Here is a 144179-nt window from a genome sequence, read left to right as displayed (position 1 = left end):
AAGGCTCTTTTAAGAGCCACCCAACCTGTCAGTGAAAAAAGCAAATCCATATATGTGTGTGTGTGTGTGGAGGACATGTCAAAAAGGGGGGAGAGGGAATAAATGATGCTGACATGAACAGGGTAGGAATGTGTGCATGGCAGTATAACACAGTGAGTGGGATTCCACTCGTGCTCCGATGACTGGAGCCTGTGTAACAGTATAACTTTAGGCCGAACCAGGGACCCTCTGCACACATCATCAACAACAGTCTCAGAGCAAGTGACGTCACCGATTGAAACTAGCCGTTTCACATCCCTTACACACACCTGTACAAGAGGGAGGAGGAGAGAGAAGAAGAGGCTCCAAATCTCTCTCTCTAGGCCTATATCAGGGCGGACAAGCACATGGGGCGCCAGCCTCCATAGCGCCGGCCGCACAGCCAGACACCAAGACCCACAGACACAAAGACCGGCACGAGTGAGTCACGCTGCGGAGTCAAGCGAGGAAGGACTGCGATCTCTCTCTCTCTGCCTGCTCAGAGACAAGGTGAGCTCAACTACTTTGGCCCTTCACGTCAAAGTACGTGCCGCTTTTCTAACTCCTCTATGCCTATGACTTAACACCACTACAGGTGGAACCACTTCTGAGCTACACCATCCACCAAAGACACCTCTACTAGACTGTATAGACTTCTTTGCAGTGGTTTTATGTCTTTTCCTTTTTCAACGCGTATGTCTCCCATGGATTAGTTCACCATTTCACTAACTCCTACCCTGTAACTCACCTCTGGAGCACCAACCCGTTTCACCTGCATTTGCTCATTATCCCTCTCTAATCATGGAATCGTTTAGGTGTGACACAACAGGTGGGTGTAATTAATTATCAGGTAGAGCTAAACATTCTGTTGCCTCCCAATCTCTTGGGTTAACCATTTCTTACCCCTGACATATTTTCTCTTACTATTAACTTTTTGGTTTTGGGGGCATTAAAACCTAGCTTTTTTGCTATTTACACACTGAATGTTTAACTTTTCACCCATGTCCTAGCGCTTTTGCCAATGCCTGGTTAACATCTAACCCTAGATGCTGTTGTAAGTAGTACTGTCTGATTATACTACATAAAATGGCTACATCTCCCTTTGTCTGTTTGAGAATACCTTGATGCTTCGTAAAGTATTTTATTGATTCTATACTACTAAGCTACAGATCAATGCCACCAAATATTATTGAGACATCAATACCCTATTTATTTTAACTTTTCAATAATAGTTACAGCAAGAGTAGGGAGATCCCCAGGATGGAAGAGTTTACTACTCTTTGCCTGATCTGCCTTCAATCACTTGAGATAATTTCCCATGACAAATAACCACCGTATCTATACCAACTTAAATTACTTCTCACCGTCCCCATGAAACTCTCATAGAAGATTTCCCATCCTATCCTACCTGGGGAACCGAACAAATGCTTAGTAAATAGTAGGCTAACACTCCTTTACTTTCCTTTCACATTTGATGGAATACTTTTCTGTTTACACACCATCACATATACACCTTTTCTAAGCATGATTAACCTACCATTTCACATTCATTACCTCCACATGGTGAACACCTGCCAGCCTGAAACAGTTGCCTCTTTTGCTTGAAAGTCTATTTCCCAATGACTCATGAGAGTAGTATTTTGGAGCTGCACATTAGTTACATATTTTCTTCAAATGTATCTGTGACATTTTAGATCATTGTCAAGTTTCATGAACAAAACCATCATTCATGTAGGACACCACCTGAAAACCTCAATATGGCATTAATACAAACCTGAGCTGATTGAAGACAATACCAATTAGTGGGGTGAGGGGACATTTTACCCTGTCTGTGTAAATGCAGCTCTAGAGCGCAAATGCTTGAAAGCTCAGTTAAGATTTCACCTTTACTTTTACAGTCCAGTCAGTGAAGACCTGATAGCATCCTTTTTCACCCAACCAGATTACCATTTCTAATCTATTCACACAACTACACACAGTGGTGTGAACACCTGCAAGTAATTTGCCTGAAAGACCTGGACGTAACTTCACAAGTGCACTTCTTCATAAAATGCCTTCTCAACAACCAGCACACTTCACTGGGTAACTTTATCCCAGTATGGTAAGTTATAGGCTTTTGAAATAGCATGAGCCCAATGTGACCTTTCATGTATTTATCATTCTTATTTACTCACTACTTCATATAAGCTTGATATGGCTTGTATTCAAGTAGCCTGAACTATAACTTGTGCCTATTATGGCCTTTAAAACACAGTTGCCTAATTTATGATAGATCATAATACTGACCATGCCAACAAGGCACTTTAACAGTCTTCAAACTGCCTAACAATTGATATGTGGGTACAAGAGGTTCACAGTAGGCTTTGGTGTAGCAAGTGGAGTGTTACCCAAAAATCAGTCACATGCTAGTGTCAATATACTACATGAAGGATAAATGACACGTTAATGCAGTCAATATCAATCATATTGTAGTTGCAAAAGTATATTACATAAACAAATGTATACTTCAAATTAGCTTCCCCACCACTCTTGCGAAACAGTATATTACCGTTTCTTTTCTGGCTTGCTCAGGCACAATCTTTGAAACTATAGGCTATTTCTTTTTTCATCTCTACACACTAACAACCAAAACATTATACATCTCTTGCTAAAACAATCCATTCTTGCTAAACTCTTCAACCTCTTCACAAAAAAGTGTTTTTGCATCCATACAGTAAACACAAACCATCATTTGAATCAGCACACAAAGCACCACCTACGCACTGATCATATAAATTTACAAACACAGGTTTTTCCTGTGTGCAGGGCATAGCAGTTTGAAAGGAAGTTTTCTAATACATGTTGCAAACCGAAATAAACACAGGTATCAAAATGTGTAAATTATGGATGTGTATTCCAAACATAACACACTCAATACCAATAATTTCCCCAGTGTTCTAACAATCCTAAAACAACAACCGCAATAGGAAAAAAACCAAAACATTTGTGCTATCAAACAAATAAGTTACATATCTTTTCATACATCTCGCCACCTTTGTCAGTCCGACAAGAAGACTTCACCACGTCACATGCGATGTCTGGAGCGATGCATTGTGGAAAATATCACCTGAAGTGTCGTATCCAGCCCTGGCATTACACCTAATCGATATCTACACAAGCCTCCTCTATTGCCTGTAGAAGGGGCATGCGCTGGTGGGGCTGGCAATCGTACACCTTCCAACGCCATACAGAAAATATTTCTTCATTACCCATTGTAAGGGTTTAGGATTCCATGATGGTGAAGAATGCCATTTTAACTAATAGCCACACACATTATGTTGCCACCATGTTATAACGGGACATTGATGATGACATGGTGTCAGATTATGTTTTTGCCACCGCACCTTGTTTTTCTAACCTGCCTTGTCAACATATATTGGCTCATGATGCACTGCATCTTGCTTCTAGCTCCATGACTCTCTGAAAGAGACCAGGCAAAACTATGTAGCACAGTAGACAGGGATCATTCAATATAATGTAGCACCGTACACTTCCAGATCCAGTACCAATGATAGGATAGTATAGCTTCATATCTCCGTTTTTTTACACAGTCAGAGTTTATTTCGTAATGGACTCTGTACAGCTGCTTCATCTTAACTCAATTGCGTTTCAGTAGACGAGACAGTGCAGAGAAACTCGCTCTGTTAACATATTTACTGTTAAGGCTGCAAAAGCACAGAGTACTCTCATCATCAGTGAGAGTTTGGGTGAGCTGATGCTGTAACCCAAAATTATTTTCTGTCAACTATTTGACCTGTATCAAATACACTGACAGTCAAGCTGAAGATGACACGATTAAAGAGAAACCAACACATACATGTACACAGAAGGCCCATAGTCCAGAGCTCACAAACTACACTCTGGACCTCAAACCAAGTTCAACTGCATTTGTTCATTGTTCCCCTCTAATCAGGGACTTATTTTGACTTGGGACACCGGGTGGGTGGAATTCATTATCCGGTAGAACAGAACCTGCAGCCTCCAAACCTCGTAGGGTAAGATTTGAATACCCCTGGTCTATAGGCTATGCGATCACAACGCAACAGCAGGTGGACTTACGGTGCTCGGAAACCTACAATGGGAACACATCCTGAGACTACAACTCAATCTATCAGTTTGATGCCTCTATCTTAAGCTATCTTGTTGAGAGTAGAGAGGTGATTAGCTCTAAAAGGCTGTGTGGAGGGCCTTTATTTTATGGCTGACTACTATGTGTGGACTGACCATTTATGACCTGTGGGTATACAATCCTATGAGGACAAGGTCTATGAAAAGCTATTGGCAAAGGACCTTTCGTTTAGTTACTACAATATTTCCTTTGAAAATATCATTTTTAATGGATTAAAAACATTGGAATTTAATATTTTATTACATTATTGGCAAGTTCAACATGTCAATGTTGCATGCCATGTATTATCTAACCCAGTAAGCAAACCAAGCTACTGTGCTGTATCCTCTTGCTTCTATATTGCTTTGGCTCCACTGATGTGGCGCTGCTGACTCACTGTCTTCAGTCGGTAAGTTCAACTCTCCCCTAAAACACTCCTAACACTTATGTCCTCTGATAGCATGCAATCCCTACACTACCCTCTCACTACTAAGCTTTATGGCTGACAGTTTCTATAGTGTTTTGCTGCGTAGACTTGTCATATGTTAGATTAGATGAATGTATTACTGAATTAGCATTATAATGTAAATTAACACCATATCATTTCCTGTGTTTTTGCCTGCTTCATTGGTTCTGTTTGAAATGATTATTTATCTGTTCTCTACTCAGCTTGAGTCTGTCTTACTAACCCACTCTGAATGTTTGGCAAAGAAAATACTAGCTTTCCTACTGTAAGCATTTGAAACAGGGCTGGGGTCAATTTCAATTGAAGGCATTTCAAAAATGTCCATTTCAAAGACATTGAAAAACTTTGGGAATAAATAGCTTCTACTTCTGTAGTCAATATTCCATCCAGTTTCCTCCCTCAAAATGCATACCAAATGAATCCCAAACATTACTAATAAACCTTTAAAAAAACAAGTCGTTTATCATCAACGTTTATCATCAAACTTTAGGTATCCTAATACGCAAATGATACCGGTGTCGTGTCTTTACTATCATTAACTGAAGACTTTTAGTTTTTATCAAAGATTCTCTGTAATTAGTATTACACCATTAAACTGATTAATCATGTAACTAATTAACTAGGAAGTCGGGGCACCAAGGAAAATATTCTGATTACAAAGTTATAATTTTCCTAATATAACTTTTCAGATATTTTCATATCTGATCAATAGTCTTCTGAATTAATGATTTATTTATTTTACCTCACATTAGTCTCATTCCAAACGTCGTCAATCGTTGGTTATCTGCACAAACCCAGTCTTCACTATGAGTCAGCCATACATCCATTTTCTTAAATTATTTATTAACTAACTAAACAATCACAGAAGTGCACACACAAACAAAGTAAATATGGTTGCAAGAAATTGTAGGAGAATGTGCCCTAGTGGGCTAAACCGGCATGGCGGCTTGTTAGACAAAAGGGAAGTGGGGGTCGACTGAGATAAGACAACACACAGTTGATAATTATAACCATTGAAATGCTAATCCTTTGCACATGAACGCTCACTTATTTGGGAACAATTGCAATCAATATATATATTTACGCTCAGTGTGTCATTGGGATCTCTGCTGAAAAGTTTGTTTCTTTTGTAGAATTGTCCATCTCTCTCTCTGGTTAGAATAGTTAGTTCAGAGTGACATTCATTCATGTCGTTATGGATAGATGTTTAGGCGGTTGTCGTTCTTTGCGTTCAATGATACCGAATTCCTAGCTGCAGACTAGTAATTAATATCAAAGACTTGTTCTTATTCTGTCGGTATCGATAGACTAAAAGTTTAACCATGTGGTATGGTTCAAAGATTCAGCAGTCTGGTCTGCAACCTTTGTCCTCTCGTAATTGAGGGAAACGTGGTCTGTTGAGAAATTCTCAAAGTTGGGGTTTTATTCGGGGGCTGCAGAAAAGGGCCTGTCCCAGGATGCCCGGCCCTAACTGGGCTCATTGGTGGTCCTCTGATTTAGTTAACCTCAAAAGGGAATTGGAGTTTCCTTCATTAAACAGTCCAAAATCACATTGCACAATTTTACAAACAGTATCATCCTCACTCATTCATCTTATACAACAATTAGATGTAAACCTCATATCTGAGCCTATTATATAAACAGCGTTATGGTAATGTGGCCGCACCTACTTCCATGAGCCCCCCAAAATTACACCAAACGGACCAGTTCGTAGCTGGATTCTTCACCGATCTTTTATACCTTCTCCAGAACATAAATGTGATTCGGACCTGAAGTTCTGTGAGGTGGAAGAAATTCCTTTGTTCTCTATGAAAATTCACTATGTCTCTATACTGTGGCCATGAGGAGATAATCTCCTCCCGGAATTTACGACCTCTCTGACCACAGCAGCCTAGTTGTAGGAGACAGAGAGAGGGGGATGGTACTCGCTGTACCCAAAGAGGGCAACTTCATGACACCGAAGTAAAATAAGAAAGAACGCTCTTTCCTCCACTCGCTTGGAAACACTACAGCCAAAATGGGAGTCACCTACAAAAACTACAATTTATGGGTAATTTTTCAAAAAAACTGCCTGAAACTCTTTCTAAAGACTGTTGACATCTAGTGGAAGCCCTAGGAACTGCAATTTTGGAGAACTTGGCCTTATAATTATAGTACTAGCCATTGAAAACAGTGGTAAGGTGAAATTGTTTTTTGGGGGGGATGGTTTGTCCTCGGGGTGTTGCCTGCCACATCAGTTATGTTATACTCACAGACATAATTTTAACAGTTTTAGAAAACATTCCAAAGTTTCTATCTAAATCTACCAATTATATGCATATCCTAGCTTCTGGGCCTGAGTGACAGGCAGTTTATTTTGGGCATGCTTTTGGGCACACCCCCTATCCCAAAGAAGTTTTAAGCAGACCCCCAAAGTGCCTGTGACCAAGAACACTAAGCTAACTTTCCTAAATGACTACTGACTTGTAGTACTCACGTCTGTAGCCATAAAGTGCTTTGAAAGGCTGGTCATGGCTCATATCAACACCATCATCCCAGAAACCCTAGACCCACTCCAATTTGCATACCGCCCCAACAGATCCACAGACGATGCAGTCTCTATTGCACTCCACACTGCCCTTTCCCACATGGACAAAAGGAACACCAATGTGAGAATGCTGTTAATTGACTACAGCTCAGCGTTCAACACCATAGTGCCCTCAAAGCTCATCACTAAGCTAAGGACTCGGGGACTTAACGCCTCCCTCTGCAACTGGATCCTGGACCTCCTGACGGGCCACCTCCAGGTGGTAAGGGTAGGTAACAACACACACGCCACGCTGATCCTCAACATGGGCCCCTCGGGTGCGTGCTCAGCCCTCTCCTGTACTCCCTGTTCACTCATGACTGCACTGCCAGGCACGACTCCAACACCATCATTACATTTGCCTATGACACAACAGTGGTAGGCCTGGTCACCGACAACAACGACACAGCCTATAGGGAGGAGGTCAGAGACCTGGCCGTGTGGTGCAAGGACAACAACCTCTCCATCAACGTGATGAAGACAAAGGAGATGATTGTGGACTACAGTAAAAAGAGGACCGAGCACACCGCCATTCTCATCGACGGGGCTGCAGTGGAGCAGGTTGAGCGCTCAAGTTCCTTGGTATCCACATCACCAACAAACTAACATGGTCGAAGCACACCGTGACAGTCGTGAATGGGGCATGACAAAACCTATTCCCCCTCAGTAGACTGAAAAGATTTGGCATGGGTCCTCAGATCCTCAAAAGGTTCTACAGCTGCACCATCGAGAGCATCCTGACTGGTTGCATCACTGCCTTTATACCAGGCAGTGTCAGAGAAAGGCCCTACAAATTGTCAAAGACTTCAGCCACCCTAATCATAAACTGTTCTCTCTGCTACCACACGGCAAGCAGTACCGGCGCGCCAAGTCTAGGACCAAGAGGCTTCTAAGCAGCTTCTTCCCCCAAGCCAAAAAACTCATGAACATCTTGTCAAATGGCTACCCAGACTATTCGCATTGCCCCCCCCCCCCCCCCCCCCCCCCCCCCCCGCCATGACGACTCTGCTCTGCTCTACCTGCATGTGGTGGAAAGTACATGCATTCTGGGAGTTGCTAATCTTCTTCTTCTATGGTATAATGCCATTCTCAAAATGTAAATGTGCATTCCACCACCAACTGTGCAGGTGGATATAAGGATCCCAAAAAAGGAAAACATTTGGCTAAAACTAAATAAAAGATTTGTATAAACTACCAAAAAATAAATTAACTAAACAAAATCAACCTGCTTTTCTGTAAAACATATTCTAATCAGGTCCCTAAACAAGCTCAGAAGTATCCTGTGAGGGCGGGACATTTCCTAGCAACAAAAGGCTTTGTAGTGCTTTTGCCATGAATGAAGTCTTTCCCAAAAACTTCTCACCAGCAGATATAATGATATCCAGCTTATTGGACTTCTTAGACACTTGTGCTGTAAAATTAATCAATGTGCCTATAAATGCAACAAAATCCATCATGAGTGTATCCAGATCACCCGATTGACTTAAAACACTAGCAACTGGTTGCAATGCATCCACTTCCATATCTTCAATATTGTTGCCTCTTGCCCCTTCGACTCTCTTCGCCACCTCAACATAGGAGATCAGCTGAATTTTCCATTCATACATACTTCAATATCATACTTCTCCCATCTGCAAACATTTGACAAGTGACCATATAATTTACCATTTCATTACTGTAATGTTTTGGACACATGCTCTCACCGCATGCCTCACACATCCACGCTTCACATATTCAGGTAGAGTCTCCTCAACAATAATATAATACCTTCCTTCCATTTACCATACAGGTCAGACAACGTACACGGACCACTCCTGAGATTTTCTGACTAAGCTACTCATCATCTATATCCAACGAAACTCAAGCTTTAACTCCTTTGCCTGTTCCAAAGATCAATAAATGTTACTTGTGACATGGACAATTTTGCCAGATCCAGTGCACGCTTCTTCTGTTCTTCATCAATATATTTAACCAAAATAACGCCTCTTCTAGTTTCCCGCTGCTTTCTTCAAGTCCTCGATATTACAAATGGATTTCCCAAATTGATCTCCTTGACAAAAAACACAGCCCAAGAAGAAATGCATTATTCGGACTAGTCCGTGTCTTCTACTACAACTTTCGCTTGTTTTGTTCCGTTCTTTGATTTCACTATGTTACATTCATTATCACACACTTCACTTGCCACACTTTCGGATTCAAACACCGTTGCCGTTTCCTCCTCAAAGTCGTAAATTGTGACTGGATGAATGTGTGGTCAAAATGTATATTGTTGCTCAAATGTTTTACAGATCGTATCATAAAAGTAGCCATAAAACATACGTGGCAGATTTTGAGACACAACATACTAGGCAGATTTTTTGTGGTCGCTTGTCCCAGAAAACCCCTAACTAGTCGCTAATGTTTATGTTTAAGATTAGATATCAGATGTAAGATTACAGCTCGTGTTCACTAGCACGCGGTAAATTGCTGTGTGCCGCTTAGGCCGCCCGGGGTGGCTTGCTATTTTATTTATTTTACCTTTATTTAATCAGGTAGGCCAGTTGAGAACAAGTTCTCATTTACAACTGTGACCTGGCTAAGATAAAGCAAGGCAGTGTGACAAAAACAACAGAGTTACACATGGGATAAACAAACGTACAGTCAATAACACAATAGAAAAATCTGTATACAGTGTGTGCAAATATAGTAAGGAGGTAAGGCTATAAATAGGCCAATAGTGGCAAAGTAATTATAATTTAGCAATTTATACTGGAGTAATATATGTACAGATGAGGATGGGCAAGTAGAAGTACCGATGTGCAAAAGAGCAGAAAAACCTAAACAAATATGGCGATGAGGTAGGTAGTAGGTTATCCAGGCTATCCGGGCTAAAGCGTCTGGTGTCTGAGCTAAAGGTAAAGACCGCTAGCAGTGGCTAACAATAACTAAATAGCAAGTAGCTAATTAGCTGGCCAGCTGTTGATGTAGATTCCAATTATAAGGTCTAAAAAAATAGAATATCCGTGAGGCGGGTTGCAGGAAGGAATATTTAATTCGAACATGGAAAAAATTAATTTAAATATAATGAAATGTATACTTAAAAAATGATAGACAATATTTACATGGGACAAAAACAAACACGTCTTACTGCTGCACCATCTTGGTGTATTTATACAGTGGGGCAAAAAAGTACACTGCTCAAAAAAATAAAGGGAACACTTAAACAACACAATGTAACTCCAAGTCAATCACACTTCTGTGAAATCAAACTGTCCACTTAGGAAGCAACACTGATTGACCATAAATGTCACATGCTGTTGTGCAAATGGAATAGGCAACAGGTGGAAATTATAGGCAATTAGCAAGACACCCCCAATAAAGGAGTGGTTCTGCAGGTGGGGACCACAGACCACTTCTCAGTTCCTATGCTTCCTGGCTGATGTTCTGGTCACTTTTGAATGCTGGCGGTGCTTTCACTCTAGTGGTAGCATGAGACGGATTCTACAACCCACACAAGTGGCTCAGGTAGTGCAGCTCATCCAGGATGGCACATCATTGCGAGCTGTGGCAAGAAGGTTTGCTGTGTCTGTCAGCGTAGTGTCCAGAGCATGGAGGCGCTACCAGGAGACAGGCCAGTACATCAGGAGACGTGGAGGAGGCCGTAGGAGGGCAACAACCCAGCAGCAGGACCGCTACCTCCGCCTTTGTGCAAGGAGGAGCAGGAGGAGCACTGCCAGAGCCCTGCAAAATGACCTCCAGCAGGCCACAAATGTGCATGTGTCTGCTCAAACGGTCAGAAACAGACTCCAGCAGGGTGGTATGAGGGCCCGACGTCCACAGGTGGGGGTTCTGCTTACAGCCCAACACCGTGCAGGACGTTTGGCATTTGCCAGAGAACACCAAGATTGGCAAATTCGTCACTTGTGCCCTGTGCTCTTCACAGATGAACGCAGGTTCACACTGAGCACATGTGACAGACGTGACAGTCTGGAGACGCCGTGGACAACGTTCTGCTGCCTGCAACATCCTCCAGCATAACCGGTTTGGCGATGGGTCAGTCATGGTGTGGAGTGGCATTTCTGTGGGGGGCCGCACAGCCCTCCATGTGCTCGCCAGAGGTAGCCTGACTGCCATTAGGTACCGAGATGAGATCCTCAGACCCCTTGCGAGACCATATGCTGGTGCGGTTGGCCCTGGGTTCCTCCTAATGCATGACAATGCTAGACCTCATATGTTTGGAGTGTGTCAGCAGTTCCTGCAAGAGGAAGGAATTGATGCTATGGACTGGCCCGCCCGTTCCCCAGACCTGAATCCAATTGAGCACATCTGGGACATCATGTCTCACTCCATCCACCAACGCCACGTTGCACCACAGACTGTCCAGGAGTTGGCGGATGCTTTAGTCCAGGTCTGGGAGGAGATCCCTCAGGAGACCATCCGCCACCTCATCAGGAGCATGCCCAGGCATTGTAGGGAGGTCATACAGGCACGTGGAGGCCACACACACTACTGAGCCTCATTTTGACTTGTTTTAAGGACATTACATCAAAGTTGGATCAGCCTGTAGTGTGGTTTTCCACTTTAATTTTGAGTGTGACTCCAAATCCAGACCTCCATGGGTTGATAAATTTGATTTCCATTGATAATTTTTGTGTGATTTTGTTGTCAGCACATTCAACTATGAAAATAAAAAAGTATTTAATACGAATATTTCATTCATTCAGATCTAGGATGTGTTATTTTTAGTGTTCCCTTTATTTTTTTGAGCAGTGTATTTTAGTCAGCCACCAATTGTGCAAGTTCTCCCACTTAAAAAGATGAGAGAGGTCTGTTCATCATAGGTATACTTCAACTATGACAGACAAAATGAGAAAAAAAATCCAGAAAATCACATTGTAGGATTTTTTAATGAATTTATTTGCAAATTATGGTGGAAAATAAGTATTTGGTCAATAACAAAAGTTTATCTCAATACTTTGTTATATACCCTTTGTTTGCAATGACAGAGGTCAAACGTTTACTGTAAGTCTTCACAAGGTTTTCACACACTGTTGCTGGTATTTTGGCCCATTTCTCCATGCAGATCTCCTCTAGAGCAGTGATGTTTTGGGGCTGTTGCTGGGCAACACGGACTTTCAACTCCCTCCAAAGATTTTCTATGGGGTTGAGATCTGGAGACTGGCTAGGCCACTCCAGGATCTTGAAATGCTTCTTACGAAGCCACTCCTTCGTTGACCGGGCCGTGTGTTTGGGATCATTGTCATGCTGAAAGACCCAGCCATGTTTCATCTTCAATGTCCTTGCTGATGGAAGGAGGTTTTCACTCAAAATCTCACGATACACGGCCCCATTCATTCTTTCCTTTACACGGATCAGTCGGTCCCTCTGTAGAAAAACAGCCCCAAAGCATATTGTTTCCACCCCCATGCTTCACAGTAGGTATGGTGTTCTTTGGATGCAACTCAGCATTCTTTGTCCTCCAAACATGACGAGTTGAGTTTTTACCAAAAAGTTATATTTTGGTTTCATCTGACCATATGACATTCTCCCAATCTTCTTCTGGATCATCCAAATGCTCTCTAGCAATCTTCAGATGGGCCTGGACATGTACTGGCTTAAGCAGGGGGACACGTCTGGCACTGCAGGATTTGAGTCCCTGGTGGCGTAGTGTGTTACTGATGGTAGGCTTTGTTACTTTGGTCCCAGCTCTCTGCAGGTCATTCACTAGGTCCCCACGTGTGGTTCTGGGATATTTGCTCACCGTTCTTGTGATCATTTTGACCCCACGGGGTAAGATCTTGCGTGGAGCCCCAGATCGAGGGAGATTATCAGTGGTCTTGTTTGTCTTCCATTTCCTAATAATTGCTCCCACAGTTGATTTCTTCAAACCAAGCTGCTTACCTATTGCAGATTCAGTCTTCCCAGCCTGGTGCAGGTCTACAATTTTGTTTCTGGTGTCCTTTGACAGCTCTTTGGTCTTGGCCATAGTGGAGTTTGGAGTGTGACTGTTTGAGGTTGTGGACAGGTGTCTTTTATACTGATAACAAGTTCAAACAGGTGCCATTAATACAGGTAATGAGTGGAGGGCAGAGGAGCCTCTTAAAGAAGAAGTTACAGGTCTGTGAGAGCCAGAAATCTTGCTTGTTTGTAGGTGACCAAAGACTTATTTTCCACCATAATTTGCAAATAAATTCATTAAAAATCCTACAATGTGATTTTCTGTTTTTTTTCTCATTTTGTCTGTCATAGTTGAAGTGCCATATCAGTCAAAACATGCATTGCTGATGTTAGTTTTGAAGAATTGTCTTTGATTTGATCAAAAGCTTTGATCAAGGCCAAAACTGGGTCTGCAAAACTTTCATTGCTCTCAACCATGTCTTACCACTCCTGGCACAGGCACTGAAACTCTGAAGTTTGCGTGCTTTGAAGCTGAAAAAAGCTGACTTTATCCAAGTTGACTACTGAGTCTTCTCACATATGGCTACAATAATTCACTAAATCATTTGCGCACGTTTCCCATCATGAAAAACATTCAGTGACCAGTTTATTAGGTACACCCATCTAGTACCTGGATTCAGAACAGCCGGAATTCTTTGAGGCATGGATTCTACAAGGTGTGAAATTCAAAAACTGCTCAAATGGTATTAAGGGACCTAACTAGTGCCAGGAAAACATTCCCTACATCATTACACCATTGCCACCAACCTGTACCATTGACACCAGGCCATGGACTCATGATGCGTATGCTAAATCCTGACAGCCATCAGGATGACACAACAAGAATCGGGATTTGTTGGACCAGGCAATGTTTTTACACTCCTCAGGCCAGTGGTGGTGTCATGTATTGTCATGTTGTGTCTTGTTTCTGTCCTTTCCCTTCACCCTGTCTCCCTCTGCTGGTCGTTATTAGGTTACCTTTTCTCCCCCTCTTTTCCCCAGCTGTTCCTTGTCTCCTCCTAACTACCTCGTCACCCCTTTTCCCACCTGTTTCCTTTTTCCCTCTGATTAGTCCTCTATATCTCTCTCTGTTTTTGTTCCTGTCTTTGTCGGATTCTCGTTTGTGTTACTCATGCCTGAACCAGACTATCGTCTATCGTCGTGTTTGCTGCAACCTTGTCCTGTCCTGTCGGAATCTGCCTGTTCAGCTAACCTTGTTCTGTCCTGTCGGAATCTGCCTGTCCATCTGAGCCTACGTGTGTTTCGTCATTAAAGAAACTCTGTTTTGTTAATTCGCTTTTGGGTCCTCATTCACGCACCGTAACAGAAGAATCCGACCAAGAATGGACCCAGCGACTTCGGATCCTCTCCACTCAGCCGTCGAGATCCAGGGAGCGATGCTAGGCAGACACGAGCAGGAATTGTCTGCTGCTCGACATGCCGTTGAGACCCTGGCCACCCAAGTCTCCAACCTCACAGAACAGGTTCACCATCTCCGCCTCGATCCACCGGCCACTTTCAGGGCTTTCGAATCTCCGGAGCCCAGAATCAATAACCCGCCGTGTTACTCTGGGGAGCCCACTGAATGCCGCTCGTTCCTCACCCAGTGTGATATTGTGTTTTCTCTCCAGCCCAACACTTACTCCAGGAGCACTGCTCGTGTCGCCTACGTCATATCTCTCCTTACTGGACGGGCTCGTGAGTGGGGCACGGCAATCTGGGAGGCAAGGGCTGAGTGTACTAACCAGTATCAGGACTTTAAGGAGGAGATGATACGGGTTTTTGATCGATCTGTTTTTGGGGAGGAGGCTTCCAGGGCCCTGTCTTCCCTATGTCAAGGTAATCGATCCATAACAGACTACTCTATTGAGTTTCGCACTCTTGCTGCCTCCAGTGGCTGGAACGAGCCGGCTTTGCTCGCTCGTTTTCTGGAGGGTCTCCGCGCAGAGGTAAAGGATGAGATTCTCTCCCGGGAGGTTCCTTCCAGCGTGGATTCCTTGATTGAACTCGCTATTCGCATTGAGCGACGGGTTGATCTTCGTCACCGAGCTCGTGGAAAGGAGCTCGCGTTCTCCGTTGCCCCCCTCTCCGCATCACTACCATCTTCCTCTGCCGGCTCGGGTGCTGAGCCTATGCAGCTGGGAGGTATCCGCATCTCGACTAAGGAGAGGGAACGGAGAATCACCAACCGCCTCTGTCTCTATTGCGGTTCTGCTGGTCATTTTGTCACTTCATGTCCAGTAAAAGCCAGAGCTCATCAGTAAGCGGAGGGCTACTGGTGAGCGCTACTACTCCTGTCTCTCCTTCAAGATCCTGCACTACCTTGTCGGTCCATCTACGCTGGACCGGTTCGTCAGCTTCCTGCAGTGCCTTAATAGACTCTGGGGCGGAGGGCTGTTTTATGGACGAGACCTGGGCTCGGGAACATGACATTCCTCTCAGACAGTTAAGGGAGTCCACGGCCTTGTTCGCCCTGGATGGTAGTCCTCTCCCCAGGATTCAGCGTGAGACGCTACCTTTAACCCTCACTGTTTCTGGTAATCATAGCGAAACCATTTCTTTTTTAATTTTTCGTTCACCTTTTACACCTGTTGTTTTGGGCCATCCCTGGCTAGTTTGTCATAATCCTTCCATTAATTGGTCTAGTAATTCTATCCTCTCCTGGAACGTCTCTTGTCATGTGAAATGTTTAATGTCTGCTATCCCTCCTGTTTCCTCTGTCTCTTCTTCACAGGAGGAGCCTGGTGATTTGACAGGGGTGCCGGAGGAATATCACGATCTGCGCACGGTGTTCAGTCGGTCCAGGGCCACCTCTCTTCCTCCACACCGGTCGTATGATTGTAGTATTGATCTCCTTCCGGGAACCACTCCCCCCCGGGGTAGACTATACTCTCTGTCGGCTCCCGAACGTAAGGCTCTCGAAGATTATTTGTCTGTAGCTCTTGCCGCCGGTACCATAGTCCCCTCCTCCTCTCCCGCCGGAGCGGGGTTTTTTTTTGTTAAGAAGAAGGACGGGTCCCTGCGCCCCTGCATAGATTATCGAGGGCTGAATGACATAACAGTGAAGAATCGTTATCCTCTTCCTCTTATGTCTTCAGCCTTCGAGATCCTGCTGGGAGCCAGGTTTTTCACTAAGTTGGACCTTCGTAACGCTTACCATCTCGTGCGCATCAGGGAGGGGGACGGGTGGAAGACGGCGTTTAACACTCCGTTAGGGCACTTTGAATACCGGGTTCTTCCTTTCGGTCTCGCTAACGCTCCAGCTGTCTTTCAGGCATTAGTCAATGATGTCCTGAGAGACATGCTGAACATCTTTGTTTTCGTTTACCTTGACGATATCCTGATTTTTTCACCGTCACTCCAGATTCATGTTCAGCACGTTCGACGTGTCCTCCAGCGCCTTTTAGAGAATTGTCTTTTTGTGAAGGCTGAGAAGTGCTCTTTTCATGCTTCCTCCGTCACATTTCTCGGTTCTGTTATTTCCGCTGAAGGCATTAAGATGGATCCCGCTAAGGTCCAAGCTGTCATTGATTGGCCCGTTCCTAAGTCACGCGTCGAGCTGCAGCGCTTTCTCGGCTTCGCGAACTTCTATCGTCGTTTCATCCGTAATTTCGGTCAGGTGGCAGCTCCTCTCACAGCCCTTACTTCTGTCAAGACGTGCTTTAAGTGGTCCGTTTCCGCCCAGGGAGCTTTTGATCTCCTCAAGAATCGTTTTACATCCGCACCTGTCCTTGTTACACCTGACGTCACTAGACAGTTCGTTGTCGAGGTTGACGCTTCAGAGGTGGGCGTGGGAGCCATTCTTTCTCAGCGCTCCCTCTCTGACGACAAGGTCCACCCTTGCGCGTATTTTTCTCATCGCCTGTCGCCGTCGGAACGTAACTATGATGTGGGAAACCGCGAACTGCTCGCCATCCGCTTAGCCCTAGGCGAATGGCGACAGTGGTTGGAGGGGGCGACCGTTCCTTTTGTCGTTTGGACTGACCATAGGAGCCTTGAGTACATCCGTTCTGCCAAACGACTTAATGCGCGTCAGGCGCGCTGGGCGCTGTTTTTCGCTCGTTTCGAGTTCGTGATTTCTTATCGTCCGGGCTCTAAGAACACCAAGCCTGATGCTTTATCTCGTCTCTTCAGTTCTTCAGTAGCCTCCACTGACCCCGAGGGGATTCTCCCTGAGGGGCGTGTTGTCGGGTTGACTGTCTGGGGAATTGAGAGGCAGGTAAAGCAAGCACTCACTCAAACTCCGTCGCCGCGCGCTTGTCCTAGGAACCTTCTTTTCGTTCCCGTTCCTACTCGTCTGGCCGTTCTTCAGTGGGCTCACTCTGCCAAGTTAGCCGGCCATCCTGGCGTTCGGGGTACGCTTGCTTCCATTCGCCAGCGTTTTTGGTGGCCCACCCGGGAGCATGACATGCGTCGCTTCGTGGCTGCTTGTTCGGTCTGCGCGCAGACTAAGTCCGGTAACTCCCCTCCTGCCGGCCGTCTCAGGCCGCTTCCCATTCCCTCTCGACCGTGGTCTCACATCGCCTTAGATTTTGTCACCGGACTGCCTTCGTCAGCGGGGAAGACGGTTATTCTTACGGTTGTCGACAGGTTCTCTAAGGCGGCTCATTTTATTCCCCTTGCTAAGCTTCCTTCTGCTAAAGAGACGGCACAAATCATAATCGAGAATGTTTTCAGAATTCATGGCCTTCCGTCAGACGTCGTTTCGGACAGAGGTCCGCAATTCACGTCTCAATTTTGGAGGGAGTTTTGCCGTTTGATTGGGGCTTCCGTCAGTCTCTCTTCCGGCTTTCACCCCCAGTCTAACGGTCAAGCAGAACGGGCCAATCAGACTATTGGTCGCATCTTACGCAGTCTTTCTTTTCGCAACCCTGCGTCTTGGTCAGAACAGCTCCCCTGGGCAGAATACGCCCACAACTCGCTTCCTTCGTCTGCGACCGGGCTATCTCCTTTTCAGAGTAGCCTCGGGTACCAGCCTCCGCTGTTCTCATCTCAGTTCGCCGAGTCCAGCGTCCCCTCCGCTCAGGCTTTTGTCCAACGTTGCGAGCGCACCTGGAAGAGGGTCAGGTCTGCACTTTGCCGTTATAGGGCGCAGACTGTGAGAGCTGCTAATAAGCGTAGAACTAAGAGTCCTAGATATTGTCGCGGTCAGAGAGTTTGGCTCTCCACTCAGAACCTTCCCCTTAAGACCGCTTCTCGCAAGTTGACCCCGCGGTTCATTGGTCCGTTCCGTATCTCTCGGATCATTAATCCTGTCGCAGTGCGACTTCTTCTTCCGCGATATCTTCGTCGCGTCCACCCGGTCTTCCATGTCTCCTGTGTCAAGCCCGTTCTTCGCGCCCCCGCTCGTCTTCCCCCCCCCCCATCCTTGTCGAGGGCGCACCCATCTACAGGGTCCGTAGGATTTTGGACATGCGTCCTCGGGGCCGTGGTCATCAGTACCTAGTAGATTGGGAGGGGTACGGTCCTGAGGAGAGGAGTTGGGTTCCCTCTCGGGACGTGCTGGACCGTGCGCTGATCGATGATTTCCTCCGTTGCCGCCAGGCTTCCTCCTCGAGTGCGCCAGGAGGCGCTCGGTGAGTGGGGGGGTACTGTCATGTATTGTCATGTTGTGTCTTGTTTCTGTCCTTTCCCTTCACCCTGTCTCCCTCTGCTGGTCGTTATTAGGTTACCTTTTCTCCCCCTCTTTTCCCCAGCTGTTCCTTGTCTCCTCCTAACTACCTCGTCACCCCTTTTCCCACCTGTTCCCTTTTTCCCTCTGATTAGTCCTCTATATCTCTCTCTGTTTTTGTTCCTGTCTTTGTCGGATTCTCGTTTGTGTTACTCATGCCTGAACCAGACTATCGTCGTGTTTGCTGCAACCTTGTCCTGTCCTGTCGGAATCTGCCTGTTCAGCTAACCTTGTTCTGTCCTGTCGGAATCTGCCTGTCCATCTGAGCCTACGTGTGTTTCGTCATTAAAGAAACTCTGTTTTGTTAATTCGCTTTTGGGTCCTCATTCACGCACCGTAACAGGTGGTGACCACGTGCCCTCTGGAGGAGCAGCTTCTTGTTTTTAGCTGATACAAGTGGAACCCGGTGTGGTTGTCTGCTGCAATAGCCCATACATTTGTCAAGGACTGACAAGTTATGCGTTGCCGAGATGTCACTCTGTGCCGTTATTTGTCTGTTTTGGCCCGCCAGTTAGCTTGCACGATTCTTGCCATTCTCCTTCAACCTCTCTCATCAATAAGCTGTTTTCACCCACAGGACTACCACTGACCGGATGTCGCACCATTCTCGGTAAACCCTAGAGACTATCATGCTGTGAAAAGCCCAGGATGCCGGCTGTTTCTGAGATACTGGAACTGGCGCGTCTGGCACCGCCGATCATACCACACTCAACATCGCTTAAGTCACTCGTTTTGCACATTCTAATGTTCACGGAACTCACTGTCTGCAGGAGCTAAATATTTTCTTGAACGGGGTGGTATACCTAATAACTGACCACTGTGTGTATATTGAGTCAAATATTACAGACAGTAGCGTACACATATCATTAAAATACTGAACAATAATAAAAACCAACATGTAACAATTTCAAATATGTTACTGTCACGACTTCTCCCGAAGTCGGTTCCTCTCCTTGTTCGGGCGGTGTTCGGAGGTAGACGTCACCGGTCTTCTAGCCATCGCCAATCCATTTTTCATTTTCCATTTGTTTTGTCTTGTTTTCCCACACACCTGGTTTTCATTCCCTCATTATGTGTTGTGTATTTAACCCTCTGTTCCCCCCATGTCTTTGTGTGGTATTGTTTGTTGTAAGTTCTTGTGCACATTGTTGTCTGGTGGGCGATGGGATTTGTACCCATTCTTTATTATTCTGGATTCTGCTCCGGTTATTACCCAGTTCTGCCCTCCTACGTCTGACTTCGCTGCCACCAGTGACGCACCCCTTACAGTTACAAATCATATAAGAAAATCAGTCAAATTAAATAAATTCAAAAGACCCAAATCTATGGATTTCACATGACTGGGAACACAGATATCCATCTGTTGGTCACATATACTTTAAAACATCCCAGGCATGCTCAATGAGTGACATGTCTGGTGATGTCACGATCGTCTGAAGGAATGGACCAAGGCGCAGCATACTTAGAGTTCCACATGTTTAATAAATATGCAACTCACCAAAAACAAACAGAACAAAATGCAACGTGATGTTCTGGGCTGGGCTGCTCACAGGCAGCTACACAAAAACAAGATCCCACAAACAACAGGTGGGAAAAGGCTGCCCAAATATGATCCCCAATCAGAGACAACTATAGACAGCTGCCTCTGATTGGGAACCATACCAGGCCAGCAAAGAAATAGAAAACATAGATTGCCCACCCTAGTCACACCCTGACCTAACCAAATAGAGAATGAAAAGGATCTCCATGGTCAGGGGGTGACAGGTGAGTATGTAGGCAATAGAAGAACTGGGACATTTTCAGCTTCCAGGAATTGTGTATAGATCATACAATTTTGTCAGCAAGTAACTGCCAGTCTCACGGTAAATTACCTTTTAATTAGGATAAATACACAAATACATAATTAGCATAAATATGTTTTAGAATATCCTGGCTTCCACGCATAGCCTACAAGCCACTGATGCAGACCAATGGAACCTCTACATTTCCAAAAGACTAATAAATCAATTTAATGTAGCCTACCCCATCACAACACATCCATTATCTATTTTAGATAGGTCTAAAGAAAGATGACATGATGAAAATGTAGTCTATTTCAGAAGAACAGAATAGCATACTCTGAGTTGTTCTTATGTTAGGCCCTGATACAGCTATGCCATATGGCTGTGGACTACACTCATTTATTTAGCAGACAAGATTTGCTTAGAATTCCGTGGCATATATATATTTTCTTATATTATGAAGAATACAATTGAACATAGCTCAATAAAATTGAAAGGATATTTTCTCCAAACGATTTCAAAGGAAGTGCGTACATGCGGCTATTCTGTGTAGAGGGGTTAACAAATAAACTGTTCCTCCTATTTGCTTAATTGAGTTATTTATGCTACTTTCGTTGTGATACAAACGTTGGGCTATTGTTGTTTTTGAATACCCATACTAACATACTTAATGAGACTACATACTACATACTATAGACTATTAGTGTCATGTACTGTCATGTTGTGTCTTGTCTCTGTCCTTTCCCTTCACCCTGTCTCCCTCTGCTGGTCGTTGTTAGGTTACCTTTTCTCCCCCGCTTTCCCCCAGCTGTTCCTTGTCTCCTCTTGACTACCTCGTCACCCCTTCTCCCACCTGTTCCCCTTTTCCCTCTGATTAGTCCCCTATATCTCTCTCTGTTTTTGTTCCTGTCCTTGTCGGATTCTTGTTGGTTGTGTTTCATGCCTGAACCAGACTGTCGTCATGTTTGCTGTAACCTTGTCTTGTCCTGTCGGAATCTGCCGGTCCGTCTGAGCCTACCTATGTTTGGTAATTAAAGAAGCTCTGTTTAAGTTAATTCGCTTTTGGGTCCTCATTCACGCACCGTAACAGAAGAATCCGACCAAGAATGGACCCAGCGACTTCGGATCCTCTCCACTCAGCCGTCGGGATCCAGGGAGCGATGCTAGGCAGACACGAGCAGGAAGTGTCTGCTGCTCGACATGCCGTTGAGACCCTGGCCACCCAAGTCTCCAACCTCACAGAACAGGTTCACCATCTCCGCCTCGATCCACCGGCCACTTCCAGGGCTTTCGAATCTCCGGAGCCCAGAATCAATAACCCGCCGTGTTACTCTGGGGAGCCCACTGAATGCCGCTCGTTCCTCACCCAGTGTGATATTGTGTTTTCTCTCCAGCCCAACACTTACTCCAGGAGCACTGCTCGTGTCGCCTACGTCATATCTCTCCTTATTGGACGGGCTCGTGAGTGGGGCACGGCAATCTGGGAGGCAAGGGCTGAGTGTACTAACCAGTATCAGGACTTTAAGGAGGAGATGATACAGGTTTTTGATCGATCTGTTTTTGGGGAGGAGGCTTCCAGGGCCCTGTCTTCCCTATGTCAAGGCAATCGATCCATAACAGACTACTCTATTGAGTTTCGCACTCTTGCTGTCTCCAGTGGCTGGAACGAGCCGGCCTTGCTCGCTCGTCTTCTGGAGGGTCTCCGCGCAGAGGTAAAGGATGAGATTCTCTCCCGGGAGGTTCCTTCCAGCGTGGATTCCTTGATTGATCTCGCTATTCGCATTGAGCGACGGGTTGATCTTCGTCACCGAGCTCGTGGAAAGGAGCTCGCGCTCTCCGTCGCTCCCCTCTCCGCATCACTACCATCTTCCTCTGCCGGCTCGGGTGCTGAGCCCATGCAGCTGGGAGGTATCCGCATCTCGACTAAGGAGAGGGAACGGAGAATCACCAACCGCCTCTGTCTCTATTGCGGTTCCGCTGGTCATTTTGTCACTTCATGTCCAGTAAAAGGCCAGAGCTCGTCAGTAAGCGGAGGGCTACTGGTGAGCGCTACTACTCCTGTCTCTCCTTCAAGATCCTGCACTACCTTGTCGGTCCATCTACGCTGGACCGGTTCGTCAGCTTCCTGCAGTGCCTTATTAGGCTCTGGGGCGGAGGGCTGTTTTATGGACGAGACCTGGGCTCGGGAACATGACATTCCTCTCAGACAGTTAAAGGAGCCCACGGCCTTGTTCGCCCTGGATGGTAGTCCTCTCCCCAGGATTCAGCGTGAGACGCTACCTTTAACCCTCACTGTTTCTGGTAATCATAGTGAAACCATTTCTTTTTTAATTTTTCGTTCACCTTTTACACCTGTTGTTTTGGGCCATCCCTGGCTAGTTTGTCATAATCCTTCCATTAATTGGTCTAGTAATTCTATCCTCTCCTGGAACGTCTCTTGTCATGTGAAATGTTTAATGTCTGCTATCCCTCCTGTTTCCTCTGTCTCTTCTTCACAGGAGGAGCCTGGTGATTTGACAGGGGTGCCGGAGGAATATCACGATCTGCGCACGGTGTTCAGTCGGTCCAGGGCCACCTCTCTTCCTCCACACCGGTCGTATGATTGTAGTATTGATCTCCTTCCGGGAACCACCCCCCCTCCGGGGTAGACTATACTCTCTGTCGGCTCCCGAACGTAAGGCTCTCGAAGATTATTTGTCTGTAGCTCTTGACGCCGGTACCATAGTCCCCTCCTCCTCTCCCGCCGGAGCGGGGTTTTTTTTTTGTCAAGAAGAAGGACGGGTCTCTGCGCCCCTGCATAGATTATCGAGGGCTGAATGACATAACAGTGAAGAATCGTTATCCGCTTCCTCTTATGTCTTCAGCCTTCGAGATCCTGCAGGGAGCCAGGTTTTTCACTAAGTTGGACCTTCGTAACGCTTACCATCTCGTACGCATCAGGGAGGGGGACGAGTGGAAGACGGCGTTTAACACTCCGTTAGGGCACTTTGAATACCGGGTCCTTCCTTTCGGCCTCGCTAACGCTCCAGCTGTCTTTCAGGCATTAGTCAATGATGTCCTGAGAGACATGCTGAACATCTTTGTTTTCGTTTACCTTGACGATATCCTGATTTTTTCACCGTCACTCCAGATTCATGTTCAGCACGTTCGACGTGTCCTCCAGCGCCTTTTAGAGAATTGTCTTTTTGTGAAGGCTGAGAAGTGCACTTTTCATGCCTCCTCCGTCACATTTCTCGGTTCTGTTATTTCCGCTGAAGGCATTAAGATGGATCCCGCTAAGGTCCAAGCTGTCATTGATTGGCCCGTCCCTAAGTCACGCGTCGAGCTGCAGCGCTTTCTCGGCTTCGCGAACTTCTATCGTCGTTTCATCCGTAATTTCGGTCAGGTGGCAGCTCCTCTCACAGCCCTTACTTCTGTCAAGACGTGCTTTAAGTGGTCCGTTTCCGCCCAGGGAGCTTTTGATCTCCTCAAGAATCGTTTTACATCCGCTCCTATCCTTGTTACACCTGACGTCTCTAGACAGTTCGTTGTCGAGGTTGACGCGTCAGAGGTGGGCGTGGGAGCCATTCTTTCTCAGCGCTCCCTCTCTGACGACAAGGTCCACCCATGCGCGTATTTTTCTCATCGCCTGTCGCCGTCGGAACGTAACTATGATGTGGGTAACCGCGAACTGCTCGCCATCCGGTTAGCCCTAGGCGAATGGCGACAGTGGTTGGAGGGGGCGACCGTTCCTTTTGTCGTTTGGACTGACCATAGGAACCTTGAGTACATCCGTTCTGCCAAACGACTTAATGCGCGTCAGGCGCGTTGGGCGCTGTTTTTCGCTCGTTTCGAGTTCGTGATTTCTTATCGTCCGGGCTCTAAGAACACCAAGCCTGATGCTTTGTCTCGTCTCTTCAGTTCTTCAGTAGCCTCCACTGACCCCGAGGGGATTCTCCCTGAGGGGCGTGTTGTCGGGTTGACTGTCTGGGGAATTGAGAGGCAGGTAAAACAAGCGCTCACTCACACTCCGTCGCCGCGCGCTTGTCCTAGGAACCTTCTTTTCGTTCCCGTTCCTACTCGTCTGGCCGTTCTTCAGTGGGCTCACTCTGCCAAGTTAGCCGGCCACCCTGGCGTTCGGGGTACGCTTGCTTCCATTCGCCAGCGTTTTTGGTGGCCCACCCGGGAGCATGACACGCGTCGTTTCGTGGCTGCTTGTTCGGTCTGCGCGCAGACTAAGTCCGGTAACTCTCCTCCTGCCGGCCGTCTCAGGCCGCTTCCTATTCCCTCTCGACCGTGGTCTCACATCGCCTTAGATTTTGTCACCGGACTGCCTTCGTCAGCGGGGAAGACTGTTATTCTTACGGTTGTCGATAGGTTCTCTAAGGCGGCTCATTTCATTCCCCTTGCTAAGCTTCCTTCTGCTAAAGAGACGGCACAAATCATCATCGAGAGGGCTGCTAATAAGCGTAGAACTAAGAGTCCTAGATATTGTCGCGGTCAGAGAGTTTGGCTCTCCACTCAGAACCTTCCCCTTAAGACGGCTTCTCGCAAGTTGACCCCGCGGTTCATTGGTCCGTTCCGTATTTCTCGGGTCATTAATCCTGTCGCAGTTCGACTTCTTCTTCCGCGATACCTTCGTCGCGTCCACCCGGTCTTCCATGTCTCCTGCATCAAGCCCGTCCTTCGCGCCCCCGCTCGTCTTCCCCCCCCCCCCCCCCCCATCCTTGTCGAGGGCGCACCCATCTACAGGGTCCGTAGAATTTTGGACATGCGTCCTCGGGGCCGTGGTCACCAGTACCTCGTAGATTGGGAGGGGTACGGTCCTGAGGAGAGGAGTTGGGTTCCCTCTCGGGACGTGCTGGACCGTGCGCTGATCGAGGATTTCCTCCGTTGCCGCCAGGTTTCCTCCTCGAGTGCGCCAGGAGGCGCTCGGTGAGTGGGGGGGTACTGTCATGTACTGTCATGTTGTGTCTTGTCTCTGTCCTTTCCCTTCACCCTGTCTCCCTCTGCTGGTCGTTGTTAGGTTACCTTTTCTCCCCCGCTTTCCCCCAGCTGTTCCTTGTCTCCTCTTGACTACCTCGTCACCCCTTCTCCCACCTGTTCCCCTTTTCCCTCTGATTAGTCCCCTATATCTCTCTCTGTTTTTGTTCCTGTCCTTGTCGGATTCTTGTTGGTTGTGTTTCATGCCTGAACCAGACTGTCGTCATGTTTGCTGTAACCTTGTCTTGTCCTGTCGGAATCTGCCGGTCCGTCTGAGCCTACCTATGTTTGGTAATTAAAGAAGCTCTGTTTAAGTTAATTCGCTTTTGGGTCCTCATTCACGCACCGTAACAATTAGTTCATTTTAGAATACTGTAAATGAACGGTATACTTTCAGTTGAGTATACTAGTACTTTGCATGTCCACCAGAAGTTGATGCTGTTGCTATGCAACTTCTTGCTAGCTTGTTAGCATAACAAATGAATAGCTAGACATCTTGCGACTTCATTAACAATGTATATTAAGAATGCACAATGACTATAGCACTTAGCTAAGCTAGAATGACGTGAATAATCAAGTCAATAGGTTGCATTCGTAGATTCACTCTGGCTATCTACTCCGATTTTAGAGCACTCTCATCTGATTGTGCAAGAGCGCAGAATAACCGATGAATTTACGAACGCTCAACACCTGTTGAATATGGTCGGTGTCAGTAAACATAAAAAAATCCTTGCCTTTTGTGGCCAAAGTGGCAGCTTGGGCTGAATATAATAGGCTAATTATAATTCCCTTCTCCCGGCTGCCATGCTCCGGAGCACCTCTCAATCAGCATGGCTCTCTCAGATGTAGCAAATGCCCTTCAAGTGATAGGGTCCTTCTCACAGGCATTTCAGCTACGAAGTAGGCTACAAGGGAATGAAGACAGACATCGGGGACGTAACTGTGCACATATTTAAAATGTTAGAACTGTCCCACATTTAGGCTACTTTTCGTCTGCCAGCAAGATGAGTAGGCCAAACGAACAGCAAAAGCACTAGCCTATGTCAATCTACTATCCCCCATAGTACAAAGGTTAACCTATTCCATTGGTCAACTTGTCCTTCTGTGCAAAAAAATAAATATTCCAAACATACTCTGGGACAGTTGTGGGATGCAATTGATCCCAAATGAATACAACCACTTGCATCAAAAACATTTTAAAAGCAATGAGCCTGATCATTTAGCTTAAAATGTTGATGAACTATTTGGCAATTGTTTTCCCATTATAAGCACAGCAATCAAATCTAATTTTATTTGTAACATGCGCCGAATACAAAAGGTGTAGTAGACCATACAGTGAAATGCTTACTTACTGTACAAGCCCTTAACCAACAATGCGAAATGAAAAATATATAGAAATATCACAAATAATTCAGTTACAGCAATAAAATAACAGATAGTGAGGCTATATACAGTGGGTTCCGGTACAGAGTCAATGTGTGGGGGCACCGCTTAGTCGAGGTAATTTAGGTAATATGTACATGTAGGTAGAGGTAAAATGACTATGCATGGATAATAAACAGAGAGTTGCAGCAGTGTAAAAAATGCGGGGGGGGGGGGGGGGCAATGCAAATAGTCCAGGTAGCCATTTGATTATCTGTTCAAGAGTCTTATGGCTTGGGTAGAAGCTGTTAAGAAGCCTTTTTGACCGAGACTTGGCGCTCCGATACCGCTTGCCGCGTGGTAGCAGAGAGAACAGTCTATGACTAGGGTGGCTGGAGTCCTTGGCATTTTTTTGGCCCTTCCTCTGACACTGCCTGGTATTGAAGTCCTGGATGGCAGGAACCTTGGCCCCAGTGACGTACTGGGCCGTAAGCACTACCCTCTGTAGCGCCTTACGGTCAGATGCTAAGCAGATGCCATATCAGGAGGTGATGAAACCAGTCAGAATGTTTTTGATGGTGCAGCTGTAGAACCTTTTGAGGATCTGGGGACCAATGCCAAATCTTTTCAGTCTCCTGAGGGGGAAAAGGTGTTGTCGTGCCCTCTTAATGACTGTCTTGGTGTGTCTGGACCATGATAGTTTATTGGTGATGTGGACACCAAGGAACTTGAAACCCTTGAGCCGCTCCACTACAGCCCCGTCGATTTTAATGGGGGCATGTTCGGCCCGCCTTTTCCTGTAGTCCACGATCAGCTCCTTGGTCTTGCTCCCATTGAAGGAGAGGTTGTTGTCCTGACACCACACTGCCAGGTCTCTGACCTCCTCCCTATAGGCTGTCTCATCATTGTCGGTGATCAGGCCTACCACTGTCGTCTGCAAACTTAATGATGGTGTTGGAGTTGTGTTTGGCCACGCAGTTGTGGGTGAACAGGGAGTACAGAAGGGGATTAAATACACACCCCTGGGGGGGCCCAGTGTTGAGGATCAGTGTGGCAGTTGCCTACCCTTACCACCTGGGGGCGGCACATCAGGAAGTCCCGGATCCAGTTGCAGAGGGAGGTGTTTAGTCTCAGGGTCCTTAGCTTAGTGATGAGCTTTGTGGGCCCTATGGTGTTGAACACTGAGCTGTAGTCAATGAACAGCATTCTCACATAGGTGTTCCTTTTCCTTTCGTGGCTACCGACATGAGTGCTACAGAGCATAATCATTTAGGCAGGTTACCTTCGCTTCCTTGGGCACAGGGACTATGTTGGTCTGCTTTAAACATTTGTATTACAGACTTAGTCTGGGAGAGGTTGAAAATATCAGTGAAGACACTTGCCAGTTGGTCCGCATGCTTTGAGTACACGTCCTGGTAATCCGTCTGGCCCGTGACTGTGAATGTTGACCTGTTTAAAGGTCTTGCTCACATCGGCTAGGTAGAATCAGGAATTACTCAGGGCAACTGTCTAGGCCCTTTACTTTTTTCAATCTTTAATAACGACATGCCACTGGCTTTGAGTAAGTGTGTTTATGTATGCGGATGACTCCGCACTATACACGTGAACTACAACAGCAACTGAAATGACTACAACACTCAACAAATAGCTACAGTTAGTTTCAGAATGGGTGGCAAGAAATAAGTTAGTCCTAAATATTTCCTAAACTAAAAACAATGTATTTGGGACAAATCATTCACTAAATCCTTAAACCTCAGCTAAATCTTGTAATGACTAATGTGGAAATTGAGCAAGTTGATGTGACTAAACTACTTGGAGTAACCCTGGATTGTAAACTGGTCAAACATATTGATACAACAGTAGCTAAGATCAGAAGTCTGTCCAAAATAAAGTGTTGCTCTGCCTTTTCAACAGCACTATCAACAAGGCAGGTCCAACAGGCCCTAGTTTTGTCGCACCTGGACTACTGTTCAGTCGTGTGGTGAGGTGCCACAAATTGCAATTGGCTCAGAAGAGGGCAGCACGGCTGGCCCTTGGATGTACACAGAGAGCTAACATGAATAATATGCATGTAAATCTCTCTTGGCTCAAATTGGAGGAGATATTGATTTCATCACTACTTGCATTTGTGAGAGGTATTGACATGTTGAATGCACCGAGCTGTATGTTTGAACTACTGGCACACAGCCTATAGGTCTCTTCACAGTCCCCAAGTCCAGAACAGACTTTGGGAGGCGCATAGTACTACATAGAGCCATGAACATGGACCTCTATTCCACATCAAGTCACTCATGCAAGCAGTAAAATTACATTTTAAAAAGAACCTTATGGAACAGCTAGGACAGTGAAGAGACACAAACACAGACACATGCATTCACACACACGATAACATATGCGCTATACACACACATACACTTGGATTTTGTGTTGTAGATATGTGGTAGTAGAGTAGTGGCCTGAGGGCACACACTTAATGTGTTATGAAATCTGTTGTGAATGTTTTGTAATGTTTTTAAAATTGTATAACTACCTTAATTTTGCTGGACCCCAGGAAGAATAGCTGCTGCTTTGGCAGCAGCTAATGAGGATCCATAATAAATAGAAAAACTAGCAATGGCAGACTGGGCAAGTGCCCAACCCAATGTCCCCAACATACAGAAGTCGCAAACAGTTGAGAGGGTAGAGAATCATCTAAAATGTGCATCTCAAATATAACATTTTCAGCTGTTTGAGGCTGGTCGACCAAACGGAAAGTAAAATAATCTAGGTGCACGCTCTCCGCTGGCTTCCACAAGATCCCATAGCCATTACGTCAAATAGGATGAGGGGGAGGGGGTAGAGTTGTTTATGTTGCTGCAACTCGCCTAGTTTTCTCAAGAGGAAAGCAAAGTTAGGCATAGGACCTTTTAATAGGAAGACATTTTGAATGGAAAACACTTTTATGTTTTAAGTATCTTTTGAATCTGGCATTGAACAAGCTTTGTCAAGCTGATGTAGTTATGTGAAGGATACAAGCTTCATACATTTGTGACTGGAAAATGGAATGTAATCTTTGAAAATCTCTTTCAACGGGCACACCTCCATATGCTTAAACTTAGATAACCCTCAACAAGAGAGAGTGTAGTCACAGTGACAACGCTATTTGCATGTTTGAGTTGGCTGAGCATTGATGCATTGTTTGAGTAAGAGCAAGTATGAGTGTAAGTCAGTGTTAGTGTGTACGTCATTAACATTCCACGTGTGTTGTCCTGTGTTTCTTTTTCTTTCAAGAGTATTCCAATTTACTGAGACAAATCTAACCTTGACTGGAGTTGAACTCTCACCCATTTTATGAGCAAGTGACTCTCTCCAAATCAGTCACTGTGCATAGGTCACTGTGCGTAGTCCCTCCCTTCAACAATATCACGCCAGAGAACTGCAAAGTCCTGTTTTACTGTATGGGCTGGGAAAACAAATACTAACACCTTTTTTTTGCTGCTCCATTGTGGACTGAATACATAAATAGGCTGTCATTAAGTCACCAGGATACAAAATGAGCAAACCAATGTCTTCGCAAGGCATGTCCAAAATGGACGAGGCAAAGAATGTGAAGGATGAGAATAAGCTGTACTTGCACGAGGGGATCCTCTACTCTACAATCATGAGTCCCCTAGAAAATCTTAAAGGCCTGAAGGAGCTGGAGGGCAGACCCAATGACATTTTACTGGTGGCCTACCCAAAATGTGGTAAGTGAAACCATCCCTGCTGTTGTGGTAGTTAGTGTGTACTGGATTAGATAGTGGAAATATCTTTTGCCTTCAAATAAAGTGCCGGACACAGTACTGCTGTTATATAGTACTGGGCATGACAACATGTGTATAGGACTTAATACAAAATCCTTCTAGATCTAAGAAGCCAGCAGTTGGTTGTTGAATATGAACAAATGGATCAAGAGCCCACAGGAGCATGTGCATTGGAATATGTCTCCTGAAACCACATCATGAGCATTCTTTGCAGAATCAATGTGTCCCAACTGCCACCCATGAAGATACTCAAACGATTTAGTTAGCCTTAAAAACATATACTACATTGGACACAGGCTCACATTGTACACACACTTTTGTGTAAATTGTATAGTCTGTCCTGTACTGCTTTTGCCAGCAAAGCTCTAATTTAGTGTGCTTTTCCAGGGTTCAACTGGATGGTTGCTGTGCTACGCAAAATCATGGCTGCAGCCTCTGGGCAACAAGAACTGTCTCAAATACCTCCACTGATGGAGTTTTTCTCTCCGGACATGCAGAAGGTATGTATACTGTAACAGTTTCCAATAACAGAACTAAGTCCATACCTAGTCAATCAAAATCCCTCTCTTGATCAGACTTGCTTTCAATGACACTGACAGATCTTTAAATTAAATGTGATGTAAAAACTCTGCCTAATAGACATACCCAAAAGGTATTTTTAAATGTTTTATTAATCGCTCACTGGAATTGTTAATTCTTGAATTTACTTTTGTCGCTACCGATTGAGGTAAATCAGCCTTTAGTTTTTACCCGCCACACACACTGAACATTTTCAGAATAACCTACAATAGGATGCGCTAGTGCCTTTAGTGCATTTCAAACTATTTGTAATTGACCTGTTCAAAGGAATTTTTATTTAACTAGGCAAGTCAAATCAAACATTTTATTTTTGTATTTCTCATGCTCCTGCCTTTTGATTGTTATCATTCTGCCGCTGGTTAAGAGCATTGGTTCAGTAACCAAAGGATCGCTGGTTCGAATCACCAAGCCTACAAGGTGAAGAATCTATCAATGTGACCCTGAGCAAGGCACTTAACCCTAATTGCTCCTGTAAGTTGCTCTGGATAAGATTGGCTGCTAAATGACCATTTATTTTCATGTAATTTGTTACAAATTATGTACCTTGTGGTTTTCTGCTGCATTTTGGTATGCCATATGATAAGCTCCTAAAACCTTTGTCCTTTCCCTCTGTTTATTTTCAAGGTGGTGGGAGAAATGCCCTCTCCGCGGTTACTGGGCACACATTTGCACCCTGATAACATCCCTGGCACTTTTATTGCGAAGAAAACAAAGGTCAGTGTTAATAACTTTACTAAAGAACATGTCACAATAACTTGAATCTAGCCTCCCTTCCATTGTGGAGTGCTCAATCTAATGCAGTCTGGGAATGTTTCTTTTTCTTTTTAGAATAACAGGAAATGAATACGATATGAAAGTGACATCAATTTCACCTCAGTATCTTTTTGTAGACTATGAATCAGCCTCAAATTTGTATCGTCAATGAAAACGCAGTAATTTAAGATATAAAATGTATACTTATATTTATGGGTGAATTTACTTTTTCAATGTGTTTGATGGCCAAGAAGAAGCACAGAGCCGAAAAGTTTCAACTGTTTAATTTCAACTACACACATGAACTACAACTCCCAGCAGCTGTGCAATGCCTCTCTTTCGACAGCTTGCCATTTGTATTTTTATTTACGTTTTTCAGAAAGTACTGGCTGGCGACGTTCAGATAAAAAACTACGAAATCTAATATAAAACGCATAAAACGGCCTGTATCAAGTGGGTTCTTAGTCCTGTGGGTCCTCGGCTCAAGTAGGCACGCTCCAGCATGCTAGTTCAAATAAGAATTTTTTAACTTTTGGCGACATGTCTTACTTCTTGAGCGTCAAATATTTTTATAAAAGGCATCAATATAAGTAAATTAATCCACAGCTATCAATATATATGTATATACAGTGCATTCGGAAAGTATTCAGACCCCTTAACTTTTTCCACATTTTGTTTACGTTACAACCTTATTCTAAAATGTATTGTATTGTTTTATTCACCTCATCACTCTACACACAACACCCCATAATGCTAAAGAAAAGCTGTTTTTTAGAAATGTTTGTTAATTTACTCAGTACTTTGTTGAAGCACTTTTGGCAGCGATTACAGACTCGGGCCTTCTTGGGTATGACGCTACAAGCTTGGCACACCTGTATTTGGGGAGTTTCTCACATTCTTCTCTGCAGATCCTCTCAAGTTCTGTCAGGTTAGATGGGGAGCGTCGCTGCACAGCAATTTTCAGGTCTCTCCAGAGATGTTCGATCAGGTTCAAGTACGGGGTCTGGCTGGGCCACTCAAGGCCATTCAGAGACTTGTCTTCGAAGCAACTCCTGCGGTCTCTTGGCTGTGTACTTATGGTCTTTATCCTGTTGGAAGGTGAACCTTCGCCACAGTCTGAGGTCCTGTTTTTTTCTGGAGCAGGTTTTCATCAAGGATCTCTCTGTACTTTGCTCTGTTCATCTTTCCCTCAATCCTGGCTAGTCTCCAAGTCCCTGCCGCTGAAAAATATCCCCACAGCATGATGCTGCCACCACCATGCTTCACCGTATGGATGGTGTCTGGTTTCCTCCAGATGTGATGCTTGGCATTCTGGCTAAAGAGTTCAATCTTGGTTTCATCACACCAGAGAATCTTGTTTCTCATGGTCTGAGAGCCTTTAGGTGCCTTTTGGCAAACTCCAAGTGGGCTATCATGTGCCTTTTACTGAGGAGTGGCTTCCGTCTGGTCACTCTACCATAAAGGCCTGATTGGTGGAGTGCTGCAGAGATGGTTGTCCTTCTGGTAAGTTCTCCCATCTCCACAGAGGAACTCTAGAGCTCTGTCAGAGTGACCATCGGGTTCTTGGTCACCTCCCTGACCAAGTTCCTTCTCCCCCGATTGCTCAGTTTGGCCAGTCGGCCAGCTCTAGGAAGAGTCTTGCTGATTCCAAACGTCTTCCATTTAAGAATGATGGAGGCAACTGTGTTCTTGAGGACCTTTAATGCTGCAGAAATGTTTTGGTACCCTTCCCCATATCTGTGCCTCGACACAATACTGTCTCGGAGCTCTACGGACAATTCGTTCGACCTCATGGCTTGGTATTTGCTCTGACATGCACTGTCAACTGTGGGACCTTTTAAAGATAGTTGTGTGCCTTAACAAATCATGTCGAATGAATTGAATTTACCACAAGTGGACTCCAATCAAGTTGTAGAAACATCTCAAGGATGAGCAATGGAAACAGGATGCACCTGAGCTCAATTTCGAGTCTCATAGCAGAGTGTCTGAATATATGTAAATTTGCTCAAATTCAAAAACCTGTAATCACTTTGTCATTATGGGGTATTGTGTGTAGATTGTTGAGAAAAAAATGTTTTATTTCATACATTTTAGAATAAGGCTGTAACGTAACAAAATGTGGAATACTTGAATACTTTCGGAAGGCATTGTGACAATAAACTGCATTCATCAATCTGAATATTGTGTGAATAAATGCAACAGGCCTTGTCTGTCTCTGGAGGAATCTAGTCAAGGTAGCGAACCTTGTATCACCACTCAGTATGATTGTGAACATGAATGTGTCTAACTTGCACCTTAATGCAATTATTAAGAGACTAGATACAAATAGCTAATTCTGCCGACCAATGTTCTAGCATTATTTTATTGAGGCAAGCATATAGACAACTACCAATAGACCTACTAAATGATAAACGTATAGTCAATTGAATAATGACTCTGTAAAACTGATGCATTTACTAAATTCCGCTAATATAATTTATTAGTCCCAAAATAATTGACACTCAAACAATTACATTGCACATGAAATACATGATGCATCTTAGCATGTCTGTGTTATTCTGTAATGTATTGTCACGGTGCTGACTTTTGCCCAATACCTGCAGCAAAAGCCTCTACCCCGTCCTCTGGCTGGGCAGAGTACTTTAGGATTTTAGTTACTTCGGTATAACAAGGGCCTAGCCGTGCGGCCCTACCAACCCTTCTATTTATTCGTAATGGCCCTTCGCGTGAGTTTAGTTTGTTCCCTCGTTCACGTTGTCACTCCCTTATTTTCCGGTCTAGTATGAGGTCTTGGATAGATATACGCCTATTTAAATATTCTAAGTGTTATGGATTCCTCCTATATTTCCTTACTTTTAAGTTTCTTTACCTATGTATATATCAATACCTAATAACTTAGTCTATTAGTTATTATGCTCGTCAGCTAGTAGTCACTTGGAAACTAGTATTGGTATATGTTTTGACTCTCCTAAAAATATATTATTGTCCACACAATAAAATATTCTTTAGTGCAATCACTTTCACCTATAACCAGGGTCACTTTCTGTTCAGTGAGAGTGTCAAAGGCGTTTGCTCTCCAGATCGTTAATCTGGCCTAGTTGTCAAAGTTTCAAGCTTTTATTAAGTCACTTTGTTTTTGTCTTATACACATTATTACAATTCAATGGTTATAGAGTTTCTTAATGCAACAATAATGCTCAATCAATCCTTATTGCTTTAAGCTATGCCAGATAATATTGCAAAACTTTAAATGCGTTAACACTTCTAACAATATTGACTAAAATAGCAAAAAGAGCTCAATTACCTTAAATGCTCAGCCCCTTGGTCACTTTCCTATAATTGGTATTTTCCCAGCAATAATGCTAGATTCCGAATTCCAATATCTTAATACACTTCCAACTCTGTGTATAGACTCAATATATTGTAACTGGTATTTGGCTGTTTCCTTGTATTGCTAATCACTTCTGGTCATGATGTATCACTGTGTGATTGCCGCTTTGTCTGTGATCAAGAGGTGTCTAGACCCCTGTGTTTCAGAGACTCAGTTTCGGGTTCACAAAGTTCAACCAGGTAGCTTCAGATAGTGATCCAATAAGTACTTTGGCAAAATTATCAATTTCTCAAACATTGTTCTAGTCTAACAAAAAGCGTATAGGGCAATAGTAAATTTACCTATGATGATTCTCCATATGAAGTCTGTCTCATATGTCAGTGAGGATCATGGCTCTCTCATGATCTCTGCTCTCTTTATATACCTTTTTACAGGGGAAGTTCGCAAGTTTCTGGAGCTGTGTCTAAACGGTAGACCACTATTACGTACTCTTAGACCTGTGTCTAAACGGTAGACCACTATTATGTAATCTTAGACCTGTGTCTAAACAGAAGCTTCCTATTCCAAATCTAGGTCATGCAATACGAACTCCCACATTGCTGCTTCCGTGTTACTGTTGGCTGATTCTACTCGATGATACCAGCTGGTTGTTTCTACCACTGGAGGTGGCGTATGTGCCGTGTCAAGCGTCAGCTGGGAGAAGTCTATGATAGGTATCTCCTCTGCTTCCCCCTGTTGTCCAGTTTCTGCAGGTGTGGTCCATGGTTCCAGGAGGTCCCATGGATGCCCTGTGTTGTTGTCCCCATTTCTTGATGGAGTGGGCAGATTCTTTTTGGCTCTTGTCACAGTATCATGTAATGTGTCTTCAGTTCAGAATAATCTCTAAGAGGATAAACGTTGTGTGTGGTACACACAGGAGCGTGGTAGCAAGTTCTCAAAGTATAAAACAATGCACTGCTTCCCTTTTAACCAAATTCAAGCAGAAACTCGCCCCCAACATGAATTAGCATTTAAACTCAGCAAAAAAAAATGGCCCTTTTTCAGGACCCTGTCTTCCAGAGAGAATTCATAAAAATCCAAATAACTTCACAGATCTTCAGTGTAAAGGGTTGAAACACTGTTTCCCATGATTTTTCAATTGATCATAAACAATTATTGAACATGCACCTGTGGAACGGTCGTTAAGACACAAACAGTTTACAGACGGTAGGCAATTAAGGTCACAGTTATAAAAACTTTTGACACTAAAGATGCCCTTTGTTCAAGGACGCATTATTCCATTTCTGTTAGTCACGTGTCTGTGGAACTTGTTCAGTTTTTGTCTCAGTTGATGAATCTTGTTATGTTCATACAAATGTTCACACATGGAAAGTTTGCTGAACATGAACGCAGTTGAAAGTGAGAGGACATTTATTTTTTGGCTGAGTTTATTTGCACTTTGCTAGTAAAAACAAAAGACAGGAAAACACAACCAGATTATAATCTAATCATTCCAATTCAAATGACAGGAACGGACCCCTGTGTCGATCCTCTTTGAACTATCCACCGTCCGACAAATAAAATAACACTGTTTCCCTGTAACAATAAATGCATAGAACTTACAGTACAATAAACATACAGTACAACATGGCAAAATGTATAGCTCTTTATAAACTCTTGAAGTAATCCAAACATAAATTTAATTCAAGCAGAAACATTCATTACATTTTCATCATTTTCGTCTTCACATCGCTAATGGTGTCCATGCTCCCAGGGTTCTGGGGGAACGTCCCTTCCCGGAGAAAGCCACAGATAAGATGTGTTTGATCACTGTGATAGCCTACAAATGGTCTGCCATTCAAACAATGTCATAAACTGTGATTGAGTCATCACGTTGTGCTCCCACGCCAGCAAGTCGCCAGTTGCGAGTATCACCTTCTCTCTTTCTTCCACTACATATTCTTCCCATTAGACTTGTCCAATAACGCCTCTCGCTCAGACCACTCCCAGATTGTTCTTTACTAAGAAGCTATTTTGTCACTTTTTGACCATTTTAATTGAAAACAATCGCAGTAAGGTACGTAGCCTTTTCCTGCAGACAATGGAATGGAATATTATTCATATTTTTTATCATTTTGTAATTATACTGAACAAAAATGCAACATGCAACAATTTCAATGATTTTTACCGAGCTACAGTTCATATAAGGAAATCAGTCAACTGAAATAAAATCATTAGGCCCTAATCTATGGATTTCACATGTATTTCTCTGCAGGGGAGCAACCATGGGTGGGCCTGGGATGGCATATGCCCACCCACTTGAGAGCCAGGCCAAGCCAATTAGAATGAATTTTTCCCCACAAAAGGGCTTTAGTACAGACAGAAATGCAAATCAGTTTCATCAGCTGTCCGGGTGGCTGGTCTCAGATGATCCCGCAGGTGAAGATGCCACATGTGGAGGTCCTGGCCTGGGGTGGTTACACGTGGTCTGTGTTTGTGAAGCAGGATGGATGTATTGCCAAATTCATTCAAGGGTTTTTCTTTATTTTTACTATTTTCTACATTGTAGAATAATAGTGAAGACATCAAAACTATGAAATAACACATATGGAATCATGTAGTAACCAAAGAAGTGTTAAACATATCAAAATATACTTTATATTTTATAATCTTCAAAGTAACCACCCTTTGCCTTGATGACAGCTTTGCACACTCTTGTCATTTTCTCAGGTGTAGCCCTTACTGTGAACCACTTACTTACAAGCCCAACCTCTTGAAGCTAGGGGGAAAAAATAATGTTCCCAAAGTAAACAGCCTATTTCTCAGGACCAGATGCTAGAATATGCATATAATTTACAGATTAGGATAGAAAACACTCAAAACTGTCAAAATATTGTCTGTGAGTATAACAGAACTGATATTGCAGGTGAAACCCTGAGGAAAATCAAACCAGGAAGTGGCATCTATTTTGAAAACTCCATGTTCCATAGCCTGCCATTGCTCCATTTAAAGGGATATCAACCAGATTCCTTTTCCTATCGCTTCCTCAAGATGTCAACTGTCTTTAGATATAGTTTCCGGCTTTTATTTTGAAAAATGAGCGAGAAAGACAACATCGCGTCATTGTATGGCCGGGTGCCAGCAGCATTTTGCTTGGCGCAACAGAGTTTGGGCAGCCATTACCTTCCCCTCTCCTACTGAGAAAGACAGTTGCAGTTGATATATTATCGATTATATATTTTAAAAACAACATGGGGGTTGATCATAAAAACGTTTGACATGTTTCTGTGGACATTACGGATACTATTTGAAATTTGTCTGCGTCGTCGTGACCGTTCTTTCCTGTGGATTTCTGAACATAACGCGCCAAACAAACGGAGGTATTTTGGATATAAAAATAATATTTATGGAACAAAAGGAGCATTTATTGAGTAACTGGGAATCTTGTGAGTGAAAACATCCGAAGATCATCAAAGGTAAACGATTCATTTGATTGCTTTTTGATTTTCGTGACCAAGCTACTTGATGCTAGGTGTACATAATGTTTTGTCGAGCAATCAATAAACTTACAAACGCTTGGATTGCTTTCGCTGTAAAGCATATTTTCAAAATCTGACACGACAGGTGGATTAACAAAAGGCTAAGCTGTGTTTTGCTATATTGCACTTGTGATTTCATGAATATAAATATTTTTTGTAATATTATTTTAATATTTAGCGGTTGTTGATGACAATTATCCCGCTAAAGGGATGGGTAAGCATCAATAACAATATAGTTCAAGAAATGGTGCTAAGAAAATATTTACTAAATAAACTAAAGTAAAAAATTAAAAGTAACACAATGAAATTACATCACAATAATGAGGCTATATCAAATCAAACTTTATTTGTAACGTGCGCCGATTATACAACAAGTGTAGACTTAACTGTGGAATGCCTACTTACATGCCCTAACAATGCAGTTCAAGAAGAGTTAAGAAAATATTTGCCAAGTAGACTAAAATAAAAAGTAATAATTAAAAGTAACACAATAAGAATAACAATAGTGAGGCTATATACAAGGGGGCACTGGTACCGAGTCAGTGTGTGGAGGTACAGGTTAGTTGAGGGGGTGGGGGGGGGGCTTTCATGTGGCACCACCTATTAGATATGTCCTGGATGGCAGGAAGCTTGGCCCCAGTGATTTACTGGGCCGATCGCACTACCCTCTGTAGCACATTACGGTCAGATGACGAGCAGTTGCCATACCATGCAGTGATACAACCGGTCAGGATGCTCTCGATGATACAACTGTAGAACTTTTTGAGGATCTGGGGACCCATGCCAAATATTTTCAGTCTCCTGAGGGGGAAAAGGTTTTGTCGTGCCCTCTTCACGACTGTCTTGGTATGTTTGGACCATGATAGTTTGTTGGTAATGTGGACAACAAGGAACATGAAACTCTCGAGCAGCTCCACTACAGCCCCATCAATGTTAATGGGGGCCTGTTCGGCCCGCCTTTTCCTGTAGTCCACGAGCAGCTCCTTTGTCATGCTCACATTGAGGGAGAGGTTGTTGTCCTGGCACCACATTGCCAGTTATCGGACCCCCTCCCTATAGGCCGTCTCATCGCTGTCGGTGACCACTGTTGTGTCGTCAGCAAACTTGATGGTGTTGGAGTCGTGTTTGGCAACGCTGTTGTGTGTGTAAAGGGAATACAGACGTGTTGTTGCCTACTCTTACCACCTGGGGGCGGCCCATCAGGAAGTCCAGGATCCAGTTGCAGAGGGAAGTGTTTAGTCCCAGAGTCCAAAGTGATGAGCTTCGTGGGCACTATGGTGTTGAAAGCTGAGCTGTAGTCAATGAACAGAATTCTCACATAGATGTTCCTTTTGTCCAGGTGAGAAAGGGCAATGTGGAGTGCGATTGAGATTCCGTCACCTGTGGATCTGTTGGGGTGGTATGCGAATTGGAGTGGGTCTGGGGCAGGGCTGCCCAACCCTCTTCCTGGAGATCTACTAGGTTTTCAGTCCAACCCTAGTTTAGCATATCTGATTAAGCTAGTTAAGGTCTTGTTGAGCAGCTAATTAGTATAATCAGATGTTAATTTAAATTAGGGTAGGACTGAAGCCACAGGAGGGTAGATCTCCTGGAAGAGTGTTGGGCAGCCTTGGTCTAGAGTGTCCGAGAGGATGCTGTTGATGTGAGCCATGACCAGCCTTTCAAAGCACTTTATGTCTACCAACTTGAGTGCCACGGGGCAGAAATCATTTAGGCAGGTTACCTTCACTTCCTTGGGCACAGGGACTATGGTGGTCTACTTGAAACATGTAGGTATTACAGACTTGGTCAGGGAGAGGTTGAAAATGTCAGTGAAGACCCTTGACAGTCGGTACACGCATGCTTTGAGTATACGCCCCGGTAATCCGCAAAATCAAAGGGGGGGGGGTCAATGTTAATAGTCCGGGTAGCCATTTGATTAATTGCTCATCAGTCTTATAGCTTGGGGGTAGAAGCTTCACCTGGAATGCTTTTCCAAGAGTCCAACTCATCCCAAATCATCTCAATTGGTTTAGGTCTGGTGATTGTGGAGGCCAGGTCATCTGATGCAGCACTCCATCACTCTCATTATTGGTAAAATAGCCCTTACACAGCCTGGCGGTGTGTTGGGTCATTATCCTGTTGAAAAACAAATGATAGTCCCACTAAGCACAAACCAGATGTGATGGCGTATTGCTGCAGAAGGCTGTGGTAGCCATGCTGGTTAAGTGTGCCTTGAATTCTAAATAATTCATTGGCTATGTCACCCGCAAAGCACCCCTACACCATCACACCTCCTCCTCCATACTTCACGGTGGGAACTACACATGCAGAGATAATCCGTTCACCTACTCTGCATCTCACAAAGACATGGCCGTTGGAACCATTAATCTCAAATTTGGACTCATCAGACCAAAGGACAGATTTCCACCGGTCTAATGTCCATTGCTCGTGTTTCAAGTCTCTTCTTATTGGTGTCCTTTTAGTAGTGGTTTCTTTTCAGCAATTCGACCATGAAGGCCTGATTCACGCAGTCTCCTCTGAACAGTTGATGTTGATGTGTCTGTTACTTGAACTCTGAAGTATTTATTTGGGTTTAATTTCTGAGGCTGGTAACTCAAATGAACTCATCATCTACAGCAGAGGTTATTCTGGGTCTCCATTCCTGTGGCGGTCCTTATGAGAGCCAGTTTCATCAGCGCGTATATGGTTTTTGCGACTGCACTTGAAGAAACATTCAAAATTCCTGAAATTTCCCAGATTGACTGACCTTCATGTCTTGAGGTAATGATGGACTGTTGTTTCTCTTTGCTTGTTTGAGCTGTTCTTGCCATAATAAGGAATTGGTATTTTACAAAATAGGGCTACCACCCCTCCCTTGTCACAACAATTGATTGGCTCAAACACATTAAGAAGGAAAGAAATTCCACAAATGAACTTAACAAAGCACACTTGTTCATTGAAATAGATTCCAGGTGACTAGCTCATGAAACTGGTTTAGAGAATGCCGAGTGTGTAAAGCTGTCATCAGGGCAAAGGATGGCTACTTTGAAGAATCTCAAATATAAAATATAGTTTGATTTGTTTAACACTTTTTTAGTTACTACATGATTCCAAATGTGCTGTTTCACAGTTTGTCTTCACTATTATTCTACAATGTAGAAAATAGTAAAAAATAAAGAAAATCCCTTGAATGAGTAGGTGTCCAAACTTTTATAGACCAATTACAAAGAGTTCTAAACTCCTCTACCAATAACAGCTAGTTTTCAGGTTACATATCCCTCTCATTAGGCCCCTCCTGTCTAGTGGATTGATCCACACAACAGTCGTGTTCCTCTGCTCAGACGTTGCGGAAGCATGCCATATATTACAAATGCCTGGATAGGTATTTTACCACATCATATGTTATAGCAATCTGGTACCCGATGGCACAGATGATGATGTGGCATGCAACCATTGGTTGATGCATGCAACATCTGAACAGCTGAACACAACCTATGGTAATGGACTGCTTAGGTGCCCTCCCCCACATTACTCAGACCCCACCCAGACAGTCTTGGGCAAAATTCTTGCTTGAGAAATATATTTTTTTATTTGTATTTTTTTATGGAAAACTGTTACAGTAAATACATTCATTGTTACCCAGAAATGATTTGAAATTGAGATTAAAATGGCTGCACTGGGCCTTTAATAGGATAATGAGTTTTAAAATTAAATGTTTGAACCACACATAGTGTGGTTCATAGTATTTGGAATTATGAAATATGTCAAATTTGTTTAATTAATGTATTGTGATGTGTAGAATCAGGGGTGCAACTTCCACTGGAGAGGGGGGATGAATTCAAATACACAAACAAATGATATCCCAGTACTTCATAAATATATATATATATTTTTTAAGTATAAATAAGTATCTCAGAGACTGTCGGGGACCCCCCACATTCTGAAAATGCATTTTTGCCCACCCCTCCAGTTTTATCATTGGAATGTGATACAAAATTAGGCAATGGTGTGCTTTAGGCCCATGCGGACACCTACAAGCGGTCGGTTAGGCTGTTGAGTGTTTATGCGTCTGGATTAAAAAATATATCTTCCCCCTACGTCTAAAACCAAAGTTGGCCCCTGCGTAGAATGAATGACACATTTTCATTTGAACTATTGTATTCCTCTTATTCCAATACAGATGTCAATTAAACATCCTGTTGACACTTTCAATTGACATTGAAGTCTTGCGTTGGAATTATAGAGCAATTTATCTCAATTCTAGAATAAATAAAAGTTTGGAAGGTAGAGTGAGCATTCCTAAAAATATGCAAATGATCCTGAAATGTGTAAAATAAATACTTCAAAGTAATGTGGAATAAATCCAGCACATCAGGCTATATATATTATAACATAACATGCCCAAGATGTTCAAATGTTCATAAATGACCAGCATGGTCGAATAATAATAAGGCAGAACAGTTGAAACTGGAGCAGCAGCACGGTCAGGTGGACTGGGGACAGCAAGGAGTCATCATGTCAGGTAGTCCTGGGGCATGGTCCTAGGGCTCAGGTCCTCCGAGAGAGAGAAAGAAAGAGAGAAGGAGAGAATTAGAGAACGCACACTTAGATTCACACAGGACACCGAATAGGACAGGAGAAGTACTCCAGATATAACAAACTGACCCTAGCCCCCCGACACAAACTACTGCAGCATAAATACTGGAGGTTGAGACAGGAGGGGTTAGGAGACACTGTGGCACTTTTGTATTATGAGTGTTGGACTTCATAATTAAACACATTTGTAGGTTAAAGCTGGAATCCTTAATGGTGAAACTGCCATTTCCATTTGCGATATTACAACAACAAAGAAGTTCCTGCAAAAACAATATATATACACTGCTCAAAAAATAAAGGGAACACTTAAACAACACAATGTAACTCCAAGTCAATCACGCTTCTGTGAAATCAAACTGTCCACTTAGGAAGCAACACTGATTGACCATAAATGTCACATGCTGTTGTGCAAATGGAATAGGCAACAGGTGGAAATTATAGGCAATTAGCAAGACACCCCCAATAAAGGAGTGGTTCTGCAGGTGGGGACCACAGACCACTTCTCAGTTCCTATGCTTCCTGGCTGATGTTCTGGTCACTTTTGAATGCTGGCGGTGCTTTCACTCTAGTGGTAGCATGAGACGGAGTCTACAACCCACACAAGTGGCTCACGTAGTGCAGCTCATCCAGGATGGCACATCAATGAGAGCTGTGGCAAGAAGGTTTGCTGTGTCTGTCAGCGTTGTGTCCAGAGCATGGAGGCGCTACCAGGAGACAGGCCAGTACATCAGGAGACGTGGAGGAGGGCGTAGAAGGGCAACAACCCAGCAGCAGGACCGCTACCTCCGCCTTTGTGCAAGGAGGAGCAGGAGGAGCACTGCCAGAGCCCTGCAAAATGACCTCCAGCAGGCCACAAATGTGCATGTGTCTGCTCAAACGGTCAGAAACAGACTCCATGAGGGTGGTATGGGGGCCCGACGTCCACAGGTTGGGGTTGTGCTTACAGCCCAACACCGTGCAGGACGTTTGGCATTTGCCAGAGAACACCAAGATTGGCAAAATCGCCACTGGCGCCCTGTGCTCTTCACAGATGAAAGCAGGTTCACACTGAGCACATGTGACAGACGTGACAGAGTCTGGAGACGCCGTGGAGAACGTTCTGCTGCCTGTAACATCCTCCAGCATGACCGTTTTGGCGGTGGGTCAGTCCTGGTGTGGGGTGGCATTTCTTTGGGGGGCTGCACAGCCCTCCATGTGCTCGCCAGAGGTAGCCTGACTGACATTAGGTACTGAGATGAGATCCTCAGACCCCTTGTGAGACCATATGCTGGTGCGGTTGGCCCTGGGTTCCTCCTAATGCAAGACAATGCTAGACCTCATGTGGCTGGAGTGTGTCAGCAGTTCCTGCAAGAGGAAGGAATTGATGCTATGGACTGGCCCGCCCGTTCCCCAGACCTGAATCCAATTGAGCACATCTGGGACATCATGTCTCGCTCCATCCACCAACGCCACGTTGCACCACAGACTGTCCAGGAGTTGGCGGATGCTTTAGTCCAGGTCTGGGAGGAGATCCCTCAGGAGACCATCCGCGACCTCATCAGGAGCATGCCCAGGCGTTGTAGGGAGGTCATACAGGCACGTGGAGGCCACACACACTACTGAGCCTCATTTTGACTTGTTTTAAGGACATTACATCAAAGTTGTATCAGCCTGTAGTGTGGTTTTCCACTTTAATTTTGAGTGTGACTCCAAATCCAGACCTCCATGGGTTGATAAATTTGATTTCCATTGATCATTTTTATGTGACTTTGTTGTCAGCACATTCAACTACGTAAAGAAAAAAGTATTTAATAAGAATATTTCATTCATTCAGATCTAGGATGTGTTATTTTAGTGTTCTCTTTATTTTTTTGAGCAGTGTATATTTTTCATTGCACACGTGATAGAACAGAAAATATGTACTGCATGTTACACAATGCTCCTCACCTCGGTGGGGCGGACAGTTTTCCCCTACTGCGGATTCCATCTTAGGATGCAGATTCCAAGTGACTGCACTTGCGGTAGATAAGTAAGCTAATAATGTTAGTCATCTGCTATTGTAGGCAACTAACTAACCAACATGTTCACTGCAAAATATTTTTCCTGTGAAATGCCTGAAAATATTCTGTCCATGTTCATCTGAAATATGTTGTGGTTTTATATCAAACTTTACAACTCTATTGCACCAATAGTATAACAATTATCTGTGGTAACTTTGACTTTCAGATGCTGGTTGTGTTCCGAAACCCAAAAGATACAGTCGTATCATACTACCACTTCATGAACACAAACCCTGTTTTGCCTAATGCCAAATCCTGGGATTCATTTTTCACAGACTTCATGGAGGGTGAAGGTGAGATGTTTTATTTATTTTATTTTACCTTTATTTAACTAGGCATGTCAGATAAGAACAAATTATTATTTTCAATGACGGCCTAGGAACAGAGGGTTAACATTCTTGTTCAGGGGCAGAACAACAAATGTTTACCTTGTCAGCTCGGTGATTCGAGCTGACAAGGTCCAATGATCATACCACTAGATTACCTGCCGATTTAAAGAACAACTCAACACATTCGTATTGTTTGAAAGAAATGCAGTGTCATGTTGGATAGGCTGGATGTAATGAATAGCACAACTAGAAAATTACATTTCTTAAATAAAATGTCTGCTTTCTAGCTGGTCTTAAATTATTTATGGTTGTGAAATAAGTTTTAATAGTGGTAGTGACTGGTAGTAGTAGTAGCTGTAGTAATGGCAGTGACTGGTTATGGTTTAATAAATTGGTAGAGGGAAAGATTGCCAGCCAAATAAATCAAATAATAATAACTAGAAAAGTACATTTCCTGAAGAAAATATGGTGTGGTGCTAGATTGTGTCACGCTCTGAACTTTAATATCTCTGTTTTCTTTATATTTTGGTTAGGTCAAGGTGTGACGAGGGTGGGTATGTTAGTTTTTGTATTGTCTAGGGGTTTTGTAGGTCTAGGTATTTATATGTCTATGGTGGCCTGATATGGTTCCCAATCAGAGGCAGCTGTTTATCGTTGTCTCTGATTGGGGATTATATTTAGGTGGCCATTTTCCCTTTTGTGTTTGTGGGTTCTTATGCTATGTTTAGTTGCCTGTCTGCACTATTCGTATTAGCTTCACGTTTCGTTCGTTTTGTTGTTTTGTTAGTTTGAATAATAAAAGAAGAATGTACGCATACCACGCTTCACTTTGGTCTTAATACTTTATAACAAAGTTTAGAAAATTGTAATATTGTTTTAATGTTTGTAGCTGAAATGGTTAGTGGTAGCTTTTAAAATGTCTACTACTGTGGTCTTATTTTTGGCATTGAATCCATTAATTAAGTGTTATGCTAATTTATGGTAATTACCACTGTTTATAAACTTTATTAAGAATGTGAAGATAGCCTGAACATGAGAACGTTACTCAATGGGTGACATGTTTGGTGAGTATGCAGGCCATGGAAAAAACGGGACATTTTCAGCTGCCAGGAATTGTGTATAGATGCTTGGGACATGGGGCTGTGCATTATCATGCTGAAACATGAGGTGATGGTGGCGGGTGAATGGCACAACAATGGTTCTCAAGATCTCACAGTATCTCTGTACATTCAAATTGCCATCGATAAAATGCAATTCGTTGTCCATAGCTTATGCCTGCTCATACCATAACTCCACCGCCACCATGGGGCACTCTGTTCACAACGTTGACATCAGCAAACTGCTCATCCACACAACGCCATACACTTGGTCTGTGGTTGTGGCGTGTTGGACATACTGCAAAATTCTTTAAAATTACAGCTTTTCATAAGCCGCCTCAAATGAATATTACATTCTCTAGCAACAGCTCTGGTAGACATTCCTGCAGTCAGCACGCCAATTGCACACGGCCTCAAAACTTGAGACATCTGTGGCATTGTATTGTGTTTGACAAAACTGCACATTTTAGTGTGGCCTTTTGTTGTCCCCAGCACAAGATGCACCTGTGTAATGATCATGCTGTTGAATCAGCTTCTTGATATGCCACATCTGTCAGGTGGATGGATTCTTTTGGTAAAGGAGAAATGCTCACAAACCGGGATGTTAACACATGAAACATAGGACCAACACTTTACATTTTTGTTCAGTGTAGTTAAAGTATGACTGCTATAAAAAGCATTTCTCAGGCAATCCGAGTTGGGGCAGTCTAGACACATGGTTCGTTTTTTGTTAATTACGTAAATTGTTTAGCTCTAAAGCTGACTAAAATCAAATAACAGTATGAGCAAGTAAGAAATCTAGAATTGTGCTTTGCTTTGCAAGCACACCTAACAAGAGTATGTAAGAGTTCTAAAGTGGTCTGGCTTTCAACAAGCACATTAATAACATTGAGTGCTGAGACATATACTACAAAACTAGCTATATCTGTTTGGGATTTTCTAAAGCTAGCTAGCTTCAGTTAGCTTCACATTCCAACTTAAGCTCAATGAAGCTGTTTTTATAACAATATCAAATCACTTGAGTAACAATTAAAGTGGAACTGACAGCGTTTTAGCAAAATTAAATCTTGTTCATATACACCCCAGGAAGAGTGATGCATTTTTGTTGAAAAACTAGCTGAAAACTAGCTGTTGGCAGACAGGTTTCAAAAATTATTTTTGAAATACTTTGAAATAGAAATAATTATATTTACCACAAAAATACTAATATCTAAATACACATGTATTTGAACCCAGAGTGTGGCTGAAGGCCAATCAGCACAATGTTTACAGACATTTCCGTTTTTAAACCTTTGAGCTGCTCTGTGTAAATGTTTTTTTTAGCTGGCTACATCTGGCTGGCTACATCTGGTACAGAAGTCTTCACTGATGTCAGATCCCTGTCAGATAAATGCAATTAATGAAAATGAAATTCTTTCCACAGTATTGCACTAACAAATGGATAATCACACTATAGTTATGGTACAATACAGCGCACTACAAAAACATTATGTACATGACTGCTGAATGGATTCACCTTATGCTATTTTTATTTATTCTTTACAGTGGCTTGGGGCTCTTACTTCAACCATGCCCTCGCCTGGGAGAAACTAATGGACAATCCTAACATATTGATGGTCACTTATGAGCAAATGAAGGAGGTAAAACCCATATTATGTATAGTGTTGCAAAAATAGTGAATATTGATGCACTAATGAAGGGAATGTTTTTCAGATTAATGGACTACGGTGAGTTGTGTGTGATGGTTCTGGATCCTAGTGGCCAATTTAGGGCTTGGACAGGAAACGGAGAGGAGAGCGGGTATGAGGTGATGTTCAGAGAGGAGGCAACGGTCTGGTCAATAAAGTTCCCCACGGCACCGGAATCCACTAGCATTGTAGAAACAGTACGTGAGGGACAGCCAGCTAGTGTGATCAACACTGAAAAGGGTTTGGCAGAAAATTATGAAGATTGGATACTCACACCTTCCCCAGGAGGTGGAAAATCATGTGACTGTCCATCTGCTCTTGTGGATCCCGAGTTGGAACATAACGGACACTGCTGAAATTGAGGGCCTCCTTGACCACAATAAGGACAGAGCCCCAGCAGTTTCCGTCTGCGTCGCTCAGCCCATCGGTTCAGGCTCTGCTACAGAGTCATCACTGAGGGAGGGAGAGAAGCGATGAGGGTACCAACGCTCCCGAAGTAGGTTAGCCAGATGGATGGCCATCGTGATGAGTGCGACCAAGGAGAGGCTGTCATCTCTACATGCCAGTTCTTCTGGACTTCCTCACGCAGTCCTCTTCTGAATAGCGTATGGAGTGCAGGCTCATTCCATCTGCTGAATGCTGCTACTGTCCGGAAGGTGAGCGCTTACTCGGCAGTCTGATCATCCTTCCGTAGTTGAAATAGGCGCTCACTCCCCTCTCTGTCCTCCAGTGGATGGTCAACGATACCTCTGAACAGAGCCATGAACCCCTCATATGAAGCCAGCGACTCCTCACCTCTCTCCCAGACTGCCGTAGCCCACACCCGCCCAGTCAGCAGAGAAATAACCGTAGCAACCTTAGACCTCTCAGTGGTGGGAATTCCCATCTGGTGTGCAAAATAGAGGGAGCACTGGAGTAGGTAGCCACTGCATTTAGATGGGGTTCCGTCATATTTGTCCGGGAGAAACAAACTGGCATCGCTGACCTGGGCAGACTGCTGAACGGACTGGTGTGCTGGCTCAATACAAAACAAGAGTAGCATCAGGACATGAAACACATAACTAATACTGCCTGGGAAATGGAACTAAGGGAGTGACAGATATAGGGGAGGTAATAAGTGAAGTGATGGAGTCCAGGTGTGTCTCATGATGAGGCGCAGGTGCGCGTAACGATGGTGCCAGGTGTGCATAATGATGGTAATCAGAGCCAGTGATGAGTAAACCGGCCATGTCGAGCGCCGGAGAGGTGGAGCGGATGTAGACGTGAAAATATTAGGCCTAACTTTTGAAATGTACCAGTAAACTAACAGATTTTTTTTAAATAATACAATGAAACGTTTTTAATATAAAATCATTGATTCACAAAGCTGTATAACATAATCCTAAATGTAACCAATCAATTTACTGAATACCGTTGTTTACCATGAGGGTTTCAGCATGGAATATCCTTTATATTTTCTTTTACTATGCCAATATATCTTTGCTGTAAATGTTTTTGGGCCGAACCAGTCGGCAGTTCTGAGAAGTCCAGAAATAGTTCCAGAAATAATTGGAAATTACATTTTTTCAGTAATTAGGCTCTCTTGAACCACATGGTCTAACTACTAGACACAGATAAAGAAAAAATATATATATTTTAAGACAGATTTTTGTATTATGTTAATTAAATTGACTCACGGGTGCATCAATCGACACTAAGGATTTTTACCAACATTACCGATGTGGTAAATTACTGGGAGTTTTACAATCCTAATTATGTCTGAGTAATGTACATTTATATGTCATTAATATTCACTTTTATCATTGTCTTACATCATATTGATGTCCTCCTGGCTTTTTTGAGAGTTGTGGAATGCACAAAGTTGGATGTACAAGTTTAAACTCCACTCTGTTTATTCTTCAGAATCTAGGTCAGGGGGTGCAGCAGATATCCAAGTTCTTTGATTTCCCATTGACTGAAGAGCAAGTCCAGACAATTGCAGGGCAGAGCACCTTCAATGCTATGAAGGAAAGTTCCAAGAACACCCATGGAAAACATGGCAATGTGTTTTTCCGAAAAGGTAAGTTCATAATAATTCAAATAAATTGTATTCACTTTACTTTATTCCTCTCATTATTGTCCCCCACGATGAAACTTTACTTTATTCCTCTCATTATTGATTTCCTGGTTACTAAAATTCTAATAGTTTGCCTAATTTCAGTTTATGTGACAAAACAAGCCGTCATTGTGTAGAGAATCATTGTACCATCTGAACCGCTGTGAAATATCTTTTCCATAACCTAGCATATTGTATTTTCATATTTTTGAAGCTTGTGTAAAAAAAAAAAGAAAATAAAAGACGCAAAAACTAAATGTAAAAACTGGAAGTATAGAAATAGCGCAAATAGAAAAGATCTACCGCTTCTTAGACTTATTTTCAATGAGAATGACAGATCGATAACTCCCATTATGTGCATTGTGTTGGGTCGCCCGATCTTGCCACCTGACTGCATTCTAGACTGAGTACCAGTCTCTTTAGCTAAAATTCCACTCTTTGCCACTCCTTGTTATTGACAAAGAGATTGGCCTTTAGGCCATCTCAATGTTCAATATGTGCTGGATTTATGGCAGAGTTGCTCATTGGTTGTTGAAAATACCATTAATGTTTTCCATGACAACATGTGGCGCCGCGAAAATAGAATTAGAATTTATAACAAAGACAAAAACATAATTTTTTTTGTTAGCTAGTCAAGTTGTTGTACTTTGAGGCTTAAAATCAAATCATTATCAAAATTAGTAGTTGGAAATGCAGTATGCATTTACTTTAAGAATTTAGACATGAGCTAGGAACTTTTGAAAGACTGGACAAACAAAAAACGGTTCCAACATTTACATAATCCTTGATTGGAGGATAGCTGTGAGGGTGATCAAATGCTCTGTTCATTAACGGATGCGTTCATAAATTCATAAATTCACTTTGGCTTTCTACTCTGATTTCAGAGTGTGCCAGAGAGAAGATGAAATATGAATTTACGAAAGTGCAACACCCATTGAATTTGACAGGCAAAAAATAAGTTTACTGATATTGCAGGCAAAACCCTGAGAAAAATCAAACCAGGAAGTGGCTTCTATTTTGAAAACTCCATGTTCCATAGCCTCCCATTGCTCCATTTAAAGGGATATCAACCATATTCCTTTTCCTATCGCTTCCTCAAGGTGCCAACAGTCTTCAGACATAGTTTCAGGCTTTTATTTTGAAGAATGAGCGTGAACGACCACATTGCGTAAGTGGATAGGTGGGGGCTCTCAGAGTGAATTGTGCGCAAAAGAGAAAGGCGGCCATTGTTACTCCCGGTCCTAGTGAAAAGCCAACTGTCCCGGTTGACATATAATCAAACAGATATTTGAAAAACACCCTGAGGATTGATTAGAAAAAATGTCTGACATGTTTCTGTGGACATTATGGATATAATTTGGAATTTTTGTCTGCGTTGTCGTGACCGCTCTTTCCGGTGGATTCCTGGGCATAACGCACCAAACTAACGGAGGTATTTGGATATAAAAAAAGTTGTCTAACTGGGAGTCTTGTGGGTGAAAACTTCCGAAGATCGTCAAAGGAAAATGATTAATTTGATTGCTTTTCTGATTTTCGTGACCAAGTTACCTGATGCTAAGTGTACTTATTGTTTTGTCGAGCGATCGATAAACTAACACAAACGCTTGTATTGCTTTCGCTGTAAAGCATCATTTCAAAATCTGAGATGACAGGTGGATTAACAAAAGGCTAAGCTGTGTTTTGCAATATTGCACTTGTGATTTCATGAATATGAATATTTTCTAGTAATATTATTTGACTGTGGCGCAATGCTATTCAGCGTTGCTGATGACAATTATCCCGGATCCGGTATGGGTGGTTCAGAGAGGTTAACACACATAGTTGTAGAATTCGTAGGCAATCGAATAAACCCCAACTTCCTTCTATTCTGCTAGCAAACGTGCAATCTTTGGAGAATAAAATTGATGACCTACGCGGATGATTAAACTACCAACAGGACATTCAAAACTGTATATCTTATGCTTCACGGAGTCGTGGCTAAACAATGACACTATTAAAATACAGCTGGCTGGTTATACGCTGTCCCGGCAGGATAAAACAGCGGCGTCTGGTAAGAAGGGGTGGCAGAGTATGTATTTTTGTAAATAACAGCTGGTGCACGATATCTTAGGAAGTCTCAAGCTATTGCTCGCCTGAGGTAGAGTATCTCACGATAAGCTGTAGACAACACTATCTACCTAGAGAGTTTTCATCTGTATTGTTTTGTAGCTGTTTACATACCACCACAGATGGAGCCTGGGACTAAGATAGCATTGAATGAGCTTTATTCTCCCATAAGCAAACAAGAAAACGCTCACCCAGAGGCGGCGTTCCTAGTAGCCGGGGACTTTAATGCAAGGAAACTTAAATCCAGCAGGACTTGTAAACCATTACAGACTACAAAGGGAAGCACTGCCGAGAGCTGCCCAGTGACACGAGCCTACCAGACGAGCTAAACTACTTCTATGCTATCTTCGAGGCAAATAACACTGAACCATGCATGAGAGCACCAGCTGTTCCGGAAGACTGTGTGATCACGCTCTCCGCAGCCAATGTGAATAAGACATTTAAACAGGTCAACATTCACAAGGCCGCAGGGCCAGACGGATTACCAGGATGTGTACTGCGAGCATGCGTTGACCAACTGGCAAGTGTCTTCACTGACATTTTCAACCTCTCCCTGTCCGAGTCTGTAATACCAACATGTTTTAAGGAGACCACCATAGTGCCTGTGTCCAAGAACACTAAAGTAACCTGCTTAAATGACCACCGACCCGTAGCACTCAAATCTGTAGCCAAGAAGTGCTTTGAAAGGCTGGTCATGGCTCACGTAAACACCATTATCCCAGAAACCCTAGACCCACCCAATTTGCATACCGCTCTAACAGATCATGCAATCTCGATTGCATTCCACACTGACCTTTTTTCACGTAGACAAAAGGAAACCCTATGTGAGAATGCTGTTCATTGACTACAGCTCAGCATTCAACACCATGGTGCCCTCAAAGTTCATCACTAAGCTAAGGACGCTGGGACTAAACACCTCCCTCTGCAACTGGATCCTGGGCTTCCTGAAGGGCCGCCTCCCAGGTGGTAAGGGTAGGTAACAACACATCCGCCACGCTGATCCTCAACACAGGGGCCCCTCAGGCGTGCATGCTCAGTCCCCTCCTGTACTCCCTGTTCACCCACGACTGCATGGCCAGGCACAGCTCCAACAACATTATTAAGTTCACCGACAACGATGAGACAGCCTATAGGGAGGTGGTCAGAGACCTGGCCGTGTGGTGCCAGGACAACAACCTCTCCCTCAACATGATCAAGACAAAGGAGATGATTGTGGACTACAGGAAAAAGATTTGGCATGGATCCTTGCCAATGATATATTGACCTATAAGTAACATTAGAAATTGCAAGGCAGGTAATTGATCTAAACTGATTATTGTAAGAATATAGGATTAAACATTCATACAAACGTTTAATCTTAAATGTAAACATGATTAAAATATAAATGTGACACATTACAATATAATTTGTCACTTGAAATACCTTGATTAAACTATAATTGAATTAAAACATAGATTACATTAACTCAATCATGATTGGCTTGATTTAGATACCAATTTTAGATGTGGACAGTTCAGAGATATATTTTTTTAAATAAGAAATGACAGTACTGTATTAGTTCTTCATGGATTACATTAATTGGAAATGAGAAAATAAGTACACCAACATGAGCTTCCATTCATAAAATGTGTAGAGTAAATTGCTACTGTAGGTTATCTGTGGTAAACAAGGAAATACTTTAATTCAGTCTGCTGAATTGAAAGTAGTGAGTTCATACTGGTCCTTTGTAGGAATCAAACCCACAACCCTGGCATGCTATACCAACAGAGCCACACGGGACCATGTGAATGTTGATTGAATGATTTGTTTTCTGCTATTTAATGAAAGGCTTGCCCTACTCCTATGAAGGAAGCCCATTTTAATTCTTTGCTTTTTTACTAATTCATCAATATGCTTTCTGATAGATAGCTTCTCGTCAATCCAGATACCCAGATATTTTTAGCGGGAACACAATAAATGTGGGCACCATCTGAGGTACAAATGCATAAATTACCAGAGCTTTTTGGAAAATAACATATGCTTAGTTTTACCTGCAGGTACCAATTTAAGTTTAACAAGGGCTTTCTGCAAAGCAAAAAGGCAGATTGTAGCTCCAAGACAGCCTTGTCAACAGAATGCACAACCGAATAATCTGCATACAAGTGGAAGTTACAATTACCTACAGACCAACCAATGTTGTTTGTATTTATAGAAAAGTCAAAGTACAGGGCCAAAATCAACCCCTTTGGGACACCCTTAGTAATATCAAGGAAACATTTCAATTGGTGAAGAGGAGACTGAAACCACCCAAAACAAACAACAACTGAAAAGGGTTGTAGTAAAGGCTGTTTAAAACATTTAAAATTAATATACAAGGATATTGGTGATGTCAGATGTTGATGTTTTCACAGGTCCAAAAAGTTGATCTTCGCCTTTGATTTGTCCCCCCCCCCCCTTGCCTTTCTGCCTAGGTGAAGTTGGAGATTGGAAGAACCATCTAAGTGAAGCCCAAAGTAAACAGATGGATGAGAAGTTTGAGAAGCACCTGGCTCACACTAAACTGGGGGCTAAGTTAAAATATGATATTTACTGCAAGTAGGGAGTTGAAATTTCCAGATCCAATGCAGAATGAGCATATTCAGAAGATTGAAATAGAACAATGTTGCTCATGTCTACAGTAGGCCTAAACCTTCTGTAATAATACTCAAAGATACATTTATAACGCAGAGAACTAGAGATCAATGCAACTAGTTGTTTTTCAGTTCAGCATCTGTTTAGAATCTGTGTAGGGGTTCCAGTTTGGACTCATAGCTACACGTGGCAAGTTCTCATTGGTCCAAAGTATCTACACATTAATAAAGCCTGAAACGGGGTCCTTTGTATTCGGCCAATTTTACTGCAACAAATTCTAATTGGTTTTTAACCACAGGCTAGGTTTTGGTATAAACTACATCCTGTCTCTTTGTTCAATGAAGAAACAACAAGAACAGGGAAGAACGAACATCAACCATCCACTTTCCAGCATAACAACTATGATTTGTTATTTTTGAATTAATATATTTTTCTCCCCCTTATTTGTTTTGAGGGCTGTGTTGTCGAAAAATAACATAAACAGAATAACCAACCAAATGTTCCAGCGGTATTTGCAGTGTTTTTCTTCTATTTTGACCAGAATATGAATAGTAAATTGATATGAATTTCATAATAAGTTAGTTAGTTTTGGAATAAATCATAACTTAATTTTGTTGGGTGTTACAGATGGCCTATTTATTGCCTTACACATCCTTACGCCATTTGCACACACACTGTATATCGACTTTTTCTATTGTGTTATTGACTGTACGTTTGTTTATTCCTTTGTAACTCTGTGTTGTTGTTTGTGTCGCACAGACATAGTGTCTGTCTCCATAAATGTTGATTTAGCTTGTTTGACTTCAGACTGTAATAACCCAATGGAACTGTAGCTATGTAATGGATGAAAGAAGGGACTAGCTTTATAGACTGTTGCTTTATTATTATCCAGAGAATCGTGTTAATGCAACTGCACCAAGAACATGTATGGACTGCATCCCAACACTCTTAACCATTTTTTATTTTTTTATTTCACCTTTATTTAACCAGGTAGGCCAGTTGAGAGCAGGTTTTTGTTTACAACTGTGACCTGGCCAACATAAAGCAAAGCAGTGCGACACAAACAACAACACAGAGTTACAAAGGAATAAACAAACGTACAGTCAATAACACAATAGAAAAAGTTGATATACAGTGTGTGCAAATGGCGTAAGGATGTGTAAGGCAATAAATAGGCCATAGTAGCGAAGTACTTACAAGTTAGCAAATTAACACTGGCTTGATAGATGTGCCAATGATGATGTGCAAGTAGAAATACTGGTGTGCAAAATAACAAAAAAAGTAAATAAAAACAATATGGGAATGAGGTAGGTAGTTGGATGGGCTATTTACAGATGGGATGAGTACAGCTGCAGCGATCGGTAAGCTGCTCAGATAGCTGATGCTTATTAAAGTTTGTGAGGGAGATATAAGTCTCCAACTTCAGCGATTTTTGCAATTCGTTCCAGTCATTGGCAGCAGAGAACTGGAAGGAAAGGTGCCCAAAGAGGTGTTGGCTTTGGGGATGACCAGTGAGATATACCTGCTGGAGCACGTGCTACGGGTGGGTGTTGTTATGGTGACCAGTGAGCTGAGATAAGGCGGAGCATTACCTAGCAAAGACTTGTAGATGACCTGGAGCCAGTGGGTCTGGCGACGAATATGTAGCGAGGGCCAGCTGATGACAGCATACAGGTCAAAACGGATGGCACTGTGATTAGCAATGCTGTAGACGGATGCTGAAACTGATTCTGAAGTCAAATAAACTTTACTCTACAAAAGTAGGCTCAAGGTTTTCCATGCAATAAATACAAAATATGGGAAGTGGCCCAAAAACTGATCATGGTGCAAATGTTATAACATTTGTGTGTGTTGCTCAAAATTATTATGGGGTTGGTTATTATTGTGACGTGTGCTCCCTCTCTGGCCTCTAGGTCACCAGGTTGCTTATTATTGCGCAAAGCGTCACGCGCATCAGCGCCCAATGACACTCACCTTGACTCCATCACCTCCTTGATTATCTTCCCTATTTATGTCACTCCCTTTGGTTCCTTCCCCAGTCATTATTGTTTCTGTTTCAGTTTCATGTCTATGCGTTGTTTATGTTTCTTGTTTCGTATTATGTTTCGTTTATTTATTACATTTTTCACTCCCTGAACTTGCTTCCCGAATCCCAGCAGAATAACGCCTCACCAAAGGGAAACATCAGGGGGTGTTTTTTTGTTGTTATGTTGAAGGTAATGTCGGGTCTGGGTGTCAGTACCACAGCTACCAGAAAGGCCTCAGCCGGTTTTGTCAGACTCTCATGCCTCAGCTGGCTTGACAGGTTCCCATGCCTCGGCGGGTTTGACGGGATCCCCTGCCTCAGCTGGCTCGACAGGTTTCCATACCTTAGCGGGATCGACAGGCTCCCATGCCTCAGCTGACTCGACAGGCTCCCTTGCCTCAGCGGGTTTGATAGGCTCACATGCCTCAGCTGGGTGAACAGGTTCCCGTGCCTCGACCGAAGCAACCGGGGAGGTCTCAGCCGGCTCATCAGGCTTTCACACCTCAGCCGGTTTGTCAGGTTCCTGCGCCTCAGCGGAGATGACCAGTTCGCTCCTGATCCCCGGGATTGTCCCTTTGGTTGGCGTCCTGCTGCTGGACCAGCGTGCCGGGGGGGGGGGGTACTGTCACGTATGTTCTCTCTCCGGCGCTCTGGGTTGCCATGCTCCCACGCTTCAGCCGGATTGACAGGTTCCCGGTCCGCTCCTGATCCCCGGGATCGTCATTTTGGTCGGCGTCGTGAGGGGGGACTGTCACGTGTGCTCCCTCTCTGGCCTCTAGGTCACTAGGCTGCTGATTATTGCACACAGTGTTATGCACATCAGCACTTAATGACACTCACCTGGACTCCATCACCTCCTTGATCATCTGCCCTATTTATGTCACTCCCTTTGATTCCTTCCCCAAGCATTATTGTTTCTGTTTCAGTTTCATGTCTGTGCGTTGTTTGTGTTTCTTGTTTCGTATTATGTTTCGTTCATTTATTAAATTATTCACTCCCTGAACTTGCTTCCCGACTCCCAGCACACACGTTACAATTATGGTGCATTCAGTGTGTAGTGTCGTGGTTTCGATGTATATTCTCTTTTTTGACTGAGTTTGCCCCACCAATATTTCCATTCAAAAAAATATGGTATAGATATATAAATGTTTTGCAACAAAAGAAAGTAGGTTTTTCTTATTGGACAAGTTGACATAGTACTTCCCCACCAATTTTCGCCCGTGTGCCTCTGTGTCTAGTGAATACAACCCTGTCCCTGAGATTACACGTGGTAATCCACACACTCGCTGCAACAAGTAGATTCACTTGTCAGTCACAGTCATTTGTCAATCACTAGCTACAGACTGCTACAGAGCCTAATTGTAACGATATAGACAATTTTGACTTTGTGGCTTTGGTAACTACTGACAACACTCCTTTCCTGCCTGCCTGGTTGCCTGCCTCACGAGAGAGTGAACACAAATTTTCCTGGAAAACAAGGTGTGTGCTAATAAAATCAGTTTAGCTGTAGCTGATAGCTATAGGTTGGTCTTCCTCTAAAACCAACAAAACTACTAACGTTATCTTCAGTTGACATTAGCTAGCTAGATTGATGAGCCGGCAGCTAACAATAATAATTTAGACTCACTGAATATATGTGTTTGGCACAGAAAGATTAAACGATCTGCTGCTGCTACCCAAGGCCAAGAGATACAGAAGTTCCTGAAAAGGTTAGTCAACCAGTTTGTTGGTCCAGTAATGTTGTAATTTATTTTATTTCCACTGCTGGTGATTATTCACAAATGTTTCTGGTAACAAAAAAAAAACTACAAATTCAACAATAGAAGCGCAATAGAGAACAAAAGAGGAAAGGCTCACCCCCCACTTGTGCCAGATCATGAGGATACCTGGACCTATTGAGATGTGCCTTTCGTTAAGTAAATCAGGTGTTAAATGAGGTGAAAAGAACACTGGGGTAAGACTTAAAATGATGAATAATTACAGAAGAACACTAGGTCAGATTATGAAAGAATAGGTTTTATGAAACATTTCAAAAAAACATTGTTACAAAGTCTACTGTGTACAGTGTAAAATACTTTTCTACATTGAAACATGTCTGTCTTTAAAAAAAATGTCAGTCACATGCTTAACATTGTTTGTTTATAAAGTGAAATTCATGTTTAAAGACATTGTAACCATTCTTTGCATAACGCTCAGCCCTGCTATTGTAGTTCGCTACGCTACAGAGTATGTTGTCCATTGAAGTTGAAATGAAAAAGAACAAAGTTTGTGGTAGTTTAAAAGGGTTTGATCCACCTTAGGCCAGGAGTGTTTCCAATTCACATGACCCGAAAAGAAAACCCCCCAGTCTTATAGTCATAGCACTGATGAAAAAGGAAGCTATCTATAATAATAATAATGACCAGGTCATGAGATCAGGAAAAACTCCAGGCCCCAGAAAAGACACGTCAAAATTTGGACCCACCCCTTTTGAACCTGTGATGCCACCTTTGGTAACCACTCTAATCCTAATCAGTCAACACAAATCTGCTAAACTTTCTTTGAGCATTTTCCACAAACAAATCGCTTGCAATATTTACAAAACAGAATAATAATCCAATCTTTAATTGATTTGTCCCTGTAGGGGAACTTGTTTTGGTGCTAAGTATAACCCTTTTGAAGACCCATAAGAGGAGTATTTGATTTGCGCAGCAAACCCAGAGCTTCAATCACAAGAAAGATGCAAATGTGGCCAATCTTTGCGAATTTAAAAACAATTTTTTAACAGAAAATAAAAGTTGCACACCCTCAAAACCCCTGCCTGCCCTGTTTGTTATTATGGATGCAGATTGGGTCGTAAGTGGCAGTCCCTCACAGTCCAGACCTGACATGGTGGTAGAGTGTTGGTCTGTGATCCATTTCAAACTTTCAATGCATAAATCATGAATCAAAATTGTGTCTATTGCAAGAAAATATTGTAATTTCACATAACTATACCACAAGGTCGTGAAAACTCTACCTGCTTAATTCACGATGAGAAAACTAACTGGAACTAGCAACCTAGCCAAGTTACTAGTTAGTTAGCCATTTGTTAGCTAGGCTACCAGTTAGCTTTTTCCCCTTATCAAGCCTAGCTAGCTAGCCCTACTGGCTACTGACCAAATTAGCTAACATTTTTGATTGTAGGTACTAAGATTAGGGATGTTAATTTGCATAATTTAGTGAAATTAATTTGCCCTGTGTGTATTTTCTTTAGCATACACAGCCTATATTGAGGAGCGGAAAAGCCTATCAACTGTCAGAGAGCACAAGAGCAGCTTCTCAAAAAGCTGGTACTGGAGTGAAAGCATGTGCTTTTGTAAGCCCAGTTAGGGCCGGCCCTGGACGTTTTCATGCCTTAGGTGAGACAAAAACAACTGCTGTCCCCGTCCCCACTAAACTATGATCCATTCACTTCGACAAAGTAGGAGCGTGGTGCCACTTTCTGTACACAGGATTGCTTTCCAGGCATCTTTGCCCTCTCGCAGAGCTATTTTGCAGAGGTTCTTTGCGATTTTTACTGCGGACTCCGCCTTCCCATTAGCTTTTGGGTGTCACGAATTCCCATCCTGCAGCACATTTTCGGAACGCAACTCTGGAGAATTGGGGTCCATTGTATGAAATTACCCTATCTGGCTGGCCATAGCAGGCAAACTGAGCCTTGCAGCGTTTGATCGTTGTCTCTGCTGAGAGGTCGGGGAGGAGGTCAATCTCCCAAAAGTCTGAGTAATGATCGACTACCAGCAGAAAGTCTTTGCCACTGTGCTGGAAGAGATCTAGACTTACTATCTGCCAGGGGCGCATCGGTAGCTCGTGGGACGTCATCGTCTCTCTCTGTTGCTCAATGGCATATTCATTGCAGATTGTGCATTTACTGACATAGTCTTTGAATTCACTCTGCATTCCTGGCCAATACGTGCTTGTCTGTAACATGCCTCACCTCCTATGTGACTTGTAACATGCCTCACCTCCTATGTGACTTGAGTGCACACGCGCCAACATCTCAGGGCGCAGAGACCGGGGAATAACGACTCCCTGACACTTGAATATTACTCAGTTTTGAACACTGGCCAAAATTCTCTGAAGGCTAAAGCAGTTTCTTCCTTGCAGTCGGGCCAGCCCATCAGAATCGCAGACCTCAATGCCTGGAGTTGCTCGTCCCTGTCTGTGTGCTGTCTGATTTGTATAAGGCGCTGGTCCGTAACATTGAGGTAGTCAGTCTGGTTGATGTGTTCAACATCCACTTGCTCTGTTTGTAAGCTGCACACTGCGCGTTGTTCATGCATGGAGCGTGTGTGAGTGCCTGATGCAGTAGCCCTGTTGAGCGTGTCACTCACATACATCTCTAGCCCTGGCTTATACACCACCTTGAGGTTGTAGTTTTGTAGGGCCAGTAGCATGCTCTGCAGTCATTTTGTGGCATTCAGAAGAGGCTTGCTGAATATAGCAATAAGGGGCTTTTGATGTACAGGTAGTGGTGGAAGCGTTGGCATGCAAACACAATGCTGAGGCACTCCTTCTCTATCTGGGCATAGTTCTGCTCTGTTGGGGTGAGTGCCCTAGAGGCGAATGCCACAGGCTGGCCCTCCTGCATGAGGCAACAGCCAAGTCCATACTGGCTTGAGTCACTCTGAATCGTGACAGGTTTTAACACATTGTAGTATGGCAGTACAGGTGTCTGGATGAGCAGTTGTTTTATTTCCCTCACCGCTGCGTCATGTTTTGGGAGCCAATGCCAGATAGTGTCCTTGTCATTGAGCCTCCTTAGTGGCTCACACACTTCAGAGAGCCGCGGTAGGAATTTGGCCAGGTAGGTGACGAATCCGATGAAGCGCTGCACTCCCTTCACGTCAGATGGGTGGGGCATTTCCAAGACAGCCTTCACTTTTTCAGGATCCGCCTTCAATCCGGTGGAGGACAAGATGTGCCCATGAAAGCGGACCTCTGGCACTTTAAACTGAAGCTTTTTTATGCTTAGCCTTAGCTTGACCTGTCTGAAACTGACCATCAGGGCCAACAGCTTGGTGTCATGGTCACATTCTGCCTCCTCATCACTGTCCCCACAGCCCACTACGAGAATGTCATCTGCTATGGGTTCCACGCCACTGGGTCCCATCAACAGCTCATGCTTTTTCCGCTGATACACCTCTGGAGCCACGGAGACACCAAACGGAAGCTTCAACCACCTCTTCCAGCCCCAGTGTGTCCAAAAGGTGGTCAGGTAGCTGCTGGGCTCATCGAGCTTGCACTGCAGGAAGGCATCTCTGCCATCCACGAGAGTGAAGACTCTGGCCTTTGGGAGCTTGTAAAGAACATCCTCCAACGTGGGCATAATGTAATGTGAACGTCGCAGAGCCCCAGGTTGAGGTGTTTAGGATCATTGCATATCCGTAGCTTGTCTGGTTTCTTGACGATAACCATATTACTTATCCAGTCTGTAGGCTCGGTGACGGATATGATGTGGCCATCTGCTTCGTATTTGTCAAGCTGAGCCTTCGTAGCTGCTTTCATGGCCACTGGTACATTGTGGGGTGCACACTGGACAGGCTGGATTGCTGCGTCCAACTCAAAGTGGACTTCCCCGGGAACTGACTCGACCGGTGCGTTGAAGACATCATGGTACTTGCTTAGGAGTGTCTCCTTGCTCATGGGCCCAGCCTGGACTTTGTCTATAATGTTAAGATCAGCTGGGATGGTGAAGTTAATAAGCCCAAGGCATTCACATGTAGAAGCTGACACTAATGGCTGTTGACTAGCCTCAACTATTTCAAACTCAAGGGTGTGTTTTTGGCCACGTAAAACACACTCTGTCACAAACAGGCCTAAAGAGGTCATGAACTGGCCTGAATACAGTTTCAGATTGGTGCTACTCTGTGTGAGTTTGTCTCTGGGCGCGAGCCTTCTTTTGTCTTTAAGGCTCATAACGTTGCATGTGCCCCCTGAATCTAACCGTCATTGCTGTGGTTTATTATTAAGTAGCAGAGTGACAAACCACTTTTGTCCTTTTGCCCTCACTGCCCATATGTACTCACTAGCATATACATCCTCTGTGCTATCGTTCCCTTCATCTGTGTTTGTTTCCATGGAGTGCACTTTTACCCTCCTTTCTCTTGCTTTTCATGCAGACCCTGGCGAAGTGATTAGCTGTACCACAGGATTTGCATATTTTTCCATAGGCTGGGCAGTGTTCTTTTCCTCGTCCATAAGAAATACCACAATATCGGCATGTATTGGGGTTGTCTAATGCAGAGTTGGCTGTAGTATTAGCATTAGCTGTGGCAAAGGGGAATTTCTTTACTGGCTGCCTGACTGTATCATTGACATTGTCCATATGTTGCCTTTCTAGCTCCATGGACCTTATCCGTATATCAGTAAGCTCTGCTGCACGGCATGTCTCCACTGCCAAGACCAGCGTCAGGTCACGTTCTCTCTGCAAACGTCTGCGGGTGCCCTCATCAGTTATGCCAAGCACAATCTTATCTCTGATCAGTTAATCTCTTAAAGCACCCTAGTCACATGTAGCTGCCTTTTCCCTTAACCTAGTGACAAAGCTGTCAATGGACTCCTCGTCCTCCTGTTTGCAACAACCGAAAACATAACGCTCGTAGATGACGTTCTTTGCTGGCTTAAAGTAATGTTCAAGAGCATCAAGAATATCTGCAGCGTTACCTTGCTGAGCTGCTGTTAGGTTCAGGTTGTGTTTGTATACGTGTTGGCATTCAGTTCCCATTATAGTCCTCAAGGTGGCAGCCACTACCTCATCGTCCTTTTCCAGAAGTCCCGTTGCTAGCGCATAGTCCTCCCATTCACCTCTAAACGTATCCCAGTTCGTGCTCCAATCCCCGCTGAGCTTCATAATGGCGGGAGGGGGAATTTTCGCTGCCATGTATAACCGGTGCTAACAACACTGAGCTAGCAAACTAGCAAACTCACGCTAGCTAATGCCAATTCCGGCGAAATTTTACTCAAATAAGCATTTGTTTGGTAAACCAGAACAGGTGACTCAAATTTGCGGAAAGCATGGTTAGTTATCCGACTCTGACACCATGTTTGAATGTTAAATGACGAGACAGAGGCATTGATGCGAGTAACCAGTCTTGTTCAGTACATTACAATACATCCGGGAATCTCAAGCACACCGCTGCTAGTACCAGCTAACAGGGACTCGTCCATCTCAGCAAATGAACGGCCTGTCCTCTGGGGGTTGTCGTTCTCCACACTGGCTGATGGACATTGCTGCACGCTGATACATTTCAGCAGTGATTTTCTTTGGCTTAGAGATTGTGCCTCTTTTCTAATTTCTTAAATTTTACATATTAGCTTAATTTTTTGTCTCTTAGACATGGTAGCACATGTTGTTGCAAATCTCTATAGTTTACTTTTAGCTGAAATATTTTTCACTTGTAACTAGCTAACATTAACAGGCTAGGTTAAGCTACTGCATTAATCACTGACCGTCATCGTCACAGACAAACATAAAAAACTATACAATAATTGAATTGTCAGAATCATTTTTATTAATGCGAATCCCATAGAAACACACACATCACCATAGCTACCAATGATAGTGGGAGTGAACTTCTAGAGAAAGTCAGCAATGGCTACAGACCAGCTAGATCTACTGTCTTTATTATATTACAACAGACCAGCTGTATCTACTGTCTCCATTTCACTTTGGCCATTGTTGTGGGCCTGCCCTCCCCTCAACAGCCTCAAATAGGCTATTTCATGTGGGTTGGGGTGGGGCGGCAGACACACGCATCTCACATTTCATTACATTACATTTTTATATATTGCTTCTAAAATAAAATAAAATCACAAATAATATTTTAGATTATTAATTTCAAACAAGGGCATTAGCATGAGAAGAACTTACCAGTCCAAAACTTGTCCTCTCCGTTCAAACAATATTCCTCCACTTGGGAATCACTAAATGAATCGTCCTACAACCATCTCTGTCTCACTTTTCCGATCAATTTCTTCTTAAATTGTGTGTACATCTGTATATCTAGACTTAGATTTAGCTTTCCCTCACTTAGTCGCCATAATGATTGATATATAAACAGCTGAATCTGCGCGTTTACCAAACAATGCTGTGTGTAATATGCATAGCTCCTTTCGGTAGAAATAGCGAATGACTCTAATTACACCGGAGTTTACTACATTGACTACAAGACCAACACCAACCATTGCATATTGCCGTTTACCTCAGCTCATTGGCTATCTACCCGGCTAGATTTCAAGACAATCAGTGGTCATTGGGTTAAAATACAGTCAATCAACGAAACAGTGGTCATATCATTGGTGCACAGTGATGTCATTACTTGTTGTCTTCAAATCGGTTTCTTTGAGTCAATACGTCCCGCGAAATGGCCCATCACATTTGGTTGTGTTACAAACAAACCAGTTGATTGCAATGAAACCAAACATGACTGGAAAAGTCACGTTCTGTGTGGGTATTTACCCTGGAATGTGTCGTCGAAAATGGAATGAGACGGAATTCACGACACAAGCGGTTCACAAAATGTTTTGTGTTAGGCTAAAAAATGGATTTTATTTTAATGCAGTTTGTGATTTTATTACTCCTGTGCTGGTTGAAATAGTTTTTTTATGGGGCTCTATCCTCAGATAATCGCATTGTATTCTTTAGCAGTAAAACCTTTTTTAAACCTGACAACGCAGTTGGATTATCAAGATTCTAGGCTTTCGATACATGGGAGACACTGTATTTTCATGAATGTTTAATATAACTATTTATGTAGCGATCACCAAATGTTGTGGAATTTCAGCCCGCTACCAATAGCCTATCACCTCTCAGAGAGCGCAAGAGCAGCTTCTCAAAAAGCTAGTACTGGATCAAGCATGTGTTTTTGTTAGCCCAGTTAGGGCCGGCCCTGGATGAGACAAAAAAACCTGCCACCCCCCTCTCCGCTAAATTATGTACAGCAGGGGTTGGCAATCGGTTTGAACTTGAACTTTTCTCACCTAAAAGTCGGAGGAACAGATACAAATGCCGTCATATGCGGCTACCTAATCTAGCCTAGTGGGAGGGCTGGCCCTGAACCCAGTCATTGTGCAACAAATAACAATTGTAAATGCAATTGTGTTTAAAAATGGCACAATCCAAGTCATTTTAGAAACCCATCCTAGTTGTTGTGTATGGGATAGTTGATTGGTTAAGGTCATTGTCTCTCCTCTGACCCAGTCAATCAGTAAACAGAACAAAGTAATTCTAAGGTCCAATAAACCACCTTATTTTTCAGAAGAAGCGGGACTAACAATCATGTTAACAGATGTAAATCACGTTTGAATAGAGTCTATAGCCGAAGGCTCTCCGCTCCCAGCGCCATTATTAGCAACAAGTAGCTTAATAGTAACAAAATAGAGCAAAAACAACAAATGTTATTATATATAATAATTATTACATTTCTGTATTAGATATGTAGGCTTATGTCTTATATATATATATAACACATATTGTTTTAAATTAGCCCTATATCTACTATACTTATTGTTATTTTCGCTGTTCATAATTGATCACTTGGCAACATTGACCTTGTCATTCATGCCATTAAAGCATATAAAATGAGAGGGAGAGACAGATGGAGAGACAGGATTAGAGGTAGCATATAGATAAGATTTATACTTTTCTCGGGAGGAATTTAAAAAAGCACACAGCAGGAAAAAAGGAGAGGTTAATGAGACGCAGAGCAGGGAGTCACTTACCACTACGCAGGTGCCTTACTAGAGAAGGAATCCTTAATGCAACCATGGAAAACCACAGGTGTCAATTCAGCAAATCATAAATCAAGTGGCCACCTCTACTGCGCTGTGTAGATTATAAATCTGAAGAGATGAGTTGGCAATGTAAGTAAAGTTATGTGAAATTAAATCACTGAATGATCCATCCACCTTGCGTCTCATGACAAAGCTTAACACTTTGGAGAAGTCAATGGGTTCTCGAACGGGATTCTCAAGCGAGAGACCACAGTTGACATCCACTAGTTGCACATTTCATTCATCTACACGTTTTTAAATAATAATGCAAATATAAAAAATACTGAAAGATACTGTGACGCCAAATTGCTTAAAATAAATTGAACTAATCAATAAACAAGTAGGCTACTTTCAGACATCAAAGATTGTTGTTCTCTATAATATATAAGGGGGTTAGGGTATAGGCCTGCATGAGGGGATTTGATGGCGGAAGACATTTCAACAATAATGGGGAGATCTGGACTTGGATTAATATACTGTAGCAATTTTACAAAATAGGCTTGAATTACAAACTGACCCAGCATAGCATGCATGCAGCCACCACTTCAAATGAATGAATTAAATAATACAAATAATTTAGGGTTGTTATCGACAAGTAAATAGAAGACTATCAGAAAAAGAGCCGTACGGCAATGATCAAACATTAATGCACGAGACTAGTGTTATATGGATCATAGAAAGCAAGTGAAACCTTAATCGAACCTAGCATGCGCTCACTGTCAAGGCTCAGAACTATTTGAATTTTAAGCATTGTTAAATATCCAAGCTGTGTCCCAAAACTATCATTACTGAAGTTGCACTTGAAAACTCGTTATTTACCGACTGCCTCAGACCACTCGTGGAATATCTTAATTGCGTTGTTAGATGCGTTTTTTTCTGACAACTTCACAACCATTAAACTATGTAACTGTTTTCAAGTCACTATTGGCCTCATGGTGAAATCCCTGAGTGGTTTCCTTCCTTTCCGGCAACTGAGTTAGGAAGAACGCCTGTATCTTTGTAGTGACTGGGTTTATTGATACACCATCTGAAGTGTAATTAATAACTTCACTTCAATATGCTCAAAGGGATATTCAATGCCTGCTTTTTTTTGCCCGTCTACCAATAGGTGCCCTTCTTTGTGAGGCATTGGAAAACCTCCCTGATCTTAGTGGTTGAATGTGTTTGAAATTCACTGCTCGACTGAGGGACCTTACAGATAATTCATTGTCTGTGTGGGGTACAGAGAGATGAGGTAGTCATTCAAAAATCATGTTAAACACTATTATTCCACACAGAGTGAGTCCATGCAATTTATTATGTGACTTCCTAAGCACAGATTGTTGAAAAAAAGCCTTTGAATACAAAAGCATTTTAACTGCCATGAATCGGAACGATAGTGCCACCGACGAAGAAGAACAGCCTTAGCGTAATATTATTTTCCTCACAATGTCGGGCTCCATGAACTTGTGAGTTCTCGGGTAAAACAGATGCCTGTCATTAAGAAGTTGGATTTTTTTTAAATGACAAACCCTATCTACACATTTGGCAATGGGCTCGTCCACCAGCTGATTTCCTAGTATGCCACAATGCATCAGTTTTTCCTGTTACGACTAATCTAATGAGCTAACTCTCTTGGCTACTTGTGCTCGTGGGACAAAAATGATTGGCAGGAAAGTGGCCATGTGATTCATTTTCCCAGCATATTGGGCTGAAACAAAAAAATCCATATTGTGACTTTAAATGAGAGCCCAAAACCTAACTTGATATATTTATGCACAACTTTGACTTTAATTTAAATCATGTTTTGTTGACATCAATAAGGATTTGGTAAAACAAAGTGAGAAAGAGTGACAGATGTTGAATGGAATGTTTTAGTGATTGCATGACATGCAGTAGAAGAGTCCCTAGCCGACCTGGTTAAATATTTAAAACAACTTCCAATGTTTGTGTTCAAGGTGCATTTGATATAACTTGATGCTTGCAATTTTGGGGCTATTCTATTTATTCCATACTAGGTAGATTAAATATAATGTAATGCAAATATTTCAGTCATTAGTCATTATTGAGGTTGTTGTCTTTTTTACCACTCCCATTGAACACAGATCACTTCAGATAAGTCCCTATTGGTCTTTGAACTTCAGCTGTTGAGACATCGCTCGCCGGTGAACATAGTTCTGACAGACGATTGCAAGTAAGTGTTTACACCTTTCCTTTAGTTTATTTACTTTTAGTCAAATGATTTGTATAATTTAGAGACATAATCTTTCCTCAGTTTGCCATATTTAGAAAGACCACACACTCACCAACACCTATCTTAGAATAACAGTACAAAGTAAAGCACAACTAGACCGTTTAGCTTTTCTCACACCATGTGGACACATTTGTCAGTCCAGCAATGATCAATAATATGGACAATTAGCTCCATTCTGCATGTTTCAGCAACTTTTCCTCTACTGTAGTGTCTTATTGTTTGGTTATGTGTAATTATTGTCGCCTGTTATTGTGAGTGACAGTGGACAAGTAATTATACACAGCATACATTGTTGAATATCGTTTAACTGCAGCTGACATCTACATGGATTTATTGTATTAATGATTGCACATTAGTAGACTTTGACAGAGAGCTAAAGCAAGTATCAAAAATATGGCAACATGTTGTATACAACAAGATAAAGCTCTATCCTTCCTCCATGAATTACATTTTCACAACAATACTTAATAAAACTTTTATTTAACCAGGTAGGTCAGTTGAGAACAAGTTCTCATTTACAACTACAACTGCGACAAGATTAAGCAAAGCAGTGCGACAAAAACAACAGAGTTACACATGGGATAAACAATTGTTCAGTTAATAACAGTTAACACTTAAGACTTGTCTGATCACTCTATAATGACACATATTGTTTTATGACACAATATTGATATAGCTAATGTTTGGGAAGTAAGAGCTTTTAATGAGCTTTTTTACATTTCATTCAAGGGAAGTACAATAAAGGTTTTCCTGTTTGCACGTTGAAGTCCTTCAGCTATTTCATCCAGGGCAAAAACTCATGGTCAATATCTTTATCAATCCAGTTAATGATTTCCACTCGGAATGCTCATGTGTACTAAATCAAATCAAATCCAATTTTACTTGTCACATACACATGGTTAGCAGATGTTAATGCGAGTGTAGCGAAATGCTTGTGCTTCTAGTTCCGACAATGCAGTAATAACCAACGAGTAATCTAACCTAACAATTCCACAACTACTACCTTATACACACAAGTGTAAAGGGATAAAGAATATGTACATAAAGATATATGAATGAGTGATGGTACAGAACGGCATAGGCAAGAAGCAGTAGATGGTATCGAGTACAGTATATACATATGAGATGAGTAATGTAGGGTATGTAAACAAAGTGGCATAGTTTAAAGTGGCTAGTGATACATGTATTACATAAAGATGCAGTAGGTGGTATAGAGTACAGTATATACATATACATATGAGATGAGTAATATAGGGTATGTAAACATTATATTATGTGGCATAGTTTAAAGTGGCTAGTGATACATTTTTTTACATCAATTTCCATCAATTTCCATTCTTAAAGTGGCTGGAGTTGAGTCACTATGTTGGCAGCAGCCACTCAATGTTAGTGGTGGCTGTTTAACAGTCTGATGGCCTTGAGATAGAAGCTGTTTTTCAGTCTCTCTGTCCCTGCTTTGACGAACCTGAACTGACCTCGCCTTCTGGATGATAGCGAGGTGAACAGGCAGTGGCTCAGGTGGTTGTCCATGATGATCTTTATGGCCTTCCTGTGACATCAGGTGGAGTAGGTGTCCTGGAGGGCAGGTAGTTTGCCCCCGGTGATGCATTGTGCTGGCATGCATAGAGCCTTACATAATATTTTGTTGCATGTTGAAATACCATCAAATATTCCTTAAAATCAAGTCACACATTTCATTTTAACAGTGATAATTCAAATCTGACTCTCGCTTCTTGTGCACTTCAACAGCAAGAGTATCAGAAAATATTTCACAGCCTGATTATGTAAAAGAAAACTCATAGTAGTTGTAAACTAGGCATGCTAATGGAACGTTTCTAGTATATGCAAACAACACCTTTTTAGCCAGCAATAATATGCATTACATTCTCTCCTATAACTAGTCATTGAAAAATACACTTGTCTCTTTAAGGGGGAAGAAGAAATGTGACATGATCGTGTAAAAACCAACTAGCACAGGAATAATCAATTGCGTAATAGAGAAACTGCAGCGCAAGCAACAAGGACTTCTCCCAGAGCTCTTCAGCTCTTGGAGAAGTCCTTGTTGCTTGCTTGCTTGCGCTGCAGTTTCTCTAGGGTATCATTGGTTAGACTAAGGTTGTTCAAAAAGGTATTTCAGAGAAGGGGATACGAGTACATGTGTAGTGGTTGAATTGGAAGAGAGAAACAATATAATAATTCCATGACTTCAGTGTATGACCAACAACAGGTGAGATGAGGACAGCACAACTACGGAGTAGCTAAGCTTTGTAAGTAGATACAATCTATGTTTAGCAAACCTGCTCATGGATGCAAGGAATAATCCATCTTAATAAAACAGCTCACGTCACATACAGTAAGTCATATTGATTCTGCATCTGAAGATGGCTATGTGCTGTATTTACCACAGTATTGGACTATAATCTTAAACCAGGGCTGTTCTTCCATTATGGAGGGCAAATGTACCATGTCTTATTAACTACACAAATATTTTTTCAGAGTGACAGCCATGACTATTGGATTATATGATTCAGTGCAGGAATCTAACAAAAGCCTACAGGCTGCTGTCTCACAGGCATAAACTAAGTAAAAACTAAAGCTGTCATGAACTAAACCAGGTATGTTATGATGTTTTTTGATTGTATAAATTCCCATACCCAATGTTGGTTTTTCTGGATGCCTTTTCTATACTGAACAAAAATATAAACAATTTCAAAGATTTTGCTGAGTTACAGTTCATATAAGGAAATCGGTCAATTTAAATAAATTCATTATGCCCTCATCGATTGATTTCACTGGGAATACAGATATGATATGTTGGTCACAGATACCTTAACAAAAGAGGTAGGGGTGTGGATCATTAAACCAGTCAGTATCTGGTGTGATCATCATTTGCCTCGTGCAGCGTAACACATCTCCTTCACATAGAATTGATCAGGCTGTTGATTGTGGCCTGTGGAATGTTGTCCCACTCCTCTTCAATGGCTGTGCGTAGTATTTTTTAATTTTTAAAAAAAGATTTTAACTTATGACTTATGAAAGTCAGTTAAAGAACAAATTCTTATTTCCAATGACGGCCTACTCTTGCCAAACCTTCCCATAACCCGGACAGCGCTGGGCCAATTGTATGACGCCCTATGAGACTCCAGATCACGACCGGTTGTGATACAGCCCAGGACCGAACCAGGGTCTGTAGTGATGTCTCTAGCACTGCGATGCAGTGTATTACATACACCAGTTTGATTTGACCGTTTTCTATGATATATTACATTCGACTGCTTTAGTATGATATATTGCATTTGACTCCTTTAATTTGATATATTACGTTTGACCACTTTAGTATGATATATTATGTTTGACCACTTTAGTATGATATATTATGTTTGACCACTTTAGTATGATATATTATGTTTGGCCACTTTAGTATGATATATTACGTTTGACTGCTTTAGTATCATGTGCCATGTTAGATTAGGGGTTAAGGTTAGGAGAAAGGTTAAAGTGTTAAGGTTATAGAGAAGGGTTGCAAGGTAGCTAAAAAGTGGTAAGTAGTCCAAAGTTGCTAATTTGCCAAAATGAGATTCAAACACTGAACTTTTGGGTTGCTAGGCATTTGTGTATGTTTGGTATGACCTACTGTCATACCAAATGTAACATATCATACTAATTTGAGGGTTCCAGATTTACGTATACAAATGTAATGGGCTCAATTTTGCTCACACAAAATAGCACTGAGCTGTGCAACAAATACTGTAAAATGTACTTTACTCTGCAAGGTGATTGATGTTACTATTTTTATAATAGTAAACACTATAATGTCTTAACTATCAGAAGAGTACGAGTAGATTTGAAATGGTTTCCATGTTAGCTAGTTTATTAATATAACTTAAATGTTTCCCTCCACTCTGCAATGCAGGTGAAGGGAAAAGCAATACCAATTGTACTTTGGCTGAACATGACAAATTCCCTCTAACAGTAGCGAATTCAAAAGCTCACAGTTGGCATTGTCTGTTACTCACACACGTTATATTATGTTTGAAACTACTTTTGTTTCTTGTCAATTGGCCACATTTCATTTCCCCTTTTTGGTGCACTCTCAGCATGTGATTAAAAGCTCAGCATTTAAATATATGACAGTGGTTTTGTCTGGTCTGCTTTCATGCTGGCCAACTAGCCACTGAAGTTAAAAAAGAGTAGGATGGATATTGTCTGATATGAGTACTTTAGTACCTTTTAACTCTGTTTCCTACTTATCTCCTCGTAAATCAAATGATAACATCCAACTTGACAAAAGAAATGTGACCAGAAATGCAGAGGTCAGTGACACATTTCTACAAAAAGGAATGTGCCTGTTCAGTGAGGAGAAATCAAATCACATGTATTTATAAAGCCCTTCTACATCAGCTGATATCTCAAAGTGCTGTACAGAAACCCAGCCTAAAACCCCAAACAGCAAGCAATGCAGGTGAAGAAGCATGGTGGCTAGGAAAAACTCCTAGAAAGGCCAGAACATCAGAAGAAACCTAGAGAGGAAGCAGACTACGAGAGGTGGCCAGTCCTGGTTATGGTTATGCCGGGTGGAGTCTGGTTATGCTGGGTGGCGATTATAGCAGAACATGGCAAAGATGTTCAAATGTTCATAGATGACCAGCAGGGTCAAATAATAATAATCACAGTGGTTGTCGAGGGTGCAATAGGTCAGCACCTCAGGAGTAAATGTCAGTTGGCTTTTCATAGTTCAGAGTATCTCTACCGCTCCTGCTGTCTCCAGAGAGTTCTAAACAGCACGTCTGGTACAGGTAGCACGTCCGGTGAACAGGTCAGGGTTCCATAGCCGCAGGCAGAACAGTTGAAACTGGAGCAGCAGCACGGCCAGGTGGACTGGGGACAGCAAGGAGTCATCAGGCCAGGTAGTCCTGAGGCATGGTCCTAGGGATCAGGTCCTCAGAGAGAGAGAGACAGAAAGAGAGAAAGAAAGAGAGAGTGAGAATTAGAGATAACATACTTAAATTCACACAGGACACCGGATAAGACAGGAGAAATACTCCAGATATAACAGACTGACATTAAAATGAAGCTCAATGGGAAAAATCCCTGCCTCCAGCTGTTTGTTTAGAAATTTTAGGGACAGTTAGGAGGCCTGCATCTTGTGACCGTAGCGTACGTGTAGGTATGTACGGCAGGACCAAATCGCAAAGATAGGTAGGAGCAACCCCATGTAATGTTTTGTAGGTTAGCAGTAAAACCTTGAAATCGGCCCTTGCCTCAACAGGAGGCCAGTGTAGAGAGGCTAGCACTGGAATAATATGATAATTTTTTAGGTTCTGGTCAAGATTCTAGCAGCTGTGTTTAGCACTACCTGAAGTTTATTCAGTGCCTTATCCGGGAGCGTTGCAGTTGTCTAACCTAGAAGTGACAAAAGCATGGATACATTTTTCTGCATCATTTTTGGACAGAAAGTTTCAGATTTTTGCAATGTTACGTATATGGAAAAAAGCTGTCCTTGAAACAGTCTTGATATGTTCATCAAAAGAGAGATCAGGGTCCAGAGTAACACCAAAACACCTATAATAGAGGAACTGGAGGAACCCTGGACTGGAGGCATGGCTTAGTAGAACCTTGGCTTTCAGATAGATATTTTTAGGTCACCCATGGGAGTAAATGTCATTCCTGTTCATCTTTTCTGTTGTATTGTCATCATATGTTAAGGTTGAAAACTGACAGTTTTGTAGATTCAATGAGACTTACTGAGGTGTATGAGTTCCTCAAGATCCTTTGCAAAGTTGGAATAGTACCACTTTGCAATCAGCAATGTTAATTATGACATGATATTAGAATGTGTAATATGCACAAATATTCAAGGAAAATGTACATTTGCAGTGTACAACCATAACATGATGAACAGAAGTTATTTTTACTCTAACTGGTGGCCAAAAAGAACCCTGTGAAAGCAAAGCCTCCGATCTTCTGATAGGCTGCCACCTCTACAATATTATATTTTAAAAGTTCCAAATGAAACACCTCCCATCACAAAAGGGGGGTCCATGAACAAAGACCATTTTCAGAGGGGTTCCTAAAGGAACCTTTTTGATCTTGAAAGGTTCCCAGTGTGACAATTTTTTTAAACTCCAAAACGATCTTCCAGGCTCTTTTACTTCTAAAGGCGTCGGCATGCTTCCTAGCCAAAACAGTTTAGAAGAGTTTGTGTACCGGTCAAAAGTTTTAGAACACCTACTCATTCAAGGGTTTTTCTTTATTTTTTACAATTTTCTACATTGTAAAATAATAGTGAGGACATCAAAACTATGAAATGTAGTAACCAAAAAGTGTTAAACAAATCAAAATATATTTTATATTTGAGATTCTTCAAATGGCCACCCTTTGCGTGATGACAGCTTTGCACACTCTTGGCATTGCAGCCCAAATAAATGCTTCACAAGTTCAAGTAACATACACATCTCAACATCAACTGTTCAGAGAAGACTGTGTGAATCAGGCCTTCATGGTCAACTTGTCCTTCTGTGTGAGAAATAAATATTCTAAACATACTCTGGGATAGTTGTGGGATGTGATAGATCCCAAGTGAATACAGTGTCGTGGAAATTTCCTGTATTACCAAATAAGGAGAGAGCAAACCACACACAAGTCAGAGTCATATTATAAAGTCCATATTTAATTATGAGCTTCACCGTAGCCCTGTGACTCTCAGATCAATTCAGTGTCTATAAATGAATTGATCTGAGAGTGCTTACAAAACAGTTCTTAGTATCATTTATAGCCAAGACACACCCATCTCAACTCACATGACGAATAACAGATCTTAGGAACATTACACAAAGAACATTTTACTTGAAAGAGGAGTATCCCATAGCTAGATAGCATTAGCTATAAATTATTGTTCAGTTTGGTCCCCTGAACTAAGTTCCTTATCTCGTTCTTGGTACCACTTCGGACCAAAACATGACCTCATCCAATGGCATATATCAATTTTCAATTCTAGATACACCCATCTCAAATACACTCCCTCCTGGACAAGCTCACTGAGACAGTGAGCCTCTTAGGTCATATACTAATCAAGATAAGGGCAACCTCAGAGGGCTCATGTATTAGTTACAGACTATTACTCGCGACATATGCATAGTTTCCTGAAACGAGTCACAAATATACTATGTAGGCCTACTGTCAGTATTTAAAAAAAAAAATAAGATGTCCACATAAGCTTATGTCTAATGAGTCAATATCCGGCCATACAATGTATGATAACCGGAGGGAATCCACAAATGATTTGTGCATGTAAGAAAAATATGGATTTCACATTGTTAAATTATTGAGCATGTGCTGGAAACTCAGAAATGCACCAGAAAATGTGCTTTCAAAATGTGCTTTCAAGATCCGGATATGGACCTCAGCCCAGAGAAGTTTCATATCTTGAATGTGCTGAGAGGACTGTGGGTTAGAGGGATACGATTCTGAGAAACCGTTGTCGCCACACAATTGACTGTGACTTCATTGTGCCATTGCTAGATATGTTTGTTTATTTATTTACCTAGTTTTAACTGTTAGTTTGTTTTGCAAATATCTATTTTTTTTGTCAGGTTAAAGCTTCTGTTATTTTCAAATATCAGTTCTGAGTCCATATCAAGAAATGTCCATGTGTGATATTCTGAGTAATATTATAAATATCTAAAAGACGCATCTGGATTCAGAATTTGTCATCATATGGTGCATGTCCACAAATCTCAAAATATGCATTGGAAATGGTCTGTATTCTCTAGAACAGTGGCTCCCAAACTGTGGAGCGAGAGTGGTCGGCAGGGTGGCGCAGTGGTCCCCCCCCCCTAAACTTAGTCCGGCTTAAAAGTTGTAATAGTAGAATGCACAAGGTGCAATTTCGAAATTGGGTAGTGCATCATCAGTTTTCCTCTTGTCATGTCAGTCATTGCATACCTTTAGAGAGCTATTCATGGAAATGTCCAGAACAACTAGCCCATGTCAGCTAACATTGTTTTGCTAGTTTTTTTAGCCCACATATTTTGTAGTAATTTTCGAGTCACTCAAATATAAAATTCAAAAGGCACTCACACATCTGAGCAATCTCTTTGCAGGTGCATGGCAACAGTTGAATAAGATGAAGGACAAAGGAAACCGCACACTGCTCTTGGTAGTATCACTGATATTTAATAAGTTTACGTATCGGCCTCACGGCCTTCGTCAGAGCTTTTGTGAATTTTTTACATTTAGCATCCTTATGTAGACCCTGCCCCACCCACATCCGTTCCACGCATGGAAAGGGGTTGGAGGCAAAGGAAAAACAAATAAGTGCTACCAAAAGAAATAAGCTTTTTGTCCTGAATACAAATCATTTTGTTTGGGGAAAATCCAACGATACACATCCCTGAGCACCACTCTTCATATTTTCAATCATGGTGGTAACTGCATGGTGTTATGGGTATGCTTGTCATCAGCAATAATAATTAGCCTAACATGACAGTAGCCTAAATTATTCTTCAAAATAACCCCACCTTCTTCAGCTGGAGCTCAGGCTTAGTGGTTCTCATTTGAACCCTCAATCATATTTTGTAAAGAAGAGTGACAGTGTGTTTTTGCACAATATCTTAATTCAACTGGGTCTAAATATTGTATGACATATCTGCTGACATATCTGGAGCCTAAGTATAAACTGATGCAATTACCTAGATGACAAAGAACAGGCCTATATACACAAATGTACATTTACATTTTGGTAATTTAGCAGACGATCTTATTCTGACTTGTTGTTTATTGACTACAGCTCAGCGTTCAACACCATAGTGCTGACCCTGGGACTAAACACCTCCATCTGCAACTGGATCCTGGACTTCCTGACCCAGGTGGTAAGGGTATGTAACAACAAAACTGCCACGCCGATACTGAAAACACCTGGGCCCATCAGGGGTGTGTGCTTAGTCCCCTCCTGTACTCCCTGTTTCCCCATGACTACGTAGCCAAGCACGACTCCAACACCATCAGAACGCAATAACACCTTTGTTGTTAAAGATTAGGCTACTTAAATTATGTACAAAATGAGGCCCTTTATTAAATATTAGGCCTACTTTTTTGTATTAGTCTTTGGATAGGCAAGATCAACCACAATTGCTCATCACTTAAGATTCTCTAAGAGTTATCCTAGCCATGATTAGGCTACTTTTCATCTCAGTTTGGATTAAAAAAGAATCTCTACTTACTTTCACAAAAAATTGTACCGCATGTACCTTGTATTCAATAGGGTAAATGTTATTTTGCTTGGGTGTGGCATTCGTCCATCGTTGAGTTAGTGTAACGGATGTGAAACGGCTAGCTTAGTTAGCGGTGCGCGCTAAATAGCGTTTCAATCAGTGACGTCACTTGCTCTGAGACCTTGAAGTAGTAGTTCCCCTTGCTCTGCAAGGGCCGCGGCTTTTGTGGATAGATGGGTAACGATGCTTCGTGGGTGACTGTTGTTGATGTGTGCAGAGGGTCCCTGGTTCGCGCCCGGGTACGAGCGAGGGGACGGTCTAAAGTTATACTGTTACACTAACACATTTTGATATTTCACAAGGACTGCCACGTCTTTGCAAAGCAACCCCTCATACCTATTTATTTCTGATATCACATGGGATCTTATCCAGAGCTAAAATCCTTTATCAAATCAAATGTATTTATATAGCCCTTCTTACATCAGCTGATATATCAAAGTGCTGTACAGAAACCCAGCCTAAAACCCCAAAACAGCAAACAATGCAGGTGTAGAAGCACGGTGGCTAGGAAAAACTCCCTAGAAAGGCCAAAACCTAGGAAGAAACCTAGAGAGGCACCAGGCTATGAGGGTTGGCCAGTCCTCTTCTGGCTGTGCCGGGTGGAGATTATAACAGAACATGGCCAAGATGTTCAAATGTTCATAAATGACCAGCATGGTCAAATAATGGTAATCACAGTGGTTGTTGAGGGTGCAACAGGTCAGCACCTCAGGAGTAAATGTCAGCAGGCTTTTCATAGTTGATTATTCAGAGTATCTCTACCGCTCCTGTTGTCTCTAGAGAGTTGAAAACAGCAGGTCTGGGACAGGTAGCACATCCGGTGAACAGGTCAGGGTTCCATAGTCGCAGGCAGAACAGTTGAAACTGGAGCAGCAGCACGGCCAGGTGGACTGGGGACAGCAAGGAGTCATCAGACCAGGTAGTCCTGAAACATGGTCCTAGGGCTCAGGTCCTCAGAAAGAGAGAAAGGAAGAGAGAGCGAATTAGAGAGAGGATACTTTAATTCACACAGGACACCGGATAAGACAGGAGAAATAGTCCAGATATAACAGACAGACTAGCCCCCTGACACATGAACTACTGCAGCATAAATACTTGAGGCTGAGAGAGGAGGGGTCAGGAGACACTGTAGGCCTAACTCCTAGGTCCTGCTTAACATCACACAGCTTTCGCTCAACTCAATCCTGCCAGCAACATCATTCCATTCTGTTGCGTCAGACATGACTACTCCTACTGACTTGAGATAGTTGTATATGTTTGATTTGGAGCTACGGTCTGTGTAAATACAACTGCGTCAGGAAAATGTATGTAGAATTATGCAACATTGATGCCTTGCACGTCATGGTACAGTGTACTGTGTGCTGTAGACCAACAATGCATTTGGATTTTAGTGCACAGTTCATGTGTTTTTAAGAGAGAGTTTTCCTGATTTTGCACAGTGTAGACAAGGCTGTACATAGGCTATTGGTTGACCAAATGGTAGTGGGCTCTATACTCATTTGCTTACCGTGTAATGTTTAGAGGCTTGGAAGGTAGGGTTATTGCATTTATACACCTAAACTATTTGTTTAGATTTTTACATCTGCACCCTGTCTGACTGATCATTATAGCCTAGCCTACTACATGCACAGTACTTTTGTGCAACACATAATTGTCTTGATACATGTGTAGCGTGGCATATGTGAGTGCTCTACTGCTGACGCTCAAGCCCCTTAAGTGCAGGGAGTAGAGCACTTGCTGAGTTGCATTTGCTAACCAGAGGAACACAAGACCTAGGCTAAATTTGAGAAAAGGAGACGGTTTTTAAAGGAAAAAGGTCTGTGAATGTGCATGCCTGGGTGAGGGAGGGACAGAGAGAGAGGGAGGGAGGGACAGAGAGAGAGAAGGGGGACAGAAAGAGAGATGGAGGGACAGAGAGAGAGTGATAGAGAGAGACAGGGAGGTGTGGTTCTCATTTATTTCACCCCAGAGACACAGGGCAATGAAAAAGTTAAAGTAAGGAAGTTATTGATAAGTTTGAATTGCATATTGTTAGAATGATTAATCTAATCAGACCATCCATTTTGACCAGTATTGTCCTAAGACTGAACACAGTAGGCTACCTTGTGAGATGTCATAGCCTACAGATCCCAATAGAAAATGTAATGAGGCCCGTACAGTTATTAAGCAGATAGAGAAAAATAATGTAGCTTATTCATTTTAAGTTGTTATTCTTTTGATACATCACAGCTCTCTTCCCAGTAGTGTGGGGAATATGGAAAAGCGTGTCGGGAGGCTGTGGGGCAGAGTAGACATTAAGATAGCGCCAGTTAGTCACTATAAGCTTCTGAAACGCACACATAGTTGTGCTGGGAGGAGTGAGGGCTTCCCTGATTTTGGGAGGAGTCAACATCTGAGTTCTTAGAATGTCCATTAGCCTACCTCTCAACTTTAAAAAATAAGAAGATCTTGACAACTGTCTGGAAATTGGTAGTTGATGATACTGAGTCTGTTGCTGTAAGTTTTTGATCTCTCATTATCACATTGCATGATGCTCTCTCTGTCTAATGCCTTGATGTTTGGCAATATTACGAATATCAATCTTACATTGTACAGGAGCAAAAACAACTGTAGCCTAGGCTATTAGTCAGTATGCTACTGAATAGCATGCAAAGAGTCAGCAGATCTTCATTTCAGTCATTCAATTGAAGTTTCAGCACTGTGGAAATGTAGTCTAACCCTAGTTTTCAGATCTCATAGCCCCATATTCATTCAAATACAATTTTTTATTCCACTAGCCCAGTTTAAGTTCCTAAAACCCTCTTTGCATGTTTTCTCTAATGTAGTTGATAAAATAAAATGCAATTATATGAGTTTGTTTTCTTGTATTCCTCGACATGACTAAAGAGAAAAAAACATAATGTTTTTCAATCCAACCCATTTCTTTCAGGTTTGGTGCTGAAGTGTGGAAAAGGGTGATAGTAATCACTGAAGATAAATAATGACCGTCCACGAGCCAAAAGACAAGTGAGTAGCAGCCTCCTTTATGAGTTCAGTGTGTATGGTGACATCGTCACATTTTGACAATGCGCCCTCAGATACAGTATCAAGTTTCTGTGACACACTTGGTTACTTCTCTGCACCAAATGGTAATGTAACCGCTATGTTAGCCTTTGGATTGGAAGTGTGTTACGACTTCCCCTAAGGGAGTTAACTCTTCAGGGACTGTGGTTAGCGGGCTCACCTTGAGGTCAGTCAGACGTCCAGGGTTCCCCCAGTGGTTGCACATAGTCCTACAGAAATGACTAGAATTTGCTTAATTAAATCCCCCACATTTTGTATCATAACAGTCAAGTAATTACCATTCTACCTTTATAATTTCTGTGGGCCTACATAATATGGTATTTTTTGTCAAATTACAAATAACGTCTGTAACCCTAGTTTCCTCTACTCTGTCATCCAACAGAAACAATGGCGTGTGGCTGATCTTTTTCATGCTGGGCTTAGGAACGCTCCTGCCATGGAACTTCTTTATGACAGCCACCATGGTAGAGCACACAATATTTTTTTATCATCTACCTTAAGATTGTGAATAATTAAAGAATATATTTCAACGATACAATGCCAGAGCTTTTAGTGAAATGTCTGTATCAATTTCTAAATATGTCTCAAGTCTTACTTTTCAGATCTTCTTGATAGCCAATGATTATTAACAGAAGTACTGATAACCCCTAATCTACTCATTATAATAATTAATGATGGTTCTAAATTAAATAGCATTTTATAGCATGCTCAATGTGCTTCACATAATTGTATATTTTATATATTATTGTATTTCTTCCACTAAATATGTATAGCACCCACAAGGGTGATGCATGGCAGACATGTTGTGCCAGAACTATCACCACACATCAGCAATTAACAAAAATTAAGAGGCTGTCCTCTGTCTGTACAGTATTTTAGCAGCCGTCTCAGAGACCCCTCCCAAATGGGCACCAGCCTGTCAGGCAATGGGACCGGGGAAGAAGGGAACAACCGTAGCCTTTTGGAGGCCAAGTTCAATAACGTAATGACACTTTGTGCCATGGTGCCTTTACTGGCCTTCACCTGTCTCAACTCAGTCCTGCATCAAAGGTTTGTCCACCACCCCAACCACATCTTTCCTAATGCATTAAAGCACTACTCCAAAAGTTACATCTTGAAGATGCACTACAGCTATCTTTTACTTTTCCTGTTGAAAAACAATATACCAAGTATAAATGCAGTCATGTACACACACAAGGGCGAGATGGGTCCCATTATGTCTGGCGAAAACCAAACACTGCATTCCACAGTAAGAACCTCATACCAACAGTCAAGCATGGTGGTGGGAGTGTGATGGTGTGGGTATGCTTTGCTGCCTTAGTACCTGGACGACATACCTTAATAGAAGGAACCATGAATTCTGCTCTGTATCAGAGAATTCTTCAGGAGAATGTCAGGCCATCCGTCTGTGAGCTGAAGCTGAAGCGTAGTTTTGGTCGTGCAGCAAGACAATTATCCAAAACACACAATCAAGTCTACGTGAACATTGCTAAAAATCAACAAATGTGAAGTTTTGGCACACTCATTGGCTAGAATGGTCCCACCTGATCTCTCCTCCTCCCACCTGCCTTCCATCTTTGAGGACATGTATTTCCATTGTTAGAGCAGTCACTAGAAGTATCTTGCAAATATAATAGACCATCTTTGACTGGAGTAGGACTTTAATCTTTTGCTGGACATTTAATATGATAATGTGTGCATGTATTGAGCAGGCATGTTTAGATTTCCTTTGGGGTTCAACTTAGACAATTGTACCCTTTTTACACTATCTTGCCGACCCAAGCTGCACTGTACTAGAGCAGATATATTATTTTCACATTGTCCTTTCTAGGACGGTTCCAGCAACTACAGTGGCAACTACAGCATTTCAGCTTGGCCCTGATGTGTACACTGTGAAAAGTGTACTAGGCAGGAGAAACACTTGTAATAAGCATAAGATTGACCTCAGATATTTCACTTCAACTCTCTAACTCACAGGATTCCTCAGAAGTTTCGGATCATGGGCAGCCTGGCAGTGATTTTGGTGGTGTTTCTTCTGACAGCCATTTTGGTTAAAATAGAGATGGCACCCCTCCCCTTTTTCACGTTGACCATGATCAAGATTGTCATCATAAACTGTGAGTTTTTCGACCTTTCTACTGTCCCTTTTTTGCCTCCTTCCTCCCTCTTTTTAACGTGTCAAATCTTTTCCCCTTCAATCATCTGAGTTGTCCTGAAAGTAGAACTAGTCCTCAGCACCCTCAATGTAGTATGTCTTTATTTAAGATTTTACATTTTGTTCATTAGCTCTTATCAAGGGTGACTTACAGTCAGTGCATTCTACTAAGGTAGATAGAACAACCACATATCACAGGCATTGCAAAGAATAACATTCCTCACTAAAGCATCTATCAGTAAAATCAGTGCTAGTAAGATAAAACAAGTGTTAGTGCAAGAATGACAAGTAAGGTATTCGTTTTAGGGAGGAATTCACAACGCAGAAGGTTGGTGGCACCTTAATTGGGGAAAATGGGCTCGTGGTAATGGCTGGAGTGGAATAGGTGGGATTTGTCTTGGAATATTCTAATCAAGTGAGAGAGACTTTGTCACTTCTTCAAACAATCATCTTTATTCAATATCGATTAATTATTGCAATAGTGAGCCTGGTCGACCCCACACCCTTGAGTGTTGTACCGAGTAACCTAACCTTTACACAAATGCAGAATACTATTTTTAGCTGACACTAAAAATGCTTAATCATGATTGGATCCACACATCCCATGCAGATTGGGGCATCATAAGCCACTCTGGGTTCATCCTGTCGTTATCTGCACGTGGGTTGTTGTCTTAACTCCACCCTGATTTAGTTTCCCAGATGCAAGGATGATTTTAAGACAATGAGGGATTGTTCTACTCCTTAGCCATCTCTAGTAAAACACATTATTGTCTATGTAATGCAGTCTTTAACTAATTTGTCAGCTCAAGCCATCTCTGGTGACCATACACCCAGATTAGAGGAGTGATGACCATAAAAACACAGACACTAGTAGAACAGAAAAGTCTTACTATTATAAATCAGGTAAATACATAATTCTTCCCTCACAGATGTCATCAAACACATGTGTTTGATGCCATTCCATTTACTCCGTTCCAGCCATTATTATAAGCCATCCTCCCCTCAGCAGCCTCCACTGATTCACAACTAGTAGGATAACTATAACTGAGTTTAGCTTTATTTCAGTATTCAGTATATGGCAGCTAAAAGCTGAATTGCATGTACAGGAAATTCAAGAAAAATAAATCAAGCTAATCATGAAAATAGAGGTCTGAAGAGATCATGGACCAGAGAGTTGTTTGGATGTATGAGCGAAGGAAGCATCGATGGTCTGAGTGGAGGGAGCATCTCGATCACAGCTGGTCGAAGTCAGAGACAGACAGGTCAGTAGCTTCAGCTGCGCACCTTGTCATGCTCCTTTGTAGACATTTAGCAATCTAAATGTCTGGCCATGTCACTTGATTACTACCTTTTGTATCTACCTTTCTAATTACTTTTAGAGTTTGGGATTTACAAATGTGTGCTTTTTATGGCAAATCTGCTCTGTGAGAATATCTAAGGGGCTTTTATACAAGCATAATGCAGGGTTAATAATAATAATAATAATCATTGGATAACAGATCGGCTCTCAGAACTCATTAAGAGCCGGCTTTTGTCTTCAATATGCATTTAAATGCTTTATTATCCAAATGTTTAAAGTGCGTGTTGGCGATGGAGAGAAACAAAATGAAACAGTTTGAGGTCATGAGGCAGACAGTCAAAAAATGTTTTATTAAAGACTATCAGAAAGAATGTTGGTACTAATTTATTTTCATCCAAAGCCATGAATGAGTGAGTAACTCATCTGTATGTACAATAGGTGCAGAGGCTATAGTATATGACTGCCCCAATATTTAGCAGACATCACTTGCTGCTTATCTTCAGTCAATACATATATCTTAAGAATCTTCTTAGGGATAGGAGTCCCGCTAGCTAGCAATTCAAATAAATAATCATAAATATTATGGATTTTAAAAATTTATGTACATATAAGTGTCTTGTGTCAACTGAAAGCTTAAATTATTGTTAATCTAACTGCACTGTCCGATTTACAGTAGCAATTACAGCGAAAACATGCCATGTGATTGTTTGAGGACTGCGCCCCACATCAAAATATTTTTCCATCGGCACAGGTGTGATACAATCACAAATACCGATTAAATATTCAATTACTATTTGAAAATCTTCCTCTGATTTATCATCCAAAGGGTCCCAGCTATAACATGTAGTGTTGTTTTTGTTAGATAAAATCATTTTTTATATCCCAAAAAGTCTGTTTAGTTGGCGCCATCAATTTGAGTAATCCACTCATTCAAATTGCAGAGAAAGGAATCCGAAAATCTACCCCTAACCTTTGTTTCAACAAGTCAAAATATGTTTCTATTTACTCCTCAGATACCTTAAAATGTAATCAAACTACAATATTTATTTTGGAAAGAAGTATGTTCAATAGGAAAACGATTTTAGCAGGTGCGTAATGTCTTCATGGCACGCACAACCTGCGGAAGCCATAGGAATTGCATCCAGGGAGCTAATTTGCAATATGACCTTTCTCTTGCAATTCGAAGAGGATGGTCTCTCTTAAAAAAATAATTTCGGTTGGTTCTCCTTTGGAATTTCTCCTACCATATCTATTGTGTTATATTCTCCTACATTATTTAAAAGTTTCTACAAACTTCAAAGTGTTTTGGTTCCAATGCTACCACTTATATGCATATCCTGGCTTCAGGGCCTGAGCTGCAGTTTACTTTGGGCATGTCATTCAGATAGGAAGTGGAGAAAAAAGGGGTCTAGCCCTAAGAAAAATATCAATAATATATTAGGGAATCCAATATGGTGTAGCAGTGGGATGTTTTGATTGTCTTGTCCCATCCCTTGTATATATTGTTTCTTTCTTCGTATATATTTTTAATCTCATTTTTCCATCTACGGACTGAACATACTCTCCTGCAACCCACCTCACCCAATGCGGTATGAATCTGCTATTTTTTATACTTTAGAACCGTAACCCCCTTCAAGTTAGCCAGCTACTAGCTAGTTGTCAGTTAGTCAACATCGTTAACTGAGACATCTGCTAGCTTCCGCCCGGTCAACTCCCAGCCTGCACAGCCAGCCTGCACAGCGCAATATCAACCCAGAGCATATCGGACTGCATTTCTCCACCATATCTCCGGATTCCTACCACAAGCTCTGAACCTTTACTCCAGATCGTCACAGGTAGCTAGCTGCTATCCGAGTGGCTACTCCTGGCTAATGTCTCTGTCCCGAAGCAAGCACCAGTTAGCCTGGAGCTAGCCTCGAATCTAGGCCCATCTCCCGGCTAGCCGAATAGATCTATCAAGCAATTCCTGGGCTTATATTACTTTGCCCATCCATCACGACTGGTCTGCCGACGTAACCGTTTGAGGGGGTTTCAACAGGCTCCCCCGTTGCGACGTCCCCCTGAGGCCCATCTGCTAGCCTGCTGCTAACCACGGCCTGCTAGCTGTCTGAATCGCCGTGCCTCCAGCTCGCCTAGCTACTCACTGGACCCTATGATTACTCGGTTACACATGCCTCTCCCTAATGTAAATCTGGCTTGTCTATTGCTGTTTTGGTTAGTAATTTTGTCTTATTTCACTGTAGAGCCTCCAGCCCTGATCAGTATGCCTTAGCTAGCCATGTTCTTCCACCCCCCACACATGCAGTGATCGCACCTGGCTTAAATGGTGCTTCTAGAGACAAAACCTCTCTCATCGTCACTCAATGCCTAGGCTTACCTCCACTGTACTCACATCTTACCATACACTTGTCTGTACTTTATGCCTTGAATGTATCCTTCCGTGCCCAGAAACCTGCCCCCTTTACTATCTGCGCCGAACGCATTAGAATACCAGTTCTTTTAGCCTTTAGCCGTACTCTTAATCTACTCCTCCTCTGTTCCTCTGGTGATGTAGAGGTTAACCCAGGCCCTGCAGCCCCCAGCATCAGACCTATTCCCCAAGCGCTCTCATTTTTTGACTTCTGTAACAGTAAAAGCATTGGTTTCATGCATGTTAACATCAGAAGCCTCCTACCTAAGATTGTTTTATTCACTGCTTAAGCACACTCCACCAATCCAGATGTCATAGCCATGTCTGAATCCTGGCTTAGAAAGGCCACCAAAAATCCTAACATTTCCATCCCTAACTATAACATTTTCCAACAAGATAGAACTGCCAAAGGGGGCAGAGTTGCAATCTACTGCAGAGATAGCCTGCAGAGCTCTGTTTTACTATCCAGGTCTGTGCCCAAACAATTCGAGCTTCTTCTGTTAAAAATCCACCTTTCCAGAAACAACCGTTGCCGCTTGTTATAGACCCCATTCAGCCCCCAGCTGTGCCCTGGACACCGTATGTGAATTGATTGCCTCCCATATGTCTTCAGAGTTCGTACTGTTAGGTGACCTAAACTGGGATATGCTTAACACCCCAGCCATTTTACAATCTAAGCTAGAATCCCTCAATCTCACACAAATTATCATGGAACCTACCAGGTAAAACCCAGAATCCGTAACCATGGGCACCCTCTTAGATACACTTGAATTCGGAAGTTTACATACACTAGGTTGAAGTCATTAAAACAATGTTTTCAACCACTCCACAAATGTCTTGTTAACAAACTATACTTTTGGCAAGTCAGTTAGGACATCTACTTTGTACATGACACAAGTAATATTTCCAACAATTGTTTACATACAGATTATTTCACTTATAGTTCACTGTATCACAATTCCAGTGGTTCAGAAGATTACATACACTAACTTGAATGTGCCTTTAAACAGCTTGGAAAATTCCAGAAAATGATGTCATGACTTTATAAGCTTTTAATTGACATAATGTGAGTCAATTGGAGGTGTAGCTGTGGATGTATTCCGAGGCCTACCTGCAAACTCAGTGCCTCTTTGCCTGATATCATTGGAATATCAAAAGAAATCTGCCAAGACCTCAGAAAAAAAATTGTAGACCTCCACAATTCTGGTTCATCCTTGGGAGCAATTTCCAAATGCCTGAAGGTACCACGTTTATCTGTACAAACAGTAGTACGCAAGTATAAACACCATGGGACCACGCAGACGTCATACCGCTCAGAAAGGAGACACGTTCTGTCTCCTAGAGATGACTTTGGTGTGAAAAGTGCAAATCAATCCCAGAACAACAGCAAAGGACCTTGTGAAGATGCTGGAGGAAACAGGTACAAAAGTAGCTATATCCACAGTAAAATGTGTCCTATATCGACATAACCGGAAAGGGCGGTCAGCAAGGAAGAAGCCACTGCTCCAAAACCACCATAAAAAAGCCAAAGAATGCTGAAGAATACCATCCCAACCGTGAAGCATGGGGGTGGCAGCATCATGTTGTGGGGGTGCTTTGCTGCAGGAGGACTGGTGGACAAATAGATAGCATCACGAGAGAGGAAAATTATGTGGATATATTGAAGCAACATCTCAAGACATCAGTCAGGAAGTTATAGCTTGGTCGCAAATGGGTCTGCCAAATGGACAGTGACCCCAAACATACTTCCAAAGTTGTGGCAAAATGGCTAAAGGACAACAAAGGCAAGGTATTGGAGTGGCCATCACAAAGCCTTGACCTCAATCCCATAGAAAATTTGTGGGCAGAACTGAAAAAGTGTGTGAGAGCAAGGAGGACTACAAACCTGACTCAGTTACACCAGCTCTGTTAGGAGGAATGGGCCAAAATTCACCCAATTTATTCTGGGAAGCTTGTGGAAGGCTACCAGAAACACTTGACCCAAGTTAAACAATTTAAAGGTAATGCTACCAAATAGTAATTGAGTGTATGTAAACTTCTGACCCACTGGGAATGTGATGAGAGAAATTAAATCTGAAATGTCAGGAATTGTGAAATACTGAGATTTAATGTATTTGACTAAGGTGTATGTAAACTTCCGACTTCAACTGTATACACTACCGTTCAAAAGTTTTAGAACACCTACTCATTCAAAGGTGTTTCTTTATTTTAACTATTTTCTACATTGTAGAACAATAATGAAGACATCAAAACTATGAAATAACACATACAGAATTATGTAGTAAACAAAAAAGTGCCTTGATGATTGCTTTGCACACTCTTGGCATTCTCTCAACCAGCTTCATGAAATGCATTTCAATTAACAGGTGTGCTTTCTTAAAAATTCATTTGTGGAATTTCTTTCCTCCTCAATGCATTAGAGTCAATCACTTGTGTTGTGACAAGGTAAGCGGGTATACAGAAGATAGCCCTATTTGGTAAAAGACCATATTATGGCAAGAACAGTTAAAATAAGCAAAGAGAAATTACAGTCCATCATTAATTTAAGACATGAAGATCAGTCAATATGGAACATTTCAAGAACTTTGAAAGTTACTTCATGTGCAGTCGCAAATTAAATCTAATGTTATTGGTCACTTATACATGGTTAGCAGATGTTTATGCGACTGTAGCAACATGCTTGTGCTTCTAGTTCTGACAGTGCAGTAATATCTAACAAGTAATCTAACAAATTCACGACGACTACCTAAAACTCACAATGTAAGGGGATGTAATAAGAATATGTACATATAAATATATGGATGCGCGATGGCCGTGTGGCATTGGCAAGATGCAATAGATGGTATAAAATGCAGTATATACATATGAGATGAGTAATGTAAACATTATTAAAGTGCCATAATTTAAAGTGATACCTTTAATAAATCCATTTATTAATGTGGCCAGTGATTTGAGTCTGTACGTTGGCAGCAGCCTCTCTATGTTAGTGATGGCTGTTTAACAGTCTGATGGCCTTGAGATAGAATCTGTTTTTCAGTCTACTGACCTCACCTTCTGGATGACAGTGGGGTGAACTGGCTGTGGCTCGGGTGGTTGTTGTCCTTGATGATCTTTTTGGCCTACCTGTGACATCGGGTGCTGTAGGTGTCCTGGATGGCAGGTAGTTTGCCCCCGGTGATGTGTTGTGCAGACTGCACTACCCTCTGGAGAGCCTTGTGGTTGAGGGCGGTGCAGTTGCCGTACCAGGCTGTGATACAGTCTGAAAGGATGGTCTCGAATGTGAGGGTTTTAGGTGACAAGCCAAATTTCTTCAGCCTCCTGAGGCAAGTCAGTTAAGAACAAATTCTTATTTACAATGACGGCCTACCAGGGAACAGTGGGTTAACTGCCTTGTTCATGGGCAGAACAACATATTTTTACCTTGTCAGCTCGGGGATTCGATCTAGCAACCTTTTAGTTACTGGCCCAATGCTCTAACCACTAGGCTACCTGCCGCCCCAATACATAGGTATTAATCTTGTCCAGATGGGATAGGGCAATGCGATGGCGATTGCATCGTCTGTGGATCTATTGGGGCGGTAAGCAAATTGGAGTGGGTCTAGGGTATCAGGTAGGGTGGAGGTGATATGATCCTTGACTAGTCTCTCAAAGCACTTCATGATGATAGTCATTTCGTTCAGTTACCTTAGCTTTCTTGCGAACAGGAACAATGGAGACCGCAGACTGGGTTAGGGATTGATTGAATATGTCAGTAAACACACCAGCCAGCTGGTCTGTGCATGCTCTGAGGATGCGGCTAGGAATGCAAGGGTTAACACGTTTAAATGTTTTACTCATGTTGGTCCTCAGTCTTTGGTAGCGGGCTGTGTCGGTGGCACTGGTTTGTCCTATAGGCCACATATGCCTCATGTTTGAGCAGTTGAATTGCGACTCTACTTTGTCTCTATACTGTCGCTTTGCTTGTTTGATTGCCTTGCGGAGTGAATAACACTGTTTGTATTCGGTCATGTTTCCAGTTGCCTTGCCATGATTAAATGTGGTGGTTCGCGCTTTCAGTTATTTACCATCATTTCTATAAGGCACAACATAATCTGAAACACAACCAAGAAAAACTGCAAATGCATCCAACAAGTTTGTAGAGTCACAAGTTTGATGTAGTCATTGTGTGCTAGGAATATGGAAACCAAATACAAAAATGTTGACTACTTTAATACACTATAAGTGAATTTGTTCAAATACTTATGACAAATACTTCCATTTCTAAATGGCAAAACAGATGTGTATGATAATACCCTCAAATTAAAGGTGACAGACATTCTGTAATGTTGCCTCATGAAACATTTGATCTCAAATCCAAAATACTAGAGAACAGAACCAAATTAAAAGATTTTGCTTCACTGTCCAAATAAATATGTAGAGTAGTGTACGAGCAGTAAATGGGGCAGATTGGGATCACTTAATGAGTAGTCATTAATTCATCAAGCGATAATTCCTTGCTGTATGACTGGACTCTGGTCAGAATTATGACTGTTTTTTTTTTACAACCTCTTCAGCCTTTGGAGCTATCCTGCAGGGCAGTCTGTTTGGCATGGCAGGCCAGCTGCCTACCAAATACACCACACCCATCATGAGTGGGCAAGGCCTGGCGGGAACTTTTGCTGCCTTCTCCATGATCTGTGCTATCTCAAGTAAGTCTGAGAGGTGATACAGGGGTGGGGGGCAACAGTGGCATTCCAAAGTCAACTCTCTCTCTCGCTCTCTCACTCTCTCTCTCTCTCTCCTTCCCCAGGTGGCTCGGAGATAAATGACGCTGCTTTTGGATACTTCATCACAGCCTGTGTAGTGATCTTATTGGCCATAATATCCTATGTGGTCCTCCCTAAACTGGTAATAACTAAACTCTGGATTTTATGTTATTACATCAATTTGTCTGAAAAAGTGCTGAGGAGAGTTTACTCAATGATAATAAGTAATGCAAATAATGCTTTCGGGCAATTTACCGTAATAGTTACCAAACTTTGCAACTGCACAGTGTTTACTGTAAATTAATTTTTGTAGAATGCTCTGTATAAATTGTTAAAAGTAGTCCTTGTGCATAGAGTTGTATGGTTTGTTATACTTTGAAATCAATGGGTTTTTGTTGGTATACATTTTAAGGTGAAAAATGGTTACCCTTTCACATCATTTAATTCACTACTTATTGATTTTCCAGTGTCGTTAAAGGAACCAAAATGCGTAATACCTCCATTTGATCCATTCCAGTTGATCTCCTCCGTTTAACTACCATCCCCACTGTGAGATAATTTGTCGTTCTGAACCTTACTTTAGGAGTTCTACCAATATTACAAGACCCAAAGTGGAAACAGAATTAGTGATGAGGAGAACAAGCTGGATCTACTCAAGAAAGGTAAAATGACAGCCATTTCTGTTTCTTAGATTTGTGAAAATATTAAATGTAGAAATAAGACAAAGACTCGAAATTGAGCTCGGGTGCATCCTGTTTCCTTTGATCATCATTGAGATGTTTCTACAACTTGATTGAAGTGCACCTGTGGTACATTAAATTGATTGGGCATGATTTGGAAAGGCACACACCTGTCTATATAAGGTCTCATTGTTGACAGTGCATGTCAGAGCAAAAACCAAGCCATGAGCTCAAAGGAATTGTTCGTAGAGCTCCGAGACAGGATTGTGTCGAGCCACAGATCTGAAGAAGGGTGCAAAAACATTACTTGCACTCTTTGATGATCCCCAAGAACACAGTAGCCTCCATCATTCTTAAGTGGAAGAAATCTGGAGCCACTAAGACTTGTCCTAGAGCTGGCCGCCCGGCCAAACTGAGCAAACAGGAGAGAAGGGCCTTGGTCAGGGAGGTGGCCAAGAATGCAATGGTCAGTCTGACAGAGCTCCAGAGTTCCTCTGTGGAGATGGGAGAACCTTCCAGATAGACAGCCATCTCTGCAGCACTCCACCAATCAGGCCTTTATGGTAGAGTGCCCAGACGGAAACCAGTCCTCAGTAAAAGGCACATGACAGCCCGCTTGAAGTTTGCCAAAAGGCACCTGAAGGACTCTCAGACCATGAGAAACAAGATTCTCTGGTCTGATGAAACCAAGATTGAACTCTTTGGCCAGAATGCCAAGCCTCACATCTGGAGGAAACCTAGCACCATCCCTACGGTGAAACATGGTGGTGGCAGCATCATGCTTTGAGGATGTTTTTCAACGGCAGGGACTAGGAGACTAGTCAGGACCAGGGGAAAGATGAACTGAACAAAGTACAGAGAGCTCCTTGATGATAACCTGATCCAGATCGCTCAGGACCTCAGACTGGGGTGAAGGTTCACCTTCCAACAGGACAACGCCCCTAAGCACACAGCCAAGACAACACAGAGGTGGCTTCAGGACAAGTCTTTGAATGTCCTTAAATGGCCCAGCCAGAGCCCGGAATTGAACATCTCTGGACATACCTGAAAATAGCTGTGCAGCAATGCTCCCCATCCAACCTGACAGAGCTTGAGAGCATCTGCAGAGACGAATGGGAGAAACTCCCCAAAAACAGGAGTGCCAAGCAGGGTCTGAATACTTACAGTATGTAAATGTCAAATTTCAGTTTCTTATGTTTTATAAATTAGCAACATTTTCTAAAAATAGTTTTTGCTTTGCAATGTGGAGTATTGTGTATAGATTGATGAGAGAAAAAAAACAGTTCAATCATTTTTAGAAAAAGGCTTGTAATGTAACAAAATGTGGAAAAAGTCAAGGCTCTGAATACTTTCAATAAAGTATGTTAAAACGTACCTCTTGAATTGTTCTGACGTAGCCTAGTAGAATTGTTCTGACGTAGCCTACTAGAAGCTAGTAGCCTAATCAAGGATGCATCATGCAATATTTCAACACTACAATTGTGAAAGACCAAGTGGAACAAAAGTAACCTTGAATTTGGAGGTTTAAAATATCCCTCTGGTGGCCAAGACCTATTTTCAGAAATTATATTGTTTGGTGGACATAAAGTCTAAGATCTTTGATAGGCTGATGTGGATTTTGTTAGAGGAAATAATCACCGGACAGGACAGTTGGTCAGGTTAGGGCTAAATGTGCCAGGCTATCTTATGGGAACAGCTATCAATACATGTAGCATTGGATCACATTGCAACTGGCTGATGCACATTTTGAGACAAAGCAAAAAAATGTACTTAGAAAAAGTTTCATGTTTGCAAGTACGGCCCCAATCATGCTGTACTCCTGTTTGTTTTATTGTAAACAAACACTCTATAGCCTCAAAACATGGTTAAAACTGTAATGTTAATATCATGGATGGTCAGTCCTTGCATCCATAGCTCTGTCTGAATTTGAAAGTGATTATATTTCTCCAGCCCCATCCCTCAGCTGTTTGCTGAAACAGTGGAGGGGGTCTCTGCTTTGCTATTGTTTGAACTGCAGATTGCCCCTTTAATGGATTGCCTTGTTCCTTATCCCCTCAGAAAATGCAGCAGAGACTAAACCTGTTTTCAAAAAAGGAGAAGAGGAGCAAAACGTGTCCATGTTGACCATCTTCAAGAAGGTAAATTAAGGGCTGGATTCAATCTATATTGTTGAAGTTCAACTTTATTGAATGATTGAAATGTAAAGGCAATGTTCCTCATTAAATAGTACCCGCAAAACACCAGTCTCAACGTCAAAAGTAAAGAGGCGACTCCGGGATGCTGGCCTTCTAGGCAGAGTTACAAAGAAAAGCCATATCTCAGACTAGCCAATAAAAATAAAACGTCAGCAAAAGAACACAGACACATGGACAGAGAAACTCTGCCTAGAAGGCCAGTTTTATTGCTTCTTTAATCAGCAATGTTTCATTGGAACACAGGAGTGATGGTTGCTGATAATGGGCTTCTGTACACCTATGTAGATATTACATAAAAAAATATGCAGTTTGCAGCTACAATAGTCATTTACAACATTAACAATGTCTACATTGAATTTCTGATCAATTTGATGTTATTTTAATGGACGAAAAGTGTCTTTATTATATATCTTTTATTTAAAGTCTTTATTCATATAAATAATCAGATTTATTGAATTCTCCATGTGGTCTACAGTGCATTCGGAAAGTATTCAGACCCCTTGACTTTTTCCACATTTTGTTATGTTACAGCCTTATTCTAAAATTGATTAGATTGTTTTTTTCAATCAACACAATACCCAATATTGACAAAACAAAAACAGGTTTTTAGAACTTTTCACAAACGTAGAAAAAATATAATATCACATTTACATAAGTATTCAGACCCTTTACTAGGTACTTTGTTGAAGCACCTTTGGCAGTGATTACAGCCTTGAGTCTACTTGGGAATAACGCTACAAGCTTAACACACCTGTATTTGGGGAGTTTCTACCATTCTTCTCTGCAGATCCTCTCAAGCTCTGTCGGGTTGGATTGAGAGTGTCGATGCACAGCTATTTTCAGGTCTCTCCAGAGATATTCGATCGGGTTCAAGTCTGGGCTCTGGCTGGGCCACTCAAGGACATTCAGAGACTTGTCCCAAGCCACTCCTGCATTGTCTTGGCTGTGTGCTTAGGGTCGCTGCCCTGTTGGAAGGGGAACCTTCGCCCCAGTCTGAGGTCTGGAGCAGGGTTTCATTAAGCCACTCCTCAGTAAAAGGCACATGACAGTCCACTTGGAGTTTGCCAAAAGGCACCTAAAGGACTCTCTGACCATGAGAAACAAGATTCTCTGGTCTGATGAAACCGATCCTGACTAGTCTCCCACTCCCTGCCGCTGAAAAGCATCCCCACAGCATGATGTTACCACCACCATGCATAACTATAGGGATGATCCCAGGTTTCTTCCAGACAGGACGCTTGGCATTCAGGCCAAAGAGTTCAATCTTGGTTTCATCAGACCAGAGAATCTTTTTTCTCCATGGTCTGAGAGTTCTTTAGGTGCTTTTTGTGAAACTCCAAGCAAGCTGTCATGTGCCTTTTACTGAAGAGTGGCTTCCTCTGGACACTCTACCATAATGGCCTGATTGGTGGAGTGCTGCAGAGATGGTTGTCCTTCTGGCATGTTCTCCCATCTCCACAGAGGAACTATGGAGCTCTTTCAGAGTGACCATCGGGTTCTTGGTTGTTGACCAAGGCCCTTCTCCCCCTATTGCTCAGTTTGGCCGGGCAGCCAGCTCTAGGAAGAGTCTTGGTGGTTCCAAACTTCTTCCATTTAAGAAAGATTGAGGCTACTTCAATGGGGACCTTCAATGTTGCAGACTTTTTTGGCACCCTTCCCCAGATCTGTGCCTTGACACAGTTCTATCTCGGAGCTCTACGGACAATTCCTTCGACCTCATGGCTTGGTTTTTGCTCTAACATGCACTGTCAACTGTGGGACCTTATATAGACAGGTGTGTGCCTTTCCAAATCATGTCCAATTAATCGATTTTTACCACAGGTGGACCCCAATCAAGTTGTAGAAACAACTCAAGGATTATCAATGGAAACAGTATGCATCTGTTCTAAATTTTGAGTCTTATAGCAATAGATCTGAATACTTAGGTAAATAAGGTATTTCTGTTTTTTATATTTAATACATTTACAAACATTACTAAAAACCTGTTTTTGCTTCATCATTATGGTGTATTGTGTGTAGATTGCGTATTGTGTGTAGATGGCTTTTTTATTTTATTTAATCCATTTCAGAATAAGGCTGTAATGTAACAAAATGTTAACGGGTCTGAATACTTTCCAAAGGCACTGTATATATTAAAGGGAACTTATTTGAATATAACATGCTTTTAAAATTCTGTATTGGTGCACAGTTTCGACTTACAAAATCAAATTGGATTCATTTCGTGAAACGGACCAATTATTTTTTTCAATTACAGTTTGTTAAGCTCTATAGCATGTCTAATGACCAGTCACTTTCACAGCAAATGAGTTTTGCAGTTAAAAAAAATTAATTTCAATTCACTTTATGAATTGGAAAATCACGAAAACCAAGACACTCTTTATATAACTCCTTAAAATTGATTAACTTGCCATTTTTCCAAGACTACCAAAGTAGATCCATAAACCAAAGAGCACCTTCAATCACACTGTTGATGTTCTACAGGAACTAGATTCTGCAGCGGGCTGATTTTTATCTTGAGCAGATAGTCGGGGTGCCGGAACATACTTACAAATAATTTGTAGACTGCAACTTGACCACAAGAAGCCCAAACAGACATAATGTTTGACTAAAGCATAATAGTTTCAAACCTTGCTCACGATCACGTTGTGTCTCTCTATTATGCGTGGGAATAATTGGGAGCAGATTTCTTTAACAAAAATGACTTGGAGCTGATTTCCTGGTATTTTATTTGAGTCTTGTATCTCCAAAAATGAAAATTCCACACAAAATTATTATAATTGATGTATATATTTTTTCCTCAGAAAACTTGGGGGGCCAAATATACCATCGGCGAGTTGGGGAACCTTGTTCTACAGCTGATCCACATACAGCTCTCTATCTTTCTCTGGGGTTGAATTAACTGAGGGATGCAAGCACAATAGTGCTTAACAAGGGTACAGTTGAAGTCGAAAGTTTACATACACTTAGATTGGAGTCATTAAAACTTGTTTTTCAACCACTCCACAAATTTATAGTTTTGGCAAGTCGGTTAGGACATCTACTTTGTGCATGACACAAGTAATTTTTCCAACAATTGTTTACAGACAGATTATTTCACTTATAATTCACTGTATTAAAGGATGTCATGGCTTTAGAAGCTTATGATAGGCTAATTGACATCATTTGAGTCAATTGGAGGTAAAACTGTGGATGTATTTCAAGGCCTACCTTCAAACTCAGGGCCTCTTTGCTTGACATCATGGGAAAATCCTCAGACCTCAGAAAAAACATTGTAGACCTCCACAAGTCTGGTTCATCCAAACACCTGATGGTACCATGTTCATCTGTACAAACAATAGTACGCAAGTATAAACACCATGGGACCACGCAGCTGTCATACCGCTCAGAAAGGAGACGCGTTCTGTCTCCTGGAGATGAATGTAATTTGGTGCGAAAAGTGCAAATCAATCCCAGAACAACAGTAAATGACCTTGTGAAGATGCTGGAGGAAACAGGTACAAAAGTAGCTATATCCACAGTAAAACAAGTCCTATATCGACATAACATGAAAGGCCACTCAGCAAGGAAGAAGCCACTGCTCCAAAACCGGCATTAAAAAGCCAGACTACGGTTTGCAACTGCACATGGGGACCAAGATTGTAGTTTTTGGAGAAATATCCTTTGGCCTGATGAAACAAAAATAGAACTGTTTGGCCATAATGACCATCATTATGTTTGGAGGAAAAATGGGGAAGCTAGCAAGCTGAAGAACACCATACCAACTGTGAAGCACGGGGGTGGCAGCATCATGTTGTGGGGGTGCTTTGCTGCAGGAGGGTCTGGTACACTTCACAAAATAGATGGCATCATGAGGGAGGAAAATTACGTGGATATATTGAAGCAACATCTCAAGACATCAGTCAGGAAGTTAAAGCTTGGTCGCAAATGCGTCTTCCAAATTAACAATGACCCCAAGCATACTTCCAAAGTTGTGGCAAAATGGCTTAAGGACAACAAAGTCAAGGTATTGGAGTGGCCATCACAAAGCCCCGACCTCAATCCTATAGAACATTTGTGGGCAGAACTGAAAAAGTGTGTGCGAGCAAGAAGGCCTACAAATCTGACTCAGTTACACCAGCTCTGTCAGGTGGAATGGGCCAAAATTCACCCAACTTATTCTGGGAAGCTTGTGGAAGGCTACCCGAAATGTTTGACCCAAGTTAAATCATTTTAAAGGCAATGCTACCAAATAGTAATTGAGTGTACGTAAACTTCTGACCCACTGGGAATGTGATGAAAGAAATAAAAGCTTAAATAAATTATTCCCTCTACTATAATTCTGACATTTCACATTCTTAAAATAAAGTGGTGATCCTTTCTGACCTAAGATATTTACTAGGATTAAATATCAGGAATGGTGAAAAACTGAGTTTAAATGCATTTGGCTAAGGTGTATGTTAACTTCTGTCTTCAACTGTATATCTGCAGGGGAAAAGGTGTCTGTGGTGGCCTCAGCTGGTCTAATGTGCTTTCTTCTTAAGCTCTGATCCATTTACTCTAGATCTGGGTCCTGGCTCTCTCTGTGTGTTTTGCCTTCACCATCACTATCGGCACCTTCCCGGCAGTCACTGTGGATGTGAAGTCTACCATCGCTGATGGAGGCACCTGGGGTGTGTGTGGGTGTGGGTGGGTGTGGTACATGTATGCGTGTATGTATCTATGATAAGAGCACGGTTTATGAGTCCATATTAGAGTATATGACTTGTCATTTTGCCAGCATTTACAACATGATCATATTCAGTCATTCACAACCAATGAAACACAAATGAACAGACGTGGTCTCTTATTGTACATTGCTCTCTCATCTCAGAGCTGTACTTCATCCCTGTGTGTTGTTTCCTGCTCTTCAACCTCAGCGACTGGGTTGGGAGAAGCCTTACTGCTGTGTGTATGTGGGTAAGTCACCAAAACAATACACTTGTAAATAGAGTGAAAGAAATTGGTCGGTTATAACGGAAGGGCCTGAAACTAACTGATTCCTGTTCAAGTTTTTCATACTGTGAACTAAGGATTCCAGTTTACAGGTCTGGATTACATAGGACAAATAGGAGAAAATGCCCTTGAAAGATTTTGTAGAGATTTTCAAACCTGTTATAGAGCTCACCCTTGTTTGCACCCATTCAGCATCGTTCACACCCTCTTAAGCCTTATCCACGCTCATCTCAGCATTACATTTTCCTCCAGAAAGTTCTCTCTCCTTAAACTTTTGCCCACTGAGCTTTGTCGATAGCACCAGCTACATTCAGGGCAGCAATGTTTTTGAGAGCAGTAGCAACACTTTTGCAGTTGTCCATAGATGTATCGTTCCAAAAATCGGTGGTAGCAAAGATGATCTAAATAATGGGGAAGCACCCATTCTGTTATAGACAGAAGCATGTGACATAACGGACCAATAAGGACTCATCTCTCGACATGTCCAACCCCTCAATTGTTTTTCAAATGGTCCTACAGTGTAGTAGGAAGCTGTGTCCCCTGGATCCTGTAACCAGACACGGGTGTTAGGCCCGAGATGAAGTCGAGGGCCAGCAAACCTTGCCAATAAATTCTATATACCACGGCTTCAAAGCTATTATCACTTTTATACAACAGTTACCAACATATTAAAATAATTATGAACATATAATATTTTAATTACAAATTTGGTTTATTCATAGTACTTCCACGAAGATATAGTCCAGACGTTGCTACCCATGCCCACTGGTAGTTCGTTCGATTTGCATTGTTGCCAGCTATTTCGACTGGTCATTCGTTTGAATGACATCGTTGCCAGCCCATCCGACTGGTCGTTTGTTTGATTAAAAGGTTGCTACGTCAAACAATAATATTTTCTATGGAGGCTCTTCCCCTTTGTTAGCTCGCGAACTACACAGCTAACACAATCACCTCAAACTGAAGCGGGAAAGACCGCAACTAGCTGCATTTCGTGTTGTTTGACCTGTTTTTTTGTAAATGAAAAGGAATCTCCGCACACTGAGGATCAATGCACAATTTTCACTTTAGGCTGAGTTTTCAGTCGTCAAACCTTCATCAGAGCATATAAAAACACACTGACAGAGGCCACATATAGACAATATAAACTCTCAAATAAGTCACACTTTTTCTGAGATAATTGATTACTGATGTGCATCCTGGTGTTTGTTGTACACGGGTGTTGCTCATCACATCTGATTGCAACGTTGCCTATATGTGGCCAGTCATTGTGTGTTTTTGTATCCTCCGATGAAAGTCCGACGACCCAAAGCTAAGCCTAAATACATTTAAAATTGTGCATTGATCTCGAGTGTGCTGAGATTCCTTTTCAATTCAGTTCTACTCTTCATCTCGTGCACTTCAGCAACGGTCGGGTTGTGACAGATTGTAAAAAAAATTCTACCAGTTTTTCTATTGACGTTTATTTTAATACATCCATAAAAATAATGCGGATTCATGATTTCGACTGTCTGAGAAAAGCTGTGTGTTCCGTCCCAACACATTCATTCTCTATGGGACGGTCGATATTGCATGTCAAATGAATGTTGCAAATGTCACAGTGGATGGATAGAAATAAAATGTTATTTGTCACATGCTTCATAAACAACAGGTGTAGACTAACAGTGAAATGCTTACTTACGGGTCCTTTTACAATAATACAGAGTTAAAGATAGACTTGTTTTTTTTATAAATATGTACACCAGGAATAAATAGACAGTGGATAACAATAATGAGTAAAAATAACATGGCTATATACAGGGAGTACAAGTACCAAGTTAATTGAGGTAGCTATGTACATATAGGAAGGTGTAAAGTGACTAGGCAACAGGATATATAATAGACAGAGGCAACAGAGTATGTTGTGGGTGTGAAAGTGAGTGTGTGTGTGTGGGGAGGGGGGGGGGCATATGTAGTGTATGTGTGTGTTGGGGTGTCAGTATGTGTGAGGGTGTGGGTAGAGTCCAGTGTCTGTGCATAGAGTCAGTGCAAACGTTAGTGAAAAAAGGGTCAATGCAGGTGGTCCGGGTAGCCATTTGATTAGCTATTTAGCAGTCTTGTTTAGCAGTCTTATGGCTTTGGGGTAGAAGCTGTTCAAGTTTCGGACTTGGTGCACTGGGGCCGCTTGCAGTAGCGGAGAAAACAGTCTATTGTTTGGGTGGCTGGAGTCTTTGACAATTGTTTGGCCTTCCTTTGACACCTCCTGGTATAGAGGTCCTTGTTGGCAGTGAGCTCGGCCCCAGAGATGTACTGGGCCGTACTCAGCACTCTCTGTAGCGCCTTGCAGTCGAATGCCTTGCGGTTGCCGTACCAAGCGGTGATGGAGCCAGTCAACGGTGCAGATGTAGAACTTTTTGAGGATCTGAGGATAAGAAACACAATTTAATAACAGGTGCAGACATATTTCTGAAAATGTGAGGACAATCAGTATTGTGACAAGATCAGTACAGGACCCATGGTCATTAGTATAGAAGGGGCTAGACTAACGTACTATTCATCAGTTGCTTACTGCTCCACCCCCCCACAAAAAAAAAAGAAATCCCTTGAAGATAAATATACTTGATTTTGCAAACAAAATCTGTGATGTTGAAGAATCAGAACAATAAAGGTTACCCATAAGCCTTTACTGACGTGGTAAATTTACCATCTGAGAGAAAAATACAGGTCAACACTGAACTACCCTGAATATAAATAACTACCTTATCTTGTGGTGACCGGCTTAAAACATACACAGCAGCAATGTTTTATTGAACATGCACTTGAGTGCTTTTCATTGAATGTGAATGTGGTGTGTCTGGCATCCCTCTACTTTCAGCCTGGGAAGGACAGCAAACTGGTGCCCATTCTTCTGGTGGCCCGTGTGATCTTCGTGCCGCTCTTCATGCTGTGCAATGTTCAGCCCCGCTACAACCTGCCTATCTTCTTTGAACACGACGCCTGGTTCATCGTCTTCATGATAGTCTTTGCCTTTTCCAATGGATACCTGGTCAGCCTTTGCATGTGCTTTGGGCCCAAGTAAGACCTCTTGCCTGGGCACAAACCCAAATAGATAAACTTTCAAGGTACCGGGCAACATTTTACTCTCACAATGACTCACGCTGTGAGCAAACTAACCATTTGCTATCTAAAATTTGACATAGAAGGGATTAGTAAAAATACAACATTTCTTTATTAACAGAGAAATCCCATTGAGAGCTAGGCCTATTTTGAAAGTACACAAATTATACAAATTATACAAACACAACGTAATAATGACATAATATTTATAATCAATTTAAGAAAAGCAATTCACATTCCTCAACAAGGAGCAGGTAGCCTAGCGGTTAGAGCAGTAACCGAATGGTCGCTGGTTTGAATACCCGAGCCGACAAGGTCAAAAATATGTCGATATTCCTTTGAGCAAGGCACTCAACCCTTATTTGCTCCAAGGGTGCTGTATTACTATGGCTGACCCTGTAAAACAACACATATCACTCCACCCATCTGGTGTATGTGACAATAAAACATCTTACTAAATTGAACTGCCCTAGAGGTAACGGAGCACCAGGGTGCAGAGGTCTGCAGATCATTCCATACACAGGGTGCAAAATAACTGAATGCTAATTTCCCCAGTTCTGTAGAGATCAACGGGACCCTGTGATCAGGTCTGGTGACTCGTATAATTGAACAGTGAAGTATGGTACGGTGGACGTTTGTGCAAGAGGGCTATATAAACAAAAAGAGAGCAGTGTATCGATCTACGAGACGGACAGCTTACTTTCTGCAATAGAATGCAATGATGTGTACTGAACCTGTCACCTGTAATAAAGTGAAGTGTGGTGTGGTAAACTGAATTAAATGGTTTCAGTGTAGTGGCACCTGCAGTCGTATAAATGGTGTCACTGTAGTCTAGCAATTGCAGGAAAGTTGACTGATTGATCTGCTTTCTGCTGTTCAGAAAGAGTCATTATCTATTTCTAAAGAAGAAGCCCATTTTTATTCTCAACTCATCCATATGCTTTTTAAAAGATGCATTTTTGTCAATCCAGATGCCCAGATATTTATAAGCAGGGACACGATCAATGTGGGCACCATAACCCAATTACCAGTCACCTGATCCAGATTCAGATAACTTTTTTGAATGTGTAAAGATCTATCGACAGTGTTGAACGCTTTAGACAAGTCAATGAATAGAGCAGCACACTGTTTCTTCCTATCCAAACAATTTACTCCATCATTTAAAACCAGTGATGCTGCCGAGAAGGTGCTATGCCCTGGTCTGAAGCCCGACTGATGCACATTTAGAATAGATTTTGAAGTAAAGAAAGATCTTGGCTGAGCATTAGTCAAGGATTCAAACATTTTAGCTAGGCAAATAAAGTTTAGAAATAGGGGGATAATTATTAAAGTCACAATGTCTGTTAGAAGGACGAGGCATAACACACATGGTAAACGCTAAGCAATTCTGTACTACCAAGCAAAAAGGCATTAACTGCTCATAGCGTGGAACTGAGAAAAATGGCTTTCATTTCATTTTTGGAACTCCTGTCTATTTAAAATGTTATGGTTAGTTTACTCACGTTGCAAGGGTCATTACGAGAGAAAAATGTCTCCAAGGTTGACAGAAATGAGGTTGCACCAAAAATCTTACCACACCTGATCGGCTGTCATTCTCTCTCTCCACAGAAAAGTTGCTGCTCATGAAGCGGAGACAGCTGGAGCCATTATGGCCTTCTTCTTGTCCCTGGGTTTAGCTCTGGGAGCATCCCTCTCATTCCTCTTCAGAGGCCTGGTCTAAAATGGCGCCCTGTAGAGAACATGACCCCAAAACCCCAAATTGACCTATAAAACTTGCATGGTAACAAATTTAAATGTATTTGTCTCTTTTTTAAACAAACGATACTGATTCACCTCAAATCTGGTCTTCCAAAGAACGAAAGGTGGTACGCAGCTCAAGGCCAGGATTCAAACTGATAGCACTTTGTTGGCTATGCGCTATTTAAAGGTAATTTTCCGATTGTACCGACATATACAGCGTTTACCGTGAATGCGGTCTCCGTGAACACAGGAACATTACCTTTAACAGCCGGTAGTGTGAGGATTATTTTGTTTGAAAGCTACCAAACTAACTAAAACTGAATTAAGTAAAGCATTTGTGAAATTAGGCATCTACAGGTTCCTGCTATCCATGGGAGATCACATGCAATTCAGTGCTTCCCTTTTTGATTCTGTAGTATTCCAATTTGAATTCTTATGAAGCCATGAATCCTTATGAAGCCATGGGGTGGCAGGGAGCCTAGTGGTTAGAGCATTGGACTAGTAACCGAAACGTTGCAAGATTGAAATGCCGAACTGGCAAGGTAAAAATCTGTAATTCTGCCCCTGAACAAGGCAGTTAACTCACTGTTCCTAAGCCCTCATTGAAAATAAGAATTTGTTCTGACTTGCCTAGTTAAATAAAGGTGATTTTTTTAAAAATTTGCTCAATACAAAGCAAACACAATTTATGGCTATATACGTCATTTATTGGCAAATATATTTAATCAGTATGAGTGAAATATACAGTGTAATCAAATCAAATCAAATTTTATTTGTCACATACACATGGTTAGCAGATGTTAATGATAGTGTAGCGAAATGCTTGTGCTTCTAGTTCCGACAATGCAGTAATAACCAACGAGTAATCTAACCTAACAATTCCAAAGCTACTACCTTATACACACAAGTGTAAAGGGATAAATAATATGTACATAAAGATATATGAATGAGTGATGGTACAGAACGGCATAGGCAAGATACAGTAGATGGTATCGAGTACAGTATATACATATGAGATGAGTAATGTAGGGTATCTAAACAAAGTGGCATAGTTTAAAGTGGCTAGTGATACATGTATTACATAAAGATGCAGTGGATGATATAGAGTACAGTATATACATATACATATGAGATGAGTAATGTAGAGTATGCAAACATTATATTATATATATTAAGTAGCATTGTAGCATTGTAGCATTAATCATGAATAACACAATCCTTACAAGAAAGTGATGTGCAGTAAGATCGACTCAGCGAGATAACATTGCAACGAGCAGCACGTCAGATATTGAGATGAGCATGAATCTGCCAGTGGGAGGACCTATAGGAGGACGGGCTCATTGTAATGGCTGGAATGGAATAGATGGGAGTCAAACATGTGGTTGGATACCGTTTCATCCCGTCCTACTATAGCTCCTCTCACAGCCTTCTCTGGTATCTGTGCATGTGCATGGGGGCACATCACGCTGCCACAATGGGACCAAAACAGCTGGGGGGTCAAAACAAAATCATTTTAGCCTTGTCCATCAACACTCTTAGTTGTTGTGTAAATGTACCTGATATAGTGTTTACTTTGGGCATGCAACGTCATCTCACTGAGTCTACCTTTAGTCATGTGCCCTAACGAGCTGACAAAAACATGGACAAAGCCAAATCAGCTCCAGGCCATGGTCATTTTGACAGCCTCCATTTTTTATTTTTTATTTTATTTTTTTCTTTACCCCTTTTTCTCCCCAATTTCGTGGTATCCAATTGTTGTAGTAGCTTTTTGTCTCATTGCTACAACTCCCGTACGGGCTCGGGAGAGACGAAGGTTGAATGTCATGCGTCCTCCGATACACAACCCAACCAGCCGTACTGCTTCTTAACACAGCACGCATCCAACCCGGAAGCCAGCCGCACCAATGTGTCGGAGGCTACACCGTGCACCTGGCAACCTTGGCTAGCGCGCACTGCGCCCGGCCCGCCACAGGAGTCGCTGGTGCGCGATGAGACAAGGAGATCCCTACCGACCAATCCCTCCCTAACCCGGACGACGCTAGGCCAATTGTGCGTCGCCCCACGGACCTCCCGGTCGCAGCCGGTTACGACAGAGCCTGGGCGCGAACCCAGGGACTCTGATGGCACAGCTGGCGCTGCAGTACAACCACTGCGCCACCCGGGAGGCCCTGACAGCCTCCATTTTTGTTAAGAAATTACACAAAGAGCTTTGTTACAATGACTGTCGTTGCAAACTGCCATATCGCCATGATTTTTTAAAACGTTGCTTACGGTAGTGTATTGTTAATGTCTTAATGGAGTGTCACAAAAACAGTATGGTTTTACTTAAAATTATGACAGTATGATTAGCAGCCTTTAAAAGCCTACTTTACAGTAGGAGGAGATGAGGAACAATAGTGCGGAAAAATAAGTCCACCCCTAGCTTCAATAGCTGGTGTTGCCTCCTTTGGCTGAAATAATTTATTGTAGCAATTTCTTTGAACTGTCTATCAATCTCTTATATCGACTGGGAGGAATTTTTTCCCACTCTTCTTTACAGTACTGTCACGTTCGAAGGATTTCTTGCATGCACGGCCTGGTATATAATAGAATTCATGTTTGACTAAATGATGGCAAGTTGGCCAGGCCCTGAGGCAGCAAAGCAGTCCCAAACCATAATGCCACCTCCTCCATGCTTTACGGTTAGTATGAAGTTCTTCTGTTCAAAGGCAGTATTTTGTTTTCACCACAGCATTGAGGCCAAAAAACTCCACCTTTCACTCATCTGTCCAGAGCACATTGTTCCAGTAGTTTTGGTCTTTACCCAGGTGTTGTCTGGCAAACGTCAGTTTCTCTTGATATTCCTTTTTGAAAGCAGAGACTTCTTCCTTCCTGACCTCCCATGTTGGCCAAATTTGTGCAGTCTCTTTCTGACAGCACTTCGATATTGATTGTGGCAAGAGAGTTCTGTCGATGCCTTGATGTTACCCTGGGGTTCTTCGAGACTTGTATGAGCATCTTTCGGTCAGCTGAATTTGGTCGGACGACCTGTCCTAGGTAGATTGCCAGTGGTCTGTAATTTTCTCAATTTGTAGATGATCCATCGGACAATGGAACGATGCACTTTGAATTGCTTGGAAATGGATTGTAATGCCTCTCAGACTCACGGACATCAATAATCTTTCTTCTGAGGATATTTTGATATTTGCATGATGTTACCACACTCAGACCAAAGCAGACCAAGTTTCTAAACTTTCTGGAAGGTGGGACCCTCCCAGGGTAATCTATTGATTTCCTAATCATTTGCACCTGTTTTGGTGCACCCGATCCTAATTTTAGCCACTTTAGGTGATGGTAAAGGTAGGGGTGTACACATTTTTTCTGCATAAGGAAATTACATTTTTGTTTATTTTAATTGCATGACACAAGTACTTTTTTGTGTGTGATTTGTTAAATTGGGTTACCATTTATCAATGAACGTGGTTGGAATTTTACGAAATAGGCTTGACCCAGCATTGCATGCATGCAGCCGCCACTTCAAATGAATGAATGAAATAATACAAATAATTGAGGGTTGTTATCTACAAGTAAATGGAAGACTATCAGAAAAAGAGCAGTACGGCAATGATCAAACATTAATGCACAAGACTAGTGTTATATGGATCATAGAAAGCAAGTGAAACCTTAATCGAACATAGCACGAGCTCATTGCCAAGGCTCAGAACTATTTGAACGTTAAGCATTGTTAAATATCCAAGCTGTGTCCCAAAACTATCATTACTGAAGTTGCACTTGAAAACCTGTTATTTACCGACTGCCTCAGACCACTCGTAGAACATCTTAAGGGCGTTGTTAGATGCATTTTTTTTTCGGACAACTTCACAACCATTAAACTATGTAACTGTTTTCAAGTCACTTTTGGCCTCATGGTGAAATCCCTGAGTGGTCTCCGGGTCTCCGGGAACTGAGTTAGGAAGAACGCCTGTATCTTTGTAGTGACTGGGTTTATTGATACACAAAGTGTAATTAATAACTTCACTATACTCAAATGGATATTCAATGCCTGCTTTTTTTGCCCATCTACCAATAGGTGCCCTTCTCTGTGAGGCATTGGAAAACCTCCCTGATCTTTGTGGTTGAATCTGTTTGAAATTCACTGCTTGACTGAGGGACCTTACAGATAATTAATTGTCTGTGTGGGGTTTGTCTGTGTGGGGTTTCGATTTTGAAAGAACGTGACAAAGGTACCAAATGCAAATTGATATATGTGACACATATGTGGCTCTCTGCAAAATCACCGGATGTTTTTGGAACTACTGAACATAACGTGCCAATGTATGCTGAGATTTTTCTACATAAACATAAACTTTATCGAATAAAACATACATGTATGGTGTAACATGAAGTCCTATGAGTGTCATCTGATGAAGATCATCAAAGGTTAGTGATTAATTCTATCTCTATTTCTGATTTTTGTGACTCCACTCTTTGGCTGGAAAAATGGCTGTGTTTTTCTGTGACTTGGCTCTGACCTAACATAATCGTTTGTGGTGCTTTCGCTGTAAAGCCTATTTGAAATCGGACACTGTGGTGGGATTAACAACAATATTACCTTTAAAATGTTATAAGACACTTGTATGTTTGAGGAATTGTAATTATGAGATTTCTGTTGTTTGAATTTGGCGCCCTGCACGTTCACTGGCTGTTGTCATATCGATCCCGTTAACGGGATCTCAGCCCTAAGAAGTTTTTAATGGCTGGGTGAAGAACACTAGAGAAGGAACAGTGGTTGGCCAGTTACAGTTAATGTTTGTAAAGGAATCAATGGAACGGAGTCAAACCAGCCTCCTCTGTTGATCACGTCTGTAAAAGAATCAGCTACCTGAGGGCAGGTCTGCCTGTTTTTTTGTGTTCTGTTCTTTACAGAACCCCAATCTGTTGTGGGAACTTTTATATGATACTGCAATGTTGGTTCAATGGAATTTTGCCCTCAGCATCACAACACTCAATATTTGTATTCTACATTACCATGTAAAGACAGTTTGAGTTGTTTGCCACACAAATAGATAACATATTATAAGCCTTATCCTAATCATAAAGGCTCATACATGCTTTTAACAACTAATACCACTTCATAATTGTAAGTAAAGTGTTTAATGATAACTAAACTACATGTATCAAGTCAAATTGTATTTTTCACATGCGCCGCATACAACCTTGTTGTGAACTGCTTACTTACGAGCCCTTAGCCAACAATTTTCTTTAAAGTAAGTAAGAAACATTTGCTAAATAAACTAAAGGAAAAACAGTAACACAATAAAATAACAAGTACGGCTATATAGAGGCTATATTAAAGGGGTACCGGTACCGAGTCAATGTGCAAGGGTACGGGGTTAGTCGAGGTAATTGAGGTAATACAGTTGAAGTCGGAAGTTTACATACACCTTAGCCAAATACATTTCAACTCAGATTTTCACAAGACAATGCAACAGTTTTTCCTGTTACGACTAATCTAATGAGCTAACTCTCTTGGCTACTTGTGCTCGTGGGACAAAAATTAATGGCAGGAAAGTGGCCATATGATTCATTTTCCCAGCAAATTGGTCTGAAACAAAACAAAATCCAGATTGTGACTTTAAATGAGAGCCCAAAACCTAACTTGATATATGGACGCACAACTTTGACTTTAATTTAAATCATGTTTTGTTGACATCAATAAGGATTTGGTAAAACAAAGTGAGAAAGAGTGACAGATGTTGAATGGAATGTTTTAGTGATTGCATGACATGCAGTAGAAGAGTCCCTAGCCGACCTGGTTAAATATTTAAAACAACTTCCAATGTTTGTGTTCAAGGTGCATTTGATTTAACTTGATGCTTGCAATTTTGGGGCTATTCTATTTATTCCATACTAGGTAGATTAAATATAATGTAATGCAAATATTTCAGTCATTAGTCATTATTGAGGTTGTTGTCTTTTTTACCACTCCCATTGAACACAGATCACTTCAGATAAGTCCCTATTGGTCTTTGAACTTCAGCTGTTGAGACATCGCTCGCCGGTGAACATAGTTCTGACAGACGATTGCAAGTAAGTGTTTACACCTTTCCTTTAGTTTATTTACTTTTAGTCAAATGATTTGTATAATTTAGAGACATAATCTTTCCTCAGTTTGCCATATTTAGAAAGACCACACACTCACCAACACCTATCTTAGAATAACAGTACAAAGTAAAGCACAACTAGACCGTTTAGCTTTTCTCACACCATGTGGACACATTTGTCAGTCCAGCAATGATCAATAATATGGACAATTAGCTCCATTCTGCATGTTTCAGCAACTTTTCCTCTACTGTAGTGTCTTATTGTTTGGTTATGTGTCATTATTGTCGCCTGTTATTGTGAGTGACAGTGGACAAGTAATTATACACAGCATACATTGTTGAATATCGTTTAACTGCAGCTGACATCTACATGGATTTATTGTATTAATGATTGCACATTAGAAGACTTTGACAGAGAGCTAAAGCAAGTATCAAAAATATGGCAACATGTTGTATACAACAAGATAAAGCTTTATCCTTCCTCCATGAATTACATTTTGACAACAATACTTAATTTTAAAAAATGTAAATCACTTTCGTTTAACCAGGTAGGCCAGTTGAGACCAAGTTTTCATTTACAACTACAACCTGGCCAAGATTAAGCAAAGCAGTGCGACAAAAACAACGTACACATGGGATAAACAATCGTACAGTCAATAACACTTAAGACTTGTCTGATCACTCTATAATGACACATATTGTTTTATGACACAATATTGATATAGCTGATGTTTGGGAAGTAAGAGCTTTTAATTAGCTTTTTTACATTTCGTTCAAGGGAAGTACAATAAAGGTTTTCCTGTTTGCACGTTGAAGTCCTTCAGCTATTTCATCCAGGGCAAAAACTCATGGTCTATATCTTTATCAATCCAGTTAATGATTTCCACTCGGAATGCTCATGTGTACTAAATCAAATCAAATCCAATTGTATTTGTCACATACACATGGTTAGCAGATGTTAATGCGAGTGTAGTGAAATGCTTGTGCTTCTAGTTCCGACAATGCAGTAATAACCAACGAGTAATCTAACCTAACAATTCCACAACTACTACCTTATACACACAAGTGTAAAGGGATAAAGAATACGTACATAAAGATATATATGAATGAGTGATGGTACTGAACGGCATAGGCAAGAAGCAGTAGATGGTATCGAGTACAGTATATACATATGAGATGAGTAATGTAGGGTATGTAAACAAAGTGGCATAGTTTAATGTGGCTAGTGATACATTTTTTACATCAATTTCCATCCATTTCCATTATTAAAGTGGCTGGAGTTTAGTCACTATGTTGGCAGCAGCCACTCAATGTTAGTGGTGGCTGTTTAACAGTCTGATGGCCTTGAGATAGAAGCTGTTTTTCAGTCTCTCGGTCCCTGCTTTGACGCACCTGAACTGACCTCGCCTTCTGGATGATAGCGAGGTGAACAGGCAGTGGCTCGGGTGGTTGTTGTCCATGATGATCTTCATGGCCTTCCTGTGACATCGGGTGGAGTAGGTGTCCTGGAGGGCAGGTAGTTTGCCCCCGGTGATGCATTGTGCTGGCATGCATAGAGCCTTACATAATATTTTGTTACATGTTGAAATGCCATCAAATATTCCTTAAAATCAAGTCACACATTTCATTTTAACAGTGATAATTCAAATCTGACTCTCGCTTCTTGTGCACTTCAACAGCAAGAGTATCAGAAAATATTTCACAGCCTGATTATGTAAAAGAAAACTCATTGTAGTCGTAAACTAGGCATGCTAAAGGAACGTTTCTAGTGTATGCAAACAACACCTTTTTAGCCAGCAATAATATGCATTACATTCTCTCCTATAACTAGTCATTGAAAAATATACTTGTCTATTTAAGGGGGAAGAAGAAATGTGACATGATCTTGTAAAATCCAACTAGCACAGGAATAATCAATTGCGTAAAAGAGAAACTGCAGCGCAAGCAACAAGGACTTCTCCAAGAGCTCTTCAGCTCAGAATACAGTGTCGTGGAAATTTCCTGTATTACCAAATAAGGAGAGAGCAAACCACACACAAGTCAGAGTCATATTATAAAGTCCATCTTTAATTATGAGCTTCACCATAGCCCTGTGACTCTCAGATTAATTAATTGATCTGAGAGTGCTTACAAAACAGTTCTTAGTATCATTTATAGCCAAGACACACCCATCTCAACTCACATGACGAATAACAGATCTTAGGAACATTACACAAAGAACATTTTACTTGAAGAGGAGTATCCCATAGCTAGATAGCATTAGCTATAAATTATTGTTCAGTTTGGTCTCCTAAACTAAGTTCCTTATCTCGTTCTTGGTACCACTTCGGACCAAAACATTACCTCATCCAATGGCATATATCAATTTTAAATTCTAGATACACCCATCTCAAATACACTCCCTCCTGGACAAGCTCACCGAGACAGTGAGCCTCTTAGGTCATATACTAGATCAAGATAAGGGCAACCTCAGAGGGGACATGTAATAGTTACAGACTATTACTCGCGACATATGCATAGTTTCCTGAAACGAGTCACAAATATACTATGTAGGCCTACTGTCAGTATTTTTTTTTTTAAATAAGATGTCCACATAAGCTTATGTCTAATGAGTCAATATCCGGCCATACCGTGTATGATATCCGGAGGGAATCCACAAACGATTTGTGCATGTAAGAAAAATATGGATTTCACATTGTTAAATTATTGAGCATGTGCTGGAAACTCAGAAATGCACCAGAAAATCTGCTTTCAAAATGTGCTTTCAAGATCCGGATATGGACCTCAGCCCAGAGAAGTTTCATATCTTGAATGTGCTGAGAGGACTGTGGGTTAGAGGGATACGATTCTGAGAAACCGTTGTCGCCACACAATTGACTGTGACTTCATTGTGCCATTGCTAGATATGTTTGTTTATTTATTTACCTAGTTTTAACTGTTAGTTTGTTTTGCAAATATCTAATTTGTTGTCAGGTTAAAGCTTCTGTTATTTTCAAATATCAGTTCTGAGTCCATATCAAGAAATGTCCATGTGTGATATTCTGAGTAATATTATATATATCTAAAAGACGCATCTGGATTCAGAATTTGTCATCATATGGTGCATGTCCACAAAACTCAAAATATGCATTGGAAATGGTCTGTATTCTCTAGAACAGTGGTTCCCAAACTGTGGAGCGAGAGTGGTCGGCAGGGGGGCGCAGTGGTCCCCCCCCCCTAAACTTAGTCTGACTTAAAAGTTGTAATAGTAGAATGCACAAGGTGCAATTTCGAAATTGGGTAGTGCATCATCAGTTTTCCTCTCGTCATGTCAGTCATTGCATACCTTTAGAGAGCTATTCATGGAAATGTCCAGACCAACTAGCCCATGTCAGCTAACATTCTTTTGCTAGGTTTTTTAGCCCACATATTTTGTAGTAATTTTCGAGTCAGTCAAATATAAAATTCAAAAGGCACTCACACATCTGAGCAATCTCTTTGCAGGTGCATGGCAACAGTTGAACAAGATGAAGGACAAAGGAAACCACACACTGCTCTTGGTAGTATCACTGATATTTAATAAGTTTACGCATCGGCCTCACGGCCTTCGTCAGAGCTTTTGTGAATTTTTTACATTTAGCATCCTTATGTAGACCTAGCCCCACCCACATCCGTTCCACGCATGGAAAGGGGTTGGAGGCAAAGGAAAAACAAATAAGTGCTACCAAAAGAAATAAGCTTTTTGTCCTGAATACAAATCATTTTGTTTGGGGAAAATCCAACGATACACATCCCTGAGCACCACTCTTCATATTTTCAATCATGGTGGTAACTGCATGGTGTTATGGGTATGCTTGTCATCAGCAATAATAATTAGCCTAACATGACAGTAGCCTAAATTATTCTTCAAAATAACCCCACCGTCTTCAGCTGGAGCTCAGGCTTAGTGGTTCTCATTTGAACCCTCAATCATATTTTGTAAAGAAGAGTAACAGTGTGTTTTTGCACAATATCTTAATTCAACTGGGTCTAAATATTGTATGACATATCTGCTGACATATCTGGAGCCTAAGTTTAAACTGATGCAATTACCTAGATGACAAAGAACAGGCCTATATACACAAATGTACATTTACATTTTGGTAATTTAGCAGACGATCTTATTCTGACTTGTTGTTTATTGACTACAGCTCAGCGTTCAACACCATAGTGCTGACCCTGGGACTAAACACCTCCATCTGCAACTGGATCCTGGACTTCCTGACCCAGGTGGTAAGGGTATGTAACAACAAAACTGCCACGCCGATACTGAAAACACCTGGGCCCATCAGGGGTGTGTGCTTAGTCCCCTCCTGTACTCCCTGTTTCCCCATGACTACGTAGCCAAGCACGACTCCAACACCATCATTAAGTTTTCTGATGATACACCGATAACGATGAAACAGTCTATAGCGAGGAGGTCAGAGACCAAAACTGGCCAATGCTAAGAACGCAATAACACCTTTGTTGTTAAAGATTAGGCTACTTAAATTATGTACAAAATCAGGCCCTTTATTAAATATTAGGCCTACTTTTTTGTATTAGTCTTTGGATAGGCAAGATCAACCACAATTGCTTATCACTTAAGATTCTCTAAGAGTTATCCTAGCCATGATTAGGCTACTATTTATCTCAGTTTGGATTAAAAAAGAATAGGGGAGCCTTTTTCTTTCAAAAAATCTCTACTTACTTTCACAAAAAATTGTACCGCATGTACCTTGTATTCAATAGGGTAAATGTTATTTTGCTTGGGTGTGGCATTCGTCCATTGTTGAGCTAGTGAAACGGCTAGCTTAGTTAGCGGTGCGCGCTAAATAGCGTTTCAATCAGTGACGTCACTTGCTCTGAGACCTTGAAGTAGTAGTTCCCCTTGCTCTGCAAGGGCCGCGGCTTTTATGGATAGATGGGTAACGATGCTTCGTGGGCGACTGTTGTTGATGTGTGCAGAGGGTTCCTGGTTCGCGCCCGGGTACGGGCGAGGGGACGGTCTAAAGTTATACTGTTACACTAACACATTTTGATATTTCACAAGGACTGCCACGTCTTTGCAAAGCAACCCCTCATACCTATTTATTTCTGATATCACATGGGATCTTATCCAGAGCTAAAATCCTTTATCAAATCAAATGTATTTATATAGCCCTTCTTACATCAGCTGATATATCAAAGTGCTGTACAGAAACCCAGCCTAAAACCCCAAAACAGCAAACAATGCAGGTGTAGAAGCACGGTGGCTAGGAAAAACTCCCTAGAAAGGCCAAAACCTAGGAAGAAACCTAGAGAGGCACCAGGCTATGAGGGGTGGCCAGTCCTCTTCTGGCTGTGCCGGGTGGAGATTATAACAGAACATGGCCAAGATGTTCAAATGTTCATAAATGACCAGCATGGTCAAATAATGGTAATCACAGTGGTTGTTGAGGGTGCAACAGGTCAGCACCTCAGGAGTAAATGTCAGCTGCCTTTTCATAGTCGATTATTCAGAGTATCTCTACCGCTTCTGTTGTCTCTAGAGAGTTGAAAACAGCAGGTCTGGGACAGGTAGCACATCCGGTGAACAGGTCAGGGTTCCATAGTCGCAGGCAGAACAGTTGAAACTGGAGCAGCAGCACGGCCAGGTGGACTGGAGACAGCAAGGAGTCATCAGACCAGGTAGTCCTGAAGCATGGTCCTAGGGCTCAGGTCCTCAGAAAGAGAGAAAGGAAGAGAGAGCGAATTAGAGAGAGGATACTTTAATTCACACAGGACACCGGATAAGACAGGAGATATAGTCCAGATATAACAGACTGACTCTAGCCCCCCGACACATTAACTACTGCAGCATAAATACTGGAGGCTGAGACAGGAGGGGTCAGGAGACACTGTAGGCCTAACTCCTAGGTCCTGCTTAACATCACACAGCTTTCTCTCAACTCAATCCTGCCAGCAACGTCATTCCATTCTGTTGCGTCAGACATGACTACTCCTACTGACTTGAGATAGTTGTATATGTTTGATTTGGAGCTACGGTCTGTGTAAATACAACTGCGCCAGGAAAATGTATGTAGAATTATGCAACATTGATGCCTTGCACGTCATGGTACAGTGTACTGTGTGCTGTAGACCAACAATGCATTTGGATTTTAGTGCACAGTTCATGAGTTTTTAAGAGAGAGCTTTCCTGATTTTGCACAGTGTAGACAAGGCTGTACGTAGGCTATTGGTTGACCAAATGGTAGTGGGCTCTATACTCATTTGCTTACCGTGTAATGTTTAGAGGCTTGGAAGGTAGGGTTATTGCATTTATACACCTAAACTATTTGTTTAGATTTTTACATCTGCACCCTGTCTGACTGATCATTATAGCCTAGCCTAGTACATGCACAGTACTTTTGTGCAACACATAATTGTCTTGATACATGTGTAGCGTGGCATATGTGAGTGCTCTACTGCTGACGCTCAAGCCCCTTAAGTGCAGGGAGTAGAGCACTTGCTGAGTTGCATTTGCTAACCAGAGGAACACAAGACCTAGGCTAAATTTGAGAAAAGGAGACGGTTTTTAAAGAAAAAAGGTCTGTGAATGTGCATGCCTGGGTGAGGGAGGGACAGAGAGAGAGGGAGGGAGGGACAGAGAGAGAGAAGGGGGACAGAAAGAGAGATGGAGGGACAGAGAGAGAGTGATAGAGAGAGACAGGGAGGTGTGGTTCTCATTTATTTCACCCCAGAGACACAGGGCAATGAAAAAGGTAAAGTAAGGAAGTTATTGATTAGGTTGAATTGCATATTGTTAGAATGATTAATCTAATCAGACCATCCATTTTGACCAGTATTGTCCTAAGACTGAACACAGTAGGCTACCTTGTGAGATGTCATAGCCTACAGATCCCAATAGAAAATGTAATGAGGCCCGTACAGTTATTAAGCAGATAGAGAAAAATAATGTAGCTTATTCATTTTAAGTTGTTATTCTTTTGATACATCACAGCTCTCTTCCCCTTAGTGTGGGGAATATGGAAAAGCGTGTCGGGAGGCTGTGGGGCAGAGTAGACATTAAGATAGCGCCAGTTAGTCACTATAAGCTTCTGAAACGCACACATAGTTGTGCTGGGTGGAGTGAGGGCTTCCCTGATTTTGGGAGGAGTCAACATCTGAGTTCTTAGAATGTCCATTAGCCTACCTCTCAACTTTAAAAAATAATCTTGACAACTGTCTGGAAATGGGTAGTTGATGATACTGAGTCTGTTGCTGTAAGTTTTTGATCTCTCATTATCACATTGCATGATGCTCTCTCTGTCTAATGCCTTGATGTTTGGCAATATTACGAATATCAATCTTACATTGTACAGGAGCAAAAACAACTGTAGCCTAGGCTACTAGTCAGTATGCTACTGAATAGCATGCAAAGAGTCAGCAGATCTTCATTTCAGTCATTCAATTGAAGTTTCAGCACTGTGGAAATGTAGTCTAACCCTAGTTTTCAGATCTCATAGCCCCATATTCATTCAAATACAATTTTTTATTCCACTAGCCCAGTTTAAGGTCCTAAAACCCTCTTTGCATTTTTTCTCTAATGTAGTTGATAAAATAAAATGTAATTATATGAGTTTGTTTTCTTGTATTCCTCGACATGACTAAAGAGAAAAAAACATAATGTTTTTCAATCCAACCCATTTCTTTCAGGTTTGGTGCTGAAGTGTGGAAAAGGGTGATAGTAATCACTGAAGATAAATAATGACCGTCCACGAGCCAAAAGACAAGTGAGTAGCAGCCTCCTTTATGAGTTCAGTGTGTATGGTGACATCGACACATTTTGACAATGCGCCCTCAGATACAGTATCAAGTTTCTGTGACACACTTGGTTACTTCTCTGCACCAAATGGTAATGTAACCACTATGTTAGCCTTTGGATTGGAAGTGTGTTACGAGTTCCCCTAAGGGAGTTAACTCTTCAGGGACTGTGGTTAGCGGGCTCACCTTGAGGTCAGTCAGACGTCCAGGGTTCCCCCAGTGGTTGCACATAGTCCTACAGAAATGACTAGAATTTGCTTAATTAAATCCCCCACATTTTGTATCATAACAGTCAAGTAATTACCATTCTACCTTTATAATTTCTGTGGGCCTACATAATATGGTATTTTTTGTCAAATTACAAATAACGTCTGTAACCCTAGTTTCCTCTACTCTGTCATCCAACAGAAACAATGGCGTGTGGCTGATCTTTTTCATGCTGGGCTTAGGAACGCTCCTGCCATGGAACTTCTTTATGACAGCCACCATGGTAGAGCACACAATATTTTTTTATCATCTACCTTAAGATTGTGAATAATTAAAGAATATATTTCAACGATACAATGCCAGAGCTTTTAGTGAAATGTCTGTATCAATTTCTAAATATGTCTCAAGTCTTACTTTTCAGATCTTCTTGATAGCCAATGATTATTAACAGAAGTACTGATAACCCCTAATCTACTCATTATAATAATTAATGATGGTTTTAAATTAAATAGCATTTTATAGCATGCTCAATGTGCTTCACATAATTGTATATTTTATATATTATTGTATTTCTTCCACTAAGGATGTATAGCACCCACAAGGGTGATGCATGGCAGACATGTTGTGCCAGAACTATCACCACACATCAGCAATTAACAAAAATTAAGAGGCTGTCCTCTGTCTGTACAGTATTTTAGCAGCCGTCTCAGAGACCCCTCCCAAATGGGCACCAGCCTGTCAGGCAATGGGACCGGGGAAGAAGGGAACAACCGTAGCCTTTTGGAGGCCAAGTTCAATAACGTAATGACACTTTGTGCCATGGTGCCTTTACTGGCCTTCACCTGTCTCAACTCAGTCCTGCATCAAAGGTTTGTCCACCACCCCAACCACATCTTTCCTAATGCATTAAAGCACTACTCCAAAAGTTACATCTTGAAGATGCACTACAGCTATCTTTTACTTTTCCTGTTGAAAAACAATATACCAAGTATAAATGCAGTCATGTACACACACAAGAGCGAGATGGGTCCCATTATGTCTGGCGAAAACCAAACACTGCATTCCACAGTAAGAACCTCATACCAACAGTCAAGCATGGTGGTGGGAGTGTGATGGTGTGGGTATGCTTTGCTGCCTTAGTACCTGGACGACATACCTTAATAGAAGGAACCATGAATTCTGCTCTGTATCAGAGAATTCTTCAGGAGAATGTCAGGCCATCCGTCTGTGAGCTGAAGCTGAAGCGTAGTTTCGGTCGTGCAGCAAGACAATTATCCAAAACACACAATCAAGTCTACGTGAACATTGCTAAAAATCAACAAATGTGAAGTTTTGGCACACTCATTGGCTAGAATGGTCCCACCTGATCTCTCCTCCTCCCACCTGCCTTCCATCTTTGAGGACATGTATTTCCATTGTTAGAGCAGTCACTAGAAGTATCTTGCAAATATAATAGACCATCTTTGACTGGAGTAGGACTTTAATCTTTTGCTGGACATTTAATATGATAATGTGTGCATGTATTGAGCAGGCATGTTTAGATTTCCTTTGGGGTTCAACTTAGACAATTGTACCCTTTTTACACTATCTTGCCGACCCAAGCTGCACTGTACTAGAGCAGATATATTATTTTCACATTGTCCTTTCTAGGACGGTTCCAGCAACTACAGTGGCAACTACAGCATTTCAGCTTGGCCCTGATGTGTACACTGTGAAAAGTGTACTAGGCAGGAGAAACACTTGTAATAAGCATAAGATTGACCTCAGATATTTCACTTCAACTCTCTAACTCACAGGATTCCTCAGAAGTTTCGGATCATGGGCAGCCTGGCAGTGATTTTGGTGGTGTTTCTTCTGACAGCCATTTTGGTTAAAATAGAGATGGCACCCCTCCCCTTTTTCACGTTGACCATGATCAAGATTGTCATCATAAACTGTGAGTTTTTCGACCTTTCTACTGTCCCTTTTTTGCCTCCTTCCTCCCTCTTTTTAACGTGTCAAATCTTTTCCCCTTCAATCATCTGAGTTGTCCTGAAAGTAGAACTAGTCCTCAGCACCCTCAATGTAGTATGTCTTTATTTAAGATTTTACATTTTGTTCATTAGCAGACGCTCTTATCAAGGGTGACTTACAGTCAGTGCATTCTACTAAGGTAGATAGAACAACCACATATCACAGGCATTGCAAAGAATAACATTCCTCACTAAAGCATCTATCAGTAAAATCAGTGCTAGTAAGATAAAACAAGTGTTAGTGCAAGAATGACAAGTAAGGTATTCGTTTTAGGGGGGAATTCACAACGCAGAAGGTTGGTGGCACCTCAATTGGGGAAAATGGGCTCGTGGTAATGGCTGGAGTGGAATAGGTGGGATTTGTCTTGGAATATTCTAATCAAGTGAGAGAGACTTTGTCACTTCTTCAAACAATCATCTTTATTCAATATCGATTAATTATTGCAATAGTGAGCCTGGTCGACCCCACACCCTTGAGTGTTGTACCGAGTAACCTAACCTTTACACAAATGCAGAATACTATTTTTAGCTGACACTAAAAATGCTTAATCATGATTGGATCCACACATCCCATGCAGATTGGGGCATCATAAGCCACTCTGGGTTCATCCTGTCGTTATCTGCACGTGGGTTGTTGTCTTAACTCCACCCTGATTTAGTTTCCCAGATGCAAGGATGATTTTAAGACAATGAGGGATTGTTCTACTCCTTAGCTATCTCTAGTAAAACACATTATTGTCTATGTAATGCAGTCTTTAACTAATTTGTCAGCTCAAGCCATCTCTGGTGACCATACGCCCAGATTAGAGGAGGGGTGACCATAAAAACACAGACACTAGTAGAACAGAAAAGTCTTACTATTATAAATCAGGTAAATACATAATTCTTCCCTCACAGATGTCATCAAACACATGTGTTTGATGCCATTCCATTTACTCCGTTCCAGCCATTATTATAAGCCATCCTCCCCTCAGCAGCCTCCACTGATTCACAACTAGCAGGATAACTATAACTGAGTTTAGCTTTATTTCAGTATACAGTATATGGCAGCTAAAAGCTGAATTGCATGTACAGGAAATTCAAGAAAAATAAATTAGGCTAATCATGAAAATAAAGAGGTCTGAAGAGATCATGGACCAGAGAGTTGTTTGGATGTATGAGCGAAGGAAGCATCGATGGTCTGAGTGGAGGGAGCATCTCGATCACAGCTGGTCGGAGTCAGAGACAGACAGGTCAGTAGCTTCAGCTGCTTCTTTGTAGACATTTAGCAGGCTATTTTCTGTCGATTAAAGTTTGGCCATGTCACTTGATTACTACATTTGTATCTACCTTTCTAATTACTTTTAGAGTTTGGGACTTACAAATGTGTGCTTTTTATGGCAAATCTGCTCTGTGAGAATATCTAAGGGGCTTTTATATCATTATAATGCAGGGTTGTTAATAATAATAATAATAATCATTGGATTACAGATCGCCTCTCGGAACTCATTAAGAGCCAGCTTCTGTCTTCAAAATGCATTTAAATCCTTTATTATCCAAATGTTTAAAGTGCGTGTTGGCGACGGAGAGAAACAAAATGGTGCAGTTTGAGGTCATGAGACGGACAGTCAAACATTTTTTTATTAAAGACGATCAGAAAGAATGTTGGTACTTATTTATTTTGATCAACAGCCATGAATGAGTGAGTAACTCATGTGTATGTACAGTAGGTGCAGAGGCTACAGTATATGACTGCCCCATTATTTAGCAGACATCACTTGCTGCTTATATTCAGTCAACACATATATCTGAAGAATCTTCTTAGGGATAGGAGTCCAGCTAGCTAGCAATTCAATTAAATAATCATAAATATTATGGATTTTAAAAATTGATGTACAGTACATGTAAGTGTCTTATTTCAGATGAAAGCTTAAATTATTGTTAATCTAACTGCACTGTCTGATTTACAGTACCAATTACAGCGAAAACATGCCATGTGATTGTTTGAGGACTGCGCCCCACATCAAAATATTTTTCCATCGGCACAGGTGTGATACAATCACAAATACCGATTAAACAGCAAAGGACCTTGTGAAGATGCTGGAGGAAACAGGTACAAAAGTAGCTATATCCACAGTAAAACGAGTCCTATATCGACATAACCGGAAAGGCAGGTCAGCAAGGAAGAAGCCATTGCTCCAAAACCACCATAAAAAAAGCCAGTCTACGATTTGCAACTGCACATGGGGACAAAGATCATACTTTTTGAAGAAATGTCCTGTGGTCTGATGAAACAAAAGCAGAACTGTTTGGCCATAAAGACCATCATTATGTATGGAAGAAAAAAGGGGAGACTTGCAAGCTGAAGAACACCATCCCAGCCATGAAGCACGGGGGTGGCAGCATCATGTTGTGGGGGTGCTTTGCTGCAGGAGGACTGGTGGACAAAATAGATGACCTCACGAGGAAGGAAAATTATGTGGATATATTGAAGCAACATCCCAAGACATCAGTCAGGAAGTTATAACTTGGTCGCAAATGGGTCTGCCAAATGGACAATGACCCCAAACATACTTCCAACGTTGTGGCAAAATGGCTAAAGGACAACAAAGTCAAGGTATTGGAGTGGCCATCACAAATCCTTGACCTCAATCCCATCGAGAATTTGTGGGCAGAACTGAAAAAGCGTGTGAGAGCAAGGAGGCCAACAAATCTGACTCAGTTACACCAGCTCTATTAGGAGGAATGGGCCAAAATTCACCCAATTTATTCTGGGAAGCTTGTGGAAGGCTACCAGAAACGCTTGACCCAAGTTAAACAATTGAAAGGTAATGCTACCAAATACTAATTGAGTGTATGTAAACTTCTGACCCACTGGGAATGTGATGAAATAAATAAAATCTTAAATAAATAATTCTCTCTAGTATTATTCTGACATTTCACAGTCTTAAAATAAAGTGGTGATCCTAACTGACCTAAGATAAGGAATTTTTACTAGGATTAAATGTCAGGAATTGTGAAATACTGAGATTTAATGTATTTGACTAAGGTGTATGTAAACTTCCGACTTCAACTGTATACACCGCCGTTCAAAAGTTTTAGAAGACCTACTCGTTCAAGGGTGTTTCTTTATTTTTACTATTTTCTACATTGTAGAACAATAGTGAAGACATCAAAACTATGAAATAACGCATACAGAATTATGTAGTAAACAAAAAAGTGCCTTGATGATTGCTTTGCACACTCTTGGCATTCTCTCAACCAGCTTCATGAAATGCATTTCAATTAACAGGTGTGCTTTCTTAAAAATGTATTTGTGGAATTTCTTTCCTCCTTAATGCATTAGATCCAATCAGTTGTGTTGTGGCAAGGTAAGCGGGTATACAGAAGATAGCCCTATTTGGTAAAAGACCATATTATGGCAAGAACAGTTAAAATAAGCAAAGAGAAACTACAGTCCATCATTAATTTATGACATGAAGATCAGTCAATATGGAAAATTTCAAGAACTTTGAAAGTTACTTCATGTGCAGTCGCAAATTAAATCTAATGTTATTGCTCACTTATACATGGTTAGCAGATGTTAATGCGACTGTAGCGACATACTTGTGCTTCTAGTTCTGACAGTGCAGTAATATCTAACAAGTAATCTAACAAATTCACGACGACTACCTAAAACTCACAATGTAAGGGGATGTAATAAGAATATGTACATATAAATATATGGATGCGCGATGGCCGTGTGTCATTGGCAAGATGCAATAGATGGTATAAAATGCAGTATATACATATGAGATGAGTAATGTAAACATTATTAAAGTGCCATAATTTAAAGTGATACCTTTAATAAATCCATTTATTAATGTGGCCAGTGATTTGAGTCTGTACGTTGACAGCAGCCTCTCTATGTTAGTGATGGCTGTTTAACAGTCTGATGGCCTTGAGATAGAATCTGTTTTTCAGTCTACTGACCTCACCTTCTGGATGATAGTGGGGTGAACAGGCTGTGGCTCGGGTGGTTGTTGTCCTTGATGATCTTTTTGGCCTACCTGTGACATCGGGTGCTGTAGGTGTCCTGGATGGCAGGTAGTTTGCCCCCGGTGATGTGTTGTGCAGACTGCACTACCCTCTGGAGAGCCTTGCGGTTGAGGGCGGTGCAGTTGCCGTACCAGGCTGTGATACAGTCTGAAAGGATGGTCTCGAATGTGAGGGTTTTAGGTGACAAGCCAAATTTCTTCAGCCTCCTGAGGCAAGTCAGTTAAGAACAAATTCTTATTTACAATGACGGCCTACCAGGGAACAGTGGGTTAACTGCCTTGTTCATGGGCAGAACAATAGATTTTTACCTTGTCAGCTCGGGGATTCGATCTAGCAAACCTTTCAGTTACTGGCCCAATGCTCTAATCACTAGGCTACCTGCCGCCCCAATACATAGGTATTAATCTTGTCCAGATGGGATAGGGCAATGCGATGGCGATTGCATCGTCTGTGGATCTATTAGGGCGGTAAGCAAATTGGAGTGGGTCTAGGGTATCAGGTAGGGTGGAGGTGATATGATCCTTGACTAGTCTCTCAAAGCACTTCATGATGATAGTAATTTTGTTCAGTTACCTTAGCTTTCTTGCGAACAGGAACAATGGAGACCACAGACTGGGTTAGGGATTGATTGAATATGTCAGTAAACACACCAGCCAGCTGGTCTGTGCATGCTCTAAGGATGCGGGTAGGAATGCAAGGGTTAACACGTTTAAATGTTTTACTCATGTTGGTCCTCAGTCTTTGGTAGCGGGCTGTGTCGGTGGCACTGGTTTGTCCTATAGGCCACATATGTCTCATGTTTGAGCAGTTGAATTGTGACTCTACTTTGTCTCTATACTGTCGCTTTGCTTGTTTGATTGCCTTGCGGAGTGAATAACACTGTTTGTATTCGGTCATGTTTCCAGTTGCCTTGCCATGATTAAATGTGCAGGTTTGCGCTTTCAGTTATTTACCATCATTTCTATAAGGCACAACATAATCTGAAACACAACCAAGACAAACTGCAAATGCATCCAACAAGTTTGTAGAGTCACAAGTTTGATGTAGTCATTGTGTGCTAGGAATATGGAAACCAAATACAAAAATGTTGACTACTTTAATACACTATAAGTGAATTTGTTCAAATACTTATGACAAATACTTCCATTTCTAAATGGCAAAACAGATGTGTATGATAATACCCTCAAATTAAAGGTGACAGACATTCTGTACTGTTGCCTCATGAAACATTTGATCTCAAATCCAAAATACTAGAGAACAGAACCAAATTAAAAGATTTTGCTTCACTGTCCAAATAAATATGTAGAGTAGTGTACGAGCAGTAAATGGGGCAGATTGGGATCACTTAATGAGTAGTCATTAATTCATCAAGCGATAATTCCTTGCTGTATGACTGGACTCTGGTCAGAATTATGACTGTTTTTTTTTTACAACCTCTTCAGCCTTTGGAGCTATCCTGCAGGGCAGTCTGTTTGGCATGGCAGGCCAGCTGCCTACCAAATACACCACACCCATCATGAGTGGGCAAGGCCTGGCGGGAACTTTTGCTGCCTTCTCCATGATCTGTGCTATCTCAAGTAAGTCTGAGAGGTGATACAGGGGTGGGGGGCAACAGTGGCATTCCAAAGTCAACTCTCTCTCTCGCTCTCTCACTCTCTCTCTCTCCTTCCCCAGGTGGCTCGGAGATAAATGACGCTGCTTTTGGATACTTCATCACAGCCTGTGTAGTGATCTTATTGGCCATAATATCCTATGTGGTCCTCCCTAAACTGGTAATAACTCAACTCTGGATTTTAAGTTATTACATCAATTTGTCTGAAAAAGTGCTGAGGAGAGTTTACTCAATGATAATAAGTAATGCAAATAATGCTTTCGGGCAATTTACCGTAATAGTTACCAAACTTTGCAACTGCACAGTGTTTACTGTAAATAAATTTTTGTAGAATGCTCTGTATAAATTGTTAAAAGTAGTCCTTGTGCATAGAGTTGTATGGTTTGTTATACTTTGAAATCAATGGGGTTTTTTTTGGTATACATTTTAAGGTGAAAAATGGTTACCCTTTCACATCATTTAATTCACTACTTATTGATTTTCCAGTGTTGTTAAAGGAACCAAAATGCGTAATACCTCCATTTGATCCATTCCAGTTGATCTCCTCCGTTTAACTACCATCCCCACTGTGAGATAATTTGTCGTTCTGAACCTTACTTTAGGAGTTCTACCAATATTACAAGACCCAAAGTGGAAACAGAATTAGTGATGAGGAGAACAAGCTGGATCTACTCAAGAAAGGTAAAACGACAGCCATTTCTGTTTCTTAGATTTGTGAAAATATTAAATGTAGAAATAAGACAAAGACTCGAAATTGAGCTCGGGTGCATCCTGTTTCCTTTGATCATCATTGAGATGTTTCTACAACTTGATTGAAGTGCACCTGTGGTACATTAAATTGATTGGGCATGATTTGGAAAGGCACACACCTGTCTATATAAGGTCTCATTGTTGACAGTGCATGTCAGAGCAAAAACCAAGCCATGAGCTCAAAGGAATTGTTCGTAGAGCTCCGAGACAGGATTGTGTCGAGCCACAGATCTGAAGAAGGGTGCAAAAACATTACTTGCACTCTTTGATGATCCCCAAGAACACAGTAGCCTCCATCATTCTTAAGTGGAAGAAATCTGGAGCCACTAAGACTTGTCCTAGAGCTGGCGCCCGGCCAAACTGAGCAAACAGGAGAGAAGGGCCTTGGTCAGGGAGGTGGCCAAGAATGCAATGGTCAGTCTGACAGAGCTCCAGAGTTCCTCTGTGGAGATGGGAGAACCTTCCAGATAGACAGCCATCTCTGCAGCACTCCACCAATCAGGCCTTTATGGTAGAGTGCCCAGACGGAAACCAGTCCTCAGTAAAAGGCACATGACAGCCCGCTTGAAGTTTGCCAAAAGGCACCTGAAGGACTCTCAGACCATGAGAAACAAGATTCTCTGGTCTGATGAAACCAAGATTGAACTCTTTGGCCAGAATGCCAAGCCTCACATCTGGAGGAAACCTAGCACCATCCCTACGGTGAAACATGGTGGTGGCAGCATCATGCTTTGAGGATGTTTTTCAACGGCAGGGACTGGGAGACTAGTCAGGACCAGGGGAAAGATGAACTGAACAAAGTACAGAGAGCTCCTTGATGATAACCTGATCCAGATCGCTCAGGACCTCAGACTGGGGTGAAGGTTCACCTTCCAACAGGACAACGCCCCTAAGCACACAGCCAAGACAACACAGAGGTGGCTTCAGGACAAGTCTTTGAATGTCCTTAAATGGCCCAGCCAGAGCCCGGAATTGAACATCTCTGGACATACCTGAAAATAGCTGTGCAGCAATGCTCCCCATCCAACCTGACAGAGCTTGAGAGCATCTGCAGAGATGAATGGGAGAAACTCCCCAAAAACAGGAGTGCCAAGCAGGGTCTGAATACTTACAGTATGTAAATGTCAAATTTCAGTTTCTTATGTTTTATAAATTAGCAACATTTTCTAAAAATAGTTTTTGCTTTGCAATGTGGAGTATTGTGTATAGATTGATGAGAGAAAAAAAACAGTTCAATCATTTTTAGAAAAAGGCTTGTAATGTAACAAAATGTGGAAAAAGTCAAGGCTCTGAATACTTTCAATAAAGTATGTTAAAACGTACCTCTTGAATTGTTCTGACGTAGCCTAGTAGAATTGTTCTGACGTAGCCTACTAGAAGCTAGTAGCCTAATCAAGGATGCATCATGCAATATTTCAACACTACAATTGTGAAAGACCAAGTGGAACAAAAGTAACCTTGAATTTGGAGGTTTAAAATATCCCTCTGGTGGCCAAGACCTATTTTCAGAAATTATATTGTTTGGTGGACATAAAGTCTAAGATCTTTGATAGGCTGATGTGGATTTTGTTAGAGGAAATAATCACCGGACAGGACAGTTGGTCAGGTTAGGGCTAAATGTGCCAGGCTATCTTATGGGAACAGCTATCAATACATGTAGCATTGGATCACATTGCAACTGGCTGATGCACATTTTGAGACAAAGCAAAAAAATGTACTTAGAAAAAGTTTCATGTTTGCAAGTACGGCCCCAATCATGCTGTACTCCTGTTTGTTTTATTGTAAACAAACACTCTATAGCCTCAAAACATGGTTAAAACTGTAATGTTAATATCATGGATGGTCAGTCCTTGCATCCATAGCTCTGTCTGAATTTGAAAGTGATTATATTTCTCCAGCCCCATCCCTCAGCTGTTTGCTGAAACAGTGGAGGGGGTCTCTGCTTTGCTATTGTTTGAACTGCAGATTGCCCCTTTAATGGATTGCCTTGTTCCTTATCCCCTCAGAAAATGCAGCAGAGACTAAACCTGTTTTCAAAAAAGGAGAAGAGGAGCAAAACGTGTCCATGTTGACCATCTTCAAGAAGGTAAATTAAGGGCTGGATTCAATCTATATTGTTGAAGTTCAACTTTATTGAATGATTGAAATGTAAAGGCAATGTTCCAGCATTAAATAGTACCCGCAAAACACCAGTCTCAACGTCAAAAGTAAAGAGGCGACTCCGGGATGCTGGCCTTCTAGGCAGAGTTACAAAGAAAAGCCATATCTCAGACTAGCCAATAAAAATAAAACGTCAGCAAAAGAACACAGACACATGGACAGAGAAACTCTGCCTAGAAGGCCAGTTTTATTGCTTCTTTAATCAGCAATGTTTCATTGGAACACAGGAGTGATGGTTGCTGATAATGGGCTTCTGTACACCTATGTAGATATTACATAAAAAAATATGCAGTTTGCAGCTACAATAGTCATTTACAACATTAACAATGTCTACATTGAATTTCTGATCAATTTGATGTTATTTTAATGGACGAAAAGTGTCTTTATTATATATATTTTATTTAAAGTCTTTATTCATATAAATAATCAGATTTATTGAATTCTCCATGTGGTCTACAGTGCATTCGGAGAGTATTCAGACCCCTTGACTTTTTCCACATTTTGTTATGTTACAGCCTTATTCTAAAATTGATTAGATTGTTTTTTTCAATCAACACAATACCCAATATTGACAAAACAAAAACAGGTTTTTAGAACTTTTCGCAAATGTAGAAAAAATATAATATCACATTTACATAAGTATTCAGACCCTTAACTAGGTACTTTGTTGAAGCACCTTTGGCAGTGATTACAGCCTTGAGTCTAATTGGGAATAACGCTACAAGCTTAACACACCTGTATTTGGGGAGTTTCTACCATTCTTCTCTGCAGATCCTCTCAAGCTCTGTCGGGTTGGATTGAGAGTGTCGATGCACAGCTATTTTCAGGTCTCTCCAGAGATATTCGATCAGGTTCAAGTCTGGGCTCTGGCTGGGCCACTCAAGGACATTCAGAGACTTGTCCCAAGCCACTCCTGCATTGTCTTGGCTGTGTGCTTAGGGTCACTGCCCTGTTGGAAGGGGAACCTTCGCCCCAGTCTGAGGTCTGGAGCAGGGTTTCATTAAGCCACTCCTCAGTAAAAGGCACATGACAGTCCACTTGGAGTTTGCCAAAAGGCACCTAAAGGACTCTCTGACCATGAGAAACAAGATTCTCTGGTCTGATGAAACCGATCCTGACTAGTCTCCCAGTCCCTGCCGCTGAAAAGCATCCCCACAGCATGATGCTACCACCACCATGCATCACTATAGGGATGATCCCAGGTTTCTTCCAGACAGGACGTTTGGCATTCAGGCCAAAGAGTTCAATCTTGGTTTCATCAGACCAGAGAATCTTTTTTCTCCATGGTCTGAGAGTTCTTTAGGTGCTTTTTGTGAAACTCCAAGCAAGCTGTCATGTGCCTTTTACTGAAGAGTGGCTTCCTCTGGACACTCTACCATAATGGCCTGATTGGTGGAGTGCTGCAGAGATGGTTGTCCTTCTGGCATGTTCTCCCATCTCCACAGAGGAACTATGGAGCTCTTTCAGAGTGACCATCGGGTTCTTGGTTGTTGACCAAGGCCCTTCTCCCCCTATTGCTCAGTTTGGCCGGGCAGCCAGCTCTAGGAAGAGTCTTGGTGGTTCCAAACTTCTTCCATTTAAGAAAGATTGAGGCTACTGTGGGACCTTCAATGTTGCAGACTTTTTTGGCACCCTTCCCCAGATCTGTGCCTTGACACAGTTCTATCTCGGAGCTCTACGGACAATTCCTTCGACCTCATGGCTTGGTTTTTGCTCTAACATGCACTGTCAACTGTGGGACCTTATATAGACAGGTGTGTGCCTTTCCAAATCATGTCCAATTAATCGATTTTTACCACAGGTGGACCCCAATCAAGTTGTAGAAACAACTCAAGGATTATCAATGGAAACAGTATGCATCTGTTCTAAATTTTGAGTCTTATAGCAATAGATCTGAATACTTAGGTAAATAAGGTATTTCTGTTTTTTATATTTAATACATTTACAAACATTACTAAAAACCTGTTTTTGCTTCATCATTATGGTGTATTGTGTGTAGATTGCGTATTGTGTGTAGATGGCTTTTTTATTTTATTTAATCCATTTCAGAATAAGGCTGTAATGTAACAAAATGTTAACGGGTCTGAATACTTTCCAAAGGCACTGTATATATTAAAGGGAACTTATTTGAATATAACATGCTTTTAAAATTCTGTATTGGTGCACAGTTTCGACTTACAAAATCAAATTGGATTCATTTCGTGAAACGGACCAATTATTTTTTTCAATTACAGTTTGTTAAGCTCTATAGCATGTCTAATGACCAGTCACTTTCACAGCAAATGAGTTTTGCAGTTAAAAAAAATTAATTTCAATTCACTTTATGAATTGGAAAATCACGAAAACCAAGACACTCTTTATATAACTCCTTAAAATTGATTAACTTGCCATTTTTCCAAGACTACCAAAGTAGATCCATAAACCAAAGAGCACCTTCAATCACACTGTTGATGTTCTACAGGAACTAGATTCTGCAGCGGGCTGATTTTTATCTTGAGCAGATAGTCGGGGTGCCGGAACATACTTACAAATAATTTGTAGACTGCAACTTGACCACAAGAAGCCCAAACAGACATAATGTTTGACTAAAGCATAATAGTTTCAAACCTTGCTCACGATCACGTTGTGTCTCTCTATTATGCGTGGGAATAATTGGGAGCAGATTTCTTTAACAAAAATGACTTGGAGCTGATTTCCTGGTATTTTATTTGAGTCTTGTATCTCCAAAAATGAAAATTCCACACAAAATTATTATAATTGATGTATATATTTTTTCCTCAGAAAACTTGGGGGGCCAAATATACCATCGGCGAGTTGGGGAACCTTGTTCTACAGCTGATCCACATACAGCTCTCTATCTTTCTCTGGGGTTGAATTAACTGAGGGATGCAAGCACAATAGTGCTTAACAAGGGTACAGTTGAAGTCGAAAGTTTACATACACTTAGATTGGAGTCATTAAAACTTGTTTTTCAACCACTCCACAAATTTATAGTTTTGGCAAGTCGGTTAGGACATCTACTTTGTGCATGACACAAGTAATTTTTCCAACAATTGTTTACAGACAGATTATTTCACTTATAATTCACTGTATTAAAGGATGTCATGGCTTTAGAAGCTTATGATAGGCTAATTGACATCATTTGAGTCAATTGGAGGTAAAACTGTGGATGTATTTCAAGGCCTACCTTCAAACTCAGGGCCTCTTTGCTTGACATCATGGGAAAATCCTCAGACCTCAGAAAAAACATTGTAGACCTCCACAAGTCTGGTTCATCCAAACACCTGATGGTACCATGTTCATCTGTACAAACAATAGTACGCAAGTATAAACACCATGGGACCACGCAGCTGTCATACCGCTCAGAAAGGAGACGCGTTCTGTCTCCTGGAGATGAATGTAATTTGGTGCGAAAAGTGCAAATCAATCCCAGAACAACAGTAAATGACTTTGTGAAGATGCTGGAGGAAACAGGTACAAAAGTAGCTATATCCACAGTAAAACAAGTCCTATATCGACATAACATGAAAGGCCACTCAGCAAGGAAGAAGCCACTGCTCCAAAACCGGCATTAAAAAGCCAGACTACGGTTTGCAACTGCACATGGGGACCAAGATTGTAGTTTTTGGAGAAATATCCTTTGGCCTGATGAAACAAAAATAGAACTGTTTGGCCATAATGACCATCATTATGTTTGGAGGAAAAATGGGGAAGCTAGCAAGCTGAAGAACACCATACCAACTGTGAAGCACGGGGGTGGCAGCATCATGTTGTGGGGGTGCTTTGCTGCAGGAGGGTCTGGTACACTTCACAAAATAGATGGCATCATGAGGGAGGAAAATTACGTGGATATATTGAAGCAACATCTCAAGACATCAGTCAGGAAGTTAAAGCTTGGTCGCAAATGCGTCTTCCAAATTAACAATGACCCCAAGCATACTTCCAAAGTTGTGGCAAAATGGCTTAAGGACAACAAAGTCAAGGTATTGGAGTGGCCATCACAAAGCCCCGACCTCAATCCTATAGAACATTTGTGGGCAGAACTGAAAAAGTGTGTGCGAGCAAGAAGGCCTACAAATCTGACTCAGTTACACCAGCTCTGTCAGGTGGAATGGGCCAAAATTCACCCAACTTATTCTGGGAAGCTTGTGGAAGGCTACCCGAAATGTTTGACCCAAGTTAAATCATTTTAAAGGCAATGCTACCAAATAGTAATTGAGTGTACGTAAACTTCTGACCCACTGGGAATGTGATGAAAGAAATAAAAGCTTAAATAAATTATTCCCTCTACTATAATTCTGACATTTCACATTCTTAAAATAAAGTGGTGATCCTTTCTGACCTAAGATATTTACTAGGATTAAATATCAGGAATGGTGAAAAACTGAGTTTAAATGCATTTGGCTAAGGTGTATGTTAACTTCTGTCTTCAACTGTATATCTGCAGGGGAAAAGGTGTCTGTGGTGGCCTCAGCTGGTCTAATGTGCTTTCTTCTTAAGCTCTGATCCATTTACTCTAGATCTGGGTCCTGGCTCTCTCTGTGTGTTTTGCCTTCACCATCACTATCGGCACCTTCCCGGCAGTCACTGTGGATGTGAAGTCTACCATCGCTGATGGAGGCACCTGGGGTGTGTGTGGGTGTGGGTGGGTGTGGTACATGTATGCGTGTATGTATCTATGATAAGAGCACGGTTTATGAGTCCATATTAGAGTATATGACTTGTCATTTTGCCAGCATTTACAACATGATCATATTCAGTCATTCACAACCAATGAAACACAAATGAACAGACGTGGTCTCTTATTGTACATTGCTCTCTCATCTCAGAGCTGTACTTCATCCCTGTGTGTTGTTTCCTGCTCTTCAACCTCAGCGACTGGGTTGGGAGAAGCCTTACTGCTGTGTGTATGTGGGTAAGTCACCAAAACAATACACTTGTAAATAGAGTGAAAGAAATTGGTCGGTTATAACGGAAGGGCCTGAAACTAACTGATTCCTGTTCAAGTTTTTCATACTGTGAACTAAGGATTCCAGTTTACAGGTCTGGATTACATAGGACAAATAGGAGAAAATGCCCTTGAAAGATTTTGTAGAGATTTTCAAACCTGTTATAGAGCTCACCCTTGTTTGCACCCATTCAGCATCGTTCACACCCTCTTAAGCCTCATCCACGCTCATCTCAGCATTACATTTTCCTCCAGAAAGTTCTCTCTCCTTAAACTTTTGCCCACTGAGCTTTGTCGATAGCACCAGCTACATTCAGGGCAGCAATGTTTTTGAGAGCAGTAGCAACACTTTTGCAGTTGTCCATAGATGTATCGTTCCAAAAATCGGTGGTAGCAAAGATGATCTAAATAATGGGGAAGCACCCATTCTGTTATAGACAGAAGCATGTGACATAACGGACCAATAAGGACTCATCTCTCGACATGTCCAACCCCTCAATTGTTTTTCAAATGGTCCTACAGTGTAGTAGGAAGCTGTGTCCCCTGGATCCTGTAACCAGACACGGGTGTTAGGCCCGAGATGAAGTCGAGGGCCAGCAAACCTTGCCAATAAATTCTATATACCACGGCTTCAAAGCTATTATCACTTTTATACAACAGTTACCAACATATTAAAATAATTATGAACATATAATATTTTAATTACAAATTTGGTTTATTCATAGTACTTCCACGAAGATATAGTCCAGAGGTTGCTACCCATGCCCACTGGTAGTTCGTTCGATTTGCATTGTTGCCAGCTATTTCGACTGGTCATTCGTTTGAATGACATCGTTGCCAGCCCATCCGACTGGTCGTTTGTTTGATTAAAAGGTTGCTACGTCAAACAATAATATTTTCTATGGAGGCTCTTCCCCTTTGTTAGCTCGCGAACTACACAGCTAACACAATCACCTCAAACTGAAGCGGGAAAGACCGCAACTAGCTGCATTTCGTGTTGTTTGACCTGTTTTTTTGTAAATGAAAAGGAATCTCCGCACACTGAGGATCAATGCACAATTTTCACTTTAGGCTGAGTTTTCAGTCGTCAAACCTTCATCAGAGCATATAAAAACACACTGACAGAGGCCACATATAGACAATATAAACTCTCAAATAAGTCACACTTTTTCTGAGATAATTGATTACTGATGTGCATCCTGGTGTTTGTTGTACACGGGTGTTGCTCATCACATCTGATTGCAACGTTGCCTATATGTGGCCAGTCATTGTGTGTTTTTGTATCCTCCGATGAAAGTCTGACGACCCAAAGCTAAGCCTAAATACATTTAAAATTGTGCATTGATCTCGAGTGTGCTGAGATTCCTTTTCAATTCAGTTCTACTCTTCATCTCGTGCACTTCAGCAACGGTCGGGTTGTGACAGATTGTAAAAAAAAATTCTACCAGTTTTTCTATTGACATTTATTTTAATATATCCATAAAAATAATGCGGATTCATGATTTCGACTGTCTGAGAAAAGCTGTGTGTTCCGTCCCAACACATTCATTCTCTATGGGACGGTCGATATTGCATGTCAAATGAATGTTGCAAATGTCACAGTGGATGGATAGAAATAAAATGTTATTTGTCACATGCTTCATAAACAACAGGTGTAGACTAACAGTGAAATGCTTACTTACGGGTCCTTTTACAATAATACAGAGTTAAAGATAGACTTGTTTTTTTTATAAATATGTACACCAGGAATAAATAGACAGTGGATAACAATAATGAGTAAAAATAACATGGCTATATACAGGGAGTACAAGTACCAAGTTAATTGAGGTAGCTATGTACATATAGGAAGGTGTAAAGTGACTAGGCAACAGGATATATAATAGACAGAGGCAACAGAGTATGTTGTGGGTGTGAAAGTGAGTGTGTGTGTGTGGGGAGGGGGGGGGGCATATGTAGTGTATGTGTGTGTTGGGGTGTCAGTATGTGTGAGGGTGTGGGTAGAGTCCAGTGTCTGTGCATAGAGTCAGTGCAAACGTTAGTGAAAAAAGGGTCAATGCAGGTGGTCCGGGTAGCCATTTGATTAGCTATTTAGCAGTCTTGTTTAGCAGTCTTATGGCTTTGGGGTAGAAGCTGTTCAAGTTTCGGACTTGGTGCACTGGGGCCGCTTGCAGTAGCGGAGAAAACAGTCTATTGTTTGGGTGGCTGGAGTCTTTGACAATTGTTTGGCCTTCCTTTGACACCTCCTGGTATAGAGGTCCTTGTTGGCAGTGAGCTCGGCCCCAGAGATGTACTGGGCCGTACTCAGCACTCTCTGTAGCGCCTTGCAGTCGAATGCCTTGCGGTTGCCGTACCAAGCGGTGATGGAGCCAGTCAACGGTGCAGATGTAGAACTTTTTGAGGATCTGAGGATAAGAAACACAATTTAATAACAGGTGCAGACATATTTCTGAAAATGTGAGGACAATCAGTATTGTGACAAGATCAGTACAGGACCCATGGTCATTAGTATAGAAGGGGCTAGACTAACGTACTATTCATCAGTTGCTTACTGCTCCACCCCCCCACAAAAAAAAAAGAAATCCCTTGAAGATAAATATACTTGATTTTGCAAACAAAATCTGTGATGTTGAAGAATCAGAACAATAAAGGTTACCCATAAGCCTTTACTGACGTGGTAAATTTACCATCTGAGAGAAAAATACAGGTCAACACTGAACTACCCTGAATATAAATAACTACCTTATCTTGTGGTGACCGGCTTAAAACATACACAGCAGCAATGTTTTATTGAACATGCACTTGAGTGCTTTTCATTGAATGTGAATGTGGTGTGTCTGGCATCCCTCTACTTTCAGCCTGGGAAGGACAGCAAACTGGTGCCCATTCTTCTGGTGGCCCGTGTGATCTTCGTGCCGCTCTTCATGCTGTGCAATGTTCAGCCCCGCTACAACCTGCCTATCTTCTTTGAACACGACGCCTGGTTCATCGTCTTCATGATAGTCTTTGCCTTTTCCAATGGATACCTGGCCAGCCTTTGCATGTGCTTTGGGCCCAAGTAAGACCTCTTGCCTGGGCACAAACCCAAATAGATAAACTTTCAAGGTACCGGGCAACATTTTACTCTCACAATGACTCACGCTGTGAGCAAACTAACCATTTGCTATCTAAAATTTGACATAGAAGGGATTAGTAAAAATACAACATTTCTTTATTAACAGAGAAATCCCATTGAGACCTAGGCCTATTTTGAAAGTACACAAATTATACAAATTATACAAACACAACGTAATAATGACATAATATTTATAATCAATTTAAGAAAAGCAATTCACATTCCTCAACAAGGAGCAGGTAGCCTAGCGGTTAGAGCAGTAACCGAATGGTCGCTGGTTTGAATACCCGAGCCGACAAGGTCAAAAATATGTCGATATTCCTTTGAGCAAGGCACTCAACCCTTATTTGCTCCAAGGGTGCTTGCTGTATTACTATGGCTGACCCTGTAAAACAACACATATCACTCCACCCATCTGGTGTATGTGACAATAAAACATCTTACTAAATTGAACTGCCCTAGAGGTAACGGAGCACCAGGGTGCAGAGGTCTGCAGATCATTCCATACACAGGGTGCAAAATAACTGAATGCTAATTTCCCCAGTTCTGTAGAGATCAACGGGACCCTGTGATCAGGTCTGGTGACTCGTATAATTGAACAGTGAAGTATGGTACGGTGGACGTTTGTGCAAGAGGGCTATATAAACAAAAAGAGAGCAGTGTATCGATCTACGAGACGGCCAGCTTACTTTCTGCAATAGAATGCAATGATGTGTACTGAACCTGTCACCTGTAATAAAGTGAAGTGTGGTGTGGTAAACTGAATTAAATGGTTTCAGTGTAGTGGCACCTGCAGTCGTATAAATGGTGTCACTGTAGTCTAGCAATTGCAGGAAAGTTGACTGATTGATCTGCTTTCTGCTGTTCAGAAAGAGTCATTATCTATTTCTAAAGAAGAAGCCCATTTTTATTCTCAACTCATCCATATGCTTTTTAAAAGATGCATTTTTGTCAATCCAGATGCCCAGATATTTATAAGCAGGGACACGATCAATGTGGGCACCATAACCCAATTACCAGTCACCTGATCCAGATTCAGATAACTTTTTTGAATGTGTAAAGATCTATCGACAGTGTTGAACGCTTTAGACAAGTCAATGAATAGAGCAGCACACTGTTTCTTCCTATCCAAACAATTTACTCCATCATTTAAAACCAGTGATGCTGCCGAGAAGGTGCTATGCCCTGGTCTGAAGCCCGACTGATGCACATTTAGAATAGATTTTGAAGTAAAGAAAGATCTTGGCTGAGCATTAGTCAAGGATTCAAACATTTTATCTAGGCAAATAAAGTTTAGAAATAGGGGGATAATTATTAAAGTCACAATGTCTGTTAGAAGGACGAGGCATAACACACATGGTAAACGCTAAGCAATTCTGTACTACCAAGCAAAAAGGCATTAACTGCTCATAGCGTGGAACTGAGAAAAATGGCTTTCATTTCATTTTTGGAACTCCTGTCTATTTAAAATGTTATGGTTAGTTTACTCACGTTGCAAGGGTCATTACGAGAGAAAAATGTCTCCAAGGTTGACAGAAATGAGGTTGCACCAAAAATCTTACCACACCTGATCGGCTGTCATTCTCTCTCTCCACAGAAAAGTTGCTGCTCATGAAGCGGAGACAGCTGGAGCCATTATGGCCTTCTTCTTGTCCCTGGGTTTAGCTCTGGGAGCATCCCTCTCATTCCTCTTCAGAGGCCTGGTCTAAAATGGCGCCCTGTAGAGAACATGACCCCAAAACCCCAAATTGACCTATAAAACTTGCATGGTAACAAATTTAAATGTATTTGTCTCTTTTTTAAACAAACGATACTGATTCACCTCAAATCTGGTCTTCCAAAGAACGAAAGGTGGTACGCAGCTCAAGGCCAGGATTCAAACTGATAGCACTTTGTTGGCTATGCGCTATTTAAAGGTAATTTTCCGATTGTACCGACATGTACCGACATGTACCGTGAATGCGGTCTCCGTGAACACAGGAACATTACCTTTAACAGCCGGTAGTGTGAGGATTATTTTGTTTGAAAGCTACCAAACTAACTAAAACTGAATTAAGTAAAGCATTTGTGAAATTAGGCATCTACAGGTTCCTGCTATCCATGGGAGATCACATGCAATTCAGTGCTCCCCTTTTGATTCTGTAGTATTCCAATTTGAATTCTTATGAAGCCATGAATCCTTAAGAAGACATGGGGTGGCAGGGAGCCTAGTGGTTAGAGCATTGGACTAGTAACCGAAACGTTGCAAGATTGAAATGCCGAACTGGCAAGGTAAAAATCTGTAATTCTGCCCCTGAACAAGGCAGTTAACTCACTGTTCCTAAGCCCTCATTGAAAATAAGAATTTGTTCTGACTTGCCTAGTTAAATAAAGGTGATTTTTTTAAATATTTGCTCAATACAAAGCAAACACAATTTATGGCTATATACGTCATTTATTGGCAAATATATTTAATCAGTATGAGTGAAATATACAGTGTAATCAAATCAAATCAAATTTTATTTGTCACATACACATGGTTAGCAGATGTTAATGATAGTGTAGCGAAATGCTTGTGCTTCTAGTTCCGACAATGCAGTAATAACCAACGAGTAATCTAACCTAACAATTCCAAAGCTACTACCTTATACACACAAGTGTAAAGGGATAAATAATATGTACATAAAGATATATGAATGAGTGATGGTACAGAACGGCATAGGCAAGATACAGTAGATGGTATCGAGTACAGTATATACATATGAGATGAGTAATGTAGGGTATCTAAACAAAGTGGCATAGTTTAAAGTGGCTAGTGATACATGTATTACATAAAGATGCAGTGGATGATATAGAGTACAGTATATACATATACATATGAGATGAGTAATGTAGAGTATGCAAACATTATATTATATATATTAAGTAGCATTGTAGCATTGTAGCATTAATCATGAATAACACAATCCCTACAAGAAAGTGATGTGCAGTAAGATCGACTCAGCGAGATAACATTGCAACGAGCAGCACGTCAGATATTGAGATGAGCATGAATCTGCCAGTGGGAGGACCTATAGGAGGACGGGCTCATTGTAATGGCTGGAATGGAATAGATGGGAGTCAAACATGTGGTTGGATACCGTTTCATCCCGTCCTACTATAGCTCCTCTCACAGCCTTCTCTGGTATCTGTGCATGTGCATGGGGGCACATCACGCTGCCACAATGGGACCAAAACAGCTGGGGGGTCAAAACAAAATCATTTTAGCCTTGTCCATCAACACTCTTAGTTGTTGTGTAAATGTACCTGATATAGTGTTTACTTTGGGCATGCAACGTCATCTCACTGAGTCTACCTTTAGTCATGTGCCCTAACGAGCTGACAAAAACATGGACAAAGCCAAATCAGCTCCAGGCCATGGTCATTTTGACAGCCTCCATTTTTTATTTTTTATTTTATTTTTTTCTTTACCCCTTTTTCTCCCCAATTTCATGGTATCCAATTGTTGTAGTAGCTTTTTGTCTCATTGCTACAACTCCCGTACGGGCTCGGGAGAGACGAAGGTTGAATTCATGCGTCCTCCGATACACAACCCAACCAGCCGTACTGCTTCTTAACACAGAGCGCGCATCCAACCCGGAAGCCAGCCGCACCAATGTGTCGAGGCTACACCGTGCCACCTGGCAACCTTGGCTAGCGCGCACTGCAGCCCGGCCCGCCACAGGAGTCGCTGGTGCGCGATGAGACAAGGAGATCCCTACCGACCAATCCTCCCTAACCCGGACGACGCTAGGCCAATTGTGCGTCGCCCCACGGACCTCCCGTCGCAGCCGGTTACGACAGAGCCTGGGCGCGAACCCAGGGACTCTGATGGCACAGCTGGCGCTGCAGTACAACCATGCGCCACCCGGAGGCCTGACAGCCTCCATTTTTGTTAAGAAATTACACAAAGAGCTTTGTTACAATGACTGTCGTTGCAAACTGCCATATCGCCATGATTTTTTAAAACGTTGCTTACGGTAGTGTATTGTTAATGTCTTAATGGAGTGTCACAAAAACAGTATGGTTTTACTTAAAATTATGACAGTATGATTAGCAGCCTTTAAAAGCCTACTTTACAGTAGGAGGAGATGAGGAACAATAGTGCGGAAAATAAGTCCCCCTAGCTTCAATAGCTGGTGTTGCCTCCTTTGGCTGAAATAATTTATTGTAGCAATTTCTTTGAACTGTCTATCAATCTCTTATATCGACTGGGAGGAATTTTTTCCCACTCTTCTTTACAGTACTGTCACGTTCGAAGGATTTCTTGCATGCACGGCCTGGTATATAATAGAATTCATGTTTGACTAAATGATGGCAAGTTGGCCAGGCCCTGAGGCAGCAAGCAGTCCCAAACCATAATGCCACCTCCTCCATGCTTTACGGTTAGTATGAAGTTCTTCTGTTCAAAGGCAGTATTTTGTTTTCACCACAGCATTGAGGCCAAAAAACTCCACCTTTCACTCATCTGTCCAGAGCACATGTTCCAGTAGTTTTGGTCTTTACCCAGGTGTTGTCTGGCAAACGTCAGTTTCTCTTGATATTCCTTTTTGAAAGCAGAGACTTCTTCCTTCCTGACCTCCCATGTTGGCCAAATTTGTGCAGTCTCTTTCTGACAGCACTTCGATATTGATTGTGGCAAGAGAGTTCTGTCGATGCCTTGATGTTACCCTGGGGTTCTTCGAGACTTGTATGAGCATCTTTCGGTCAGCTGGATTTGGTCGGACGACCTGTCCTAGGTAGATTGCCGTGGTCTGTAATTTTCTCAATTTGTAGATGATCCATCGGACAATGGAACGATGCACTTTGAATTGCTTGGAAATGGATTGTAATGCCTCTCAGACTCACGGACATCAATAATCTTTCTTCTGAGGATTTTGATATTTGCATGATGTTACCACACTCAGACCAAAGCAGACCAAGTTTCTAAACTTTCTGGAAGGTGGGACCCTCCCAGGTAATCTATTGATTTCCTAATCATTTGCACCTGTTTTGGTGCACCCGATCCTAATTTTAGCCACTTTAGTGATGGTAAAGGTAGGGGTGTACACATTTTTTCTGCATAAGGAAATTAAATTTTTGTTTATTTTAATTGCATGACACAAGTACTTTTTGTGTGTGATTTGTTAAATTGGGTTACCATTTATCAATGAACGTGGTTGGAATTTTACGAAATAGGCTTGACCCAGCATGCATGCATGCAGCCGCCACTTCAAATTAATGAATGAAATAATACAATAATTGAGGTTGTTATCTACAAGTAAATGGAAGACTATCAGAAAAAGAGCAGTACGGCAATGATCAAACATTAATGCACAAGACTAGTGTTATATGGATCATAGAAAGCAAGTGAAACCTTAATCGAACATAGCACGAGCTCATTGCCAAGGCTCAGAACTATTTGAACGTTAAGCATTGTTAAATATCCAAGCTGTGTCCCAAAACTATCATTACTGAAGTTGCACTTGAAAACCTGTTATTTACCGACTGCCTCAGACCACTCGTAGAACATCTTAAGGGCGTTGTTAGATGCATTTTTTTTTCGGACAACTTCACAACCATTAAACTATGTAACTGTTTTCAAGTCACTTTTGGCCTCATGGTGAAATCCCTGAGTGGTCTCCGGGTCTCCGGGAACTGAGTTAGGAAGAACGCCTGTATCTTTGTAGTGACTGGGTTTATTGATACACAAAGTGTAATTAATAACTTCACTATACTCAAATGGATATTCAATGCCTGCTTTTTTTGCCCATCTACCAATAGGTGCCCTTCTCTGTGAGGCATTGGAAAACCCCTGATCTTTGTGGTTGAATCTGTTTGAAATTCACTGCTTGACTGAGGGACCTTACAGATAATTAATTGTCTGTGTGGGGTTTGTCTGTGTGGGGTTTCGATTTTGAAAGAACGTGACAAAGGTACCAAATGCAAATTGATATATGTGACACATATGTGGCTCTCTGCAAAATCACCGGATGTTTTTGGAACTACTGAACATAACGTGCCAATGTATACTGAGATTTTTCTATATAAACATAAACTTTATAGAATAAAACATACATGTATGGTGTAACATGAAGTCCTATGAGTGTCATCTGATGAAGATCATCAAAGGTTAGTGATTATTCTATCTCTATTTCTGATTTTTGTGACTCCACTCTTTGGCTGGAAAAATGGCTGTGTTTTTCTGTGACTTGGCTCTGACCTAACATAATCGTTTGTGGTGCTTTCGCTGTAAAGCCTATTTGAAATCGGACACTGTGGTGGGATTAACAACAATATTACCTTTAAAATGTTATAAGACACTTGTATGTTTGAGGAATTGTAATTATGAGATTTCTGTTGTTTGAATTTGGCGCCCTGCACGTTCACTGGCTGTTGTCATATCGATCCCGTTAACGGGATCTCA

The 144179-nt window shown here is 41.8% G+C and overlaps 3 protein-coding genes across 11 annotated transcripts; all 3 read left to right on the top strand.

The window, feature by feature from the left end:
* Positions 1-30300: 30300 nt before the first annotated feature.
* On the top strand, positions 30301-55892 carry LOC118940406 (sulfotransferase 6B1-like). Its single transcript, XM_036949823.1, has 7 exons — positions 30301-30614; positions 31059-31171; positions 31875-31964; positions 45636-45762; positions 48441-48535; positions 50486-50642; positions 55235-55892. The coding sequence occupies exons 1-7, from the start codon at positions 30422-30424 to the stop codon at positions 55360-55362; spliced, it is 903 nt and encodes a 300-aa protein (XP_036805718.1). The 5' UTR covers positions 30301-30421; the 3' UTR covers positions 55363-55892.
* A 13243-nt stretch (positions 55893-69135) lies between these two features.
* Positions 69136-105116, top strand: LOC118940405 (equilibrative nucleoside transporter 1-like). Of its 7 annotated transcripts, XM_036949811.1 has the most exons (15): positions 69136-69152; positions 69300-69388; positions 78237-78324; positions 81650-81726; positions 82166-82247; positions 82655-82833; positions 83761-83900; positions 92202-92336; positions 92438-92535; positions 92977-93055; positions 95132-95211; positions 99809-99917; positions 100118-100203; positions 103091-103290; positions 104941-105116. In XM_036949811.1, exons 4-15 carry the CDS (start codon positions 81701-81703, stop codon positions 105050-105052), a joined length of 1326 nt encoding a protein of 441 aa, XP_036805706.1. In that variant the 5' UTR covers positions 69136-69152; positions 69300-69388; positions 78237-78324; positions 81650-81700; the 3' UTR covers positions 105053-105116. The 7 variants fall into 7 exon arrangements, with proteins under 7 accessions (XP_036805706.1, XP_036805709.1, XP_036805705.1 ...); XM_036949814.1 differs by lacking the exon at positions 69136-69152 and having other exon boundaries at positions 69172-69388; positions 78237-78318; XM_036949810.1 differs by lacking the exon at positions 69136-69152 and having other exon boundaries at positions 69172-69388.
* A 5800-nt stretch (positions 105117-110916) lies between these two features.
* Positions 110917-139528, top strand: LOC110493839 (equilibrative nucleoside transporter 1). Of its 3 annotated transcripts, none has more exons than XM_036949805.1 (14): positions 110917-111141; positions 115325-115406; positions 118830-118906; positions 119346-119427; positions 119835-120013; positions 120941-121080; positions 126616-126750; positions 126848-126945; positions 127388-127466; positions 129542-129621; positions 134216-134324; positions 134525-134610; positions 137499-137698; positions 139353-139528. In XM_036949805.1, exons 3-14 carry the CDS (start codon positions 118881-118883, stop codon positions 139462-139464), a joined length of 1326 nt encoding a protein of 441 aa, XP_036805700.1. In that variant the 5' UTR covers positions 110917-111141; positions 115325-115406; positions 118830-118880; the 3' UTR covers positions 139465-139528. The 3 variants fall into 3 exon arrangements, with proteins under 3 accessions (XP_036805700.1, XP_036805699.1, XP_036805701.1); XM_036949804.1 differs by having other exon boundaries at positions 115325-115412; XM_036949806.1 differs by lacking the exon at positions 115325-115406.
* The last annotated feature ends 4651 nt before the right edge of the window (positions 139529-144179 follow it).

This window comes from Oncorhynchus mykiss, chromosome 17 (genome assembly GCF_013265735.2).
Source record: "Oncorhynchus mykiss isolate Arlee chromosome 17, USDA_OmykA_1.1, whole genome shotgun sequence".
Classification (NCBI taxonomy): Eukaryota; Metazoa; Chordata; class Actinopteri; order Salmoniformes; family Salmonidae; genus Oncorhynchus; species Oncorhynchus mykiss.
Note: the sequence above shows the minus strand (reverse complement) of the source record. Positions and strands in the feature narration are given on the sequence as shown.

What these genes read in the sequence shown, in the direction of transcription:
- LOC118940406 (XM_036949823.1), top strand. Translation starts at nt 30,422, where the DNA reads ATGAGCAAACCAATGTCTTCGCAAGGCATGTCCAAAATGGACGAGGCA. An exon ending in GGTGGCCTACCCAAAATGTG is followed by an intron (nt 30,615 to 31,058) that starts GTAAGTGAAACC and finishes GTGCTTTTCCAG; the next exon opens with GGTTCAACTGGATGGTTGCT. An exon ending in CTTATGAGCAAATGAAGGAG is followed by an intron (nt 48,536 to 50,485) that starts GTAAAACCCATA and finishes TTTATTCTTCAG; the next exon opens with AATCTAGGTCAGGGGGTGCA.
- LOC118940405 (XM_036949811.1), top strand. Translation starts at nt 81,701, where the DNA reads ATGACCGTCCACGAGCCAAAAGACAA. An exon ending in CAAGATTGTCATCATAAACT is followed by an intron (nt 83,901 to 92,201) that starts GTGAGTTTTTCG and finishes CAACCTCTTCAG; the next exon opens with CCTTTGGAGCTATCCTGCAG. An exon ending in ATGTGGTCCTCCCTAAACTG is followed by an intron (nt 92,536 to 92,976) that starts GTAATAACTAAA and finishes ACCTTACTTTAG; the next exon opens with GAGTTCTACCAATATTACAA.
- LOC110493839 (XM_036949806.1), top strand. Translation starts at nt 118,881, where the DNA reads ATGACCGTCCACGAGCCAAAAGACAA. An exon ending in AACTCAGTCCTGCATCAAAG is followed by an intron (nt 120,014 to 120,940) that starts GTTTGTCCACCA and finishes TCTAACTCACAG; the next exon opens with GATTCCTCAGAAGTTTCGGA. An exon ending in CAAGATTGTCATCATAAACT is followed by an intron (nt 121,081 to 126,615) that starts GTGAGTTTTTCG and finishes CAACCTCTTCAG; the next exon opens with CCTTTGGAGCTATCCTGCAG.